This window comes from Amyelois transitella, chromosome 19, assembly GCF_032362555.1.
Source record: "Amyelois transitella isolate CPQ chromosome 19, ilAmyTran1.1, whole genome shotgun sequence".
Classification (NCBI taxonomy): Eukaryota; Metazoa; Arthropoda; class Insecta; order Lepidoptera; family Pyralidae; genus Amyelois; species Amyelois transitella.
This window is the reverse complement of record NC_083522.1, coordinates 9,190,420-9,312,315: the sequence shown is the minus strand read 5'-3', so window position 1 is coordinate 9,312,315 and position 121,896 is coordinate 9,190,420. Positions and strand designations below refer to the sequence as shown.

The 121,896-nt window shown below is 37.1% G+C and overlaps 7 protein-coding genes and 1 non-coding gene across 12 annotated transcripts; 4 read left to right on the top strand and 4 right to left on the bottom strand.

Moving 5' to 3' along the window:
• The first annotated feature begins 881 nt into the window (after positions 1-881).
• On the top strand, positions 882-31,610 carry LOC106136459 (proline-, glutamic acid- and leucine-rich protein 1). 5 transcript variants are annotated; one of them, XM_060949454.1, is made up of 12 exons: positions 882-1,376; positions 2,881-3,189; positions 8,092-8,225; positions 17,299-17,436; positions 18,026-18,134; positions 20,804-20,883; positions 21,899-22,471; positions 23,788-23,880; positions 25,792-25,920; positions 27,020-27,092; positions 27,573-27,631; positions 29,347-31,610. In XM_060949454.1, the coding sequence occupies exons 1-12, from the start codon at positions 1,220-1,222 to the stop codon at positions 29,479-29,481; spliced, it is 1,989 nt and encodes a 662-aa protein (XP_060805437.1). In that variant the 5' UTR covers positions 882-1,219; the 3' UTR covers positions 29,482-31,610. The 5 variants fall into 5 exon arrangements, with proteins under 5 accessions (XP_060805437.1, XP_060805439.1, XP_060805435.1 ...); XM_060949452.1 differs by having other exon boundaries at positions 884-1,376; positions 8,092-8,270; XM_060949453.1 differs by having other exon boundaries at positions 886-1,376; positions 8,092-8,270; positions 21,902-22,471.
• Positions 31,611-33,504: 1,894 nt separating this feature from the next.
• On the bottom strand, positions 33,505-34,869 carry LOC106136442 (NADH dehydrogenase [ubiquinone] 1 alpha subcomplex subunit 11). The gene is made up of 2 exons (XM_060949555.1): positions 34,289-34,869; positions 33,505-33,602 (listed from the first exon to the last, which is right to left on the bottom strand). Exons 1-2 carry the CDS (start codon positions 34,779-34,781, stop codon positions 33,592-33,594), a joined length of 504 nt encoding a protein of 167 aa, XP_060805538.1. The 5' UTR covers positions 34,782-34,869; the 3' UTR covers positions 33,505-33,591.
• A 283-nt stretch (positions 34,870-35,152) lies between these two features.
• LOC106136435 (F-actin-capping protein subunit alpha) lies at positions 35,153-37,060 on the top strand. Its single transcript, XM_013336985.2, has one exon. The coding sequence runs from the start codon at positions 35,182-35,184 to the stop codon at positions 36,046-36,048; it is 867 nt and encodes a 288-aa protein (XP_013192439.1). The 5' UTR covers positions 35,153-35,181; the 3' UTR covers positions 36,049-37,060.
• Positions 37,061-40,891: 3,831 nt separating this feature from the next.
• Positions 40,892-78,966, bottom strand: LOC106136425 (pregnancy zone protein). The gene is made up of 30 exons (XM_060949724.1): positions 78,896-78,966; positions 75,954-76,129; positions 74,672-74,744; positions 74,299-74,461; positions 65,927-66,097; positions 64,647-64,762; positions 64,059-64,260; positions 63,147-63,272; positions 61,916-62,113; positions 60,834-61,013; positions 59,776-60,096; positions 58,904-59,126; positions 57,737-57,906; positions 57,230-57,376; positions 56,415-56,522; positions 56,029-56,225; positions 54,788-54,870; positions 53,854-53,972; positions 52,951-53,089; positions 52,181-52,305; positions 51,517-51,639; positions 50,331-50,521; positions 49,568-49,716; positions 48,326-48,486; positions 47,015-47,198; positions 46,077-46,234; positions 44,802-44,919; positions 43,934-44,127; positions 42,759-43,488; positions 40,892-41,970 (listed from the first exon to the last, which is right to left on the bottom strand). The coding sequence occupies exons 1-30, from the start codon at positions 78,964-78,966 to the stop codon at positions 41,831-41,833; spliced, it is 5,256 nt and encodes a 1,751-aa protein (XP_060805707.1). The 3' UTR covers positions 40,892-41,830.
• Positions 67,007-69,043, top strand: LOC132902870 (formin-like protein 1). Its single transcript, XM_060949705.1, has 3 exons — positions 67,007-67,238; positions 67,329-67,429; positions 68,303-69,043. The coding sequence occupies exons 1-3, from the start codon at positions 67,007-67,009 to the stop codon at positions 69,041-69,043; spliced, it is 1,074 nt and encodes a 357-aa protein (XP_060805688.1).
• Positions 67,423-69,629, bottom strand: LOC132902869 (uncharacterized). The gene is made up of 2 exons (XM_060949704.1): positions 69,177-69,629; positions 67,423-68,265 (listed from the first exon to the last, which is right to left on the bottom strand). Exons 1-2 carry the CDS (start codon positions 69,627-69,629, stop codon positions 67,450-67,452), a joined length of 1,269 nt encoding a protein of 422 aa, XP_060805687.1. The 3' UTR covers positions 67,423-67,449.
• A 33,582-nt stretch (positions 78,967-112,548) lies between the features above and the next one.
• Positions 112,549-120,591, bottom strand: LOC132902857 (uncharacterized). Its single transcript, XM_060949622.1, has 2 exons — positions 119,987-120,591; positions 112,549-115,547 (listed from the first exon to the last, which is right to left on the bottom strand). The coding sequence occupies exon 2, from the start codon at positions 115,542-115,544 to the stop codon at positions 114,585-114,587; it is 960 nt and encodes a 319-aa protein (XP_060805605.1). The 5' UTR covers positions 115,545-115,547; positions 119,987-120,591; the 3' UTR covers positions 112,549-114,584.
• Positions 120,592-121,398: 807 nt separating this feature from the next.
• Positions 121,399-121,470, top strand: Trnam-cau (transfer RNA methionine (anticodon CAU)). Its single transcript has one exon. It is a non-coding gene; the product is annotated as a tRNA-Met (tRNA).
• Positions 121,471-121,896: the final 426 nt, after the last annotated feature.

The following is a 121,896-nucleotide window of genomic DNA, read 5'->3' as shown; positions in this document are numbered from 1 at the left end:
TACGTGCGGGCACGGGCGTTTAAGCACTAAAGCTTTTCAGTTTCCATTGCGTCTTCGTGAAATTCCGTGGTGTGTGTGTGATAAGTAACTTAGGGGGCCGTACCTATGTCTGGACGCTGACCTATTGGTAAGTACAATGATCCACATATAAAAATATACGGCCTTTCATACGTCAACTACGGAAAATGTTTTCTATTCTATTTTTTTTTCTCTGAAAATGATCTCAATCACGAGTTGTTAGTGTGTGACTTCTGTGAGTCATTTCAGGCAGGTAGTATAGTAGTGTTTATAAAGAAGTTTGTCGTCAAGACAAATTAAAAACAGGTTCATCCAAAATACTTGAACCATTTAAATCTAATCTGCAATAAGTGACGTTTACGCGGTCATGTACCCAGTGAAGTACTACACTGACAACACCATTTTATGCAGATAAATTCAGGTATGTAGGTTAAAATGCTGTTTAAAATATGTTCAAATATTTCCGCACATGGTAAATGAACTTTCGGTAGGGTCGCCATCACTAAGTTACATACTATTACGCCTTTCAGATGACTTTGTTACGCGAATTATCGTAATTGTCGCTCTATGATTGACGGCGTTACGTGGAAAACTACATGCGACAAACTTAGGGGAGGTGCTCGCCGATATGTCCTCGCCTACGACCATTAGGTACCTACTCTGAAGTGTCTAATTAGTATTCATCAGAGCGCGTGCAGTGCTCTTCGCGGTGGGGACGGGTTAATAGCCCACGCCGCCTCCGCGCCCAGGCATATTGTACCGAGTTGCGACCAGCGAGCGCCGTACGCTCGACCGCCATACGTTTAAATATACTCTGTCAATATTTGAACTGCAGTTTAGAGCTCCGCCGATTTCTCCACACAGACCGGGCCGGTGGCTGGGAAGGCAAGAAGTCGGCATAGCTGTTTGACGTCGTATACGGCTGTGTCACTTCGAGCCAGCTCAATCCACCGGCTTTCAGCAAACGAAGATTTGAAGATGCGCGGATGCTCCCGTAAGGAAATCACCGGATCGCTCCCGTACAATTTTCGCCGGGAGAGGGCGGGCGTTTTGACAGCTGTCATTGCGCTTTCCTTTCTGGCGAACGTGGGAGTAAAATGAAATGAAAATCTTTATTTATATCACACACGACGATGTTCCCGTAGAGTGCGACCGGCTGTGTGCTTGAGTGACGAAACGATACGAAAAACACGACGACAGAATGGCGAACGAGGAGGTGTTGGGTCCTCGGAAGACGATGTTCGTATTAGTGATTGTTGTGGGGTGTTTCGCGGTGTTGTGGCCCAGGATCCTGTCGCCGCTGATCCTGGGCCACACGCAGGAGCAGCTAAAGCCGAACAAGTTCGACCGGGAGGCAGGTAAAGTCGGTATTTTTAACTCAAGCTCAATGTCAATAGCAAGTCGGCTAGCGGCGTGTCGCGCCTGTTTAGAAGTTTTAATCTAATTATACGCCGCGTACGGCTGACGAATTAACACTACACTGCAGCTGATGTCATATCAGCCTTGGGTATTGGAGTATTGTGTGGTACCCATATGTTATATAAATGTGTTAAATTTCAGTTGCTACCAGTTTCTATATTTGCAAGACGAGATATTGCTAAGTAAACATGAGCTGGTCCAGTTATTTACTATCAACTACGTCATAATAGCTATTGAATTAATCCTAGATGGAATATTAAATGCAAGCTGCATTGAAAACTTTTAATATTGTAATAGAAAAAATGATAAAAATAGGTACCTGTATTGTTTTTTAAAAAACACTTCAAGAGAAATATCAATTAGGCTGGTTTAATTAAATGATTTATTTAATTTGAGATAAAGTTTATCTCAATATTTCCTTCACAAAAGTACATATATCTTGAGTCCATCTGTAAAAAAATCCTTTTGCATACAAAATGATAAAACTTAAAAAAAAAATGTTAATAGTATTGGGGGAAATGCATCATACTACTCCCATAAGCTCAATCACAGTAATTGGAGAACTCTTATTTCATTCGCTAAGTTGATCCTTTTTGGTGATATACATATAAATCTTAAAAAAAATACTATCTAGAATGCAAAATATTATCTTTTATAACTCCGCTGTATTGCAACTCGAGAGTTATAATTTAATTCTTATCACCAGCAGGTGCCAATATAAATATTAAAAAAAAATTAAGAGCTAGAATACTTTTATCTCATACCAAATTATTACAGACAAAATTTTGTCTGTCTTAAAATGAAGGTACTTACAGTACAACATCTAGATAGTTTTTAGATATTGAATTAAAATTAAAAAATTTTATTCATTATTTTCAACATCACTTGACAATTTATATTTTACAAAATATATTAATATCATAATAATTCTGTTGTAAGTCTTTGAAAACAAGTATTACATTTTCCATATAATATGCAGTTTTATGCATCAATGGTTTTTTGTAAGTGCAAATAAAAACCTGTTAGGTGCAGGAAAATAATCAAGTTTATAGCCAGTTATAATAATTAAAAGCTAGACTTTTGCCAAGGAGGACTTTTGCCTCCTCATAGGAATACCTATAAAAACAATACCTGTAAGTCTAATGTTTTTGTGACAAATTTTATCAAAATAAGACCAGGAGTTTTTTGAATACAAATTTAAAATTTCTGTCATAATTTAATTAAAATGATTCATCAAGATGGTAAAAAGTCTTTATGATTTTCTAAATTCTACAAAAAAATACTAGGTTATCTACTGAACATAAATTGTTTTTATGCAAAATAAAATTACAAATTAACAGTTTTGCCAATACTTTTGCAATATTTCACAATGAAAATTGAGGAGTCATTCTTAAAATATCTTTTAGTATCAAAAAAACAACAAACAATAAAGTTACTCTCCAGGGTGCTGCGAAGTGCTATTCGAATCTGAAGTAGCCGTACTCGAGATCATCAATGAAGTATGCAACAACATAGTCAACGGAGACATCAAGTCACCGTATGCAGCATACGAATGCCGTAAATATGTCAACGAAACCTGCGGCTTGGACATAGCGGTGTTCCTGAAAAGAAGTGAAAATGTTGGAAAAACAACAAAAATGCTGCTTGATACGATGAAGAATAGCAACAGTTCATGCCTGAAGGAACACTTTGGAGTGTCCGTGATGAGTCTGAGCTCGCACCAGGCCTACAATTCCTGGACTATACCGGACAGTTAGTGGGATTTTGTGGAGTTAACTAATGCTGCATGAATAATGAGTGTATTACTAACTAAAGTTTTCAATCGACAACCAGCATGGAATGACGTTTCTTAAAAAGTCTTATACATATTTATGTACACAATAAGTAATTTGTAATTTACCAATATTAAAATTAATCAAGCACTATATGTATATATATACTATTCCTCTTAAAAACGAAGCTTATTGTTCCAAATTTATAAAATTAAACTGCTTAAAATTTTATTGACTCTATCGGCGAAATATATCTTGTTAATTCGTCGTAATTAACGTTTATTTACCCGCGCGTTTTTTTTTTAAGAAACCAATTAAAATTTCAAATTATTTGAATATCGAGCATTATGGATGACGGACTTCGCTCAGTGTTTCCATAAAGGCTATTTGCACACAAATTAGTTTGCTCACGACAATCGATGTAGATGTATGTATGCCCACTTGTTACATGTTATTTTCGTCATTCTACGTGTTTTAGCGACGAATTTTCTTGTGCAATGTTACTGTGGTATGTAGGTAGAGTGTTGCGTAAAATGCTGACCAAAAACAAGAATGTCGGAGGTTTGGCAGACGCATTCGTGATTCCGCCAAGGAAATTAGACCTCCCACGCAGTTGTAATATACCTTATTGTTAGAAATGCCGCTGCTGGATAGAAATGGGCGAATGACGGTCAAAGGTATGAAATTCTGGAACCATTTTGGTATGGGAATATTCCCAATTTGTCCGTCATCATGCCGTATTCAGGAAATCTTTTAAAAGATTTTGAGATTTTGAAACATACATCCATATAAATCACGCCTCCTTCCCGGTAGGGTAGGCAGAGACCGCAATTTTCCACTTGCAACAATCCCTGCATACTTCTTTCGCTTCATCCACATTCATAACTCTTCATGTAAGCACGTCGGTTTCGGATACTCTTGAGATTTTGGTGGATACTATATAACTGTTTACAGCACCTTTGATTCAGAAGTACTTTTCCAGGTTAATGCCAAGATTTATCTACAACTATATTATCTTCATCTATCTAATATATTTAAACGAGCAATTCTTGTATATTATATATATAATCAGGATCTCGGAAAGGGCTCCAACGATTTAACTGTCTAATAGATAACGCATAGCTGCAAAACAAAAGGTGACTGCAGAAGTGTTTTTCCCGTGTAATAGGTTTCTTACGACCATTGAATTTGACCCAATATTGGATAAGGTTCTCCTGCAGAGGTTGCGGAGATCAGACGGGAGTCGCTTCGTGTTAGAACCTGTAAGTCAGGGTACTCCAAGTCCAAGTCCTCTCTCTTAGTCTTGGATTGGTCGGGCTCCTCTCTAGAGGTGCGGAGTTAGATGGTTTCTTGGGATGTAGTATGAGGCGGGTTTGTTAGAGCCACTCAAAGCGATCAGCGAGAGTAGGTATTTCTCCAAATTCCGAGTGTAACAAAAAGTTCGTAAATAAAAATAAAATATGTAACTAATAAATAGAAGTAAAAGTAGTGCAGTTTTAAATAATTTGGCAAGTTGTGTAGTAAATAGTGATTCATAAGTCTTTTAGCCCATCAATCAGAGTTACGCTAGCTGGATCGTGGGTGGGTTTGGTAAATAAATTTAGGGACGCACACGCAAGTATGGTTTGTGTGCTGTACTCGCATGTCATTTTACTATCTGTACCTACTTAGTTCTATTTAACATAACATACTTAAAATGACGCCTCTTTCCCGGACGGGTAGGCAGAGACTACTTCTTTCCACTTGCCACGATCTCTGCATACTTCCTTCGCTTCATCCACATTCATAACTCTCTTCATGCAAGCTCGGCGGTTCTATTTATTTACCAATTTTTAAATACGATAGAAATTTAATTTTCAAATGACTGTCATAATCTTCTCTTCACATCTCAAGAGTGCAGGTGGCCTTTGATTCAATATAGATTAAGATTCAAATAGTGTCAGGTTACCAGCCTATTGCCTAAAAAAAGAATCCCGAGTTTATAAGCCTATCCCTTAGTCACCTTTTACGACATCCATGGGAACGAGATGGACTGGTCCTATACTTTTTTTAGTGTTGCCGGGAACCACACGAACATATTTGATCTCTGCGTAAAAGCGAATTATCGCTTTAAAGTAAAGATTAGGTACGTGCAAAGTCTATTGCATTTGGAAGAAGAAATCCAAAGGTTATTTTTATCATTTAAACAGTCCCAAAAGGACATTAGATACGACATTGGATTCTTTGTACATTTGATCCTAACTGTACCTACATATGTTTGAAGCATATTTTCCAAATCGCTCAAAGCGTCGCCTCCCAACCAAGAATTCCACCAATAAACCCACTCGAGGTACGCTCTGAATGCAAATAGACATTACATTGTCCGTTTCAAGTAATACCCGTTTGGAGCGGCCTCTCGGCCAAGAACAAAAGTTTTGACGACATATTGTCACTTAGGAAGGCCGGTGGTCTATGGCAGAAGCGGACGCGTGATAGTTACACGGAACGACACAAAAAAAATAAAATAACCATACATACATCCATAGATAGATAGATAGATAAAACTCTTTATTGCACCATAAGAGTAAAACATACAAAACAACATAAAACAGATAGGGATGGTACATATAATTATGTCTATTTCCCATGCGGGGTAGACAGAGCCAATAGTCTTGAAAATACTAATAGGCCGCGTTTAGCTGTTTGGCTTACTGATAGAATTGAGATTCATATAAAGTGACAGGTTGCTAGCCCGTCGCCTTAAGGAAGAATCCCAAGTAAAAAAATAACCAACGAGAGTCAACTTAAAAAAATATAACGAAATGAAAAAAAAAACTAATGACCATTCTTTCCGTTCCGACCATTCGTTCTTTTCAATTATGTAGTTAAATTAAAAAAAATAAAATTTTTTTCTTAATTTCGAGGAAGAATTGCAAGATAATTTTTCCCATCTGAAGCTAGCTTAAGTGTTTTTTTTCAGGTTGGCTATACTTTCTTTGCTATGGAGACAATTATAGGTTTATAAATTGGATCCTTTATATTCTGTTCGCGACTTATAGTTAATTTGTTCATTACTTCGGTGACCAATAAGCGTTGGTACTCAAGTTAATTTTTCAACTTAAAAATATAACTTAGATCTATCTTTAAAAGTTGAACTAAATATTGGTTTAAGGGAAACCTGCCATCAAGTTATTGATAAATTAATTTAAATTGTAATAAATATTGAGTTTGCTCTGATTTATTTAGATTTGCAATATTATTAAGAAACTTTATCTTTTATTTGCAATTTTGACAGGTTCTTTTTCGCCTTTTATTTAAAGTTTCGATCAAGTATTTATAGGAACTTCAATTTAAAAACTAAAACTAAGTTAAGGTACTAAAACGTAGGTATGTTACTATATGTATTTTTACGCTACACATAGGTACATAAACATCACGTGAAGAGAATTTTTATTTTGCAAATAGTCTACTATTTAAAAGTACCAAGACATAGCGTGCTCTTAAAATAAAGCAATAATTAATACAAAACCAGTCATAACATTACCCAGTAACTTAAAAATTTCAAATTACATCGTGAGTGTTCCACTAATACGTTTCGCTTTCAATTATGTTGTGCACATGTTGACAATTAACTCTGCCTATATTTATTTATGTTAGTATAGTGTTAACAAACGGGCCTTGGTTCCCATATGGTTTTTAAACAAATTAGGTAATGTGCCAATTGACTTAGTAGGTCGTATTTTTTATGGTCAACGCTCGAGTGATAAGCGGTAGCGAATTTAATCATGTGAAGTTTGCTGTTATGTAAATGTTGAGTTTACAATAAATTAATATATTGTACTCAATTTACCTCAATTAGCCTATATAGTCTGTGTAGCGGATCAGTAACAAACAATAATTAATGAGTTCGTTTACCTCGGTATTATTAAGAAAATAGTAAATAATAATAATTCTTAATTTCAGATTCCGTTATCTATAACATTGAAAATTATTTTTTATTACGCTCAGCTCTAAATTTTTGAATGCTGTAACCGGCTTTTAAGTGTTAAGGTAGTTTTTAGTTCATTGAATGATTAGTAGGTTCTCAAATGTATTACTTAATAATAATTTGAAACAAACGTGGAAATCATTTAATGTGATCGCAAAATTACTGAGAGTTTGAGAAACGCCAAGATGAATATTGGAGAATTTTTGAAGACACCCATATCATATGTGAATAGAACAAAGAGAAAGACATAAAAAAATATTTTTTATATAGCTTTAGCAACTCTGAGCGTCATTGGCGTGTACTTAACATCAAATTTTAGATACAACAGTAGAACAATGAGCAGTTTCATTACGCTGTCAATCAGTGAGTCACCGGCGGTCGGAATGTACTAAATTAGGAAGTAGCCAGTGAACACATGCACCCTGTATGACACATGGGATTGATGTAAATTGTTCTATTGAAATACTGGAATCCTCGTTATTCTACAAATAGGTTTATGTGAATGTTGGTTGTTATACTGTAGCATCAGAATGGAATTTTGTACTAGAGTTCGATCCTGGATTCCTAAGGGGTAGTTTTATTCTGAAGTTTCTACATGCAATTTGGTTTTATTGTTTGACTAATTATGTATTCTAAAGCTCTTGTTATAATGTCAATAATCTGTTATAATATTTTGAGATGTTTTTACCATTACCAATAAATAACTAAACTTTGCAAGAAAATTTCGATTATTTGTAAAGAATCATGTACTTAAAACTTCGATCATAAGACTTAAAAGATATTTCCATGCTTACTGGAATGCACAAGTTTTCCATTTGTGTGTATAACCATATTAACAATAAAAGCTAGTAACAAACTAACATAATGGATCCATGTCATGGTTTAAATATGTAAAAAAAACCTTTTTTTTTCTAGCACTAAAACAAGAGCGGCCACCAATACGCGGAGTTGGTCCTCACCCTGCCCTCCGGGAGAGAGGCCGGGCGATACCCCCCGGGGCTCCGACACCCCCGTCAAGAGGACCCGTGCCGATGCCCCCCCACGTCAGGGTACGATCCTCCCCCCTTTCGGGGTACTTTGAGCTGGACATTAAGGTCAGTTGACGGAGAGCGTGGCGGGTGACGCTTCTGCGGAGGTAGGTCGAGGGTTTCCAAAGGTTTCCAGTTTGCAAATTTTTGATAAGAGGAAATCTTAAGTTGGTATTTGTTGATGATGGTTTGATAACTCGAACGAGAATTAAAAAAAAAATTAAGGGCCATAAAGATGAAGGATTTTTTCTATAGATTGAACAAGCATCGTCTTTCATGTTTTAATTGATAATGTTAATAATGGAATGATTGTTTTTTGTTTCGTTATTTTTACTGATTAACTTCAGTAAAAATAGGCTGTTCTCACTGAAAATATTGATAAAAGAATCCCTTTATCATGTTTATATGTTAAATTCTATATTTTGTTAGAAAGTTTGACTACACAAATGACAAATGGTAAAATAGGTATTGTAATAAAGTTTGGCAGTGTAATTTTTTTATTAAGCTTATTATTTTGGGAGCCCTCATATCATCTAATCCTCGTCAGCTTGCAGTTGCTTCGTCGCTTCTAACAACTGATATGTGAGTATGCTAGAATAATATTCATTGCTTTATAATGACATAACGCAGAAACGTGAGAAAAATAATAATAATAAATACGTCTTCTTCTTTTTCCAACCTGAACAGATTGTCAACTTCATCTAATTTTGTGACGTGTGTGAATCGAGTAACATTTAAAGGCAATAAACATTATCTCTTTTCCTAAATGATAGGCGTAATGAATAGTAACGGCTGGCTGTTGCCTACTGTGTAATTAAAAACACATTAGAATGTGTAATTAGATTATTGGACAAATCTCCGTGGTGCCTTGCTGCCGATAACTGTTGGCACTGTGTGTTTTAAGAAGTAGTTAGTAGTTACCTGTACTATTTATTTTTTATTCGAGCAGTCTTGCGTGTTAAACGCTAATTTAAGAAGTATAAAAATTTATTATGGAAGTCAGGCTGCATTCCCTACTGTAGTTTAAATTACCTTCTCATTCTTGTTTTGCAATAAATCGAAAGCAAATATCTAGAATTATGATGCATAGTCTTATTAAATAAGATATATTTCGAGAATCTTAACTCATTGGGGGGCGGAGATGATTACTGTTCAAAATTAAAATATAAAAACTGTTTAATGAATTACGACAGTAAATCCCTATTCATGCGCAGTGAAGCAATTACAACACAAACAATGCTAAAGCCACAGACGGCTACGAAGTTGCGTACGCGCCGACGCACGGACATTTGGTGCATGGCACAAGTAAGAAGCAAAAAACCGGCAAAACAAAATTAAGTTTTTGATTTGATACTATATAAATTCTTTGACGGTTTTGAAAATACTCTTTCCGCTGCACTCCACAAAGAACATGTTCAGTTTTGTCAGGAAGTTACTTTTTTTTAAACCACTTTGGACAAAGAAAAGTAATTTCAAGGTCGTTTCTCATACTCCTTTACCTACATAACACTTATTCAAGGCAAAAAAAATTATGTAATTAAAATTCGTCTTCAATTTGTTATTGTCACAAACTCAATTAATGAAAAGATATCTACGCTCAGTTACTTCGACTGGAAACTCTACGAAAGTTCCCCACAATGGCTGACTTGTAGATAATGCTCCTAGCATTAAGTCCGCCAATTGTGCCATACATTTGTATTTTGTACAATTACAGTGCCCTTGTACTGAATTACTCTTTATTTTAAGTTTTATTCTTTTTCCTTGATGTATATAAATAAATAATTAAAGTTTAAATAAATTTATTAACACTAATTGTGGTAACCCTTAACGCTTTCGCCTTGTCACTTGAACCAATCACAAAACAGTAAGTTCAAGTCGTACACATGTGACGTCATACACATTATGGGCCAATGAGATCTTGCGTTAGTTTAGCATGTTATCTCTCTAATATATCTCTTTTGAGGGTAGGGTTAACTTAACTAAGGGAACTTAAGATAATACCAAATTCATCAGGTATAATTTATCATTTAGCATTGAACTAACTTTGCCCACAGCCCGCTCGCATTACTTTCTGATCTCGTGGGATATATATACTCTTTAGTGTTCCTAACAATTCTCAATGAAGACACTTGCCAAAATTCAGTTTCCTAGACCCAGGTTATATTTCTTTATGGGTAAATCTTCTTAGTAGAAGGTTAGTAGGTTCAAGCAAGAGTACCCTAAATCAGTGAAATTGCATGAAAAGATACATACATGCATATACTTATAGTCACGTCTATATCCCTTGCGTGGTAGACAGAGCCAACAGTGTTGAAAAGACTGACACGCCACGTTCAGCTTTTTGGCTCGATGATAGAATTGAGATTCAAATAGTGACAGGTTGCTAGCCCATCGCCTAAAAGAAGAATCCCAAGTTTATAAGTCTATCCCTTAGTGGCTTTTTACGACATCCATGGGAACGAGATGGAGTGGTCCTATTCTTTTTTTTTTATTGGTGCCGGGAACCACACATGAAAAGATGGATGTATGAAAAGCAAAAGAAGTATGCAGTGATCGTGTTAAAGAAGAAAGACCTAGTCTTACTTACTCTCTGAAAGAGACGTCATGAATGTAGTAAGCACCTACGTCTCACTCGTATTAAGGCGCACGCGCATTGTTGGCTACAAAGTCTGGGTCCAATGAACACAAGCAGAAGATTTACGGTCCATTTCCTGTCAGATCAATAGGGAAAGTGTTTCCTAGCGTGGGTCAATGTTTGAACTTGCATCACAAGCGGATCTGGGTGTGTTGAGCTTGTAATGCTCGAACTTTCAAATCTAGCTATCTCTAAGACCATGGTTTTGAAGAATAACTTTAAACACTTCATCATCCTCTTCGCGTTAGTCCTGGTGTATCCTATCATCTCTGGAGGGGAGTGTAGGCTAAATTCCTGGATTGGGTAAGTCCAGCTTCTTAAAACGATTCCCATCAGACTCCGCAACCTTTGCAGGGGAACCTAACCCGTATTGTACCATGACTACACATTCCGTTGTCGGAATGTGCAGTTGTTCTCATGTTTTACCTCCCGTGGAAAGCATACTATATGAACTAATTAGCTGTGCCCGCGACTTCGTCCGCGTGGAATAGTTATTTTGGGCATCATTGAAGCCCTCAAGGATGAATAATTTACCCCGTTTTTTTCACATTGTCCATTATTTCTTCGTTCCCAATAGTTGCAGCGTGATGATAAATAGCCTAAAGCCTTCCTCGATAAATGGTCTATTCAACGCAAAAGAATTTTTCAATTCGAACCAGTAGTTCCTGAAATTAGCGCGTAAACAAATTCTTCAGCTTTATAATATTAGTATAGATGATACTTCTCAGATAAGAGGCATCGCTATAGCACACAACCACTTTAGGATTTGAGCCTCTGCATCAAGCCTTGTGAATCTGATACCTCATTTGTTCGTCCACCGACCCATTCAACAACTTAAAATGCTTTACACTCTTTATTTTGCGTGGGGGTTAAATATTGTAAATAACCAAAGCATTCTCTTTAAACACGTGTAGCTTTCATATATTTTATCGCCGTATCGGGAGCACTTGAGCTGATGCCAAGTCGTTACTCCAATTCACTTGTCTTTTCTCTTTGTTGACATTTTGAATTGTCTAGTAGACTCGTTATGATACTCTAATTGTGTCATTTAATCTATTCATTAGAGATGAATGTAGCATTTACAGAAGAAGAATTACTAAGAATGTGCCGTGTGGTTGCCGGCACCAATAAAAATAAGAATAGGATCACTTCATCTATTTTCCTTAGATGTCGTAAAAGGCGACTAAGCGATGGGCTTATAAACGGGATCCTTAGGATACTTGGGATGTACAATAGTTAATTATCACTCACAAAATATCGTTAACATTTATGTTGGATCATGAATGCATTAAAAAAAAAACAAATAAAAAGGAAATTATAAATTGTCACGTAAGGCATATTATATTTCTTCTTTTATGGCTATGCAACTTGGGATTTTTCTTTAAGACGCTGGGCTAGCAACTTGTCACTATCTGAATAAGGCCCCACCTCAATATGGCTTTTCAGACCTTTTGAAACCGATAGCTCTGTGCACCTCGTAAGGGATAATATTTCATATTTATTCTAAGTTTAGATAGTTGTGAAGTTGACGTTGTTGAAGAAAATGTTGCAGTGCTGTTTGTTACCGCTTCTTTTGCACTGACGCTTTGGAAACGGCAGTAAAATGAATTTTAAGTTCGTCAATTAATTTTGTGAAACTAAAAGATTTTAAGTGATATGAAGTGTCCCATAATAAAGAATAAAATTGAATTTGATTTTGATAAACTCGTGATATATTTATAAACATTGATATATTTTAACGGCCTCTGTGGCGCAGCGGTAGTACGCTTGTCTGTGACACCGGAGGTCCCGGGTTCGAATCCCGGTCAGGCCATGATGAGAAAATAACTTTTTCTGATTGTCCTGGATCTAGGATGTTTATTAATATAAGTATTTATTATAATATAGTATCATGAGTAACACAAGTCTCGAACTTACTTCTAGGCTAATTCAATCTGTTTAATTTGTCCCGTATATATTTATTTATTTAAACATTTCTTTAGTCTCCTTGTGCTCAAACGAAGGTTCACAATTGTTTAACCTTTACCATAATGTTTCTAGAAAAAATTTCCAAACGTTGCAGCTATAATAGGCGACAGTTTCTACACCGATGGTCATTTACAAAACGTCCACTATTTCATTTACATGACAGTGGTTCTGTTGTGCTCTATGAATTTTAATTGGTGGTTAGTGTTCGTGTATACAGTAGCGTTGCCGTAGAAAAACTATCGATAGTTCGACAACAACATTATATCGATAGTTCTGAAATCATCTCCAATATCGATATGCCTATCGATACTATCAGTAGTGATTTCCATTGATTCATTTAGTCTCGTCTATATCCCTGGCGGGGTAGACAGAGCCAACAGCCTTGAAGAGACTGATAGGTCACGTTCGGCTGTTTGGCTTTAAGATAGAATTGAGATTCAAATTGTGACAGGTTGCTAGCCCATCGCCTAAAATAAGAATCACAAGTTTATAAACCTATCCCTTAGTCGCCTCTTACGACATCCATGGGAAATAATATGGAGTGGTCCTATTCTTTTTTATATTGGTGCCGGGAACCACACGGCACTTAGTTACTTAGTTTTAGCCTGTCTTTATTGAGCTTGCCCTCAATATTATTGCGTTCGCTAATGAAAAATCAAAACTATTGATGAAATTGCGATGCCCAACAGGGTTCATTCATATTGTACCAACTTATAAGCAGTAATTGTAATTCAACTGATGTACTTTATGATATGCAATAAAGATTTTGAATTGAGTTAAAGGGATAGTTATTGCAATGGTCAGCAGCTATAGTATCGATAATTTCTTCTATATGATTTCGATAGTCCTATCGATATTATTGTTTTTACTCAACTATCGATAGCTTATCTATATTAGACTATCGACAACACTAGTGTACAGTGTGGCTAGGTGTCGGAAAGTTTTTATGATCGTGTATTGTCTACGTAAAAAGTCATGTGGATGTTTTTTTTTTCAGCACTTTTGAGCCTTTTAAAGGTAGTAATTTGATACTAGAAAAAAAAGTTAAATCGAATCTTTACTATGATGAAATTTAGTATGTGGGCAGCTGAAGACCCAGTATAACATATAGGCTACTTTTTATCCCGGAGTTCCCGCGGGATTGATAGGGTTTCCATGCGGGCGAAGTCGCGGGCGGCCTCTAGTAATATATATTCCCAATTAATTCACACATCATCATTAACATGATTTACAATAATATAAATCGAACAGCACACCTCTGGCGTTGCCGGGAGCGGCAGGAATCTGGCAATGGTATGTGGGATTTATAGCGGAATTATTGCCAAGTGAAACAAGTAGAATCTAATTGTTTATGTTAATTATGATATGTAGTTAATTGTATTAATTCACTTATGGGTCTTAATTTATTAATGTTAATATGATGTTATTTGCGGACATATGGCCAGGTGTGGACATCATCGTGGTTTTGAACTGGGAATTTTGACATTATGGGTAGATTAGAGACAGTCTTCTATTCTCTTTCTAATGATCTTTTCTTTATCTTTATTTTACGACTAAGGAAATTAATTAACAAGATTTACCTGGTGATTGTTCTTCTTTCGCGAAACTTTGACTTTGATTGTATTTAAAGTTTAAAATTTTCGTCTCCATAAATTAGAGCGTCTCTGTTCGCTGATATCTACAACTTAACCAAATTAAGAATGAAAACTCAGTCACTATGAGTTTTCGTGTAACACCTTAAATCTCATATTTATCATCAGACAAACAAAATTCCAATAATATATCTCCGCCTGATATTCGATATTCATGCAGAATGCTTTTATTAGAATTAAACATGGCGGCAATACTACTCTGTAAGTGGAAACTCACGAATCATGTAATAGATTACGAGAAACTTTCCAAAATGCGCATTCAAACAGCAAAGATAAACAGACATACACAAACATAGCTGGCATTGGCTCGCCCCACATACGCGGCCTAGACACAGAGCACAGAAATAACGCGGTGACACTGCGCTGGCGCATCGATGCTTATAGCCCGTTCTGCCCCCTTATTCATTAAGGAACTCGTCTCTCTTTCTAACACTCCGGTTAATCTCACCAAACAATTGATGTTTTAACTTTTTCAACTCATGGTTCTATATAGAAAAGGTGGCGAAGACGTCTTCTATACCAGCGTATCCTCAAATCCCTCGCTGAAATTTAGTATACCTACCTCAAGTATACCTACATCGACATCATATTGTTTTGGAGATTCTATGCGAGTATACACTAGAGTCGCTTCGTGTTAAAACCTGACTCACTCAATCCAGGGTCTATGGTCAAAGGCATACTCCGGGCTCATCTCCAGAGTGGTGAGGATGCAACCAGGACTAAAAGCCAGGAGGAAGAAGGTATACACCGGCTAAAACAAATACTTACCTTATAATATTTTAGTTCTTCTCATAGCATTCTCTTTGGAGTGCTGAGAAAGCATTTAAATACCTAGACTCATAAAAGTATACCCCGATTCAAAGGTCGAGGTCCACTACGACTACTTTATTTTGGTACTTACCAGCATTTTCATATTTTTCTTTTTTTTTAGTCGAACTGTCTTCATTAGTCGGAAGTATTTTTTCGACATTCACACGGGAAGGTATCTCGGGGTGATTCTGTCTGTTGATGGGATGTTATTGAAAATACTGTTATTTTGTTACGTTATTTATAGTTATAAAGCAATATTTTAATTATAGTTCCACATTAAAACGGCCATAAATTAATATTTTGATAGACATATCGGACCGCAAATTACATTATGAGACGCTTCGGTTTAGGCGCGCACATTTGCGTTTTTTGGTGTAAGTTTTTTTTGTTTTTAGAGCTCGTGCATGGAGCTGATTATTAAACAAACATACAGTTTTTCGAAATGGCTGCAGAAATAAAAAAATAATTATGTATACCTACATGTGATTTATTGAGATTTTTCTTTTTTAAAATAATTCTGAGTCATATTTAAGACAATTATGTTCAAACTATAGCTGTTACTTATTTTATCATAATGAAATATAATCAGTAAGTTAGAAGAGAAAAAATCTGAGAAAACAATGAAAGAATTTTCGTGAATCATTTGATTGATTGAAAATCGCAAGTGTACTATGTTCGGATGCTTCGTATAAACAGGAAATCATCACGCCGCGACGATCGTAAACGGCGTCGGGTCAGTTCAAATTTCGAACACAAGTCAATTTCAGTCTGTTAGTACGGTTCGTCGCTAAATATTCCATTTTCAAAATTGAGTTTAAAAAAATTCTAATCTGAACTCGGAAGAGACATCTAACGAATAAAAAAAAACGTGCGATTTATTCGATTGTGTCGGATAAATAAATATTAAATGTGTGGCTGTTCTCGATTTATAACTTTGTGAAGAGTGTAAGCGGTATTTCGGCCTAACGGAAAAGTAAGACATAGACTTTACAATATCTGCCTGTGTTAAAGTTTATAGACATGGATTTCACTACAAAGGTACACTAATCTACTCAAATTATAATTTTTTTTTATTGTTATTGGACATTTTAACATCATTTGATAACCGTCATATCTTTGGTTTCACAACACAACATTGGTTGACGTCAAATAAATTACCTAAAACTAAGTTTACTGCCGCTTCCAAAGCGTCAGTGCAGAAGAAGTGGTAACAAACTGAACTGCACTGGCAGAGAATGCCTTGTGGAATTAAGTCCACCTGTTGTAGGTACATTTTGCGTGGTCACGTCTATATCCCTTGTGGGGGAGACAGAGCCAACAGTCTTGAAATAACCGATCGGCCCCGTTCAGATTTTTGGCTTGATGATGGAATTAAGATTCAAATAGTGACAGGTTGCTAGTCCATCGCCTAAAAGAAGAATCCAAATCTCATACGCCTATTTCTTAGTCGCCCTTTACGACATCCATGGGTAAGAGATGGAGCAGTCCTATTCTTTTTTCTATTGTCGCTGGCAACCATACAGTAACGGGTGAGATTTATAAATTGATTTAATAGTTAGTCAAACCTTTTTCAAGACACACCTTTCCCCCTCTACAAATTGTTTAAAGCTAATTATATTTTATTAAAACCGTGTGGTTCCCGGCACCAATATAAAAAAAAAGAATAGGACCACTCCATCTCGTTCCCATGGATGTCGTAAAAGGCGACTAAGGGATAGGCTTACAAACTTGGGATTCTTCTTTTAGGCGATGGGCTAGCAACCTGTCACTATTTGAATCTCAATTCTATCATCGAGCCGCCAAATAGCTGACCGTGGCCTGTTAGTCTTTTCAAGACTGTTGGCTCTGTCTACCCCGCAAGGGATATAGACGTGACCATATGTATGTCTGTATGTAATCTATCATTATGACAAACAGCTGACCGTGGCCTGTTAGTCTTTTCAAGACTGTTGGCTCTGTCTACCCCGCAAGGGATATAGACGTGACTATATGTATGTATGTATGTATATTTTATTACAATTATCCACAGCCCCCCCCAATCCCCGGAATGCGGCCTCCGCTGGGGTCCCCGGGGGGGCCCGTGCCTGCCCCCAAGTCGTCCATGGGGTTCGTAATGCCGATCTACACTATATGCATCATCGTGTTCTTCGTGTACACTCTTAGTAAGGTCAGTGCTGTTTTATCCATCAAAAATATGTTTTTCTTATGCTTCTTGAGATGGAGTGGTCCTATCGTTATATAGATTAGATATGTCGTTATATACAATAAAATAAATAAAAAGTGCCGTGTGGTTCCCGGCACCAATACAAAAAAGAATAGGACCACTCCATCTCTTTCCAATGAATGTCATAAAAGGCGACTAAGGGATGGGCTTACAAACTTGGGATTCTTTTTTAGGCGATGGGCTAGCAACCTGTCACTGTTTGAGTCTCAATTCTATCGTTAATCCAAATAGCTGAACGTGGCCATTTAGTCTTTTCAAGACTGTTGGCTCTGTCTACCCCGCAAGGAATATAGACGTGCCCATATGTATGTATACATAAAATAGAGATTGACTTAATTCGGGAGAACAGCACTAGTTTAGTTATTTTACTAAATATTTCCTGGAAATAAATACCATAATTTCTCCAATGTAAAATGTAGCCTATTTCACTCTACCGTCTTTACAAAATCTCCTGCCTCCTGGCTCACCTCTCTGAACAAAAACCATAAATAAATATCTTTTCATAACTTTGGGATGGATTATTTATTCACAGATCTTGTTCAAGAGAACAGGCAGTGTCCCATACGAGTCCCTAAGTCCAGACCCTCACTTCAGGAGGCGAGTCTTCAGAGATGACTCCAGGACATCGCCAGACAAACTTGGTAAGTTAACAAAATATAACGAGTTTTAAAAATATTTTAAAGATTTGTGAGTAGAAATGAAAGGTATATTTTTGTAAAAGAGAAAATCGGAAATTTAGAGTAGAAGGGCAAATTGTATGGAGTTTTTCATCAACATTAACAATTGGGTTTATAAAAGTAATGGAGGCAAAAACTGAAAAAAGAATCGTATTTTTTAAAATTATATCTATATTTAATTTATAAGTTTATAACGCATGCAGGCCCTAAGGAGCGAGACACAAGTAAGTTATATAAAGTATTAATTATAATATTATGCAAAGATTATTTTTGCTAAAAAGAAATCGTGAGATACAATTTTATCTAGAGGTGATATTTATCAAGGCTGCAATCACTCTGGACAAAAATTAAATCTACGCTCAAATCCACAGCATATTTGTGTGAAATGAGTTGATTTTATCGAACACTCCAGATTAACAATATGAAAATAAAAACATCCTTCTAATTTTATTAATATTTATTGCATGTAGGAATCAGTCGGTGGATCGTTTGTAAATTATAAAGGATTATTGTAGGGGATATCGAGTTGGAGGCCTTAAGAGCGCGGTTGGCTGAAACGGAACGCGCCATGCAAAGGATAGTGGGGCAACTCGCGCAGCGCGACGCGGTACTTGGCACGGGGGTGGGGAACTGGCAAAAGAGATTTTTTTTTAAATATATGTTTAAATAACATATAAAGGAATTTGAATTATCATTATTTAAAAAAAGTATTTTTTTATAATTTTTCTTAACCTATGTTCTTTTTTTAAATCCTGTTGTACATAAATAACAGGATATAAACAATTTAAAAAAAACTCAGTTACTCCGCGTGTTTAAACGAATAATTTACTATTATTCGTTTACACACGCGGAGCTTTTTATTTAAAGTAGCTTCTAAATCAGCTAGGTACCTTAAATAAAAATGTATACCTATGAGAAATTAAATGTAGCCAAAAATATTTTTTATGTATTAGTTTTGCCAGTTCTTCTTGATCCCCTGAAAGATTTAAGCGTGATATTAGCTAGCTTACGGCATGGTGGAGGAGTACCTTTACACGCACGACCAAAATAACGGCCAGACAAACCTTAGTTTTTAGCTGTAGAAAATCCCGTCCCAAAAAAAAATTACCTTATTAAATGACTATAGTGGGCCTTATTTGAATGTAATAAATTTTTTTTGTTAATTTTTATAATTTAAATTAATTAATTTTGATTCGTTTGTCGAAATGGCTTTGGTTTATTCGGTGTTCCACAGTCCCAAATAATTTACAATTTATTCTTAATAAAATCGTCATTTCTCATAGCATCCTCGTCGCAAATGTACAATTTATGTAAGAGTAAAGAGATAATTAGTAAGTATTTTTTTGTCATGAAATGAATAAAAATAATTAATATTTAAGAAATACCGAAGAATTAAATGTTAAATGGGACGGGCTGTAGTTGATTGTTTCCCCGTTGAATGGATTTGTGTTTATGTCCGATTTGATTTTAATTTACATAAAGAAACTCCTTTTTTAATGTCTAACCAAGTAGCTGTGATGTTACTAAATCATTTTTGTCTAGTTTTAAATTTATGCATCGGTTATTTTTTTTTGTATTTGAATTTAGTTTTATTTTTTATTAACACAACAGTATTTATAACTTGTTTTGTTATATTGTTTATTCATATAAGAATCATCAAGTTATATATATTTTGGTATTATTTGCCACACTTAAAGTATTACAAAAATATGAGAAATTAAACGCATTAAATTTTACGCATAAAATTTTTAAATTTGTATCTGACTCGTAACATCTTTAAAATAAGAGATTTATAAGGTCGAAAAAATATTATTAGAAAATTGATTTGATGAAGAAAACTTTTATTTTATTATAAATATATATTCAAATCCAAGCTTATCAATTAGTAATTTGATAAATTTGGTTAATTTTTCTTTTTTAGGCATATACCTAAATATAATATAAATTATTTCCTTCTTTTCTTAAAACTTTCAACATCCGGGGACGAATTGTAAAAAGATAACGCTCTTGACTCTTGGACTCGCTCCAGTGTCTGATGCATCCGTCTATTTTGGTCGAGCGTCCTTCGCATTTTGTTTTCACGTTTTTTTCTATTTTTAGCCGAGTTTGTTTTGTTTTCATACGATAAAAAATAAGCCAATATTTACGATTAAATAATTTTGTCATGTTACAAAAATTAATAAACGTTCATAAAAAAAAAATAACTAAAGGAAATAATCTTATAACCAATTGAAGTCATATCACGTCTGATAGAAAATATGAAACGTCTCAAATTAAACAGGAAAGCTATATCAATTGATTACAAATTTAATAAAGGTAACAATGATTAAAATAATATTTATTGCACAAACAATGCTGTTACAATGGGCGGTTATTATTTAAGTATACTAAGATATTGTCAAGCGCAGTTCATATGGCCATAAAACCTTTAAAATCTGCCGCCAAGAACGCCAAATGGGAGAGGTTTCTGAGTCTTAGTTCTAAATATCGAGCCTAATAATAACTCAAAACCTGTCAGTTATCGTAAATTGCACATTGGGATGATTTTGTGGAGCCATAGACCTACAATTTGGATAGATATGAATAATGAGTCAAATAATGATACAGCCTGATAGATATTGTTAATTGCACAGTTGTTACGGCCATATCGGGCCTGGTAGCCGAGGTGCAACAACAGATGGAGGCGAGCTACGCACAGAACCAGCAGAGACAGGTCACTGCATGCTTTCACTCGCACCTTCAGTTCCTTGCTCCTGAGAAATCACCAGTTCTTTTATGTTGTATTTTTTGTTTTGTTTTTTTTTTTTTTTAAACTAATAATTTGAATTTAAACTGTTCAATGTTGATATTCCTTACTAATAAATTATTTTAATGTACAATTAATTCATTCAAGTTAATTGAAACACAGACTTATTCCTGAAAGGTATTGTGTTTTTTTACTTCACCTTCACACTTCAGGGATTGTGTATTGTGTAAAATATGTAACATGATTTTTTTTCATGCAATTTTTTTACGTTATGTAATTTACTTCATATTTTTTTGTTCTTCTTCATATCAAGCAGATTTTGTGTTTTTTTTTGCCATTTTCATTTAAGTAATACGTTTATTTTCAGTTGCGTTTTTTTCCGTTATTAATGAAAGCATTGTTGGTATAAATAACTATGGTTTGTCGCCTTTGTCTGTCTGTACCTTTGTTACCACGCCTTGACTAACAAACAAAAATATATATAAACAAATAAGACCTAGCAATAAAAAAAAATGTTTCATCACATTACTTTTATTTTGCTTTTTGCTAGATACCGGCTCTTATTCGTAAATACTTTATATGTAGCATTACATTTTGTTAGTAATATTAATTTCGTTAGTAATAAAAAAAAACGTTCTAAATTACTTAATTTGTTTTAGTGTGTTGCTAATAGAAGCGCATGGGTTTTTAATTATAAAAGTAGGTTAGTGTAACTACAATGTAACTAGTTGTTATTATTCTGTAACAGAGTATATTGTTTTAGTGCAATTACTTTTTAGATTAAAAAAAAAATTACTTTTGGCATTTTGCATATTTAGAATTAGTCTTTTTTTAAACGCTTGATTTTTACGTGTTATTTTTATTTTTGTGTAATTTTTTTTTTATAATATTTTATTAATTACATTTTTTAATTTAGTATAGAGTAGACAACATATTTCACTGTCAAAATTTTTATTTTTTTAAGCATATTTTTTTTTCACAGCAGGATGCACAGGATAATAATGCTCGTCCGTACACCAACGGCACAGTTCTGCACGACAATGGACCAGTCCACATTGTGGCGAGCGAATACAAGGACCCCAAAGACAAGGCTCCTGAACCAATAGAGAAAGAGCCTTCGCCGGAAACTAAAGAACCCTCCAAAGAATCTACTCCAGATATAACTCCAGTGCCCAAAGCGCCTGAGTCTACTCCCGAACCCGAAAGCAAGGAACCTTCGCCAAAACCTGAAGTTGTACATGATAATGGTGAAACAGAACAAGAAGATGAAACAAGCAATATCAAAACAGAAGTTACAACAGAAAAACATTTGGAAAATGAAGAATCAGGATCAGAACCAGAATTAGAATTAATCAATAAAGACGAATCAAAAGAAAGTGATGAAAATGTTAAAACAGAAGAATTTTTGAACGAAACGAAAAAGAGTCTGGCGAATGAGGCGCAATCTACTAGAGAACTTTTAGAAGAAGCTCTCAAAGAGGATGGAAATGGAGAATTCGATGATGACGAAGAAGAGGAGGAAGAAATAGAAGTACCTGAAAACTCTAGTGTAAAAGTGAGTAGAAATTTTATTTATAAAATAGCAATTTTACAGGGGTTGCTCCGGTATTGTTTTTTTTTTATTGAAATCTTAAGTCATTATTCATCTGTATGCTAAATTTAGCGAAATCCTTTCAGTAATTTCGGTTAGACGTTGATGTAATGACAGTCATCTTTACCTTTTATTATTTTGCATTAAGTAGGAAACAAATTGAGTTGAAATTCATAAAATACTTATTTTTAATGGGTTCTTATATTTTTATGTTGTTTTTAATGTGAATGACATTTTTAGTTGCACAGTGCTTGGCAGAATGGCAAGCTTTCGATTCATAATTAATTTTGGATACTGCTTACAGCGACTTTTAAGTAAAATGCTTTTACATATTAAGATCAAGTAATTAAATGAGATAAATATGTATTCTTTAGGAGAATCAAATCAGAATTACAGATCTTTTTTTTTTCGACTGCGTCAGGAATGTTTGCACTTTTATCAAAATAGTGTGTTCTCTCGGTCCGTTTTACTGTGAATTTTTATTGATATGACTTTAAAAAAAAAACAAAAAGTCTATTTCTTATTTATTTACTTTTTTACATCTATCTCTTATCTTTCTGGTGTTCGTTCCTGTTATTATTATCTACTTACTTATGATCATGCACGATCCAGCATGGCACCCATGACGACATTTTTCGCGCCAACTATGGCTGTTCCATTTTTTATTATGACGTAAAACGGGACAGCTATAGTTTATCGCGCGTTGTCAACGGCGTGCCATGCTAGGCTAGCTCCGCAGAAGTGTGTAGTCAGGTAACGAGTTAGCAGATAAATTTTAACTAACTTGGATCATGATTTGATTTTGACGACATTCACGGGAAGAAATGGAGATGGTCTTATGCTAAAATGAAGCACGGCAAGTAACATGTGCCGGTTATATTAATTGCACGTTAATTGTTTTTATGCAATGGAAAACAAAAAATGGGTATATTAATACTTATTGACCATGATCCTATAAGGGTTAGTTAACCCAACAAAGTCTCGAAGGTTTAGATGTGTCACTTACACGTGTCAGACCTGAATTACCCAATTTTGGGTTATGGTCAAAAGGTGGATCCCTGGTCTACAAATATGAGGATGCTACCCGGACTAAGTCTAGAAAAATAATGATTAACAATCATTATTTGTTTTGACTTAGTCCGGGTTTTATGTCAAAAGTTTTGCGTCCTATTATGTACACTCATGTTCACAAATTTAAAAATATTTTATTTAATATACCGATAATTTTCACGCGAACCGTGAAAACAGACGATCCGTATAGTAACAGAATACGTATGTAGGTGGTAGGGATGGAGCTGACGGCGGCGGCGGCGGGGGGGCCGTGGCGGCGCGTGGCCCCCCCCGAGCCGCCCCTGGCTGCGCCCCGGCCCGCGGTGAGCCCCCACTGCACTGTGCACATCGTTCAAACCCTATATGACATCTAACGCCGGTTTTACACGGCCCGATCCTTTAATATCAGTCATCAGTTAATCATCAGTCGATTCCATCAGTGTAGATCGTCGAACGAAGCTAATAAATCAAAAATTATAACAGCGCTGTTAACAAGGATATTGGGCCTTTTTAAATCATGTTTACCACTGACCATTCTGAATCATTTTTACATCTAAACATTCTTAATGTAGTCGTCTGAAACCTATTAAATATTACTGTCATTTCATCGCCAGAAATACTAGCATATCATGGTCCTATTTCCGTAAAGACTTTTGAGCATCATTGTACTTTATTTAAAGTTTCTTTTGTAACTGTCACTTCTTATACATATTTATCTTCACATATAAAGTGTGTAAATCGTACTATTTCTTATTGTTTATAAATTTTTATATATTATAATAAGAAGTTGATTGACATAGTTTTTTGTTTGTTTTTTAATCTTATTACTCACACATAAGGCTCAATTTCTGGTAGGAATTATACTCTCGATATACCTCTATACTGCATTGTTATCAATTTTCTCAAACATTCCAACGTTTAATAGTCAATTTTTGCTCAAAAGTATGTATTACTAGTTTTACTTGCAAAATTTTAAAAAAAGACTGCAGTATATTTTTTGTTTCAATAATTAATTGTCCAAAGAAAAAAAATTAAACAGCATTTCTTTTTCAAATATCGGTCTCTTGCGTGTCTGTACAGAGCATTGTAGGATTCCGTAAAATTGCGAATGTGAACTATGTTCACACTTACAAATATCTAAAATAGAAAAAAAAACAAAAAAAATTTACAAAATTTTTTCTAAGGCTTTTTTTGCCATTATTATTATGCATACCCATACAAAATTACAGATTTCTAACACTGAAAGTTTCTGAGCAAAACCGCGGACAGACAGACAGACATGGCGAAATTATAAGGGTTCCTTGTTTACCACGGATCCCTAAAAAAGGATTCCTACCAATTAAGCATGTATTTTAAAGAGCATAAATACTATTGCTGTTAAAACATCAATATATATTTGCTATCTGTTTTTATGTTGTTAGTACGTACTTGAAAGTTAACTAAATTATATATAAAATATAATAGAAACTTACTTATTTAATCTATTTATTAAACAAGCCTTATTTAATTTACGGCATACATACAAAGTACAAATGAAACTGCTTTTATCATTTAATTAAAATATTTACATATACATTTATGTTTATTTAGAATATATTTGAATAATTACTTATATTTTGAATATATTTTTTTCTGTCATACTTACACCGAGCAGTTTTATTTAGTACTAACATGTCTATAATTACTAACAAAGTAAACCTTAAAAAATCCTAATATTTATAAGGAGGTCAGTGATGTTCTAACTAATTTTAAACTATCGCATTTCATTACACTATTTATAATTACGTTACGTGCGCGTTTAATACCTGTAGTGTTTATAAATAGATTGATGTAATTTTGTCTTACATATAATTACCATATTTTGTTCACAATACTATTTTGTTGCATACATTAAAACCTACATATTTTATATAGTTTACCCTTGCGGGGTAGACAGTGCCAACAGTCTTGAAAAGACTGATAGGCCATGTTCAGCTGTTTGACATAACTATAGAATAATAAATATACATACATACATATGGTCACGTCTATATCCCTTGCGGGGTAGACAGAGCCAACAGTCTTGAAAAGACTTAATGGCCACGTTCAGCTATTTGGCTTAATGTTAGAATTGTGATTAAAAAAATTACAGGTTGCTAGCCCATCGCCTAAAAGGAAACCTAAATTTATAAGCTAATCCCTTATGTATTTTCATAGAGCCATTTAATCGTGTTTGTTGCTATTAACCGTTACAGCACGAAGCTGAGGATGTGAAGTCCATATTCCTGGAGACGGAGATCCCCCAACAGTCCAGGGTGCTGGTGGCGGACTTCGCCGAGGATCGCGAGGAACCGGAGCGACCAAAACCCACCAGGCATTCGCCGGTTAGTTTTATTTACTTCATTCACCAATGTTTTAGATGTTGTGAAACGAAATATATTCTTCCTCCTGGCTTTTAAGTCCCGGTTGCATCCTCACCACTCTGGAGAGGAGCTCGGGGTATGCCTTTGACCATGGATCCTGGATTGGGTGAGTCAGGTTTTTACACGAAACGACTCCCATCTGACCTCCGTAACCTTTGCAGGTAAACCTATTCCGTATTGGATCCATGGTTACACATCCAGTTGCCTGAATGTGCAGGTTTCCTCACGATGTTTTTCCCTCACCGTAAGAGCATCGGTTAGTATTCAAACTAATGTACATAACTTTGTGAATAGTCATTGGTGCATGGCTGAGGTGGGATTTGAACCTGTGGCTTAGGAGTTGAAACTAAATTTATTTTATACATACGTACATATAGTCAAGTCTATATCCCTTATGGGGTAGACAGAGCCAATAGTCCCGAAAAGACTGAATGGCCACATTCAGCTGCTCGGCTTAATGATGGTATTGAGATCCAAATAGTGACAGGTTGCTAGCCCATCGCCTAAAAAAAGAATCACAAGTATGTAAGCCTAACCCTTAGTCGCCTTTTACGATATCCATGGGAAAGAAATGGAGTGGTCCTATTCTTTTTTGTATTGGTGCCGGGAACCACACGGCACAAATATATATTTTATAGTCTTATAATATACCCATTTCTATGATTAAAAGGCGTAGTTGCGAAAATACCTCCGAATTTGTGTTCAGATATCTATACTAATATTATAAAGCTGAAGAGTTTGTTTGTTTGAACGCGTTAATCTCAGGAACTACTGGTTTTTGCGTTGAATAGATCATTTATCGAGGAAGGCTTTAGGCTATACATATATATAACATTACGCTGTTACTATAAGGAGCAAAAAAATATTGGAAAATGTGAAAAAAAAAACGGGGAAAATTATTCATCCTTGAGGGCTTCCACGATGCCCAAAATAACTATTCCACGCGGCCGAAGTCGCGGGCTCAACTAGTATTTACATGATAAATGTAATTTCTCCTATTGCAAAATAACATTTATCCATAGACCAATGTCTACATAACTTATTGTTCTCATATCCTCAGATGGTGGTGAGCGGTAAAATGACTCTGTCTCTTATTCAGGATACGCCCAGAGACACGCCTGAAAGGGAAGCAGGTATTATATATATATATTTTTTTCTACATACATGTATGTTTGTTTGTAATATCTTCATTGCATAGAAATTTACACAGTAACAAGAAAATAGTACAAAGTTATAAAATAAACAAATCACTAGCAATGGCGGACTTATCCCATAAAGGGATCTCTTCCAACATAGGTACATTAATTACGCACATATACATACATACATAAAATCACGCCTCTTTCCCTCTTTCATACATTAATTACGTCTGTCGTCCCTAAAAGAATATTTTCGATATTGCCTTTGAATAAGATTAGGTAAGATATATAATCACGTCTATATCCCTTGCGGGGTAGACAGAGCCAACTCAACATTATAACTACTACCGATTCCAAAGCGCACGTGTAGAAGAAGCAGCAGAACAAACTACACTGCAGCATTTTCACCTTACGTCAATTTACAAATGTGATATAAAGATATGATTATATATATTTCATCATTGCCTGTTTCAGAATCAACTTTGGACGATTTCACCACGGCAAGTGGACTTACTCAGCCTGCAGAGGCAGAGGTAAACATTATTTTGGTTCAATAAAATGTGGTGGTGTGTGGACCTTAGAATCACCACTCCGATATATCCCACGGATCTCGTAAAAAGCGACTAAGGGATAGGCTTATAAGTGAGATTCAACTTGTAAGTGGAAAGAGGTAGTCTCTGCCTACCCCTCCGGGAAAGAGGCGTGATTTTATGTATGTATGTAAGCTGTTACCCGCGACTGCACCCGCGCTGACACCACTACTAGATCATACATATATACATTCAGTCAGAAAAGTATCGGGAATGGATTATTTATTTATGGTTCCAAATTCAAATTTTTGTTTTTTTTGTTGTTGTTAGATTGGCACAACTGTTTTCCATTTTGGCGCGGAGTTTGAATTGCATCTGTTGTTTACATTAAATACAGTGCTATTTTTAGTTATATCATATCTAGTGTGTATTGCTAATTTCATAATGGATAAAAACATCGAACAAAGAGTTTGTCTTAAATTTTGCATTGCCAATGGAATATCGTGTTCGGAGTCACTGAAAATGTTACAGAAGGCTTACGGTGAATCGACTTTATCAAAAACTCGTGCTTATGAGTGGTACAAAGCGTTCAAAAGCGGTCGAGATGTGATGGAAGATTTGCCTCGCTCTGGTAGGCCATCAACGTCTGCAACTGAAGTTAACATCGCAAAAGTGAAGGAAATAGTGACTGAAAATCCTCATTCAACTTTGAGAGAGATAGCCACCGAACTTTCTGTATCTCACGAGTCGATCCGTACCATTTTAACTAATAATTTGGGTATGAAACATGTTGCCGCTCGGCTAGTCCCAAAAGACCTGAATTTTTTTCAAAAACTCAATCGCATGAGAGTCGCTGAGGACATGCTAGAACGAGTCAATTCCGACCCAACATTCATGAAACGCATTGTTACTGGTGACGAGACGTGGGTTTACGAGTTTGACATGCAAACTAGTCAACAAGCTTCGGAGTGGCGCCTTCCAACTGAACCGAAACCGAAAAAACCACGCCAAAGTCGTTCAAAAGTCAAAGTCATGTTGACTGTTTTCTTTGACTATCGCGGTGTTGTGCACTCGGAATTCTTGCCGGAAGGTCAAACGGTAAATAAGGAATATTATTTGAGTGTTATGCGGCGTTTAAGAGAGCAAATCCGACGAAAAAGGCCAGATTTGTGGAAAGAAAATTCTTGGATTTTGCACCATGATAATGCACCTTCGCACAAGGCCATCATTGTGAACGAATTTTTAACCAAACACTCAACAAATACCATCGAGCAACCACCATATTCACCAGATATGGCTCCAGCCGACTTTTTTCTTTTTCCTAAACTCAAATTACCACTTCGTGGCACCCGTTTTCAATCGGTAGAAGACATAAAAGAGAATTCGCGGCGAGAACTGACCTCAATTCCGGAAACAGCGTTTAAAAAATGTTTTGATGATTGGATTATTCGTTGGCGTAAGTGTATCGTTTCTAAAGGAGCATATTTTGAAGGTGATAAAATAAATTTGGATGAATAACAAACAGTTTGTGTATTATTGATCTTTTCCTGCTACTTTCTTGACAGAGTAGTACATCACTGTTAGATATGCAATAAAGTAACTACATCTTTTGAAAAATATTTTTTTAATTACGTATGTTATTTTGTGCGTCAGAAATTTCATTGTTTTACGTTCAGCTAGCCTTAATAGTGGAATTGATAGATAATTGATGTTCACAGAAAGAGGAGGAACTATCAGACGAGGAGGTGGAAGAAGAGATAGAGATCGAGGAAATAGAGGAAGAAGTTGAGGAAGACGAGGAAGAAGAAGAGGTGGAACCCCAAAAAGTGGAGAATAAACCGAAACAGGGTTAGGACTGATAGTACTTATACATATATGGCGTTGTGAATTTTTATACATACAGTGGCGCCATCTCTACGGTGTGACAGCAACGAAAAAAATCCTAAAACGCGCAAGCAAAGTTTCGCGGATTGTAGAATAATGTACAACGGAGCCGCTATTATGTTCAGCATTTTCTTAGACACAGAAAAGGCGTTTATATTTTGGCGTGTCCTCAGTAACTCTGAAAGCAGACATTGTTGCCACTGTCCCCACATACTCTTATATATTATTTTCATGTTAACTCGTCAGTTCAACGATATATTGACTAGAGGTGTTAGTGCGAGTATTAGAATAGAATAAATAGATTTATTTTCAAAATTGGATACAAGGTATGACTTATTGACGTCACATAACTTAAATCTAATTATAACTACTACCGCTTCCAAAGCGCATGTGTAGAAGAAGCGGCGGAACAAACTTCACTGCAGCATTTTCATCGGACGTCAATTTACAAATATAGATCTCTTAAATCTAAATCGTGGACTAATGCACATTGTCTACATCTATCGTCTATTACTCGATCAAACGCGTCGAGAAAGTAAACGCGAATTTGTATGTGATTTGATCAGCGCCATCTAGCGGTAACGCGATGGCACTAATGCAATTGAAAAAAAAAATTCGTGAATACTACTTATTGACGACTTTATTGACCTATTATGTATCGTTTTGTAAATAGATTTGGCATATTTTTTTGGTGCGCCCCTAGCTTGTGATTGTGCCCTTTAGTCGCCCTCTTACTAAGTCCACAAGAGATTGTGCCATATGTTTCTTGATATCACGACGCCTCTCATTAATGATTGATAATAACTTATACGGTGATTTATTTATATCAAAATACGTATTGCTTCGCCTCAGTGTATACTTACTTTATATCTTGATGTTAAACATTTGAAATTATTTGAGTATGTTATATTTAATTTAGAAAGTACTGAACAGGATATTAAAGATTTACATACAGATTTTAATAAATTTGGTTAAAATATGTAGTTATTAAAAAATATTCCTCTTATACTTAACAATGTTTAAAACTGGTTGGAAAATTTGCATAGGCATTTTTATTTATTTTATCCCAAAATGTTTTTAATTTGAATTGTTGAATTTTTTAGGGAAAAAATGTTTTACTAATGTGTATTGAAAGTGTCCATATTAGGTCCTAAACCTTTAATATAACATTATGAAGATTGCATATCGTTTTTTTGGCATAATCATGGTTTTTCACAACTTTTCATTATGTAAAACGTTTTATGCTGAAAAACTAAATTTATTCCGTATTATGGGAATAAATTTTACACGCCAATATGGACCACAAAATAATATCTTTATGTGACATTCTATATTTAATTTATTGGTGTACAATTCTTTTAAAATTTGTAAAAAGAATTACTTCTTTTTTTGTTGGGCGTTAACGACGAATTTTATAATGTAAGTGTTTTATTTGTGCCAAATTTTGACTTCCTATATAATAATAATTATTTTAAATTTTAGTCCAAATGTTTTGGCGTTTGAATTGGTAAAACTTTCGACAAACATGTTCATATAAAGTATAGTGTTATTTACTAAGTCGGAAGTGAATTAACTAATAATGCCCCAAAAATCAATGTTGAAAAGAATGTTTGCTCATAATGCTACCCAAGATTTTTATGGGTCTGTCCATTCAATATTAAGTCTGCTTAAGCCAAATTTTCGATGTTTTTTCTAAATACTTTTATGATCTAGTCTGGATTCCTTCGGGGTTTCTAATAAACGCTGTCGAAAGTACCGGTAATTTTAAATTTACGTAAGGGCATTTTTACGCCAAGTACCGATACATTTAAGTCGAGTACCGGTGGTACCGTTAAAGTCAAATACAGATACTTATTAGGGTAAATATCGGTATTTGCGTTGATAAGTACAGATAACAAGGCAGTTTATATTAAAATCGAAAGTTAAAAGTGTGTAAAATTGTTTTTACTGTATCCAATTTACTAGAGAGAACTAACCCATTGGTGGTAAGTCTTCAAGGCAGCTTTTAACGCTTGACAAAGTTATAAGGGAGTACATAACATTATTGTAAATAAAAAAAAAACACAAAGGTGTATTAAAGCTTTGTTATTCAGGAAAGGGAGGATGAGTTGTTAACATGACGTACAGTCAACAGCATATCAAATTCACCGAAAATTCGCCTCTATTACCGCGTCATAAAGTTCCATGCGTGTTACTTTATCTGAGGTTTACTGTACATGAAAACGCCACTACTTATGAGTGTAAGATGGTAGGTACGATGAGATGGTAGGATTATTCCAAAATGCTACAAGATGTCCGCACTTGGGAATACAGTATTGTTATTGGTCAAACATTTATTTAGTACTGATAATTTTTCAGTTCTTTTGACGGTGACAAGGCTTTGAGTGTAACTTCCGCCGTCTACTATTATACCTTATACCTTCATTTTATGACGTTACATACCCCATAACTCGGAAAATGTCAAGTGTTTCAAAAAGTTGTAAAGTTGCGTACACACTGGGCCAATGTATGGTGTTCTTAGCCTTCGCAGGTACTGTTTTGACGGTATGGCGAACGCTGAGGCCTACTATTGACCGGGTGTGTAACCGGCTCAATGTTAATATAACAAAATTAGCTATAATTACCAACTTTCTCTTGAAGTTGGGGTATGATAGAATAATATTTGCACTGGTGTTGTGTGGTCGAAGTAGATTTTAAACGCATTTAAGATTGTTCTGGGAGTTATTTATTGATTTGTGTTTTAGATATAGCAACACTGAGTAGGAATAAAAAAAATCTGTTTAAACATGACAACCCTTGCAAATTTAATTGATAATTAATTAGTTTTGCTACAAAATGTCTTATTTTTTGTAAAAATGAGGATAGGAAGTTAACAGTTTGGAGTTAACTCGTGTGGTCAAGTTAGATCATAAGTCTTTGACTCAACAAACTATAACAAAATCTTTAACCATTGAACCCAAAAATAATTTTTTTAGCAGTGCATAAGGTAATTAACTATGACGAATCAGTAATTTTTTGGACCAAACAGCATGCCATATTGCATCAAGTAGGAATATTCTAAAAATACTTTTTTTAATTTAAAATTATTTTCATTCCTGATGCGATCAGTTTTGCTTGAATATTTATATTTTAATTGTATTTTGTTAACTGCGATGCTAGCTCTGATTTAACATTTAATTTTAGCATTTTGTTGTAAGTCGCTTAATTTGTTTTTTAGTTGTAAGAAATAAAAGTTAACACCAATTTTATCTTTTATTTTTAGTATGTTTTTAACCTCCCAAATCTTCTAAGGGTACTCCTTCTTTTGATGTATGGCAAGATGTTCTGCCCCACCAGCATCAGGAGTTGGTGTGGGCGAAACCCAGCAAAACCATAATATTATTTGGAGTATAAATATAGTACCGTGTGGCTTCCGGAACCAATAAAAAAGAAAAGGATCACACCATCTTGTTCCTGTGGATGTCGTAAAAGGCGACTAAGGGATAGGGACTTGGGATTCTTCTTTTAGGCGATAGGCTAGCAACCTGTCACTATTTAAATCTCAATTCTATGGTTAAGCCAAACAGCTGAATGTGTCATATCAGTCTTTTCAAGACTGTTGGCTCTGTCTACCCCACAAAGGATATAGACGTGATAATAGATAATGCCGTGTGGTTCCCAGCATAAATACAAAAAAGAATAGGACCACTCCATCTCTTTTCCATTGATGTCGTAAAAGGCGACTAAGGGATAGGCTTACAAACTTGGGATTCTTTTATAGGCGATGGGCTAGTAACCTATCACTATTTAGATCTCAATTCTATCACTAGGCCAAATAGCTGAACGTGGCCATTCAGTCTTTTCAAGACTGTTTGGCTCTGTCTACCCCGCAAGGGATATAGACGTGACTATATGTATGTATGTTATAGGTAATATGTATGTGTGTATAGATATTATGGAGTCAATGTCAACTGCATTTGTGGTATGTATGTCAATATAAATCATATGAAACCTGAATTTTGTTTATATTTATTGTAACACTTAAATAAAAATTAATTACAAATTGATTATGTACACTACATTCCACAATTCTGCTTGAATTACTTTGAACCTGAAACAAAAGGAAAAAAAATTAGTTGACAGAATATCATTGTACTTCTACTGTTAGTTGTGGTAGCAACTCCACCCACCTCTCTGGAGGTCTACATGTGATTATGATCCTAGGTCTAGCTTTTGCAACCTTGCAACAGAACCAGTACCACATTGGATCATGATAATCATCCAGATATGCAGGTTTCCTCAATATTTCCCTTCACCATTAAATACAAAGAGCATCAATTAACCCATGGCTCTTCCCAATTCATGAGTCAGGGATTGGGATGTTTAATATCAAATTCATGTAGATACATATTATTGTTACACAGAATAAAAATCATTAGAAAATGGTATTACATACATACATACATATAGTCACGTCTATATCCCTTGTGGGGTAGACAGAGCCAACAGCCTTGAAAAGACTGAATGGCAGCTATTTGGCTTAATGATAGAACTGAGATTCAAATAGTGACAGGTTGCTAGCCCATCACCTAAAAAAGAATCCCAAGTTTGTAAGCCTATCCCTTAGTCGCCTTTTACTTTACGACATACATGGAAAAGAGATGAAGTGGCCCTATTCTTTTTTGTATTGGTGCCGGGAACCACATGTCAATGTGGCATGGTAAAATGGTATTAGTAGATTAGAACCCTTGGAATGCCTGTTATTTATTATATTTATGAATAAGAAAATTTAAATACCAGTAGTAAAATTCTTGTAGTCTTCCAAATCCTTGACTAGTGTCCAATCATGTCTCACAGACTGAATTGTTTTGGTGGCATGGGTGATCTGTGGGAAGAATGTCCAGCCTTCGTCGACACCCGTCTTCTTGATGACGGCTGCCACACCCAGGACTACGGCTGCTGGTACTCCTACGGTCACACTTCTTTGCCAGGCTCCAAAGATTGAGCCAGCGGCGACACCACCAAGGAAATAATTGATTTTATCATTCTTGCCTCTTATATTTTGGGCTGCATTAGCAGTTACAGTAAATGCTGTTGCCATACCCATCATTGGCCCCACAATATAGGCATAGCGGCCTAAAGTGTTTAAGATACCAGTCGGATGAGAAAACATAAGCACATCGAATGAAGCGTAGGCAATTCCAGATAAGGCCGCATATTTTGAAGTAACAAAAGTCTTCTTGAAAATATCACTCCCTTCGGGAGTGTCGTAGTATTTGTAGCTCAACATTGTGTTAAATATTTTCTTGGGTCTATCGAAGAATCCTTGTTACACAACACTATTTTTTTTGAGAATTAATTAATGTCAAAGTCAATCAAATGAATTTTGTATTTTGTCTAACTAGGCAAGAGAATTTTGTTGAACTCCGTTGTCACAAAGACCGAATTATGAATTTATTGTAGCATTTTAAAATAACGCAATAAGCATCTGTTAAACGTCTCAAGAAGCTTAAAATAAAAAAAAAAATATCCGAAACAAGACAGAATTTAATAAACAAGATTTTATTAACGTACTTTTGTACAAGGTTTAATACTATTTTTCAACAATTTGTAATTTTCTGAACGCAGACGACAAGCGCGACATTTTTTGCACATCCGTCAATCCGTCATTATTGTCAAAAGTGTTAAAAATGGCGGCGGACGGTGACGAAGTGATAAGTGATCAGGAAAAAGTTAGAATTGTTTCGGATTTTATTCTTCATTCGCCTCCAGGTGAATTCAATGAAGTGTTCAACGATGTCAGGGTTCTCCTAAATAATGATACCCTTCTAAAAGAAGGCGCTAGCGGGGCTTTTGCGCAATACAACAAGGATCAGCTCACGCCCGTTCGCCTCGAAGGCTCGGAACTCCATACTCTAATTACCGACCACAATGAACTCGGTGGCGGTAGATTCTTCGATCCCCGTTCAAAACGGTTATTCAAGTATGACCATTTACGTAAAGAAGCATCGGAATACGAACCGTATGAACCGGACAGAGTGGCGGAGCCCTGGCGTTCTGCGCTCGATGACGAACTCACGGCGTACGTGGCCGCACACTACAAACACGGGGCTAGCTTAGTGGTGGGACGAGCTTTAGAATCTGGTGCCGTGACACTCACCGCGTGTATTGAAGATCATCAATTCCAGCCGAAGAATTATTGGAATGGTCGATGGCGCTCAGTGTGGTCGCTAACCGTGGGCGCTGGGCCTGCTGAGCTTCGTGGAATGCTTCGCGTGCAGGTTCATTATTATGAAGATGGAAATGTGCAATTGGTTAGCTCCAAAGAGGTTCGTGCACCCTTAGTTGCTATCGGTGAGGTAGCAACTGCTAAAGAATTTGTGCGATTAGTTCGCGATGCCGAAAACGCGTATCAGACTGCAATTTCTGATAACTACAAGACAATGAGCGATACAACTTTCAAAGCGCTGCGGCGACAACTGCCTGTAACCCGGAGCAAGATTGACTGGGCACGTCTTGTCTCTTACACTATTGGTAAGGAGCTGAAGAGTCAATGATGTCCTGCCGCTGCGCTCTGAGCCGCAGCGGCTGCTCCACGCCTGTGTACATATATACGCGTAAGAATAAATCTTGTTCAAATGTTTACGGGCACCGGGATGTCCTTTCCCGGCGCGTATTTATCTATGAATATATAGAGAAATCGCTATCGTAACTGTTAAATTTTATTGCATTTTGTTACTGTCAGTACGTTCATTGATTGGTGTCAATCACTCACAAATGGCCAATGGACTTGTCTGCAAAGAGATGTGGAAACAACGAGTTGTGTCCATTTTTGTCGGTAGCATTGAGTTAACAGGATAGTGTATTTAGGTGTGGAATCGCACTAGTGCGGTACTAAGTCTAGGTCTCGTAGGAACTCCTGACTGAAACATCGTGTTTGAATTTTTAATTTATTTGCTTTCCCGAATGATTGATTGTTGTGTAAGCAATAAATATCTGAAACAGATGTTTAAAAGCTAACCATGTCAATTAAAATGTTGTAACAATAAAATTCCATCATAAATTCTGAATTACTTGTTGATTGATGTTGGACTCCATCCACTTGGTTCTGTGTATTTTGTGTAATCAGTATTATTTGCATTGGATATTGCTTGCATAACTGTGTTATGTGAAAATTAATCAGGATTGTGTAAGGGAGTGATCCCAATGGTGCATTTAAATTATAGTTAATTTAACTAATTGTCCACCTAGCTTTAATGCAGCGTTTAGGAACATAATATAGCACAATATATTCAATATTTTTCAATTTAAAAAATTAAAGTGGAGTGTTGCTCAAACAAAACGCAGGGGAGGAACGAAATTAGAAATATATTGTCCATACATTATGGCTTGAGTGCGATTGGAAGCATAAGTTTTTTTTTTATAATAATGTAACGATTATAACTTCAATAAGGTTTATTTTGTAATGATTATAATTATTTTTTAATAAACAACGTACATTAAACCCAAGTATTCTGTACTGTATTGAATTCATTTCAATAAAAATATATATTAAAATGTTGCTAACTACTGTTTCCTTTCATTTACGATAACAAAGTCTACTTATCTATGTCCTATATATACTTAGTTATTTTCATGGGTATTGTGGTAATTGACTGCATGTGCTTTATTTGTACTCTACTACCTTTTGTTTTAGGCTCTTCCCCATTTTACCTCATTAAAATGGACAGAGAAGAATAGACCAAGAATAAAATATTCTGATCAAATAAAGCAAAAAGTAAATGTTTCAACATACCAAAAAATACTGAGAAAAGAGATGAATGGAGAAAGCTCCACTGAACTCCACCGACAAGAGTTAGCTCTTAAATTTAAGAAGAAGATTACCTTCTGTAGTCGTTTACCGCACATCCCACAGGAATATTACTTTTTCAGTATAAAAGCGTGATTAAGAAGATAAGGCAAATTAAGCGTCGGCAGTTGAAACGGTAAGGTGCGGTGCTAAAAGGCACAGATTCGAATCCCACCTCGGCCGTGTAACAATTACTATTTTCGCAGTTATGTACGTTAGTTTGAATACTAACCGATGGTGTAACGGTGAGGGATAACATCGTGAGGTAACCTGCAAATTCAGGCAACTGGATGTGTAATCATGATCGATAAATAAAGTTAGGTTCTTCTGCAAAGGTTGTGGAGGTCAGACGGGTTTGTCTTCTTGCCAAAACCTGACTCATCCAATCCAGGATCCATGGCCAAAGGCATCTCGGGGCTCCTCTCCAGAGAGGTAAGGATGCATCCGGGACTTAAGCCAAGAGGAAGCAAGCATATAAAGCAAATAAACCTGAACTCGCCATTTTTCAAAATTTGTCAAGATTTAACAATACTTACCGTGGCACCAATAGAAAAAAGAATATGAACACTCAATCTCTTTCTTATGGATGTCGTAAAAGGCAACTAAGGGTTAGGCTTGTTATCTTGGGATTCTTTTAGGCGATGGACTAGTAACCTGTCACTTTTTGAATATTCTATCAGCTAAACGTGGCCTTTGTCTTGACTCTATCCACCTCGCAAGGGATATAGACGTGAATATGTATATCGGATCAGATTATCCCTCAATTTGTATAGGACAGCATTTATTTTTATTTATGATGTTAATCAATTATTGACATTACTTCGTGCTTAGTTCATACAGATATCATTCATGGTGCCGACCGACTGACTCAGCCGAGCTTATTAAATGGAGCCCTACTATTTACCTCGACGAAAAAACGATAAAAGTATTATATGAACCATTAGCCGTATTATGAGATATGATACATCAACAGTCGTTGGCTTTGCTTTATGTTTGTACTCCACCTAATGTAATAATCTTATTAATATGTTGGCTTTGCTACCTTTTTAAGCTTGTGAAAATTGTCTTGTCTAAATACGGTGATGCTGGCCTGATGCTGATGGTGGCGAGAAGAAAACATAGTATGTGTCCCGAGCAGATTGTAAAATTCGATCAACATGCATACATATAATCACGTCTATATCCCTTGCGGGGTAGATAGAACCAACAGTCTTAAAAATACTGATAGGCCATTCAGCTAGTTGGCTTAAAGAAAGAATTGAGATTCAAATACTGAAAGGTTGCTAGCCCATCGCCTAAAAGAAGAATCCCAAGTTTATAAGCCTATCCCTTAGTCGCCTTTTACGACATCCAAGGGAAAGAGATGGAGTGGTCCTATTCTTTTTTCTATTGGTGCCGGGAACCACATGACACAAAATTCGATCAAAGGTGAAGCTAATACAATTGGGATTCTTATTTCAAGCGATGATTCGGCTACCCGTCACTGCCTATAAATTGGAATGTCAACCCTGTCATTAATTTATACAGCTGAGCGTGGCCTTTCAGCATTGACTGATATATTATTTCTGCTCCTTTCAGTATTATCGAGAGTGTTGGCTCTGTCTACCCGTAAGGAATAAAGGCGTGATTAATATACTTATGTTCATAATAATGACTAAAATAACAACGTACTAGTATTTAATATTGATACATATAACTCGATGATATAATTATGACCGTAGCATATAACTTTTAAAATTCGCACGTAACTCAAGTGAGACGTTGCGGTATCGTAAAGATTTTCTGAGTAAGCACCCTGACTCATCGACACCGTTATCTGATATCGGATGCGAACAAAACGACACGCCTAATTTGTTTACCGTTTGTGCATTTCTAACCGACTTTGGTAAAGGAGGGTATTGGTTCTACTGGTTTTTAATATAAAATAACGTGGTTTTTAATATAAATTTGATATATAACGCCGTGTGGTTCACGGCATTAATAAAAAAAATCTAGGACTACTCCATCTCGTTCCCATGGAACATTAAAGTGTTTTATTTAACAAATAGAAAGGCGATTGGCGCAGTACCTATGTTAACTATCCCTTAGTCGCTTTTATGACATCCATATGAATGAGATGGCGTGGTCCTATTCTTTTTTGTATTTGTGCCGGGAACCACAAGGCACCTTCGCTTCATCAATATTCATAACTCTATTCATGCAAGTTCGGCGGTTTTGGGTAGGTACTCTAGATTTGATCAAGAAATGTTCGTCTAGGCCTAAGATAAAAGCACTCGCTTCTGTTGTATCCGATGACGTAGCCAGAGATTACGTCCCAATGAAGTTAACCACACGAGTATTGATAGTTCTAACGTACCTACCTACGTTAGGACTATTAATACTCGTGTGGTTATTATATTGAGTATATTCAGTACCGCCATTCAGTGTGCCGTGTGGTTCCCGGCACCAATACAAAAAAGAATAGGATCACTCCATCTCTTTCCCATGGATGTCGTAAAAGGCGACTAAGGGATAGGCTGACAAAGTTGGGATTCTTTTTTAGGCGATGGGCTAGCAACCTGTCACTAGTTGAATCTCAATTCTATCATTAAGCCAAATAGCTGAACGTGGCCATTCAGTCTTTTCAAGACTGTTGGCTCTGTCTACCCTGCAAGGGATATAGACGTGACCATATGTATGTATGTATGTATATTCAGTACTTAAGCGTAACAAATTTATGTAACACTAGCTGTTGCCCGCAACTTCGTCCGGCTTACCTCTATAAATATACGGTTATTCCAATGTCTTAAGCTATTCAACTGCATGCAAAGTTTCATAAATCCCGTTCAGTAGTTTCTGCGTGAAAGAGTAAAACGCTCACAAATCCTCACAAACTTTCTCATTTATATTAGTGGGCTAACTAAGTCTTCTACCTCGGCTTTAGTCCCGGTTGCATCCTCACATCTCAGAAAAGGAGCCTGGGGTACGCCTTTGATCATGGATTAGTCAGGGTGAGTCAGGTTTTATACATGTTCGCAGGTAAACCTTACCCGAATTGGATCGATCATGGTTACACATTCAGTTGCCCGAATGTGCAGGTGCTGAATGTGTCTTGTTGTCGATGATGTTTTCACTCACCGAAAGAGCATCGGTTAGTATTCAAATTAATGTACATAACTTTTAAAATAGTCATTGGTACATGGCCGAGGTGGGATTCGAACCTGTGCCTTTTTCGCATCACGCATTTTAACCGGACACCTTATCAAATTCAAAATTTTTATTCATTATTATAGGATACTATCAATCATTGGTTGACGTCAAATATGTAAATTACTTAAAACTAAGTTTATTGCCGCTTCCAAGGCATCAGTGCAGAAGAAACGGAAACAAACTGCACTGCAGCATTTTCTTCGACCACCGACGCTCTAATCACAATGAAAGGGTAAATAAAAAAACAAATTTTAAATAAATACAAAATTTATTCACAGCCTAAATAAATTGTGGCAGCTATGAAGTTCAAATACGAGTACAATAATTAAATGCAACCATTTTAATTAAACCTAAATTACTTAAACAATAGTCATGGATTCTTTAAAATACTCATTCTAAATATTAAGTTATTTACATGGAAGTGCTAATAGTAAGTACATACATACTTCATGGATATAGTATTACGTAGTACTCAAAATAACATTGTTCTATATTTAATCGTAATGTCAACACGCGTATTAATTATTTACAAAAAACTTACACAAACATACATACATATAGTGACGTCTAAATCCCTTGCGGGGTAGACAGAGCCAATAGTCTTGATAAGAGTGTAAGGCCACTTTCAGCTGTATGGCTGTAGAATTGATATTCAAATAGTGACAGGTTGCTAGCCCATCGCCTTAAAAAATAATTCCATGTTTATTAGCCGACCGAGTCGGCTTTTACGACATCCACGGGAAAGAGATGGAGTGACCCCAGACTGATCCATAAGTTTCGAAAATACTGGAAGGCTACGTTCAGCTGTACTGCTTATGATAGAATTAAAATTAAAATTGTGACAGGCCAAATTTAAAAAAATATATTTTAATAATATTGTATGTATACGCGAGATCCTCATAATACACATACATTATACTTAGATAATATCGAATTGTTTTAAAAATAACATCAAAATTTTTAGAATAAAACCACAAACATTGAACACTAAAACTTTACGTAGAAGAACATACCCAGCCGTAATAAGAATTTAAAATTTCTACTTTTCTTACGGATCAAATTGAAATATATTAAATGTTTTCACTTTAGATTTCTTTAATAAACCACAAACATTCATAATCACATCTTTATCCCTTACGGGGCAGACAGAGCCAACAGTCACAAAAACACTGTTAGGCCACGTTCAGCTGCATGTTTAGCTTAATATTTTAACTCATATTTTTTAAACCTTCTATGTTTCGCTCTTGTTCAAAAAGTCGCTCGGTACGTCTAAAAAAAACATGTTGGCATGTTTTTTTATATTATCCGACAGGCGAGTTATATCTTCTGTAGTTCCTGTAAGGGTTCTGGTGGTGGAAGTAGTAAGGGAGTACGCCTCGTGTGGGGTGGTAGCCGAAACCACGGTACATATCTAGCGGAGGCAATCTGGGAGGCGGAACACCTAGAAGATTTAAAGATTTTGAGAAACCCTGAAACACGTTACGAGTCTTACGGTTTTATAAAAGGAAATGAAATGAAAATGACTTAATAGGGACAAAAGCCAGGAGGATGTAGGATAAAGAATAAATAAATAAATGTCTTCTTCTTCCCGGCTTTAGTCCCGGTTGCATCATCCTCTGGAGAGGAGCCCGGGGTAAGCTCTTGACCAAGGATCCTGGATTGGGTGAGTCAGGTTTTTACACGAAGCGACTCCCGTCTGACCTCCGTAACCTTTGCAGGGGAACCTAACGCGTATTGGATCATATGATTACACATCCAGTTACCAGAATGTGCAGGTTTCGTCACTATGTTTTCCCTCACCGTAAGAGCATCGGTTGGTTATCAAACTAATGTACATATTTCGAAGATAGTCATTGGTACATGGCCGCGGTGGGATTCGAACCGGTGCCATTATGCGCAAGCGCGTTTGACCAGACCGATTCGACCACTGACATTTAACATTTCAATAAATTAGCATTTGAAAAAAGCTACAAACTACCTAAGCACTTTTGCTAGCGTCCATTTTAAAGAACACAACGGAATGGTCTTCAAAACGGACACAGAATCCTTTTAAAGAACTGAATGAAATGCTCCTCAAAACGCCCCCTACCCCAAAAAGGTGCTGGTACTTCTCCCAATCACATCGACCTCTAGTAACAGAAGTGCACCAGCTGAAGAATCTCTTCTTTCTCTAATTATTTCATTTACTCTAAACGTTAAGTTGTTTACTTCTAATAAACCTAAAATTACCTGGTTGTAAAATCGATGGCAATGTTCCAGCGACGAAGTTTTCTGGCGGGAGTACAACAGCAGGAATCGGTCCTTCGATTCCTGTGGGCACGTCCAAATCCCTGTCAGAGTCAACCACGTGGAAACTTGACAAATTCGGATTGTCTTTCTCAGATTCCGGTATCATATCTTGCCTTTCTTTTTCATCATCCCTCTCTTCTATTCTATGTTTATTTTGAGTTTTCACTTCAAAGTCATTCCTTAAAAGACCTTGTTCTAAATCATTTTCTAGAGTTTTAACATCTTGTTGGCTATTCACTGGAATTTTAACATCTTCTTTTTTAACTTCATCTAAATTGCTTGTTTCTTCACCATTATTATCAACCTGATGCGAATCTCTTACTTGAAGATCGTTAAATTCTGTATTATGCATTACAGAGTTATAATCGTCCATTACAATATTATCTGATAATTGTGTTCTGTTAGCGTATGGATTATCCGTTGCGATATAAACTATTGGTGTAGTGTTTATGGTTTCAGTTGTTGCAGCTTGATCTTGTGTTAAATTATCGGCGTACAAAGGATCGTCCAGAGGTATACCTTCAGGTATATCTTCGAATGAGTATTCATGCATTATGACTAGTTCGTCGTCTTTAAGTGACTTTGCTTTAGCGTACAGGTTATCTGAGGAGTGGTATTCATTGGTTTCTGTAGTTATTCTCGGTGGACATTCTTCGGGAATCGTGTACATCTGCAAAAATAATTTTAAGTGAAAAATAACTGTTTATACTGCTGATACACATTCAGCTATGAATGAGCAATACTTATTCAGATATAATAACATAACAGAATCGTTATTAAATTGAAGATATCATCTGTCTCAGGACAAATGTCTATATGGAGACATATGCCTTAATCTACAGCACAGAATAAAACAGACAAACTCCAAGAGAATGTTGATGCTTGCTCTGTTTCCTTTAGAGTTCCACAAGGAAGCATTTTGGGGCTCGTTCTATTTTTGCGTACCTTTACATATAAATAGATTGGTCTCACTGCTCATACCGCTAGAATCATTTAGTAAGCGGACGACATGACTATTAAAATTTATTAAAAATAGAATAGAGGATTGAATTAATTTTCATTGATGACATATTTTAATTAAATCATAAAAAGCTTCGCATAAATAAAGATCTAACCTGAGTATCATTAACCGATGGTGCATAATAGTCCATAACCCTAGCATATGCTGGCCTAGTCCTGGTCTTGGGTCCTATGGCGTGTATGGAGTAGCAGCGATGCCCCCCGCTCCCCAGGGAGTCGCTGCCGTCCCTACTCGCCAAGTACAAGGTCGCCCGCCCACTGCTAGTGGATACTTCTATACGGCGTAATACTGCGAATGAAGAAATTTTTAATTAAACCCATTTTGGCGCTTATTTCATTTTCATATTACAGATTTTTTTTCAAACATTTGTATTCCTTTCTCATCTGTCGCTATTCTTGTCGCCATACATTTATTTAATCAATCAATAAACACCATTATAAAGAGAATAGATTTTTAGTTTTGTATGTTTGTAACGAATAAACTCAAAAACTACTGATCCTATTTTAATGAAATTTGGACCTTTATAAATAACTTAGGTCACTTTTTCTCTCGAAATTCCCACGGGAACGAAGTCCCGTGAAAAAGCTAGTGTTTTATAAACACTTACATGTATTTGTTTGGTGTAGCTGAGAATAAAGCAATGTAACATCAGCCGTGTACCCGACCTGGCAAAAAAGTCTTCTAACAACGCCATCTCTGGCAAGGCTCTTGGTAATACCACGACACCATACATTCTAAGGTTTAACCTTTGTTTTTAATTTTTCTTAAATCTTACATTATAATTCGACATGATTTTTCAATATTTGATGCCAACAATTTAAGTTTTTATTTTTTCAGCAATCAATTCTTAATGGTGTGGATCTTATAAATGGAAATTCGACATGATTCTCATTTTTTTTAAATACTTATGTTTTTTATTTTAAATGTAGATTAATAAATTACTATAAGTAATAAATACTTACAATCATTTGTTTGGTGTAGCTGTGTATAAAGTAACGCCACATCGGCCGTATACCCGCCCGGCAGAGATACTTCCAACAGCGCCATCTCTGGAAAGGCTCCCACCCACACGACACACGCCTGTCGGAGGTTTCATCTTGTTTAAGCGTAGTATTAATTAATTGCATGAGATTTCGGTAGCTGGCACTAGGTAATTTTATAAAAAGAATGACTGGACACTATTTATACAGGGTGACTTTTAATTCAACTGCATAAATTTAACTGTTAAGTGTACTCATTTAAAGGATATTTAAAAACGTTAAAAGAAAAATATCGGTTCATATTACAGAAAATACGAAAAAAAATAAAAGTATAAAAATCCACGATCCTAAATAATCATATCACCCCGGCCGGCGGAAAAGCGACGCGTAAGATTCAGAGGTCAACGACTCTGTACTTTACTTGATCTTGATACTAGAAAAATAATTTATTGTTAAGACATTTATTTACATGTTTAGTTTTAATTTATTTTTATAGTATTGCTCTTTAATGAAGCGTGTGACGTTGTTTTTAAGGGTTTTTTAAATGTGAAAATGATGACGTTTAATTTAAATAAAAATAGGCTTAAACAGCTCAGAAGCATGGGTATAGTCTATGTTTAAAAGGATGCAGTTGTTTTAAATGTTACCCTGTATAAACATCACCTCCTTATTCTAGGTCTTCTACCTCTTCCTCCTGGCTTAGTCTCGTTGCATCCTCACCACTCTGGAGAGTAGCTCAGGCTATGCCTTTTACCATGGATCCTGGATTGGGTGAGTCAGGTTTTTATACGAAGCGACTCCCATCTGATCTCCGCAACCTTTTGCAGGGGATTGCTTTGGGAAAGACTGATAAGAAACCCAAGTTTATAAGCCTATCTCTTAGTCGCCTTTTACGACATCCATGAGAAAGAGATGGAGTGGTCCTATTCTTTTTTCTATTGGTGCCGGGAACCACACGGTCCCTTTTTAATTTTAATGCAACATATATTCCAGACTGTGGCCGCGACTCCGTCCGCGTGAAATAGGTATTTTGGGCATCATTCCTCAAGGGTGAATAATTTTCTCCGTTTTTTTCACATATTTCTTTACTCTTTATAGTTGCAGCGTGATGTTATATAGTCTTAAACCTTTCTCGATAAATGGTCTATTCGCAAAAATATTTTTTCAATTCGAACCAGTAGTTCCTGAGGTTAGCGTGTTAAAACAAACAAACAAACAAACACACTCTTCAGCTTTACAATATTAGTATAGATTTACCTCAACAACAGCGGCACAGAAGCAAGCTGTGTTGTTGCTGTCACAAGCGAACTGTCCGTCCGTGTGCACGTTGATTTGCACCGACAACTGTTTGTTGTTGTAAGTTGATGACATGGTGTTGTAGGAGCGAGTGGCTTGGACGAGGGCGCACCCGGTTCCTGGATGTGGTAATGTTAATTGTTTTCATTATCTTACTAGCTGTACCCGCGACTTCGTCCGCGTGGAATAGTTATTTTGGACATTATTGAAGCCCTCAATATGCTATTTTGGATGAAGTAATGTTAATTGTTTTCATTATCTTACTAGCTGTGCCCGCGACTTCGTCCGCGTGGAATAGTTATTTTGGGCATTATTGAAGCCCTCAAGATGCTACTTTGTTGCTACCGAACTTAAAGATTTTTTTAATTCCGTAGGCACAGATATTAAGGTAGGTACAGTAAGGTCTAAGAATACTTATATAAATCTTGAATTCGATTAGAGCACTTGTGCCATTTAGGTAAAACGTCGCAGGTCTAGCGAGATAATTTTAAAATTCATAGAATAACTATAACCTTTATAAGGATTAGTTTTGCTATAAATATATACAGGACAAATTACACAGATTGAGTTAGCCTCGAAGTTAGTTCGAGACTTGTGTTTCGAGATACTAACTCAACAATACTATATTTTATAATAAATACTTAGATAGATAAACATCCAAGACCCAGACCAATCAGAGAAAGTTCGTTTCTCATCATGCCCTGACCGGGATTCGAACCCGGGACCTTCGGTGTCACAGACAAGCGTTTTACCGCTGCGCCACAGAAGCCGTCAAAATAAAATTAACTAATAGAATAACTACAACTTTTATTAGGACTATGTTTAAGAGAATATCAAGGAAAGTAAATCTGATCTATTCTATTCATTATGTTCTTTAATCCTCGCATTTACGACATTACCTTTGACTTCCACATCCAATTGTTCGCTGACCTCCACCTTGGTGACCTCCGGCACTTTGACCCCCGGCTTCAGCCTGACCGTTCTCACAGTGTGACCACTCTTAGCGGTCACTGTGAGGTTCGCTACGGGCAGTGGTTGGATTGACAGCCATGTTGTCAGTGCTTCTAAAGCTACCAGGGTGTCCTGGAATATGATGGGTTTTAAGCACATTTTTATTTTAACTTCGTAAGTTTCAATTTGTATAATGATTGAAAGTTACATTATCTTCTTTTAACTTTGTTCTTTCACGGGAAGAACGTATTGAAATCATTAATTGTGTAGATATTTATTCACGTTTTTTTTAAATGTAGACAATCTGCATTCATCTATGGAAATCGACATCTGTATTTGTAAATTGACGTCCGGTGAAAATGCTGCAATGTAGTTTGTTTCGCCGCTTCTTCTACAACGTTTTGGGACCGGTAGTAGGTATAATTAGATTTAAGTTATGTAACGTCGATAAGTGATTACTTTTTTCCTATTTTGAAAATAAATCTATTCTTTTCTAACTCTAGTGCCATTTTTGACGAACCAAGAGTGGTAAAGTCGAGTAAATACAACAGGTAACTTCCGACTCACCTATTTCACACATAAAAACCTATGTGGCCACATTACTAACGTCACACGCTATCAGTCAATCACAGCGAAGAATGCGACGCGCTCGGCCAATCGCAGCTAAGAGTCTAAATCGCGCAAGCAAACATTTCATAGACTGGCGAATTAATATATTCTCTATCTCAAAAGATCTTCTTCTCACTGGCTTTAGTCCCGGTTGCATTCTCCTCTCTGGAGAGGAACCCGGGTTATGACTTTGACCATGGATCCTGGATTGAATAAGTCAAGTTTTCACACGAAGCGGCTCCCGTCTGACATCCGCAACCTTTGCAGGTAACTCGTATTGGATCATATGGTTACACGTCCAGTTGCCTGAATGTGCAGGTTTCCTCACGATGTTTTCCCTCACCGTAAGAGCATCGGTTAGTATTCGAACTATTATACATAACTTTGAAAACAGTCATTGGTACATGGCCGAGGTGGGATTTGAATCTGTGCCTTTCACGCATTTTAACCAGGCACCTTACCAATTCGACCACCGACGCTTTTGGAAAGCCTGGCGAAAATACTTTTTAATTTTACTTTTATACATACATACATATGGTGGTTGAGATTCAAATAGTGACAGGTTGCTAACCCATCGCCTAAAAAAGAACCCCAAACTTAGTCGCCTTTTACGACGTCCATGGGAAAGAGATGGAGTTTTAGTTTTGTACCTGTGTAGAAACGAATCCACCGGCAGGGTTCGCCTTGGTCGCCAGCCATCTCACGGCTCCCCTCGCTTCATTCGCGAAATGAGACTCTCGTAGTCTTTCAGAACATAAAGACAGAGCTAACAGGGCGTAGCCTGTTGCTTCTATCGATGTTGACAGACTGCCTGGTAATGAAGAAAAGTTATTAATAATCTCATACACATATTGTCACGTCTATATCCCTTGTGGGGTAGACAAAGCTAATCATTTTGAAAAGCACGACAGGCCAAATTCTGTTTGGCTTTATGATAGAATTGAGATTAGACAATAGAGCTTGGTTGCTGCCTATCGCCTATAAGAAGAATCTCTAGTATATTCGCCTATCCCTTATTCGCCTTTAACGACATCTATGGGAAACTGCCTCTTTGACGGCCTCTGTGGCGCAGCGGTAGTACGCTTGTCTGTGTCACCGGAGGTCCCGGGTTCGAATCCCGGTCAGGGCATGATGAGAAAAGAACTTTTTCTGATTGGCCTGGGTCTTGGATGTTTATCTATATAAGTATTTATTATAAAATATAGTATCGTTGAGTTAGTATCTCGTAACACAAGTTTCTAACTTACTTCGAGGCTACCTCAATCTGTGTAATTTGTCCCGTATATATTTATTTATATTTATTTATTTATGGGAAAGAGACGGAGTGGTCCTATCCTTTTTCCATTGGTGCCGGTAACCACACGGCGGTTCTCATGGTACGAAAAACTTCATATATCGCGTTGATAGTCTACGATTTTAACAAAATCCTAGCTTGTTTATACCTGGGTTATTTTAGACTCATGTTTAAAGCCTCTCAGAAAATACGAATCGAATTTACTTTAAAATATTATGTTACGGGAAAAATGTTCTTAAAAACAAATGCAACTAAAACTCCACTCTTTCTGAACTAATTTAAAACTGTATATTTTCATTTACAATTACATTATATATATGTACATTATCGATAAAAAAAATGGGACTTATATGTTAACAATTTTCTCTTCAACTTGTCTCTCGATCGTCACTTTTTTATTTTTGTTCTGTCTGAAAATTTTATTTTTTTATTTGTGGCCAGTTGCAAACATAAAAAGGTTGCTTATTTCTAAACAGAATGAGAGAAGCATAATTCATCCAACAGGATCCCCTAGCCGGTCTCGTCATGGGATCCCCATGAGTAAAGTTAAGAAAAGGAGACAAAAGGAAAAAAAGAGCTTAAACAAAGATAAACTTACTAGTTTCCCACCAGACAAATTCTCCGCTCCGCTTGGCCAACTTCAGAAGTTTCGCCAGTTCCCTCATTTCTTCGTTATCTTCAAGACCAGCTGCCTTCCTGTTCTCTATCAGACTGGCTTCGTTGGTCTTCCTCAGGTCATCTTCATACCTTGGAGTAATACTTAAATTACTTGGTAATTGACTTAATAGCTGAACGTGGCCATTCAGTCTTTTCAAGACTGTTGGCTTTGTCTACCTCCGAAAGGGATATAGACGTGACCATATGTATGTATGTAAATTACTTGGTGATAAGCGGACCGCTGGTTTACTCAACGGTCATTAACCCATAGGATAAAGATAAGAGGAAACGTTTCTCATTGGACCCTCGGTGGCCGAATCAGTAAGCTGCCCGGTTATAATGCGTGATGTGCAGAAAGGCACAGGTTCGAATCCCACTTCGGTCATGTACCAGTGACTATTTTCGAAGTTCTGTACATTATTTTGAATATTAACTGATGCTCTTACGGTGAGAGAAAACATCGTGAGGAATCCTGCACATCAATGTGTAATCATGATCGATCTAATACATGTTAGGTTACTCTGCCAAGGTTGTGGAGGTCAGATGGGAGTTGCTTCGTGTAAAAACCTGACTTACCCAACCCAGGATCTATGGTTGCAGGCATACCCGTGTCATCCTCTCCAGAGTGGTGATTATGCAACCGGGACTAGTGGAATATGTTTATATGCCCCTCTGTGCAAGAAGAACGATACAAAGAATCTCACTTTCTGAGCTTCATAAAGGTGTAAGCCAGCAGCGCCTGCGCATACGCGCCGGCGCCCGCGCGGCCCGCGCCCGGCGGCAGCGCGCGCAGGCACGCCAGCGCGCCGCGCGCCGCGCGCCCGCCCGCCGCCGCGCTCAGCACGTACGCTGTCAGCGCCACGCTTGCGATTTCCCCGTCTTCGGTCAGACCGCCCTGGATGGAGATAACGCTGATGATTTCTAGTCAATCATATACTTCATTAGTCTTGTGGCGCCATCTTTACGTCACAAGTCACAACAACCAATCAAAAATAGCGAAGAGTCTAAATCGCGCAAGCAAAGATTTCACGGATTGGAGCATATATACAACCTCCGACGTAACATCGTCGGAGCCGCGGTTCCCCGGGCATAACAGCCTAGCCTAGCGGAAGATCTTTATTGTGGCACAAATCATCGCTCCCGCTACAGTCTCGTCTTCATCTCGCGTATATTTGCTAGTGTCAGGATTTCACGCACGCCGCGTCGCTACCTATTTTAGTACACAATCATCAATCATCGCGTGCTATCATTCAATTATTATTATCAATAAACTTATCATTCAAATCCAATCATATCAATCAACTTCTAACAACCCAACATGTAAAGTTTAGACATATAATTATATTTTGAGCGTGGAATAAATATATGCAGATTAAGTTAGCTTTATGCATTCGTGAGATTATTTAAGACGCATCTATGACGTAATGGCGGCTGACTGTCACACTATAGGTGAGAGTGTGTGCGTGAGGCGTGTATATATACAGTGGGACGGGGCATACTATTGAAGCTTCATTTTGCCGTGTAGTAAAGCTCCGTCTGCCTTTTTTTCTTCGTCTATGGTAGGGTTGGATAATTCTAACGTGACAATCTGTGTTCACTTTCTCGAGCCTAAGCTTTCCTCATTAGGCATGAAAACTTAATAGCAGATAGTGATATGACACAATCATTATATACGTTCTAGAAAAAAAATCTGAACTTTTTACATTCCGTAGAAAGTTTTAAAAAAGATTAATTAATTTTAGTTTGTAATTTTCTTTTTTTCTTGCTTTTTATAAGTATTAAAGATTTTTAAATATTTTATAGATTAAAAAAATTAAGATTTAGTTAAATTTGAATTCATTTTAATTAAAGTTTTAAAAAGATAGTCCATTTCAATAATCGTTCATTTACCTTAAGCTCTCTGTGGAACACCTGCCCTTCATTTCTGAAGCAGCCATTTTCCATTTGTTGCTTGAGAAGCCATTGTTCCGCCCGGTCCAGGGCTGGGGGGGATGGCAACCCTGGGGAGAGAATCTGGAAACAAACGAGAGATCCGCATCACACGATCATTAACACTTCGTACCATACAGCATGATCAGATGAGAAGACATAAATACTGTTCAACTTTATAATTTTTCTAAGAACGAGTCGTTGATATAAAAGTACTGTATATGAATACATAATTATATACATACATATAATCACGTATTGCGGGGTAGACAGAGGGCCCTCCACTTAACTCTACCGACAAGAGTTAGCTCTTAAATTTACGGAAAATGAAATATGTTAAATGGATCTTAAGTGTACGTTGAATCTAAATAAGTATTCTCTCTTTCACATGTCTACTCTAAGTTTGGATAGTTGTGAAGTTGACGTTGTCGGAGAAAATACTGCAGTGCAGTTTGTTACCGCTTCGTCTGCACTGACGCTTTGCAACCGGCAGTAAACTAAGTTTTAAGTAACTTATTTGACGTCCACCAATGTTGTGAAACCAAAACATATGACAATTATTAAGTGATATTGAAATGTCACAATAAAGTTTTAAATTTGCATTTTGAATTTCAATAAATGTTACCTCATGTGCTTTCCTCAGGTATTTTAGAGAGAATGCCGTCAGCCAAGTGGAAGGCGTCGCGTCTGATGCGCCGAACGCACTGAACCCTCCAAGTGGATGCACGTATTGTAGTTGACGAGTGAATCCTGAAAGTGAAATAATTATAGCATTTATAGATGGCCTCTGTTTCGCAGTGGTAATACGCTTGTCTGTAAATTCGGAGGTCCCGGGTTCGAATCCCGGCCAGGGCATGATGAGAAAAGAATTTTTTTCCGATTGGCCTGGGTCTTGGATGTTTATCTATATTAAGTATTTATTATAAAATATAGTATCGTTGAGTTAGTATCTCGTAACACAAGTCTCAAAGAACTTACTTCGAGGCTAACTCAATCAGTGTAATTTGTCCTTATATTATAGCATTTTTTCATTCATTCATGTCATCATATCTTCTCACAAAGCCTTGTAGTCAGACATGATTTATTTTTGAACTAGCTGTGCCCACGACTTCTTCCGCGTGGAATAGTTATTTTGGGCATCACCGAAGCCCTCAAGGATGAATAATTGCCCCCGTTTATTTTTACATTTTCCATTATTTCTAAGCTTCTTATAGTTGCAGCGTGATGTTATATAGCCTAAAGCCTTCCTCGATAAATGGGCTAATTAACACAAAAATAATTTTTCAATTCGGACCAGTAGTTCCTGAGATTAGCGCGTTCAAACAAACAAACAAACGAACGAAAAAACTCTTCAGCTTTATAATATTAGTGTAGATGCTGTTAATACTCGTATACCTCTGGCCACGTGTTCCCTGGCCGCGGCGGCTGCTGGTGCCTGTGGGGGGAGCTGCGCGAGCGCAAGCAGGTTGGTGGCGAGGCGCGCCATGTTCTGCTCCCCGCAGCCACGAGGCAGCTGCACCAGGGCATCGGCGTCCTTGAACATACATACATACATACATTTAGTCAGCCAGCAGCCTTGAATAGACTGATATTCGTTCAGCTGTTCGGCTTGATGATAGAATTGAGATTAGTATAATGTTTGCAGGTTGCAATCTCGAAGAATCCCAAGAGTATATAATAAGGGCAAATAGTGTGAAGAGTATAGAGCATGCTTTGTAACACCTATAATTGTACCGCATTTATAGCAAATAAAGTATTTGTATTTAGTAAAAGCCTATCCCTTAGTCGCCTTTTACGACATCAATAAAAAAGAGATGGAGTGGTCCTATTCTGTTTTCTATTGGTGCCAGGAATCTTCTTGATTTATAACTTATATACATTAACATATCAATTGCATCATTAAGTCATTTTTTTCATTAAGCAAATTCAAATTGAATTTCAGTCTTTTGACGACTGTTGGCTCTGTCTAACCCCCCAGGAGATATAGAGGTGATTATAAGTTATATTATAATAAACAGTCTGGAGAAGGACAATAGATGACGCTGTACCCAAATCTGCCACTCACATCAACCACAGCCAACAGATGGCGCTGTACCCAAATCTGCCACTCACATCAACCACGGCCAACAGATGGCGCTGTACCCAAATCTGCCAGTCACATCAACCACAGCCAACAGATGGCGCTGTACCTAAATCTGCCACTCACATCAATCACGGCCAACAGATGGCGCTGTACCCAAATCTGCCACTCACATCAACCACAGCCAACAGATGGCGCTGTACATAAATACAAATTACCGCCAACAAGGGCCCCGAAATGTCGCCCACGGCCCACAGCACCAGGCTCTCGGTGCCTGGCACGGCGTCCACTCGCGGCCAGCTCCAGCTCATCCTGGAACTGCTGGACTCTATGGATCCTGGAGTCGATTATATTATATGTTTTATAATTGTCTAAAACAAGAAGTACATACATATAGACACGTTTGTATCCCATGCGGGGTGGACAGAGTCAACAGTCTGACTGATAGGCCACGTTCAGCTTTTTGGCTTAATGATAGAATTGAGATTCAAATAGTGACAGGTTGCTAGCTCATCACTTAAAAGAAGAATCCCAAATTTATAAGCCTATCTCTCAGTCGCCTTTTACGACATCCATGAGAAAAAGTGGTCCTATTATATTCTAGTCCGGTTCCTATTAAGTGGTTTTATTGGTGCCGGGACCCACACGGCACTATAAAACAAGTAGTTCAGCATATAATTTGAATCAAGTTTATGTTCAACAATAAAACGAAGAAAGGAAGGTAAGAACAAATTAATGGTGCTTAAATAATTTAAATAAGAGGATGCAATCTTAAAGACATGATAAGGTTTAAGTTAAGTTTTGTCGGCCTCTGTGGCGCAGCGGTAGTTCGCTTGTCTGTGACACCGGAGGTCCCGGGTTCGAATCCCGGCCAGGGCATGATGAGAAAAGAACTTTTTCTGATTGCCCTGGGTCTTGGATGTTTATCTATATAAGTATTTATTATAAAATATAGTATCGTTGAGTTAGTATCTCGTAACACAAGTTTCGAACTTACTTCGAGGCTAACTCCAATCAGTGTAATTTGTCCCATATATATTTATTTATTTATATTTATTTAAGATGATAAAAACTTCATCTTCATCACAGGAACAAGTAAAATAGACTTAAATACCTCATGAATCTAAGTAGTATTTACTTAAATTGTGTTACCTTCGGCACAGAGCAAAGCAGACTGGTGATCGTGTATTGGCACGCCTTCTGGATCTACCGTGATCTGAACGATGACTTCATCACTGTTAAGAAAAAAAATCATTTATACAGACATACCTATACAGTCCAAATTCAGAAAAAAATAATGTTCTTTTCAAAGACGTAGAGAAAAAGGCAGACCAAGTTTCACTCACGCTTATATCCCTAGCGGGGAACACAGAGCCTACAGTCTTGAAAAAACTGAAAAGTTGCGTTCATTTGAGATTCAAATAGTCAAATAATAGGTTGACAGTCCATCGCCTACAAGAAAAATTATCGCATCTTAAATTTGCATTTAAGATGCGATAGCTACAGTTAGCGTCGCTGACAGCATCGACTCTTTCGAAAACTGTGATAGGAGATGGCACTTTAAAAAGAAAACTGTATTTGAAGCCAGTCTTGGACAACTTAAGATAGTGACGACTGCCATAAAGCTCCCCAAACTCTGGTAACAGCTGGAAGTTTGAATAGACAGTAAATCTGAAGCTATAAAAGGCAGTATACCTGAATCAATCATAGAAATTGAGCTACAGTTAGCGTAGGTGATAGCATCGACTCTTTCAAAAACTGTGGTAGGAGATGGCACTTTAAAAAGAAAACTGTATTTGAAGCCAGTCTTGGACAGCTTAAGATAGTGATTACTGTCATAAAGCTCTCCAAACTCTCTTAACAGCTGGAAGTTTGAACAGACAGTATATCTGAAGCTAGAAGAGGCAGTATACCTGAAGCTAGAAGAGGCAGTATACCTGAAGCTAGAAGAGGCTGTATACCTGAAGCTAGAAGAGGCAGTATACCTGAAGCTAGAAGAGGCAGTATATCTGAAGTTAGAAGAGGCAGTATACCTGAAGCTAGAAGAGGCAGTATACCTGAAGCTAGAAGAGGCAGTATACCTGAAGCTAGAAGAGGCAGTATACCTGAAGCTAGAAGAGGCAGTATACCTGAAGCTAGAAGAGGCAGTATACCTGAAGCTAGAAGAGGCAGTATACCTGAAGCTAGAAGAGGCAGTATACCTGAAGCTAGAAGAGGCAGTATACCTGAAGCTAGAAGAGGCAGTATACCTGCAGCTAGAAGAGGCAGTATACCTGAAGCTAGAAGAGGCAGTATACCTGAAGATAGAAGAGGCAGTATACCTGAAGCTAGAAGAGGCAGTATACCTGAAACTAGAAGAGGCACTATACCTGAAGCTAGAAGAAGCAGTATACCTGAATCCAGTCCTAGTAGTAGAATTACAGTTGGCGTCGCTGACAGCATTGGCCCTGATGCTGAGTCTAGCGGATCCTGGCAGGCGAGCGCGGATGTTCACGTGCCTCGCAGTGGAAGCTCTTGGGGAAACACAAGCGGTCTCTATGTAGTTGATGGGCCCTTCCAGGTGGGGGTCGGTGAGGATTTGGATTTGAACCTGTTAGAAAAGTGTTAAACAAAGTTATAAAAGAGAACTTTAACACGGTAAATTTTAGTGGTGAGTTTAACAAGATAAATTCTAGTGGTGACGATCGTTTAAAGAACGTCGTGAACTACATATTAAAAATTTAATGAAACCTTTTCTATCAAAGAAGAAAATCAAAATAAACATAATCTCAGATCTTACACTTAGAGGTTCGTAAAGATAGTTGAAAAGGCGATATCTGACGATAGTGGAGTCTCCTCGACGGAGTCTTCGTGGACTGTCAGCGTGGATGAAAAATTCACGAAAGACCTGTAAAAGTAAATAATAACAGATAGATAGATAGATAAAGCTCTTTATTGCACCATAAGAGTAAAACATACAAAACAGCACAAAACAGATGGAGATGGTACAAAGGCGGACTTATCGCTAATGCAATCTCTTCCAGTCAACCTTTGGGCGGAAGGAAACCAAACAAGAAGAAGATTAAAATGTGAATGGATTTTAATTTGAATGAATTATTGAATTAATTTAAATTAATTGAATTCATAATGAATTAATTAAATTAATTATTGAATTAATTAAAAAATAATATGAATTTATTATGAACACATCCATTTGAAGGGACATCTTGAACATATTAATAATTGTCATATCTTTTGGTTTCACGACATAAGTTGACATCGAATAAATTAACTTAAAACTAAGTTTTGTGCCGATTCCAAGGGTATCTGTGCAGGAGAAGCGGTAATAAACTGCACTGCAGCATTTCAATTTAATAATTTTAAATACGAAGCAAAGATATGACATTTACGCTCCGGTGTTGCCAACTGCTAAAAGAAGGTTAAAGAGAATTCATCACTATGTATGAAAAGAAAATTGACGAAATTTGTAAAGAAATTTCTTATTCTGATGTCAATGTCATTCACTTTATAGATTAGAATTAATTAATAAAAAAAAAATTTGATACAAAATTTTGGCAAATCTTAGCTATTCTGACAAAAACTTGGCTGGTATACCTGTAAAGTCGCAGGAGCAGACAATGCTAATCCTGTCTTGGTGAGGCAGATGGTGTTGGCTTCGAACTTGCTGATGGAGTCTGGAGCGCGGGCCGTTACAACTGTTGAGCTATTGGCACCAACATCCACTAGGCGCCAAAGCCAAGCCTGAAATGACCCGAATAATAAATAAATACATACATACATATGTATATAAAATCACGTCTTGATAATTTGCGGGGTAGACAGAGACTGATTGACCACTCAGTCTTGAAAAGACTGATTGGCCACGTTCAGCTGTTTCGCTCAATGATAGAATTGAGAATCATATAGTAAAAGGTTAATAGTTCGTCAACTAAAAGAAGAATCCCAAGTTTATAAACTTATCCCTTAGTAGCCTCTTACGACATCCATAGGAAGGAGATGGTGTGGTTTTATTCTATTTTCTATTGGTGCCGGGAACCACACGGCATATAGTAAGATAAACTACAATAAAATATGACGCATTTAGAAAAATGAAATCTTTACCTCAGAGAAGTCACTCCTTGGTACTGTGGGTTCGTCGTCCATAATAGCGGCGGGGACAGGGTCACATTTCCTCGGAGTCATGTCTCCGCCAACCAATCTCACTCCAGCCGCAGCGAGCCAATGAGATGTGAGCTCTAAACTTGTTGAAGGTAGGCCTGGTGAGTCTGTTGCTGGAATTGAAAATTGAATGGCTTATTATCTAAAACCCGTTTAAAACGTCATTATGAGAGACATTGAAGACGAAATTTAGTTTAACCAAAGAAAATATCATAGTACATACTATTTATAAATTCATTTAGTCATTCATATTGTTGAAATTTGGTAGATTCACAGATAGGGTTACAAACTTGGGATTCTTTTTTAGGCGATGGGCTAGCAACCTGTCACTAGTTGAATCTCAATTATATCGTTAAGCCAAACACATACATACATATGGTCACGTCTATATCCCTTGCGGGGGAGACAGAGCCACCAATCTTGAAAATACTGATAGGCCACGCTCAGCTGTTTGGCTATTGTTTAAAAAAACAAAAACGCTTTGTACGTGCTGTACAATTGTATTAAACGAATGGACTCCTCCTGACTGCCCATGATATCAATATTATAGAAAGAAACAAACACGGCAAGAGACAAACTTGAAGTAGCATCGCGCGCGAGCCAAAACATAACCGTTCCCACCTAACGCACAGCGCTCACTGAGGCACCTTTGAGCGCGTCAAGTTTACCGACAACATCTGGCTCGGGGTCGAGCCGCGCTCAGCCGAGCAAATGTGCGCCCGAGGCAGCCCGAGGCACGTCCACACCAGCCGAGGCATCTGGCTCGCGAGGCTGCCGCGCGAGCCTGTGCGCTAGGTGGGTACGCGGCTAGTGATAGAACTGAGATTCAAATAGTAACAGGTTGCTAGCCCGTCGCCCAAAAGAGGAATCCCAAGTTTATAAGCCTATCCCTTAGTCGCCTTTTACGACACCCGTAGGAAAGAGATGGAGTGGTCCTTTAATTTTTTGTAATGGTGCCGGGAACCACAATTGAATCTCAATTCTATCATTAAGCCAAATTGCTGAACGTGACCTATCAATCTTTTCAACACTTTTGGCTCTGTCTACCCCACAAGGGATATAGGCGTGACCATTTATGTATGTATGTATGAATGTATTTTGACAACATACTGAAGAAACACTGCCCAGCCGCGTCGTACTCCGTCAAATTCCTGTGCGTTTCCAGCAGTCTCCTCAGGGCGGCTAAAATGGCGCTCGCCATCGTGGGCGCTTGTGGCATTTTGGACGCTATGTCTATAGCCGATAAGGCACATAGTGCTCTGCTGTCCGCCCTGATCTGGAATCTGGCTATAGAGCCGGGAGCCACCTGACGCGTTACCCATGACGTTTCCACCTGGAAATGAAGTGAGTTGCGTTGCGTTGCGTTGCGTTTCGTTGCGTTGCGTAGCGTTAAGTTACGTTAATCTATGTAAATAATTTAAGTAAATAGCTGAACGTGGCCATTCAGTCTTTCCAAGACCGTTGGTTCTGTCTACCCCGCAAGGGATATAGACGTGATCGTATGTATGTATGTAAGTAATTTGCTTAGTGCCGTGTGGTTGGTTCCCGGCACCAATACAAAAAAGAATAGGACCACTCCATCTCTGTCCCATGGATATCGTAAAAGGGGACTAAGGGATGGGATTACAAACTTGGAATTCTTTTTTTAGGCGATGGTCTAGCAACCTGTCACTATTTGGATCTCAATACTATCATTAAGCCAAATAGCTGAACGTGGCAGATCAGTCTTTTCAAGACTTTTGGCTCTGTCTACCCCGCAAGGGATATAGACATGACCATGTGTATGTAAGTTATCTGCTTACGTTACGTTACGTATCGTTAAGTTACGTTATGTTACGTTAAGTTGCGATTCGTAACGATACGTTGCGATTTGTTACGTTACGTTACGTTTAATATATAGATAAAACCAAAACCTCACTTAACAGCCGAAACGACAATAGACAATCACTTACCATAAACTTTAATGTTATCAAAATACCAACCTTATTAGCAAAACAGTCGTCCATTTCAAAATGCTTGCTCGCACTGACAAATTCATCATCGTAATAAAAATAAGCGACCATATGACTATCCGGGCACATCTGATGTGACATCTTTAGAGGCAGCATCACTCTTAACATATCATGGCGATCTAGTAACGAATCTGACGCATTATCATGGGTTACTCCAAGTTTAAATACCATCTTGGGATCAGGATTATTGCAATACACGTCTTTGGATGTTATATGAAAATGGTCGGCATTGGCAAATGCGCATTGGGTTGTGGCACCCCATCTGTATATATTACCACCTTTGGTGATGATCTGAAAAATTAAGTGTTGTTGACTAAGCAGATATACAAGGAGAGTGTGGAGGGAAAGGTCGGAGTGGGAAGTCCTAGACGAACGTATCTTGATCGAATTAAGGACGTCTTGGTAAAGGGTAAGGTCAAAAGTACCCGAAACCGCCGAGCTTGCATGAAGAGTAGAGTATGCAGAGGTCGTGGCAAGTGGAAAGATGTAGTCTCTGCCTACCCGGCAACCTGTCACTATTTGAATCTCAATTCCATTATTAAGCCGTATAGCTGAATTTCATTCCATATTTTGTTATGTGAAGTGGCATTCCAGTCTTTTTGAGATTGTGGTATATGTTTATCAAAAAAAAAAAAAAATTCTAAATTTTTATTAATTATTATAGGATACTTCATATCGCTTAATAATTGTCAAAACTTTTAGTTTCACAACATTGGTTGACGTCAAATAAATTAGTTAAAAACTAAGTTTACTGCCGCTTCCAAAGCGTCAGTGCAGAAGAAGTGGTAACAAACTGCACTGCAGCATTTTCTTTAACAACGTCGACTTCACTATTATCCAAACTTAGAATAAAATGTGGACGAGAGAATACATTGTTATATCCTGTAAAGAATAAAGACTGATGACTACTACATGTATTTGACTACATGTATGTCCATATTAGATTTCAGAAGAATGTTTAACAAAACTGTTAGCCCTGTCTACACCGCAAGGGATATAGACGTGACTATATGTAGAAGGGAACTTACCACGAAATGCACCGTGATAGGTTTGCTAGCATTCTTAGCTGTAAGATAGAGTGGTACGAATGTTCTCTCAGATGATTTATCTGTTCGGAGTGGTCCCAGAGCGGCGTGGACAGAGCCTCCCCGGTGAGACGGCAGCTGTAGTGGGGTGGCTGATACTGTACTGTCATTGTAGAGGGTAGCCTGTAAATATAACATAACATAACATATAATCACGTCTATATTCATTGCGGGGTAGACATAGCCAACAGTCATCAAAAGACTGAAGGTCCACATTCAGCTGTTTGGTTAAATGATAGAATTGAGATTCCAATAGTGACAGGTTGCTAGCCCATCGCCTAAAAGAGGAATCCCAAATATATACGCCTATCCCTTAGTCGTCTTTTACGTCATCCATGGGAAATAAAAGAGTTGACAAAACAGTGTAAATATTATTAATTAAGAGCCATTTCACGGCAATCATTAGCCAATTAACGGCCTCTGTAGCGCAGCGGTAATGCGCATGTCTGTGACATCCCGGGTTCGAATCCCGGTCAGGGCATTATGAGAAACGAACTTTATCTGACTGGCCTGGGTCTTGGATGTTTATCTATATAAGTATTTATTATAAAACAAAGTATCGTTGAGTTAGCATCTCGTAACACAAGTCTCGAACTTACTTCGAGGCTAACTCAATCTGTGTAATTCGTCCCGTATATAAAAAAGGTCCCCATAAATTACAAGAAAAACATAGGATATCATTTTTCAAACTCAACGAATTCTTCCTACATTTTGTTTTTGTGCATACATTAAAAAGGTTTTATCCCCTGCGGGGTAGACAGAGCCAACAATCATAAAAAGACTGAAAGGCCACGTTCAGCTGTTTGGTTTGATAGAATTGAGATTCGAATAGTAACAGGTTGCTAGCCCATCGCCTAAACGGATAATCCCAATATAAGTAACATAAGAAAATAATATATAAGCCTATCCCTTAGTCGCCTTTAACGACATTCATAGGAAAGAGATGAAGTGGTCCAATACTTTTTTCTATTGGTGCCTGAAACCACACGGCGGCGCTTCAAATAAAATAAATTCAAACGTTTTACCTCAAATTTGTAATACGGGCTGTCATCATCAGCTGTGTCAAATATGACCCGAGCAACGCCTTTGTCATCGGTGACGGCGTCATTGCACACCGTCCGTATTGAAGTCAGAACAGTGGTCGAGGTCATGGATACAGGAGTTCGACACACTCTGACACGCTCGTCTGATGCTGGCTTCTCGTCCAAGCGAGTAGCTTTGATCTGGAAGAAATTTTTCGTTGTTGTTTTTTTTAGTGCCGTGTGGTTCCCGGCACCAATAAAAAAAAAAAAAGAATAGGACCACTCCATCTCGTTCCCATGGATGTCGTAACAGGCGACTAAGGGATTGGCTTATAAACTTGGGATTCTTCTTTTAGGCGATGGGCTAGCAACCTGTCGCTATTTTAATCTCAATTCTATCATTAAGCCAAACAGCTGAACGTGGCCTATCAGTCTTTTCAAGACTGTTGGCTCTGTCTACCCCTTAAGGGATAAAGACGTGATCATATGTATGTATGTATGTATGTTTTTTTTGTGCCGTGTGGTATTTGGCTCTTCAGACGCGGCAAAACAACAGTGGCAGTTTAGGGTACTCTTTCATCAGGACGTTTTCAATGTACCGTGTGGTTCCCGGCACTAATAAAATTAAATTAGGACCATTCCATCTCGTTCCCATGGATGTCGTTAAAGGCGACTCAGGGATACGCGTATAAACTTGGGAGTCTTATTTTAGGCGATGGGCTAGCAACCCGTCACTATTTGAATCTCTCTATCATTAAGCGTATCAGCTGAGTATGGCCTATCGGTCTTTCAAGACTGCCGGCTCTGTCTACCCCGCAAGGGATGTAGACGTGATTATATGAACGAATGAAGGACAACTTCAATTGTTTGAAACTGATTAAATCGGGAATGTTATTTCATCAGCCACAGTCAGTTCATTGTTAAGGTCACCCCTTCTTACGGCAAACATTATTAGGTAACTAGCTGTGCCCGCGACTTCGTCCGCGTGGAAAAGTTATTTTGGGCATCATTGAAGCCCTCAAGGATGAATAATTTTCGCCGTTTTTTTTCACATATTCCATTATTTCTTTGCTCCTTCTAGTTGCAGCGTGTTAAGCCTAAAGCCATCCTCGATAAATGGTCTGTTCAACGCAAAAAGAATTTTTCAATTCGAACCAGTAGTTTCTGTGATTAGCGCGTTCAAACAAACAAACTCTTCAGCTTTGTAATATTAGTCTAATAATAACAGCATTACCTTAAGCTTATGGGGCAGTCCTGGTGATATGCCAGCTCGGGGTTTGGTGAGGAACTCCAGTGTAACAGCCTTATCCACCACGTGAGATACCACGGTCGTATTCTGCCAGGTACCAGTACTTTCTTCCTGTGGTCAAAGGAATAGTTTCTTGGAACAGATCCAGTTTAAAAGTGTTGAGGTTTTGGGGTAACGACCGGATACGGCGAGGGAAAATGTTACAAGGAAACCTGCATCATATATGCCGAACCGTGATCCAAAACGGGTAAGGCTTCCCTGAAAAGGTAGGCGAGGTCAGATGGGAAAAAGTTTCCTGTAAAAATACGTGACTGTAGCTCTATAGAAATGACCTTGTCTTGTTCTTCCTTCGGGATTTAGTCCGGTTACATCCCCATCTCTCTGGAGAGGAGCCCGGGGTATGCCTGCAACCATGGATCCTACATACATACATAACGTGATTAACGTCTATATCCCTTGCGGGGTAGACAGAGCTAACAGTCTTGTAAAGACTGATAGGCCACATTCAGCTAGTTGGCTTTAATATAGAATTGAGATTCTAATAGTGACGGGTTGCTAGCCCATTGCCTAAAAGAAGAATTTCAAGTTTATAAGCCTACCCCTTAGTCGCCTTTTACTACATCCATGGGAGAGTGATGGAGTTGTCAATAGGACCACTTCATCTTTCCACTTTCCACTTTTTCTATTTGGTGCCGGGAACCACACGGCACGGATTGGGTGAGTCAGGTTTTTACACGAAGCGACTCCTATCCGACCTGCCCAACCTTTGCAGAAGAACGTAACTTTATTGGATCGATCATGGTTACACATCCAGTTTCCTTAATATGTAGGTTTCCTCACTATGTTTTCCCTCACCATAAGAGCTTGACTATGTGTCCGGTCGTAAAATAAAATTACCTGGAATGAGAAGTGAGCGACAACCACAAAGGGTGGATTACTGTCATTGAGTCCAATCCTCTTAGCAGCTACAGCGTGTCTGTGGCAAGCCCTAGGGGCACGCAGCCTCACTGCAGTCCAGATACCAGAGGCAGTCACGTTCCCCCCGGCGCCACGGATACGAATAACTAACATGCCTTCCACTGCTTCTGTCCAGGGATACCTGAAAACGATTTAGTGGCTAATAAACTTGAGATTCTTCTTGTAAGCGATTGGAAAGCTGTCACTATTTGAATTTCAATTCCATGACTTAGCCAAACACCTTAAAAGTCTTTCAGATTTTTACGACTGTTGTTTCTGTCTTTCCTGCAAGGAATGGAGACGCGATTATATATTTGTTTATATCCTATGGTTAAACATTTGGATGAAATATGTTGTCTATATGGTTAAGAGCTTCATTTCAGATTGCCTTCGCAGCAAAACTGCTGAACCGATTTCAAAGAAATTTAATATGCATACTTATAGTTAAAGATACCCTATGTATCTTTTTGTAAAAATATGGAGGTTCTTCAAAGGTACCAACTCAGCATATACTGAATGTAAACTTACCTCACACAAACTGTCCAGACCAATCTATCGCTGGTCTTCAGAACTTTGGCGGCGTGGCGGACGCTCATTTGGAACGGAGGTATCTCATAGTTGCTCACCATGAATGCGGCTGAACCCTGCAAGATGAAAAATTTGTCAAGCAGTCAATCTAATAAACCAGGATGGTGTTTAGCATTTTTATTTTCATACATTTATAAATAAACTAGAGGCCGCCCGCGACTTCGTCCGCATGGAAACCCTATCAATCCCGCGGGAACTCTGGGATAAAAAGTAGCCTATGTGTTATTCTGGGTCTTCAGCTACCTACATACCAAATTTCATGGTAATCGGTTCAGTAGTTTTTGCGTGAAAGAGTAACAAACATCCATACATCCATACAAACTTTCGCCTTTATAATAGTAGTAGGATATAGTAGGATAAATAATAAAAAATATACATATATGGGACAAATTACACAGATTGAGTTAGCCTCGAAGTAAGTTCGAGACTTATGTTACGAGATACTAAGTCAACGATACTATATTTTATAATAAATACTTATATAGATAAACATCCAAGACCCAGGCCAATCAGAGAAAGCTCTTTTCTCATCATGCCCTGGCCGGGATTCGAACCCGGGACCTCCGGTGTCACAGACAAGCGTACTACCGCTGCGCCACAGAGGCCGTCACAACATACATACATACATAAATTACGTCTCTTTCCCGGAGGGGTAGGCAGATTTTTATTTTCAAACAAGAAAATTCGGCTGTCTTCAGGTTACGCGAGGCGTAATGTGTATTGTCAGCCAGTGTCTTAATGACAGGTTGGTAGCCCATCGCTTATCCCTTAATCGCCTTTTACGAAATCCACGGGAAAAAGATGGAGTGGTCCTATTATTTTTTGTATTAGTGCTGGAATCCACACGGCACTGCTAGTTATTCTATTAGTCTATGGATTTTTAAATTACCTCTCATCATCCTTATCTGCTAGGTTTTTCCCAAACGTTTCATTTTTATGCCGTGTTGATGCCGGCACCATTACAAAAAAGAATAGGACCACTCCATCTCTTTCCCACGGATGTCGTAAAAGGCGACTAAGGGATAGGCTTGTAAACTTGGGATTCCTCTTTTAGGCGATGGGCTAGCAACCTGTCACTATTTGAATCTCAATTCTATCGCTAAGCCAAACAGCTGAGCGTGGCCATTCAGTCTTTTAAAGATTGTTGGCTCTGTCTACCCCGCAAGGGATATAGACGTGACCATATGTATGTATGTATGTATGTTTCATTTTTAACATACCTGAGAGCCATCACTAAGCCTCGCCCTGACAGTCCACCTTCCAGTTGGAGCCATCTCATCAATGATGTGCTGGACCTGAGCTATACCCATCCTGGCCGGGACTCTGGTCCATTGGGCGGCCCTGGACCCCTCCCAGGCTCCACGGGGACCTTCCAGCCATACTTCTTCTATCTGAAATTTAATTAATTCAGTCATACTTCATGATACTAATATTACAAATGCCAAAGTTGGTGATACTTGGGAATCCTCTTGTAAGAGATGGGCTAGCACCATACATACATATAGTCACGTCTATATCCCTTGCGGGGTAGACAGGGCCAACAGTCTTGAAGGGACTGACAGGCCACGTTCAGCTGTTTGGCTTTATGATAGAATTGAGACTCAAACAGTGACAGGTTGCTAGCCTATCGCCTAAAATAAGCCTATCCCTTAGTAACCTCTTACGACATCCACGGGAAATGAGATGGAGTGTTCCTATTCTTTTTTATATTGGTGCCGGGAACCATACGGCACATGGGCTAGCAACCTGCCACTATTGGAATCTCAATGATAAATCCTTACAGCTAAACGTGGCTTTTCAGACCTACAGAGACTGTTGGCTCTCTCTACCCCGCAAGGGATATAAACGTGACTGCATGTATTTATGTTGGTGAGTAGATATGTACACATATGTTTTACGCGACAAAGCGACTCCCGCGCAACTTTTTGCACTAGAAACCAGTTGCCTGAATGTGCAGGTTTCCTCACGATGTTTCCACGTAAGAGCATCGGCCGATTGATACGAGTGTCATGTTTAAACAAGAGAAAATGTCAATAAAGATAATTGTCAATAAAAACATCGTAATAGGCGGGTCCACACAGAGCGAGCAGCCTCGCGAGGCATTTGCCGCGCGAGGCCGCTCGGTCTATGTAGACGTGCCTCGGCCGAGGAAATCGCGTGTACCGCCGCGGGCGAGCGACCGAGCGTCCGAGCAACCGAGTGTCGGCTTTTTGTTTTGCTCAAAGGCGCCTCAGTCGTTTGCCGCGCGCACTCTGGACGCACGTGTATTTTGTTTCGTGCCTCGCTCGAGCTTAATAATTATGGATAAAGATCAGTGTTTGAAATTAATATCTCTCTATGGTGTAAACACCTGGCTATGGAATGCAAGTGATCCTAATTATACAAATAGAGGGCTTAGAGAAGATGCCTGGTTAAATATTAGCCGCGAGATGAATATCCCCATTCCTGATTTAAAAAAGAAGATGGAGTCGTTGATGGGATCCTACCGGCGGGAAAAATCACGAGAAAAGAAAAGTCGTTTGACAGGATCAGGTAAGATGTATATATTTATTAATTGCTTTCACATTTACTACTAAGAACTATTATCTACTATTATAAAAACTTGTCACTTTTATCTTCCAGGTCGTGATGACGTTTATAAATCCAGCTGGTTTGCATATAATGCCTTTGCATTTATGTCTGATAGGAACGAGCCAGGTACCACGCGGGATACTATGGAAAATGTAAGTACATATAATATTTCTTATTGATAGTTATCTTGCCATGAGACAGTTCCATTCGTAATAAAATGTCTTGCTAGATGGTCACGTACCTCTTTAGCATTATTTGCTCCCCGTCGTGGTATTTGTTGAATTGGTAATAATGATGTTGGTTCTGATTCATTTCGCCAACTACCTTCTACCATTTCCCCGTCATTTCCCACCACATCAAAAAAGCCAGGAGCTGCAAAGCTATTAGAGGATGTTCTCCGTAAATAGTTATACAAATGAATTGATGCTAAGACCACTTTTGTTGCTTGTTCCGGTTCCAATAACATTGGTTTACGCAAAACTCTATAAACAGAACTTAACACTCCGAAAGCGTTTTCTACAACTCTTCGTGCTCTGGAGAGTCTATAATTAAAAATTCTTTCCTTTGAACCTCTTTCTGGATTGCCCTCGTAAGGTCTCATGGTGTATTCATTCAGCTGAAAAGCTTTGTCACCTAATATATAAAATGGTACTTTGGTAGAGTACGGTATTTGCAAAATTGTGGGTGATGGGATGTTAAGTTCTCTTTTTTCAAGTTTTTGATATAATTTTGTATTTTTAAAGACACCTCCATCAGAAATCCGTCCTTTACTCCCAACATTTACATATAAAAAGTTGTAATTTTCATCTACTAAGGCGAACAAAACTATACTTGAAAATGATTTATAATTATCATAGTCATTGCCACTGTTTATGGGAGACTGTAAAACAACATGCTTGCCATCCATCGCTGCTACAGCATGTGGGAAATTCCATTTATTAAGGAAACCGTTTGAAATTGCGAGCCACTCTTTTTCTGTAGCCGGCACCTAAAATTGATATAAAAAAGTATATATTATTTTACAGAATGAAACCGATACTAACGATGAAACAGTAAGCGCAACTCAACTCGCTCAAGACCCTTCACCTGACAACGACAATATTCAAGTTATGGAAAATCAGCAACAACAAGATGACACCAATAACACACAATTTAGAGTTGGAACGCAAGACCAGAGATCCAGAAAACGAAGCAAAAAAAGACCTGCGAAAGACACAGACGATTTATCGGACGAAACTCTTTCCGAAGCTTTCAGGATTCTCCAGCAGTGCGCAGAACCACAGCCAGCCCCACAGCCGCCTTGTGACTCGTATTCGGCATTTGGACAATACATAGCCAACGAATTGAGAAACTATGATCCAGTAACTCTGGCGCATGTAAAAAAAGATATATGCGCAATAATATTTCAAGCCAACACAGGAGCTTATCAACAATATGGCTATTATACACAGAACTATGCTAGGTCTATGCAACATCCTAGCAGTCATGCTTCATCTTACACCGATCCGATGTCTCCCTCACCACTACCTCCTCAACCAGCAATTACCTCCTTTCCGATGACTTCTCCAATTCAATCAGAGATTCCACTTCCCCCTTCCCCTCCAATGACTTCTCAAAATCCATCAGAGATTCCTCCTCCCCCTTCCCCTCCAATGACTTCTCAAAATCCATCAGAGATTCCTCCTCCCCCTTCCCCTCCAATGACTTCTCAAAATCCATCAGAGATTCCTCCTCCCCCTCTGCCTCCTAAATATACTAAAACATAATGCGAGCGACACGTTGAAATTGATTTCACTTTTCTTTCTTTTTCTTTTTTTGTTATTTGTGTGCAGTTACTGTGAAAGTTATAATTAAAGTGATTGGACTAAATTGAATAGATATTGTTTTTCTTTCACTTACCTTTACATAATCCTTTAAATGTTCGATGATGGCATCACAAACTTCAGGAACAATCTTCGATATAGATTGTTTCGAAATGCGAAAGAGATACTGCAAACTGGTATAAGAATCTCCTGTCGCTAAGAACCGTAATGTTAAAAGTAGCTTTTCTCTCACGGTTATCGCTCGACGCCAGTTCGTATCATTTCTCCGAAGTTTGCTTTGCAAGTTTGAACACAATAGATCCAACTCCTCTGCATTAATGCGTGCAAAATTTTTCTCCACTCCATCATTAATCAATTCTTGGTACAGTTCGTTTCCATAACATTCCTTTCCATTATATAATCTGTTTTTGTATAATGTCTGGATCCAATATTGTCTTCGTTTAAGTTTTTTTTGTCTTCTCTTTTTTATAATCCTATTTATAAGTATAAAAGCAACAGCTGCCACCGCAACACGTACGTGTGGTGCCATGATGTCTTAACTCTCAACTGAACGAACGAACGGCTCGGGCTTGCCGCGCGCAGCAGCCTTGCGATGATACCGAGGCTGCCGCGCTCGTTCGGGGACAGTTTCCTCGCGCGGCAAATGCCTCGCGAGGCTGCTCGCTCTGTGTGGACCCGCCTAATGAATACATTCGCCGTGAAAGTTAACTCATTACAACAACAGTAATTTGATTTGCACAGTAATGACTCAACGTAAATTAAGAAGTGTAGAGAATTGTAACCCGATATTTTTTTATAAAAATGATGCTTCTTTTCCCGGAGGGGTAGGCAGAGACTATTTTTCTATTCTACTATCAATATTGTGGGAATTGGCCAAAATTCCTGCATACTTTGTAATCTATGTAGGTATATTTAACTTTTTTTGCATTCAGCCACATTTAGTGCTTAGGGTACTCTTATCTTTACACTTCACTTACTGTATTTATTTATTTATTAATTTATGTACACAAAATTATATACAGGAGCATTTATTACAATAATTCTAGTACAAAGGTGCTACTTATTTCAAAAGAAATCTCTTCCAGTAGACCCATGAGAGGAAAGATGAATTTTAGAGCGGTATGGCGTGTGCATAAATAACGTTTAACATATTTAACTAAACATACATGCTAATACTTACATAATTAAACATGGAACAATTAAATAAATGACAGTAATAAACTACATAAACATACCAATATATATATATATATAATATAATATAAGTCTATTTGGAGAGATAATAGTCTTTAACTCGTCGTTTGAATGAAGTAAGAGTTTGGGAATCGCGAATATCATGCGGTAAGGAATTCCACAGTCGTACAGCATGAGCAGAGAAGGAAAAAGAGTAGAAGGAAGTCTTCAAGATGTACAGAAAAAATAAGGAAAAATAGAGTTATTTAACTAAAATATGATATGTAAGGGCTCCCTATGACTACATAGATAGATACATTATTTATTTATTTGATTTGCTACGCACAATTTACAATGTAGGTACATCTAAAATAACTAGTAATTAATAAGGGTGTGAGTTGCAGAAATACAAAAAATCACTCTTATCTGTTTAAAAATTAGGATCTCAAATATGAAAATGAACTTTAGATAAAGTATTTTATAGGCGATATCTGTGTTATTTTTATTCTGTAGTATCGATGTTAAGAGTGACAATTACATGAGTAACATGTTTATTTCGTTTTATTTCGAGCCGAAACGAAAATCAATGAGATTCAAGAGAAAGTAATTTTAGTTAGTGTTGAACATTGTTTATTCACTTATATTTTAATGTATTATTGTTTTAATTTTTACATACATACATATGGTCACGTCTATATCCTTTGCGGGGTAGACGGAGCCAACAGTCTTGAAAATACTGAATGGCCACGTTCAGCTATTTGGCTTACCTAATGATAGAATTGAGATTCAAATAGGTGATCAAATAGGTTGCTAACCCATCGCCTAAAAAAGAATCCCAAGTTTGTTAGCCTATTCCTTAGTCGCATTTTACGACATTAATGGGAAAGAGATGGAGTAGTCCTATTCTACAATATAAAAATTGAGATACCTACTCTAAAAATGAGGAATAAGTTTATTGATAGACTGAGTTAGTCGCTTAAGCGTTTTATGTAGACTTAAACTTTTGTTTTCATTTTTAAGAATTTTATAAAGGTTTCTCTCCTCTGGCGAGTTCCCAATTGCGCTTCCGCCATTTAGCATTGGAGCCCGGGGTCCGCAGTACAATCTTCTTTTGTAAATTTAGGAAAGCATAATTTTAGGTTCTACATATTTATTCATAGGTTCAATAAAATATTTGATACTTTTTAAGAGCGTGGCGCGTAATATTGTCCATAGATAGGATTAAAAAACTGAATTGTTTGTTTATGGTGACGCACACTAGCGCCAATTTAAAAATTGGAACTCAATCTTGGTCCGTGAGCAGAGAACCAAGCGCGCCAAAATGTTTTCTCCATGTTATTTTTTCAGTCAAAATTCAAATTCAAAATGTTTATTCATTATTATAGGATACTTCATATCGCTTAATAATTGTCAAAACGTATGGTTTCACAACATTGGTTGACGTCAAATAAATTACTTTAAACTAAGTTTGCTGCCGCTTCCAAGGCGTCAGTGCAGAAGAAGCGGTAACAAACTGCACTGCAGCATTTTCTTCAACAACGTCAACTACAGTCTATTCTGTGTAAAATAAAGTTATTTTTGAACCGCACGTTGGTGTTTCATCTGGCCTTAGCATCCGTCGTTAACAACGTCTAAATTTCTTGTGGGGAAGACAGGGCCAACAGTCTTGAAAATACTGAAATGCCACGTTCAGCTGTATGGCTCAATGATGGAATTGAGATTCAAATAGTGATAGATTGCTAGCCCGTCGCCGACGGCGAGAATTCCAAGTTTATTAGTCCTTTTCCTTAGTCGCTTTTTACGACATGTATTATGTAAATTTAGATGTGTAATCATCAGTCAATACGGGGTTTAGGTTCCCCAGCAAAAATCGCGGTGGTTAGACAGGAGTCACTTCGTGTAGAAAACTGATTCACCCAAGCTAGGTTCATATCCCAAGCTCCTCTCAAGAGTGGTGAGGCTGCAACCGGGACTAAAGGCAGGAGGAAGAATAATATGCATAGGTGTACTTTTGACCTTTGATTAACGATTCGACTATACAATACAATTCAAATAAATAAATACGGGACAAATTACACAAATTGAGTTAGCCTCGAAGTAAGTTCGAGACTTGTGTTACGAGATGCTTACTCAACGATACTACATTTTATATTAAATACTTATATAAATAAACATTCAAGACCCAGGTCAATCGGAAAAAGTTCTTTTCTTATCATGCCCTGGCCGGGATTCGCACCCGGGACCTCCAGTGTCACAGACAAGCGGTACTACCGCTGCGCCACAGAGGCCATAAACGAGTAATACTACACCAAACGTGCTTAAAACCGTTACAAATCACAGTTAAATCATATTTAATTAACAATGACAGTATATGCTTTATACATACATAAAATTATGCGTACATCATCGCAAAACCTGTTCACATAATTGCATACATTTGTAACACTGACCCCCTTTTGTAAGTCAGATGTGTGGGCAAATATATGTATGTTATTGTAAAGATATATATATATATATATATATATATATATATATATATATATATATATATATATATATATATATATCTTTAGAATAACATACATATATTTGCACTGCTGCATTGATATTCACATTTTAAAATAGAACCTCCATCTCTTTCACGTAAAAGCCGACTAAGGGAACGGCTAAGAAACTTGGGATTCTTCTTTTAAGCGATAGGGTAGCAACCTATTATTTGAATCTCAATACCATTATAAAGCCATGCAGCTGAGTGTTTCAGTTTTTGTGTAATTGTTGGCTTTAAATGTTTGTATGTGATGTTTTTACACAAAAACTACTGGACCGATTTTAATGATATTTGGCACAGGGAGAGAGTAAAAATTTAAGAAAGGCTAATTTTTTTTTTAGAAATCGTTACGAGGGCATCGCTCCGCACAAAAGCTTGTCTTAATAATATTCTGTGATTTATTTAGTTACTATCAGCGTCATCAGTAAACGGTTCGAGTCAAGATCTCATGAATCAAATACCTATCTATTATTTATATTCTGGCAAGACACGACTGTTTTAATGCGCAGGCTTACTTTAAAATACATACATATAGTTACGTCTATATCCCTTGCGGAGTAGACAGAGCCAGCAGTCTTGCAAAGACTGAAAGCCCACGTTCAGCTGTATGGCTTTATAATGGAATTGAGATTCAAATAGTGACAGGTTGCTAGCCCATCGCCTAAGAAAAGAATCCCAAGAAAGCCTATCTCTTAGTAGCCTTTTACGACATCCATCGGAGAGAGAGGGAGTGGTCCCATTCTTTTTTGTACTAGTGCCGGGAACCACACGGCACTATAGTACATTTATGGTAAGAAATTGTGTTTGATGTGAAAATATAATATTTGGTATAAGGTTAGTTTCTGACGCGAAATTGCATATATTTACAATGAGAAAAAAAATCCTTAAAACATTCACATTCCCCGTTGCCGGCGATAAATTTGTTTTGAGCGCGAATATTCTAATATAGGGTAGGGATAGGCTTACAAACTTGGGATTCCTTATTAGGCGATGGGCTAGCAACCTGTCACTAGTTGAATCTCAATTCTATCGTTAAGCCAAATAGCTGAACGTGGCCATTCAGTCTTTTCAAGACTGTTGGCTCTGTCTACCCTGCAAGGTATATAGACATGACCATATGTATGTATGTATATTCTAATTCTGAGCGTATCTCCGGGGCGATAACGCGCGCGCTCCGTCTATATCGTCATGAGCCTCGCTGACGATATCCGTACAGTCACGTGACTCCTCAAGGGAGTTACAGTGCCTCAATGATAATAAAAAAGATCCATTAATTTTCCATTTAACTGGGACTTGTGTTTCTGTGAAGTCACAGAAATGTCTGGTTGAGAAGAATGGTTCATCGCGTAAGCCTTACATTTTTGTTTAAGAATTTAATTTCTGGTAAGAAATCGTATTATAATCGTGTGTAATTATATAGTTTCTGAGGCGAAATTGCATATTTACAATAAGTAAAAAAAACTCTTAAAACACTCACATTCCCCGTTGCCGGCGATAAATTTGTTTTGAGCGCGAATATTCTAATATTGAGCGTATCTCCGGGGCGATAACGCGCGCGCTCTGTTTGTATCGTCACGAGCCTCGCTGACGATATCCGCACGATCACGTGACCCTCCCAGGTGCATTGGGCTTCTGGGTACCTGGGTGAAGATAACAGTAGATAGATCTGTAAGGTCATAATCACGTCTATATCCCTTGCAGGGTAGATAGAGCCAATAGTCTTGAAATCCAAGTAAATATATAGGTAAGCCTATCCCTTAGTTGTCTTTTAAGACATCCACGGAAAAGAAATAGGGTAGTCCTATTCTTTTTTATATTGGTTCCGGGAACCACACGGCATATATTCTTACCACAATTTTACCGCTAAATCTGCTTTTGTGTTTGGATTCTGAGGCACAGAAATGTCCAGGCAGCCACCGTCACCTGCAACAAATAAAAAACAATTAGATTCACTGATTCCCACGGGAATCTAAACTCCAATCGGTATGTTCCCATGGGAAATAAGCAGAATCAAAGATCAAAGCTGTCTTTGTGTACGGTAATTACGGCATTTAGGATTGAGAGGATATACAATTCCTACAGGAATGTAAGTAAATGAGATTTTTTGTTATACATTCATACCATCGCACCTGTATCCCATTGGGGTAGGCAGAGACTATGGATTTCCACTTGCTACGATCCTTACAGACCGCTCCCGCTTCCTGCACAACCATCTGGGGGCACGGTAGTGCCCCCGCCAAGTCGAGCAAAAAAAAGCAGCACAGCCGTACCATCCTTTTCTTGAAACAATTCAGGCTATTTTCGACCCCCCTATTTTTTCGTTGTGGATAAAACAAGAAAAATGTCGATGTCAAAGTTGATCTATTTGTTTAAAACGTAAAATATTTATTATATTGGCATGATAATAACTTAAGTAAGAAGGTCCTTTAAGTAGAGACTAAATAGATTAACCGACTTGGTACCTATTACTTGGATCTCACAACTTTTAGAAAGACTGAGCTCCGAGACTTGGGTTTTTTAACAGGATGTTTTTGATGGCTTACTCTTTTCATAAAATATGCATGACGCATGACGATTACGGGTACTCCTTACATCTCCCCTTATTAAAGACATTCAAAATTTGATTCTTAAAACTTGTTTTCACTAAAAAAATAAAACGGATCAAACACTTTATACCACGCTGCAATGAGATTGTAATTCTAATCAAAACAAAAATTAAATCAATAAATGAATAATCAAAAATCTCGTTAGGTCTAGGTATTATTATGTATTTATCTGTATTATATATAGATATACATATATTCTGTGTGCATTATATTATGTTTAATCGTTTATTTGTCTTGCTCTGCGCCAACTCCAATCTCCTGTTTGGTTTCCTTCCACCCAAAGGTTGACTGGAAGAGATTGCATTAGCGATAAGGCCTTTGTACCATCTCTGTCTGTTTTGTGCTGTTTTGTATGTTTTACTCTTATGGTGCAATAAAGAGTTGTATACATACACGCATACATAAAATCACGCCTCTTTCCCGGAGGGGTAGGCAGAGACTACCCCTTTCCACTTGCCACGATCTCTTTCTTTCACTTTCACTCTCTCTTTATAGCAAAGAGTTTTATCTATCTATCGAAACATACCAGCGGACAATTCCCTCGAGGCCGTTGTAAACTTTCCGTCTTCCGTCCTCAGAGTCAGCACCATTCTTGCGGTTCCCCTGGTATGGAACCGGGACACGCAGGCCCGGTTGCTCCCCCCAGCTGTCAGCACCCCCTGGACGAGGAACAGGTGGTTGCGGTCCGAGCATGGGCTGGAACTAAATAGAGAGGCTATGTTTGGTATATACACTGTTGGCTCTGTCTACACCACCACCAGAACACTTTCTTTCCCATGGATGTCGTAAAAGGCGACTAAAGCATAGGCTCATAAACTTGGGATTCCCCTTTGTAGGCGATGGGCTAGCAACCTGTCACTGTTTAAATCTCATTCTAACATAAAGCCAAACGGCTGATCATGGCCTATCAGTCTTTCCAAAAGGATATTTGGCTCCGTCTACCCCACAAGGGATATAGACGTGACCATATCTATACTAATATTATAAAGCTGAAGAGTTTGTTTTGTTTGTTTGTTTGTTTGTTTAAACGCGCTAATCTCAGAAACTACTGAACCGATTTGAATAATTCTTTCACTGTTAGATAGTCTATTTATCGAGGAAGGCTTTAGGCTACATTTTATCCCGGATTTCCTACGGGAAACGACAACAATGCAGGTGAAAGTTGAATGAGTCGGCCATCTGCGAGCTTTCCACGCGAACGCTGCGCAAACCAACAAAGATATAGTAAAACAATGTTCTAAAGATGTGAAGTACTCATTTTTTGCTACAAAAAAGTCCGCGAGAGCATATATCTATCTCTTAAGGTTTACTTACAATAACCACTTTTATGTTCATTTTTTAAGATTATTTTTTCATTATAAACATAAGTTATTTTGAAACCAATTTTCTTTAATTCAGTATTAATCCTTATCCAAATAAATATGTTTATTACTTTCGGCTTTTCATGTAGACTAAAATTGCCATTTACAGTATATAAATCAGACGAATAGGTTTTGAGATATAGTCGTTATAAGCAATTTGCAGCGAAACATTTAATACGGCGAACCAGCGTTCTTTCTAATACGCGTGACCGCCTGACCGAGTCGCATAACAATTAGCAGCTATAATTGATAAAGCCATCATGATGTTTGCAAAAATAAATATGATGCCCAAAATAACTATTCCACGCGGACGAAGTCGCGGGCACAGCTAGTGTATTTATGTTTGTTTGGTAAAATTTTATACATAAGAAGTATTATCACGTCTATATCCCTTGCGGGGTAGATGGAGCCAACAGTTTTGGAAAACACTGATAGACCACGTTCAGCTGAATGCTATTTCAATTTTTTATTTTTTTTATTTATTTAATATGGCAAAACAACGTTTGCCGGGACAGCTACTAGTATATGTATAGAATAGAATAGAATAGATTTATTTTCAAAATTGGATACAAGGTATCACTTATTGACGTCACATAACTTAAATCTAATTATAACTACTACCGCTTCCAAAGCGCATGTGTAGAAGAAGCGGCGGAACAAACTACACTGCAGCATTTTCATAGGACGTCAATTTACAAATATAGATCTCTTAAATCTAAATCGTGGACGAATATATAACGTGGACGAGTATATTAAAAGTAGTTATTGTTAAGATGATACCTGATAGCAGTAATTATGTTAGCGTTACAGAAACGTAATAAATTGTACAATGCTTCCTGTCGTGATTGCTTCTAGGTACCTACTGCTGTCAAGGTTGTATTGCATAAACATACACAGTCACATCTATATCCCTTGCGGGGTAGACAGAGCCAACAGTCTTGAAAAGATTGAATGGCCACGTTCAGCAGATTGAGATTCGAATAGTTGTTGGCCCATTGCCTATGTAGAGTGACATACATACATAGACAGATCCCTTGCGGAGTAGACAGAGCCAACAGTCTTGAAAAGACTGAATGGCCACGTTCAGCTATTTGGCTTTATGATAGAATTGAGATTCAAATAGTGACAGGTTGCTAACCCATCGCGTAACAAAGAATCCCATGTTTGTAAACCTATCCCTTAGTGGCCTTATACGACATCCACAGGAAGGAGATGGAATGGTCATATTCTATTTTGTATTGGTGCCGGGTTTAGAGTGATTGTGCTTTAAATCCGCAAGTAATGGAAATTGCATAAAATAAATTTAAAATGCAAAATTTCTGCGAACCAACCCCAATAAGAATAGTAAAGTACTTCTTCGGTATTTGTAATTTTCTCAAAATAGATTATGCTAAAAATATCTTCCAGTCTCCACTTCGGGAAAATAGCGCCAGCAACACCTAAACAAACATTTTAGGCGCCACAACTTAATCAAGAGAGAAAAAAAAACGAGGCAAAGGAAACAAGATACGCAGCCAGAGCCGGCAGCAAAACAAACTGAATTTTGATCCGTTGTCGCCCGTGATTTGTTTGCAAATTGTTGGGAAAATTGACGATGGAGTTTTTCTTTCTTATTTTTTATTGGTTGCCAGTATTGTGTAACTGTATAGAGGGCCGAATGAAATAATACCAACTTTTTCAGGTTTTTTTTTCAAAATATGTTGTAGTTTTAATGCTTTCTTCAACTCTTTTTGCCTTGCATTCCTAGCTCATCGCCTACAAGAAGAATGCCAAGTTTATAAGCCTTTCCTTAGTCGCCTTTACGACATCTATGGAAAGATATGTACCTAGTGGTTCTATTTTAAAGAGTCGGGAACCTCACGGCACACTTACATTTGGGATGTCCTAAATAACAGTAATAAAAATAATACAGTAACAATAGCAAAGTCTGTAAAATAAATATAAATCAGTTGTAACTATCATGCTTATGACTCTTGCGATAATTTCTCAAGAGAAAGATACGGTAAATGAAAGTTGTGTAAACCGATATTAACTTGTCACCGACTTTCTCGCAAAATATTCACACACATTATCTCGTCACATCCCGTTACTGATAATAAAAACAGACCTTGACAAATTCCCAGGGACATCACTATTGGCGTATTTCAACAATATAAACACTAAAAAAACGTACAACATCATGTCATTCAACCATGAAAAAAAAGAAAAAATAATCACTGGCACACTAGAAATTAAAAATAAAAAACCGCGAATCGATGTCCGATCTCCATTTGGAATTGGAACTAGTTGGTAACGGAAACGGAACCGGTGTTTCTTGTGATGCGCGGGCGACTATAGACCGGCACTGGACGGCAGCATGCTCGATGCTGAAGCGAAAAGTAAGCAGGTGTGCGCAACTGTTCATAAACATTCATTATTTTATTTTATATATTTGGATGACCAACAGCAAGTTTTACAATCATTAGATTTTCAATTATACATTTAAGAGCCAATTACAGGTCTTCACTAATAAAAACAGTTTAAAAAATAAGATTTTCGAGAACGCCAATTAAACACACACTAGTTAATTATAACATTGAAGCAAATGCTTAAGTGCATACATACTGTGAATAATTATAATAACATTAAGGCAATGTTAATCAATGTTATTTGTATACAGACTTCGTAACTGGAGCAACTACGTCGCGTACGTCGATAAATTTAAAATTTTCAATTACTTATACGTTTCATTTTATGATGCCAGTCAGCATCTTCTTTTGTTTGTGTATCTAGATTCGTATGAAATTTCTTCTTTCTGTCGAAACCAAATCAAATTCTCAGCCACATCAGTCCAATGCTGGATAAAGGAAACTTATCCGTAAATACAATGGTATAGTCACGTCTTTATCCCTTGACAGAGCCAACAGTCTTGAAAAGACTGATAGGCCACGTACAGCTGTTTGGCTTAATGATACAATTGAGATTCAAATAGTGACAGGTTGCTAGCCCATCGCCTTAAAAAGAATCGCAAGCTTATAAGCCTACCACTTAGTCGCCTTTTACGACATCCATGGGAACGAGATGGAGTGGTCCTATTTTGTTCTGACAACCAATACAAAAAATAGACACGGCACTTATAGCTTATAAAAAATATTATAACTTGACATTATGATATATGTATTTGTCACGGTCAATGTGTAACAGATAAAAGGTTATGCACCTCTGCTGGGTTAATAGGTCGAGCGATGACCGAGCCAAAACAATAACTGATCATAACATCATTTGGTCTTTCATGGAGACATGACCGCTCCCAGAATCGCTGTATTGTTGAATGTCAACTTGATTTTTTTATTGACTCGATCACCGACGAAAAACCGACGGGGTGTTATAGGTGAGATGTGTCTGTTTGTGGGATTGTATCTCCCGAACGATCGAACAAATTTTGTTCTTTTTTTTTAATGGTGAATTCTGAAAGTTATTGTGCGTAATGTTATTGATGTGTAAGCGTGTTCTTTATTCATCCGTGGCAATATGAATTCGCAATTCATTTGAAAATAACAACAATAAATATAATATAACTGTTTTCAAATTGAAGAATTTAATAAATTTCACAGGTCTATATTACTAAGATAAATTAATTAGGTAGTAACTACATAATTATCAAATTAAGAAGGTTTCAGAATAGAATAGAATAGAATAGAATTATTTTAATAATTGGATACAAGGTATCACTTACTTATCACTTACTGACGTCAACATAAGGAAGTATACCTAAGTATGATTACAACTTAATTATATCTGTCTACATCAGTATTTTTGTATTTAACCGCAAAGTCTGCAAGTAAAATAACATGAATTCACAAGGGCTTCCTCTATTTTTAGGAGTCGGTTAAAATGGCGAATGCTGCCTTAGTCTCCCGTTAGAAAAAAACAAATATAAGACCCATTGTTTAGAATGAAATAAAAACATGCATTCGAAAGATATGGATCGTTGAACAAAAACGCATTTTTTTATTTTTGTAAGGGTGACCATGAAATAAATTTTAACGATATATAAATACATATAATCACGTCTATATTCCTTGACGGGTAGACAGAGCCAACAATATTGTAAAGACTGAAAGGCCACGTACAGCTGTATGCCTAAGTGATGAATTGAAATTCAAATAGTGACAGCTTGCTAGCCCATCGCCAAAAATAATCCTTAGTTTGTTAGCCATTCTCTGTCGTCGTCGCCTTTTACGAAATCCACGGGTCAGAGACGGTGTGGTCCTATTCTATAAAACTGCCGGGAACCACACGGTTTTTAATAGAATAGAATATTTGTTTGCTTATGATTAGGGTTAACAAAAGGTGTAAAACAAAACATATTTCCTCCCGGTCAGCCATTAATTATATAGCATGCAAATTATTATATTTATGAACTTAATACATACGTACATACATATGGTCACGTCTATATCCCTTGCAGGGTACATAGAGCCAACAGTCTTGAAAAAACTGAATGGCCACGTTCAGCTATTTGGCTTAATGATAGAATTGAGATTCAAATAGTGACAGGTTGCTAGCCCATCGCCTAAAAAAGAATCCCAAGTTTGTAAGCCTATCCCTTAGTCGCCTTTTACGACATCCATGGGAAAAAGATGGAGTGGTCCTATTCTTTTTTGTATTAGTGCCGGGAACCACACGGCAAACTTAATGATGAACTTAATCTTACAAAATAATCACGATTCCGCATAATTCGGAATATTTAGCCACAGTGTTTGGGAATGATCGGCCGACCAAGACGAATGATGCATTGTTTTATGATGGTTTAATAAACTCATCAAAATTATGTCATTTACATACACAATTGCGCTTAATTGGCATTTTATACAGTAGATTCCTGCATAGTTTTGTTCCTTTTTTATTAAACTTAGAGCTCCAATAGGAGAAATTATAAAAAAATGTTTATTACGTCATATGCAGAGGCGAAGGCAAAGTCAGCTCAAGAGTATCTTAAACCGACGAGCTTGCATGAAAAGAGTTATGAATGTGGATGAAGCCAAACAAGTTTTCAAGGCAAATGGAAAGATGAAAGAAAGTCTCTGCCTACGCCTACGGAAAAGAGACGTGATTTGATGTAATTGTGTATTACGTATATTTACCTCAGCTAATAGCTTTTATTAACCTGTAATTGTCTGAATCTCAAATCCATAAAAGTTAAGTAATTCAACTAATCGTGGAACTATTATTGGCTCTGTTCACCCTGTAAGGGAAAAAAGACGTGTATTAATGTACTTGTAGTCGTAGGTAAAAAGCGCCATCTATATCTATCGAAAGTGTTGTGTAAGACAAGCACTCGGTTGTATTTATATTGTGTTTAGTTTTTAGGATTTAACACAGATGGCGTTAGTAGTCAAAAACAACAAAATATCGTTGAACCTACGATGTGCTACGACGTAGAAAGCCGGGGTTATTCTTAAGATAAATCAACATTAATTTAATTTAATATTTTTACAATATGTAATTTTTATATAATTTTATGTATATACTAGCGGATACTATACTAGTGCCGTGTGGGTCCCGACACTTCATGTAGAAAAGTACCGCTCCATATCTTTCCCATGGATGTCGTAAAAGGCGACTAAGGGATATGCTTTTAAACTTGGGATTCCTCCTGCAGGCGATGGATTGGCAACCTGTCACTATTTGAATCTCAATTCTATCAAACTGGACGTGACCTATCAGTCTTCTCAAGACTGTTGGCCCTGTTTTCCTCGCAAGGAATATATAAGTACTTGATTATGTGTGTGCGCATATATATTAACTTTGAAATATTAACTCTTTATAAATCACAGATTTGTTTGATACCTAGTAACTATGCAAAACAAACAAAAATGCATGTGTAACATTCCAATCCCCAAAAAACAATAAAAGAGTGTGTTAAAAATATGTCCCTATCTCTTTCTGTCACATTCGCATACCGGGATAGTATCATCGCGGCCATAAATTTGTTCACACAACAAAACTTCGCATATCAAATCCTGGCAAATAAAGCCGTGGCAGTAAATAACAATAAAATTGTTTTCTTTTTTTTGTTCGCATGAAGATTAAACAGCCAGCAAGCCATATTTTTTATTCGGCTGAGTGTACTATAAGCGGAGTGAAAACTGGGCAATAATAATTAATTTTTATTTGGCGCGAACATTGGGGTGGGGCGTAAGGGTGTGTTTATAATTACGTGTGTGTTTTTCTTTTAATTACTTTTTAATATTGGCAACTGCGAGTAACTGTATTTTTTTTTTGTAACTGTGAACGCAGACCGCAGACCGCATACCGCCCCCGCCGGGAACGAGACGTGATGGGGTGCGGACACCATCGCCGCTATTTAGGTACCTACCGCCTATCCCTCCGGGAAAAAGGTGTGATTTTATACATGTATGTATGTGACCGTAATATAAGTAATCCTTTTCGACTTCAAAAAAGGAATAGTCTTCAATTCAATTGTATTTGTTATGGAATTTTCTAACCGGTTCTGATGATCCTTTTTTGTGTTTGATAGGATATCCAATGAGGTTCATAGTTCTAGTAAAGATGAAGACTAGATCTGAAATGGAGGGGACTCTTCAAATTTATAGGCATATTATTGTTTTTTTAATACCGTTTACAATAGAGTTTGTTACCGCTTCTTCTGCACTGACGCCTTGGAAGCGGCAGTAAACATAGTTTTAAGTAATTTATTTGACGTTTTGATTTAACAATTATTAAGCGATATGAAGTAAATTTTGAATTTGAATATAATCACTAAATCTACTTCGAATTTTCAACTGGTAATTACGATCTTAAGTAGAAAGTACAACTTGTTAAAAAGTACATCAGTCGGTAGAATTAAAGAAGTTATTATACGAGTTCGCATACATACATATGTCGTAAGTAAGAACACGCCCTTAGTTGGAGTGTTGCCAGGTAGGAATCGGACTGAATTTTTAATGGTGGCAATATTAAACAATCGAGTTAACTCTTATGTAAAGTTGATTGCTTTTTGAATGTTCATTTGTTGAGATTTAGTGTCGAAAAAAACAATATTGATCTTTTGCACCTTAGCCTCAGAAATAGCCCAGTAGTTTTGTACCTCCAAAGTATTGTTATATATATAGCTCCAATCCGTGAAACCTCCGCAACCTTTGCAGGTAAAACTAACCCGTATTAAATCGATAATGGTTACACATCCAGTTGCCTAAATGTGCAGGTTTCCTCACGATGTTCCCTCACCGTTAGAGCATCGGTTAGTATTTTATATAAATATATAACCCGTATTGAATCGATCACGGTGACTTTTATACACACATAAATATACATATTTTGAGTGTCGATCACTCTAAATTAGAGAGAGAATTATTGAGTATAAAGCTATCTGTGGTCTGTGGCTATATATGTATAAAAGATACCATGATCGATTGTATAAAAATCACAGAACACAGATAGCTCTATACTCAACAATTCTCTCTCCAATTTAGAGTAATCGACACTCAAAAATGACTCCAAACGAACTCAGCGCGACCACGTTGACATTTCATTAGAAAAGTTTCCTATCGGCGACTGTTTGCTTTCATATTAAGCGGAAAATGCAGAGTAAATGTGAGAGTTCTGTCTGTTTGTTTGTCCGAGTATATTTGCTGTTAGCGTTCATGAGTGAAATCCTTTTAAGCTTCGGATTTTACCCGATTCACCCGAAAACGGAGGGTTAGTTTTTAATACAAGTGAGATGGGAATCGTTTCATTCTAAGTTATTTATTGAACAGAACTCCCCGTAGCAGGTCTATCTTGTGTAGGCTTTGTCTACCCCGCCAGGGTCTTGTGACTATCCTATAAATATTTAAAAACGATTGATTAATTGATTGATATTCAAATACATAACTTTATAAAAAAATCCAAATATTTCAAGGCTCCGTTTTAAAGAGGTTTTATAAATGATCAATTGATATTGAAAAGGCTGCAATTATTCAAATACATATATCTGTTCTTTACGCCTAATTTTGACGCTCTCTTGAATTTGACGGCCTCTGTGGCGCAGCGGTAGTACGCTTGTCTGTGACACCGGAGGTACCGGTGCGAATCCCGGCCAGAGCATGATGAGAAAAGAACTTTTATTGGTCTGGGTCTTGGATGTTTATCTATGTATTTATTATAAAATATATTATCGTTGAGTTAGTGTCTCGTAACACAAGTCTCGAACTTACTTCGAGGCTAACTCAATCTGTGTAATTTGTCCCGTATATATTTATTTATTTATTTTATTACATGACATCCTGTGTTTAATGAACTCACAAAATACACATTTCTTGAAATGTAAGCAAAGAGAACGATTTGTAGGCGTCGTGAAGAAAACTGCAGAATAAATTATGTAAATTGCATTGTATTATGGCAACACTTATAAGTATATTCACACTATTACAATATAGTGCATATAGTAATAGTGTGAATATACTTAAAACTAACTATTCAAATTAAAAGGATTTTGTATTACTATCCTATCCTATTAATATTATAAATGCGAAAGTTTGCATGTCAGTATGGATGTTTGTTACTCTTTCACGCAAAAACTACTGAACCGATTACGGTGAAATTTGGTATGTAGGTAGCTGAAGACTCAGAATCTCGGAGTTCCCACGGGATTGATAGGGTTTCCATGCAGGCGAAGTCGCGGGCGGCCTCTAATAATCAATAAGTTAAATTTTAGCGATTTGGCGCTAATAATCACTAATATAGTTAATTTTTTTTTATTATTTGTTTTCCAGCCAGTACTATCTACTAACCAATGAGGTTGTCTCTCATTTTAACTGGCTGTTTGACCATCCTGCCTTGTTGGGACAAGCCCGGGCCGTCCCCAGAGATGACGCGACCAGGACAATCGTTATTAGGACGATGATGTATGGAGTGCCCGGGATGAAGCCAAGGGTTAAAAACAATAGAAAAGGTCAAGATAACCCATTAGTTTATGGTTCGTGGTTTATCTGCCCCCTGTAAGGGTTAAGAGCCCGCATCACTTATTTACGTCGCGGCGAGCTCAGCTGTCATAGACATAGATAGGACTAGATACCTCAAGTATCTACGTCTTTTAATTGGGACTTACATTTAGGGATTATGAATTTGCTAACTTAAGTGCCAGTTGCAGTCACCTCTATGGAGAGGAAGCAGGAAAAATCTAGGAGGTAAAAGTTAGGATTTCACACGAAGCGCATTTTGTGTGACCTTCCCAACCTTGCGGGGAAATTTAACCCTCTATAGATCTAAGCTAAAGCCGTATCGGATAATTTTATCATAATATGCCGGTTTCCTCAAGATACCTCCAGTTCACCCGTCTGAATGAAATCCAAACAATTTATATCTTAGGTACTGTAAAATTTACAGGATGAATAAAGATCCATACCCTTAATACTACCATTTTGTTTTATAGATTTTAATAATACAACCCAATACATCACGACTATACATACATATATATAGTCACGTCTTTATCCCTTACAGGGTAGACAGAGCAAACAGTCACACGACAATACATTGTTTTATTCGCCTACTGATGATCACAAGCGGTATCGACTGTAAATTTTTCTAAAAGAGGCCGGTTGGTCGCCATTAACTTTTTGCAGCGCTCTTCTTCTCTTCTTCAAAGTGTATGCACCGCACGGTCTAGCTAGATTCTATGTCTCTGCACCAACCCATTTCAAATTCTTATCTCCTGTGGTAATTCAACAGACGCAGCTTTGGAGCGTTTTGTTTTTATTTTAACAGGCGCATTTAATAATATTCAACAAGATATAATCTTATAAAGAATTTTGATATTCATGAGTTATTTTTATTAAACCGTTTTATTTTTAGCTCGATTTGGTCGCCGTCTGTCGCCCTTGAAATGTATTTGTAAAACTAGATTTTATGCCCACATTTCTGTCGACCTTTCGACCTCAATATTGATTCTTTTTTCGAGATTGAGATAAGATATCCTGTGTTATGTTAACTACAGCTGGGGAGAGGCTGATGATTCTTCATCTTATCTATGTGATGTACATACTGCTTAAGATTTGAAAGAAAATAAAATATTTAATTGATTGATTTATTGATAAACCAATATATTTTTTTGTTGGAATTTTAACTTCACATTCGTATTTGTTACTATCGATTCTCTTTAGAAACATTCATGTTTGGAATTATAAATTTTGACATAGCAACCATCCTTACCAATTAACTATTATCCCTTGCGAATTGTTGATTACTACAAACAAACAAACCTAAAACAATATATCTACGTACATAATAATGTCATGAATCAAGTTTTATGTTATTTTAGGCTGGGCCCTAACCACACCGTATTTAATTAGCTGTGACATAGGTATCTTTGCTAATTGCTTTCCGCCAGGTCATTATTATATATTAATTTAAAATTAATGCCGTGTGGTTCCCGGCACCAATACAAAAAAGAATAGGACCACACCATTTCTTTCCCATGGATGTCGTAAAAGGCGACTAAGGGATAGGCTTACAAACTTGCGATTCTTTTTAGGCGATGGGCTAGCAACATGTCACTATTTGAATCTCAATTCTATCATTAAGCCAAATAACTGAACGTGGTCATTCAGTCTTTTCAAGATTATTGGCTCTGTCTACCCCGCAAGGGACATAGACGTGACCATATGTATGTATGTTAAAATTAATTTTCGAAATAGTACCCATTGTAAGCCATACAGCCGAACGTGGCCTGTCAGCCATTTCAAGAATGTTGGCTCTGTCTATCCCGCAGGGGATATAGACGTGACCATATGTATGTATATATGTCTAAGCCGATACTCTTACAAACATACATAAATCACGCCTCTTTCCCGGAGGGGTAGGCAGAGACCACATCTTGTCACTTGCCACGATCGCTGCATACTTCTTTCGCTTCATCCACATTCCTAACTCTCTTCATGCAAGCTCGTCTGTTTTGGGTACTTTAACTTCGAGGGTAAATATCTGCTTCTCTTCAAAAAAATGCGGCGGTCTGATGGGAGTTGCTTCCTGTAGGAACCTCACTCTCCCAACCCAGGCAAGAGCAAGAAAATGCTGAAGAAAAAGAAAATGCTGCAGTGCAGTTTGTTACCGCTTCTTCTGCACTGACGCCTTGGAAGCGGCAGTAAACTTAGTTTTAAGTAATTTATTTGATGTCAACCAATGTTGTTAAACCATACGTTTTGACAATTATTAAGCGATATGAATTATCCTATAATGAATAAAAATTTTGAATTTGAGCATACCCCGGGCTCCTCCCTTGAGCGGTCATGATGTATTCGGGAGTAACGCCAGAAGAAAGATGATAAGTCATGTCTTATCTTTACTCTAATTATATTGCTGACTAGCGTTGCCCGCGACTTCGTCAGCGTGGAATAGTTATTTTGGGCATCATTGAAGCCCTCGAGGATGAATAATTTTCCCCAATTTTTTTCACATTTTCCATTATTTCTTCGCTACTAATAGTTGCAGCGTGATGTTATATAGCCTAAAGCCTTCCTCGATAAATGGTCTATTCAACACAAAAATAATTTTTCAATTCGAACCAGTAGTTCCTGAGATTAGCGTGTTCAAACAAACAAACAAATAAACAAATTTCAGCTTTATAATATTCGTATACTCGTAGATGTTCATCATATAAAGATTCATGAATCACTCTAACCTTTCACTAGGCCGTTCTCGATTTGACCATCCAGTGTTGCCACATACATTTCCATTAATATCTAAACGATTATAATCCTAACGGCCGGTGTTGCCCACTCGCTCATTTTTATTCGTATTTGTACAAATTGCACCCTTTATTTGCATAACATCGGATTTGGATTAAGGTGAACGTGCCTTAATGTAGCACGAAATTAGAAATATTAATTTTTTTTTGTACTGGCAAATATTTATTACTAGAGGCCGTCCGCGACTTCGTCCGCATAGAAACCGCGGGAACTCCGGGATAAAAAGTAGCCTATATGTTATTCTGGGTCTTCAGCTACCTACATACCAAATTTTATCATAATCGGTTCAGTAGTTTTTGCGTGAAAGAGTAACAAACATCCATACCTACTTACAAACATTAATAATATTAGTAGGATTGTTAAATGTACGTGTTTGCAGGGCACTCCGTATCTTTCCCATGAATATCGTAAAAGGCGACTAAGGTAAATGCTAATAAACGTGCGATTCTTCTTGTAGGCGATTGGCTAGTAATCTGTCACAATTTAAATCACAATTCTATCACTAAGCCTAACAGCTGAACGTGGCCTGTCAGTTTTTCAAGACTGCTGGCTCCGTCTACCCCGCAAGGGAAAGAGACGTGATTATATGAATGAATGAATTCCATAGTAAAGTGGCCTTTCAGACGTTTCAAGACTCTAGGCTTTGTTGCCTCCGCAAGGGATATAGACGGAAGATAAAAATGCCCTTGGTATACCAAGATGAACCAACGGGGTGCACAGGTTGGAACTGGATTTGAACCTGTTCAACACGTATTTGTATTCCCTGTGTCGTTTCTGACCATGATACATACATACATATAATCACGTCTATTTCCCTTCCGGGGTAGACAGAGCCAACATTTTTCGAAAGACTTATAGGCCACGTTCGGCTGTTTGGTTTAATGATAGAATTGAGATTCAAATATTGATAGGTTGCTAGCCCATCGCCTAAAAGAAGAATCTCTAGTTTATAAGCCTTTCCCTTAGCTTTTAACGACATCAATGGGAACGAGATGGAGTGGTCCTATTTTTTTTTTATTGGTGCCGGGAACCACTCGGCACTCCACTGATAACACACAAAAAACCATCCAGCGCAAAAAGAACGAAACACACATACAATTGCACATCATAATACAATCATTATACTTATGTATATTTTATATTTTGAATTCAATATTTTTTTTTTCCTTAAACCGGAATCATGGGGAATTTTGAAATAATGCTTTTGATTGTGTTTTAAACAATTATACTCATATTCAGCTTGATGGGAATTAATGTAGCTTTATTCGTATTTTTTGGTCTAAATTGACCGGACTAGTGCAAAAAGAACAAAACACACATTCAATTGCACACACACACATATGATATAATGGTAAATTAAAATGTCACGATGTATTTGAGATGGGTCACCATTTATTGGCGGCGCGAGGGTGATTCTGTTTGTACGATTCCGAGTAACGGCCCTCATTCCGTGCCGAGTGGTTCCCGGTACCAATAAAAAAAAAGGAATAGGACCACTCGCATCTCTTTCCCATGGATGTCGTAAAAGGCGAGTAAAGGATAGGCTTATAAACTTGGGATTCTCTTCGTTGCGTGTGCGTTGCTACAGGGGTAGTTATATATGGCACTAGAGGCCGCCCGCGACTTCGTCCGCGTGGAATCAATCCCGCGGGAACTCCGGGATAAAAAGTAGACTATATGTTATTATAGGTCTTCAGCTACCTGCATACCAAATATATAATTATAATATACAAAATATCATCGTAATCGGTTCAGTAGTTTTTGCGTGAAAGAGTAACAAACATCTACATATACTGACATCCTGACATACTGACAAACTTTCGCATTTATAATATTAGTAGGATTCTGTTCCATACTATTTCGAGCGATAAAAACGGCGTCGCGGGTGCGTGGATTTTGATACATTTTTTTTTTCGTACTTTCTGCAATATGAACCGATATTTTTCTTTTAACGTTTTTAAATATCCTTTAGATGAGTACACTTAACAGTTAAATTTATGCAGTTGAATTAAATGTCACCCTGTATATGGCATGGCGCAGGCATCGAACCGCGAAAGCTCTCAATATGTTGATTGTTTGCACTTGGCCGCCTCCGTCGCCAAATTACCTGCATTTTGCATTCAATTATTTCAGACACCCGATGGCAATGCACTGTAACGAAGCATATTTTATTCATTTGCCGTAAAAATATAATAAAGACAGGCTTTCTATATTATTTTTTTGGGAAAAGTTAAATAATTTGCGATGCTTTATTAGGCGATGGCATGTTGTTTGAAACTGATTTACTATTTAAGTATCAATTTCTTAAGGTTTCAAAGGATACATACAACCAAATATTTTGTTAAAATTTTAAACGTCTACCTGTTACTGTTAAAATTCAAATTCTTTTAAAATATGTGTATACAACGTTAGTTAGGAAATAAAAGACGTGTCAAACATACTTTGTTATTAATATTGTGAAAAAGAAATATAAAAAAGTCACTTTAATTTATTTTCGTCCCATGAAAATGCTGCAGTGTAGTTTGTTCCGCCGCTTGTTCTACACATGCGCTTTGGAAGAGGTAGTAGTTATATTAGATTTAAGGAATGTGACGTCAATAAGTGATACCTTGTATCCAATTTTGAAAATAAATCTATTCTATTCTGTATTTGAGGCATACCTACATACATACAGCCTGACAGACGGACGGACAGACAGACGATTGCAGAGGCTTAGTAACATACATACATATGGTCACGTCTATATCTCTTGCGGGGTAGACAGAGCCAACAGTCTTGAAAAGACTGAATGGCCACGTTCAGCTATGATAAGAATTGAGATTCAAATAGTGACAGGTTGCTAACCGATCGCCTAAAAACGAATCCCAAGTTTGTAAGCCTATCCCTTAGTCGTCTTTTACGACAACCATGGGAAAGAGATGGAGTGGTCCTATTCTTTTTTGTATTGGTGCCGGGAACCACAAGGTATAGGCTTAGTAACAGGAGCCCTAAAAACTACCTGAGGTATAACAAAGTACATTATATGGGCGTGTGTTCAATGGCCGCTCTCCACATAACTGTGGACACTGACTGCCACTATGAAAATCGTATGCATAAATTCATACCGCTAAATCCTAAATTCACAGTTCATTGGCTGACATATTGTGTGTTCAGCGCATCCGTTCTGATGCCTGCTCGCCCGGGAAATTGTTTCTGGGACTTTGGCGCTATATATCATTCAGTTGAATTGGTCTTTGTAAAGTCCAATCAAAGGAAAAGCTTATAAACTTGGAATTCCTTTGGCTGGCAACTTGATAAAACTTATTCAGTAAGAGACAATTGACACTGACCCACAGATTGACCGGCAAGACTAAGACCTCAGTCCTCCGGTCTTGGGGGGAGTAATGTGATTTAACGGCCTTTGTGGCGCAGCGGTAAAACGCTTGTCTGTGACACCGGAGGTCCCAGGTTCGAATCCCGGTCAGGGCATGATGAGAAACGAACTCTATATGATTGGTCTGGGTGTTGGATGTTTATCTATGTATGTAAGTATTTATTATAAAATATAGTTTCGTTGAGTTAGTATCTCGCAACAAAAGTTTCGAACTTACTTCGAGGCTAACTCAATCTGTGTAATTTGTCCCGTTTATATTTATTTATATATTATTTATTTGAGTCACGAAAAGACTCAAAGGCCACGTTCAGACGTACATATGTCTTTATGATGGTATTGAATTTCAAATAGTGACAAGTTGCTATCGCCTACAAGAGGAATCTTAAGTTAATAATACAAGTTTATAAGCAACGACTTTACGACTTTTTATTTACAAAAAAAATGGCAGCTACACTAACGTCATACGCCATCAGCCAATCACAGCAAGAATACGACGCCCTCAGCCAATAGCAGTGAAGAATCTGTGGCGACATGTCAAACGTCACATGCCACCAGCCATTTGCTGCGCGTATGCTAAATCGCGATATTAAAGATTTCCACGGATTGGAGGATCTTGACCATACTTATACTGAAATGATTAAAAAGATAAATTTAACCAAACATAATACTTTACATTACAGCGATAAGTCCGCCTTTGCTATTCATAGTGTATGTTTCTACTACATATATATTTTTTTCTTTTATGGCCAATAAAGATAATTTGTATTGTACGAGTATTGTATTGTACATTAGGAAATCATTTAGGTAAGCTACAATTTACACACGATCAATGCCTTGGACAGTCGCGAGTACAAAAATATAATTGCAATTTAAAAGTTGACAAAACATTTTCCGATTCTGCCGTGCAATATCCATGCAAAAGTTATTGACACCGGAATGATGGATGTCGACAGGCAGATTGAAAAACTTCCTAGATTATCACCTGGCTAGACTTTTTTAACTTTAACTTCATCACATTGTAGATGTATGAAAATTCATAAATCAATTACTTATCGCATTGTAAGAACATTCTTAAATCAATTAAGTACCTTTACAACTTTAAACAATAAAAGTCTTTGAAGGTACGTCTTTGTGACTTACGGGTTAGACAGAGTTATTTAATTTCACTTTCTGGCAACAAGTGTACATATATATCACGTGGATATCCCCTGCGGGGTAGTCAAAGCCGACAGTCTGCCACAAAATGCAACGTTTAGATGTATGGTTTAAAGATGGAATCGAGATTCAAATAGTGACAGGTTGCTAGGCCATCGCCCAAAAGAAGAATCCAAAGTTTATCAGCCTCACCCTAAGTCGCCTTTTACGACATCCATGGGAAAGATGTGGAGTGGTCCTATTTTAAAATAGCAAACAAACCAGAAGGCTAAATGTGGCGACATACATACGCTACACGTCATAACAGCCAATCACCGTCAATCATAGCGAACATAATGACGTGCTCAGCCAATAGCAGCGAAGAGTCTAAATCGCGCAAACAAAGATTTCACGGATTGATGCATAAATACAACCTCCAACTCAGCATCATTTCTTCGCTCCTATATAATAGTTGCAGCGTGATGTTATATAGCGTATATAGCCTAAATAAATGGTCTATTCAACGCAAAAATATTTTTTCAAATAGAACCAGTAGTTCCTGAAATTAGCGCGTTCAAACAAACAAACTCTTCAGCTTTATAATGTTAGTATAGAAAGATACATACATATAGTCACATCTATATCCCTTACGGGGTAGACAGAGCCAATAGTCCCGAAAAGACTGAATGGCCACGTTCAGCTGCTCGGCATAATGATTGAATTGAGATCCAAATAGTGACATTATATAGATACAAGTATTAGTATAAGTAAGTGTATTAGTAAGTATAGATAACTGAACAATTATCTGACACCACTGTAACAATGAATTAAGCCAATAAGTAATTACGAATGTAGATCGCACCGCATTCGCTGACATTTCGACTAACATTAATTCTAATGACACACCAAAATTTTGAACACATTATAGAGGCTTTCTATAGAAATATCAGTTTTGCTATAATTCTATTATTATTTTAACAATGTCGTGTGGTTTCCGGCACCAATAGAAAAAATAATAGGACCACTCCATCTCTTTCCCATGGATGTCGTACAAGTCGACTAAGGGGATAGGTTCATATTATTGGGATTCTACTTTGAGGCGATGGGCTAGCAACCTGTCACTATTTGAATCTCATTCTATCACGTATATATCCCCTGCGGGGTAGACAGAGCCAACAGTCATCAAAAGACAAAAAGGCCACGCTCAGCTGCTTGGCTTAATGATATAATTAAAATTCAATTAGCGACAGGTTGCTAACCAATCGCCTAAAAGAGGAATCCCAAGTTTAAAATCCTATCCCTTAGTCACCTTTTACGACATCCATGGGAAAGAGATGGAGTGGTTCTATTATTCCCATTTTATTTATTCTATTTTCAGCTGTACCTATGTATCCTACTAATATTATAAATGCGAAAGTTTGTGAGTATGTCAGTATGGATGTTTGTTAGTCTTTCACGCAAAAACTACTAAACCGATTATGATGAAATTTGGTATGTAGGTAGCTGAAGACCTAGAATTACACATAGGCTACTTTTTATCCCGGAGTTCCCGCGGGATTCCACACGGACGAAGTCGCGGGCGGCCTCTAGTAACTTTTAAAGGTTTAAATATTAAAACAAGTAGTCAATGAATCAATCATCAATTGGTATTACTAACTAGCCCGTTTAGCATATCCAAACCAGCGAATCACGAATGCAAATCGATTGTAGACTATTAATTATAATCGGCATTGAATCGAATAATCTATAGACAGCTTGGGAGTTAAAGCGCTTCGGTGCGAGATAATTCTGGATGTAAAATGGTATTAATTAATCAAATTTAATCTATACTAATATTATAAAGCAGAAGAGTTTGTTTGTTTATTTGAACGTGCTAATCTCAGGAACTACTGGTTCGAATTGAAAAATCTTTTAGCGTTGAATAGACCATTTATCGAGGAAGGCTTAAGGCTATATAACGTAACGCTGCAACTATAAGGAGCAAAGAAATAATGGAAAATGCGAAAAAAAACGGGGAAAATTATTCATCGTTGATGCCCAAAATAACTATTCTACGCGGAAGAAGTCGCGGGCACATCTAGTGTATAATAGTAATATGTTGTCACCAAAGTAATTCAAACAAAAGACAAAGGTACATAACAACTGACACTTAATTCTTCTCCTTTTTTTCTCTTATTTATTTATTTCCCCTAAATTAAAAAAAAAATTGTAAAACTCAGAATCATGGCCACATTTAAAAAAAATCAACGTCAGCCTTTACAAAGTACTGTTAAATAATGATGATTATATAAGGCTTTATACCTACCTAAACCTAAACGTACCCGTTTCCAATTCCTTTTAAAGTCAAGATAAGTCCATTCTCAAGTAAATTGCCATTTCCAAACATTAAAAAAGATATTCCTAATGCTCTGAATATTACAAAGAAATAATCGTAATTAATTTCCGCGCCATTTATCGTGTTTTATCGTTTTCAGAACGAAGACTGGTATTTTATGAACGACCGATTTGGCTGGCGCTGCTATTGAATATTATTCATAGAATTGGCATTGCAAAATACTCTTTACAAGTAAGTGCCAGTATTTAAAGCGTTACCTCAGAATTAATTGAAATATTAAAGAATAAATAAACTTATATATACCAAAAATCCATAGATTGAGGTAGCCTCAAAGTTAATATATTAATTATTTAATATTTACGGGACAGATTGAGTTAGCCTCGAAGTAAGTTCGAAACTTGTGTTACAAGATACTAACTCAACGATACTATATTTTATAAAAAATACTTAAATAGATAAACATCCAAGACCCAGATCAATCAGAGAAAGTTCGTTTCTCATCATGCCCTGACCGGGATTCGAACCCGGGACCTCCGGTGTCATAGACAAGTGTATTACCGTTGCGCCACAGAGGCCGTAAATAAAGTAAGTTTAGAGACTTGTCTTATGGGATACTAATTCAGAAATACTTAATTTTTTTTATTAAGAATAAGTACTTAATTTGTTACAGTTCATTACTGATTGATGATACTGGTTAAATAAATAAAAAAAAACATACCTAATTTTAAATAAAAAATCTTCCGCGTGGTCATTTTATACCCTCGGTCGCTCAGTCCCACGATAAACGCTATTTAAAAATGTAACTTTCGTGTCTCTGCCTGCTCCTTCAGGAAAGAGATGTGATTTTATGAATGTATAAAAACGCGACTAGAACACACTATAAAATTACATTCATACATAAAACCACGCCTTTTTTCCGGAGGGGTAGGCAGGGACTACATCATTTTACTTGCCACGATCACTGCATACTTCTTTCGCTTCATCCACATTCATAACTCTCTCCATGCAAGCTCGGCGGTTTCGGATACTCTTGACCTGACCCTTAGCCAGGACGCCCTTAATTTGATCAAGAAAAAATTTGATTAGAGAATTAAGAAGAATACTTGTAGTAATTTTTGTATCATTTTCTTGCCTTGAATATTTTTGTCATTTCTTTTACAAAAACTTCATTGGACACTATCACCAGTGTCGCTTCCGCGAAGAAAGGACATTTTTCTGTGTCTAATTATGTGGGCATTAACAGAAAACTGTCTTAAGGAGCGATCACAGAAAATGATATGTAATTGTACTAAAAAAATTTTTATAAAGAATAGTGCGATTTGTTAGCCTTTAAATAGCAATGGTGGTCTAATAATTAAGGGACCGTTATAAAAAGAAGAGGTAGAATTCTTTTTTAAATATTTTTTTTTAAATAAAAAAAGAAAATGTCGTCCAATCCCATAATTTTGCAAAATTTAATTACTATTTAATATGAGATAAAATCTTGTCGCGAGAATCGGATGTACACGTAGTATTTTTTTTTTTTTAAACCGGCCAAGTGCGAGTCGGCTTCGCGCACGAAGGGCTCCGTACCATCATCACGTTTGTTTCAAATTTATTTTATACGTTCACGTTTCAACACGTTTATCGACTAAAAAATTGCTTAACGGTAAAGGGTCAGGTCAAAAGTACCCGAAACCGCCGAGCTTGCATGAAGAGAGTTATGAGTGTGGATGAAGCGAAGGAAGTATGTATATGAATGTATGTATGTATAAGTATGAGATCGTGGCAAATGGAAAGAGGTCGAGAGGACCCCTCCGGGAAAGGTCCTCCAATATTTATAATATGTATGTAAAAATAGAGATAAAGACGTGATTATATGTAGGTATGTATGTACGCAAACAAACAAGGAAAGTGCGAATAGAAAGGTTTTTTGAAAAAAATCTCAGATTTGTATAGCTTGCTTATATTTAAAACTGGTAGGTATACAAAAAAATTTCCTCTCATCATTCTTAAGGGTGTCCATTTTTAAAGCAATTTTAAGGCACACAGTATTCATTTTACGGCAGACGAAGTCGCAGGCAACAACCAGAAATAAATAAATAAATAAAATAGTTACATCAGAAATACTAAATATTTTAAATGTATACAGAACTAAGATTTAATAAATACAAAGGCTGCATTAGTTTCTGTTGGAACCAACAAAAGAGTTATTTATTTTTAAAAGACGCATACAAAGAGAATAAAGTCCATATAATGTCGTAGACATTTTACTGTCCTCAAAATAATCTGCTTTTTATTTTTCAAATAAAACCGTTTGAGAACCAGTGTCCTATAAGCTGATTACATTTTTAATGTGATTTTTCTGTTTCAGATTTCATGCAGTTTTATTTTCTATCCGACCAGCAAGGCCTTTTCTCAACGTTGGTAAGACTTATGTACTATTATTTTCTCTCTGAAAGAGAAAGAAGTACATAATATATGCATCCCGACTTATGTCTAAATGCGAAAGTAAGTTTACAATTTAGTAACACACTCTGTTATTTCTTCCATACATATCTGCAGATAAAAGATACAAATTTGAATGAATTATAGCAGCTTTCTATTTTTCCTGAAAAAAGATCGCAAACTATTTCCCAAAAAAAAAAGACGATATCAACTATTACGTAACTCAAACATGCATTGCCGCTCTGAAAAATGCATATTTTGTAATCTATCAATGCATGAAAATTGTTTGTGGAAATGGAAAATCTGGTAACACCGTTATTTATCGGCTCAGGATGGAAATATTGGCATATTTTGGAATACTCGCGCTGGCAACACTCGTGCATGATTTGTGGTTGCGAGGAGTCGAGACATGAGCTTAGAAGTAAATGGAAATACATACAAATAATCACGTCTATATCCCTTGCGGGGTACACAGAGCCAACAGTCTATCAGCTATTTGGCTTTAAGATAGAATTGAGATTCAAAAAGTGACAGATTGCTAGCCCATCGCCTAAAAGAGGAATCCCAAGTTTACATTCAGTCAGAAAAGTATCGGGAATGGATTATTTATTTATGGTTCCAAATTCAAATTTTTGTTTTTTTTGTTGTTGTTAGATTGGCACAACTGTTTTCCATTTTGGCGCGGAGTTTGAGTTGCATCTGTTGTTTACATTAAATACAGTGCTATTTTTAGTTATATCATATCTAGTGTGTATTGCTAATTTCATAATGGATAAAAACATCGAACAAAGAGTTTGTCTTAAATTTTGCATTGCCAATGGAATATCGTGTTCGGAGTCACTGAAAATGTTACAGAAGGCTTACGGTGAATCGACTTTATCAAAAACTCGTGCTTATGAGTGGTACAAAGCGTTCAAAAGCGGTCGAGATGTGATGGAAGATTTGCCTCGCTCTGGTAGGCCATCAACGTCTGCAACTGAAGTTAACATCGCAAAAGTGAAGGAAATAGTGACTGAAAATCCTCATTCAACTTTGAGAGAGATAGCCACCGAACTTTCTGTATCTCACGAGTCGATCCGTACCATTTTAACTAATAATTTGGGTATGAAACATGTTGCCGCTCGGCTAGTCCCAAAAGACCTGAATTTTTTTCAAAAACTCAATCGCATGAGAGTTGCTGAGGACATGCTAGAACGAGTCAATTCCGACCCAACATTCATGAAACGCATTGTTACTGGTGACGAGACGTGGGTTTACGAGTTTGACATGCAAACTAGTCAACAAGCTTCGGAGTGGCGCCTTCCAACTGAACCGAAACCGAAAAAACCACGCCAAAGTCGTTCAAAAGTCAAAGTCATGTTGACTGTTTTCTTTGACTATCGCGGTGTTGTGCACTCGGAATTCTTGCCGGAAGGTCAAACGGTAAATAAGGAATATTATTTGAGTGTTATGCGGCGTAAATCCGACGAAAAAGGCCAGATTTGTGGAAAGAAAATTCTTGGATTTTGCACCATGATAATGCACCTTCGCACAAGGCCATCATTGTGAACGAATTTTTAACCAAACACTCAACAAATACCATCGAGCAACCACCATATTCACCAGATATGGCTCCAGCCGACTTTTTTCTTTTTCCTAAACTCAAATTACCACTTCGTGGCACCCGTTTTCAATCGGTAGAAGACATAAAAGAGAATTCGCGGCGAGAACTGACCTCAATTCCGGAAACAGCGTTTAAAAAATGTTTTGATGATTGGATTATTCGTTGGCGTAAGTGTATCGTTTCTAAAGGAGCATATTTTGAAGGTGATAAAATAAATTTGGATGAATAACAAACAGTTTGTGTATTATTGATCTTTTCCTGCTACTTTCTTGACAGAGTAGTATAAGCCTATCCCTTAGTCGTCTTTTACGACATCCGTGGGAAAGAGATGGAGTGGTCCTATTCTTTTTTGTAATGGTGCCGGGAACCACACGGCACAATAAATAAAAGTAAATGGAATTTGCTTTATTTTCTTTTATTCCATACCAGTGTTAATGTAGGCATTATAAAATATTTTTTTAAGATGCAATATTGTACCAAACAAGAGGTAACTAACCTACTTGTTGACATACACACATAATCACGTCTATATTCCTTGTTGGACCGAGCCAACAGTCTTGAAAAGACTGAAAGACCCTTCGATAATGTATATCTAAGGTAAAATCACGTTCAGCTATACTTATAGCTTAGTTGCATTTGTTTCTATAGACTTGTACAAATATTTAAAGTCGTTGCTTATAAACTTGTATTACAAACTTAAGATTCCTCTTGTAGGCGATAGCAACTTGTCACTATTTGAAAATATAATGCCATCATAAAGCCATTCGTCTGAACGTGGCCTTTTTGACCCAGACGTGACTATATATATGTATGTAATCTTGTTGTTAGAGACAGAATTCAAATAACTGTGAATATTTTGTTGATTCTATTTGATTCATATTTTCTTGTATGACAGATAACCTGTAGGATTTTATTGAAAATTCAGTTTATTTAGGCGTTTTTCATACTCTTTGGTTAATGCATTAAACGGATTCCCAAACAATCAACGGCTCTACATTATCCCTTGCGAGGTAGACAGAGCCAACAGTCATAAAAAGGCTGAAAGGTCACGTTCAGCTACATTTTATAAATAACCAGTTTTCTTTTTTTAATACCTGACAAAGTTGGTACCTGAACCTGAAGTTAATAAGTCTTTACTTCTTTAGAGATTAATTTAAGATATTATGGTGATGATGATAGGTTGCTAGCTCATCGCCTTTTAGCTGTCTACCTGTATGTCTGTCTGTGTTGTGAAACCAAACAGGAGATACATAGTTGTTGGCGCAGAGCAAGACAAATAAATGTTTAAACGTAATAAAATGCACACAGAATATAATATTTATATTATAATACATAGTCTTAAGTAGCTTCCTTGTTTTAAAGTAATTTAAAAACAAATTCCAGGTATCCAATCCTACATGTTACGAGCAAATTACTTCGCGCAAATGTATGCAGCTGATTACCAGGAGATCAGATAGTTCTAGGAGTTGATACACCCGCATTGATAAAGTTGTGGTGACTATCATGATAGGAAATGGAGGAAAAGCAGATCAAATCACCTTTTATATGGTGAAAGGTCTGAGTAGCCTAAATAGAATAGCATAGATACATATAATAACGTCTGTAACCCTTGCGGGGTAGGCAGAGTGATATAAATATATACGGGACAAATTATACAGATGATGATGATGAATGTGAGATAAGTGAAACGATTTAGTCTCTGCCTACCCATTGAAAAAGGGGATTTATTTATGTAAGTCATGTACTTTTCCTTTTTTGTGTCAAATAAATTAGTTTTTATATTTTGATCATTAAGCGGTAGGGTCATTCAATAAGTATAATTAAAGGTATATATTTTTACAATACAAATTAAGGACGTCCTGGTAAAGGTCAGGTCAAGAGTACCTGAAACCGCCGACCTTGCATAAAGAGAGTTGCTTGCATTATGAACTTGGATGAAGCGATGGAAGTATGCAGAGATCGTAGCAAGTGGAAAGATGTAGTATCTGCCTACCCCTCCGGGAAAGAGGCGTGATGTTATGTATGTATGTTAACGGTACATCTTATTTGTAAAAATCGTACATACTAACTATATTTAGTATAAATATAGTCACGTCTATGTCCCTTGCGGGGTAGGCAGAGCCAACAGTCCTGTAGAGACTCACAGGCCACGTGCAGCTATTTGGCTTTATGATAGAATTGAGATTCAAATAGTGGCAGGTTGCTAGCCCATCGCCTAAAATAAGAATCCCAAGTTTATAAGTCTAAAAAATCACTCGCAAATATAGCTCTTTTGTGTAATCAATTTTGTCTCTTAATAAGCTCCCAGTTCCTGTTGCATGGCATGCGCGCGCGACGCCATATTTATCGCGCGAAAAACTATTGCTGTTTCACTTTTTATTGTGACGTGAAACGGGCCGGCCATAGTTTCTGGCGTAAAATAAAAATGGCGTCGCGCGTGTCATACTGCAGGTGCTGGACACCCACTTTGACAATGAAAAATATTCGTAATAGTTTCCAAATTAAACCCTCTTTTCGGGTCAAGGGTGAATACTTACAAATGCCTAAATGCAAATAGCAATTTCCTGCTTGTGCAAAGCCGTTTAGTCCCAACAAAATCCCGACGACGCGTTTTATTTGGACGCACTACTTACAGCAAGGACTGCTTTGAGATAAAATAAAAATCATGTAGAAACAACATGATGATTTTACAGCCAGGAAAAACATCGTGAGGGAACCCGCACATTTATGCAAATGTATGTGTTATATTTTCAATGTATTAGGCTTATAAAAATGGGATTCTTTTTTAAGGCGATGGGCTAGCAACCTGTCACTAATTGAATCTCAATTCTATCATTAAGCCAAATAGCTGAGCGTGGCCTATCAGTCTTTTCAAGACTGTTGGCTCTGTATACCCCACTAGGGATAGGTATAGACGTGACCATATGTATGTATGTATGTATTTATTGCATATCATTTTGTACATTTCAGTTCTTAGTTCTACAACAGTCACCGTTTTAATAATGGGTACAACATATGAACCCCGTAGGGTATTAGAACGGCAAGCGGTTTTGTCAATTTAATTAAGTATGATTTGATTTTATTCATTTCCATATTAAATCAAATTCAAATTATAATAAAATGAACCTAATCAAATTTGTTATTGCGTCATTATCAATTTGTATTTAATTTCAATTCCAAATGCTTTATTTTTACTGAATCTCACAACCTTGGAGCGTCGCAGACAGAGAGGCCGCCTGATCGAGACCTATAAAATATTATCAGGACATTATGATGTACCTAATCTGCAATATCTGCTCAAACTCGCGGGAAGCAATAGATTAAGGGGTCATTCTTTGAATTATATCGCACTTCAGCAAAGAGGAAACCCAAGGAAAATTTTATATCAAATCGTGTAGTTCGAGACTGGAACCGGCTCAATGAGAGTGTTATCACTGCACCTTCGGTCAACAGTTTTAAGAATAGATTAGATAAAATCTCCAAAGTTTTGGATACACACGCATCAGCTTAATAAGCTGCTAGTGTGTTATAAAATAAAATAAAATAAATAAATAAAATAAATTTATTAGTAATAATTTTAATTGATTTAAAATGATTTTATCTTTTATTTTCCTCGACCTCTCAATCTCGTTCCCATGGATGGAGTGTCAATTCTGTACCATACTATCATTTTACACCTTCACCGTATGTAGGTGGGGTCCTTTTACTCGTAAATTGGATACAGAATCCTAGGAATTTTACATTACCTGCTCTTTTGAAAGTCTAGAGGTGAATGCAAGTGTGTAATTTCCTTTATAGCCTTGTGTTCGATTGTTAGACAATGTACCTACGGATTACGAATGCAATCAACTGAATTGTTTTATAGATATTGGGTTTAGCAATTTTGAATTCTAAACCTAAGGTTAGACATAGATTACTGCTTAAGAATTGTAAAGATAACAATTTATTTACATACATACATATGGTCACGTCTATATCCCTTGTGGGGTAGACAGAGCCGACAGTCTTGAAAAGACTGATGCTCAGCTATTTGGCTTAATGATAGAATTGAGATTCAAGTAGTGACAGGTTGCTAGTCCATCGCCTACAATTTATTTAAGTATTTATTCGTAAACTCTTTATTGCACATTAAATAATAATATAACAAAATACAAAACAGTCGTTGGATTTATAAGAATATGTACATTGGCGGACTTATCCCAATCGGGATTTCTTCCAGACAATTAAAATAAAAAGGAAAATCTATAATAAAAGAGGCAGCGCACATAATCAGCTTTAAAAATATGTTATTTATTTTTTAAATTTTATTTAAGAGTTTGATCAATAAAGTGACAATTGGAATGAATTAAAATAGATGCTTCAAAATGAAACAACCATGTTTGTATTAAAAACGTGCGCCATTTTGTATTTTATCTTTTCCATTCCTAGCCTAGAGGAGATTGCATTAGTGATATGGTTATATTGTGTACTATTTAAAAGATTCCTTTTGATTATTAAGTAGGGACGAAATACCCTAGAAATATTTTTAAAGGCTATTTCAAACGTGGTTTCATACTACACACTAGGTTGTCTAAAAGTTACTTAGTTAATTTTAAATTAATATTATAATTTAGTTTAAAACTCATGAACTCAATCTTGATTTTGATAATATTTGCCATAGAGGTAGACAATTTTAACAGGAGTAACTTATTTTTTATAAAAAAAACTATGTCAAATGTAATTTATTAAATCATTCAAGTAGGTACAAACATTTTTAAGATGATCTCCAGTTTTGAACCCAATGGTAGAAAATGTACAAACATACATAATGTTAACATTATAAAAAATTATATTTTATTTTCACGCGTTGGCAACACTGATTTTTCTTTTTGACGTTTGAGTTACATACATACATACATATGATCACGTCTATATCCCTTGCGGGGTAGACAGAGCCAACAGTCTTGAAAAGACTGAATGGCCACGTTCAGCTATTTGGCTTAATGATAGAACCGAGATTCAAATAGTGACAGGTTGCTAGCCCATCGCCTAAAAGAGGAATCCTAAGTTTATAAGCCTATCCCTTAGTCGCCTTTTACGACATCCATGGGAAAGAGATGGAGTGGTCCTATTCTTTTTTGTAATAGTGCCGGGAACCACACGTTTGAGTTACCCGCTCTTTTTCAAACATTGTGAAAAATTAATTCGATCTACTTAGATGTCACATTGTAATTTAATACTAAAGGAAGAAAGAAATTGTTTTTCTATAATTTGGTTAGTATGTTAACACATAATTATTAAGACGTTTTCCCCCTTACGAGGTAGACAGGGCTAACGGTCGCTAAAATACTGAAAGACCATGTTCAACTATACATGTAAGAGATAAATGTATAATGTATAGTATTGCGGTATTTAGTATTTACAAAGAACCTACTCAATATTCAAAGAAAACTCTCCGAGGTACGTGGTCGCTACAGAAATGTAACTCGGTACAAATATATAGTTTCCAGATTATTCGTAAAATTAGAATGTGCCACGTGGTTCATAAGATTACATCGCTTTTACAGCATTATCTATATAAGTATTTATTATACAATATAGCATCGTTGGGTTAGTATCTCGTAACACAAGTCTCGATCTTACTTTGAGGCTAACTCGATCTGTGTAATGTGTCCCGTATATATTTATTTATTTATATTCCAGGGTATATTCTACACGTGTGCCAAATTTTATCAATATCGGTTCAGAAAATTATGCGTGAAAGAGACAAACAAACACACACACATCGTGTGAACACACGTGTGAACACACGTGTTGAAGATGCGGCGGAACAAACTACACTGCAGCATTTTCACCGGATGTCAATTTACAAATAAAGATCTCTTAAATCTAAATCGTGGACGAATGCACATTGTCTACATTAAAAAAACATGAATTAATGTAAAACTAAATGATTTTAATACGAAGAAGAGACATATGTTTGTGAATCGACCAATTGGTCTAGGCTTAAACCAGATGTTGCTCAATTCGTGAACCAGGCAGCCTTCCAAGATCTCATTACATAGAGCTGAGCGACAAAGTGAAGATTGTAGTGACTCGTTTGCAGACGAGACCTACTTCAGAACGATCGTGAAGAATAAAATCTGTAACTGGTTACATTGTACGCAAATTGGAGCTTAAACTATATTAAGTTGGTTTACTCCTTCGTTACTTCCTTTAAAAAAAATAATATAGACGTGACTATATGTATGTATGAATGAAGATGATGAAGCACTTAAGAGTATGAAAGCGGGAAAGGCTGCTGGGTGTGATAGAGTGTCGGTCGAGATGCTTAAAGCAGGAAAAGGCGTAGTAGCTAGTCAGTTGTACTGCTTTTTCAATTTGTGTTGGAGAAGCGGCCGAGTACCAAAAGATTGGTGTAAGGCTGTTATCGTGCCACTTTACAAAGGAAAAGGGTCACAGCTGGACTGCAAAAATTATCGTGGTATAAGCCTGCTTAGCGTCGTCGGCAAATTGTATGCTAAGGTATTGATTAATAGAGTCAGGAATGAAACTGATGACAAAATATGGGATGCTCAAGCGGGATTTCGAAAGGGAATGGGATGTACTGATCAGGTCTTTTCCTTGCGGTGCATAGCCGAAAAGTTTTTGGCCAAGAGTCAAAAAGTCTATTGCACATTCGTAGATCTGGAAAAGGCCTATGACAGAGTTGAGAGGAATGAATTGTGGTCAGCACTTTCTATGCATGGGGTGAGCAGTCTCTTAATACGAGCACTGAAATCCTTATATGAGGATTCGAGTGCTTGTGTCAGGATAAACGGAGCGCACACTGAGTGGTTTAAGATTGAGAAAGGCGTTAGGCAAGGATGTGTTGCGTCACCGTGGCTGTTCAACCTATTTATGGATAGCTGTTTGACAGATTTGAAAGAGTCTAAAAGTGGATTAAGGATGAATGAGTTACTCGTCAAATGTCTGCTCTATGCCGACGATCAGGTTATACTGGCGTCATCAGCGGAGGAGTTACAGGAGATGGTAAACTGTATGCATGAAGCTTTAAAAGAGAAAGGAATGAAAGTGAACGTAAGTAAAACTAAAACACTGGTTTTTGAAATGGAGAAAGAAATGACAGCATGTAATATTTTGATTGGAGGAGAAAAAGTGGAGCAAGTGAAAGAGTTTGTATATCTAGGATCAAAGTTTACATCAGATGGCAAGTATGATAGTGATATTGAAAGGAGAGTGAACGCGGGGAACATGGTGAATGGAGCTTTGCATGCCTTTATGAGCAGTCAGAAACTATCCAAAAAGGCTCGACTGGCTGTGCACAGGGGCGTGTTGGTCCCGACATTAATGTATGGGAGTGAAAGTTGGGTATGGCAAAAGAAGCATGAAAGCAGAATAAATGCAGTGGAAATGAGAGCGTTAAGGAGTATGATGGGTGTGAAATTGAGTGACAGGATAAGGAACAGCGTGATAAGGGAATGTTGTGATGTGAAAGAAGATGTAGTTACAGGAATAGAAAAGGGTATGTTAAGATGGTTCGGTCATGTGGAGAGGATGAATGAAAGCAGGTTGACTAAGCAGATATACAAGGAGAGTGTGGAGGGAAAGGTCGGAGTGGGAAGACCTAGACGAACGTATCTTGATCAAATTAAGGACGTCCTGGTAAAGGGTCAGGTCAAAAGTACCCGAAACCGCCGAGCTTGTATGAAGAGAGTTATGAATGTGGACGAAGCGAAAGAAGTATGCAGAGATCGTGGCAAGTGGAAAGAGGTAGTCTCTGCCTACCCCTCCGGGAAAGAGGCGTGATTTTATGTATGTATGTATGTATGTATGAATGAAGATATCGCCACTGTTCAGTCAACTGTTATCACTAGGCAAGTCTGTATCGAGGAACTCTTATTGACAACAGTGATATTTGCCGTGTGGTTCCCGGCACCAATAAAAAAAGAATAGGACCACTCCATCTCTTTCACATGGATGTCATAAAAGGCGACTAAGGGATATGCTTTTAAACTTGGGATTCTTCTTTTAGGCGAGAGACTAGCAACCTGTCACTATTTGAATCACAATTCTATCATAAAGCCAAACAGCTAAATGTGGCCTATCAGTCTTTTGAAGACTGTTGGCTCTGTCTACCCCGCAAGGGATATGGACGTAATTGTATGTATGTATGTATAAAATCATGCCTCTTTTGTGTCATCGTGCCGCTAAGGTCTCCCCTGCGCAGCCCGGGAACCCTATAAATGCGCACACACATGCCCGGTTCCTCGCCTTTGGACTACAACTCCACTCTCACCAAGTTAAAATCTCTGGCGGCTACTTGCTGGATCTCGTGTCTAAAGCTAAACCCACGCTCTGTAAAATTTGTAAAAATAGTCTCAAAAACGTGGTTGACGTTTTAAATTAAAACACCACATTGGCACCCAACGTGGGGCCACAAACGATCTCCGCATACTTCCTTCGCTTCATCCACATTCATGCGTTTACCAAGCATATCAAGTTACTCTGTAGGTATATCTCTTTAAGTACATAGAGACCTTACATTATAATAAATTATAAATAATAAGTGCCGTGTGGTTCCCTGCACTAATAAAAAAATAGGACCGCTCCATCTCGTTCCCATGGATGTCGTAAAAGGCGACTAAGGGATAGGCTTATATAACTTGGGATTCTTCTTTTAAGTGATGGGCTGGCAACCTGTCACTATTTGAATCTCAATTCTATCATTAAGCCTAACATCTGAACGTGGCTTATCAGTCTTTCAAGACTGTTGACTCAGTCTGCCCCGCAGGGGATGTAGACGTGACTATATGTATGTATGTATGTATAAATAAATATATACAGGACAAATTATACAGATTGAGTTAGCCTCGAAGTAAGTTTGAGACTTGTGTAACGAGATACTGACGCAACGATGCTATATTTTATAATAAACTAGCTTTTGCCCGCGGCTTCGCCTACGTTAATTTCGCTGACATAAAAAGATTGCTTAGATTAAGAGCCTTGCATTGACATAAACTAATATTATACAAAAAAATAGATGTGCCTACGTGAGTGCGTGTTTGAGGATGCTATTCAATCATGCAAATTCAACTGGATAGATTTTGATGAAACTTACGTACACGGGAAGAATAATGCCTGGAATAGAACATAATTTATTTTTCCTACAAAAGCAAAGTCCCGGGGGCGCAGCTGTTAAAAAACGAATAAATTCTAAAGACAAAAAAAGGTAAGTATAATAATGGAAGTAAGTACTGGCGAAACTAAAATTACTTAATTAAAACTTAATTAATTAAAAATTTTGCCGGCGGCTACAATCGTGTTATTTCTTAAATTCTCATGAGACGCCATCTCGTATCGGGTGGTCAAAAAATAAATACCTAAACCACGGGAACTAAATCAATAAACAAAGCATAATGAATTAAATCAATAAAATGCTATTTTTTTAATCATTATCATCATTTTTCATTATAATAAACATAAGAATTAATTATTTATGGTGCCGTGTGGTTCCCGGCACCAACACAAAAAAGAATAGGACCACTCCAGCTCTTTTCCATGGATGTCGTAAAAGGCGACTAAGGGATAGGCTTACAAACTTGGGATTCTTTTTTAGGCGTTGGGTTAGCAACCTGTCACTATTTGAATCTCAATTCTATCATTAAGCCAAATAGCTGAACGTGGCCATTCAGCCTTTTTAAGACTGTTGGCTCTGTCTACCCCGCAAGGGATATAGACGTGACCATATGTATGTATGAATGTATAATTATTTATAGCTTTTTATATCGATTCAAATCAAAAATGACGAAGTTCCATACAAACTTGCACCCCCTATTTCATCCCCTTGGGATAGAATTTCAGGATAAAAAGTAGCCTATATTCTAATCCAGGTTACTAACTATATCTGTGCCGAATTTCGTTCAGATCCGTTCGGTAGATTTTGCGTGATGCGCGTACAAACATACAGACAGACAGACGGACAGACAGACAGACAGACAGACAGACAAAAATTCTAAAAAAATTTGTTTTGGCTTTTATTGACCCTAAAAAGACCCCTTATAATTTTTTTTCTTAAATATCTTCAATGTACAGACAAAGTTGAGTTACAGTTTTATTATATGTATGGATTGGCTTTTATTGACCCTAAAAAGACCCCTTATAATTTTTTTTCTTAAATATCTTCAATGTACAGACAAAGTTGAGTTACAGTTTTATTATATGTATGGATACTTATATTGATAAACATCCAAGACCCAGGCCAATCAGAAAAAGTTCTTTTCTCATCATGCCTTGGCCGGGATTCGAACCCGGGACTTCCGGTGTCACAGACAAGCGTACTACCGCTGCGCCACAAAGGCTGTCTATACATAACATAACATTATATTACATAGAGGCGAATTTGGTAGATTAGTAAACATTTTTCGACTACTTTTTATACTTAAGGTACAAAATACTTAGGTATATTGAACCCACAATTTCTACTAACCACGAGGTCGAATTGGTAGCAATTGGTAGAATGTGCCAAACCTATGTTTCTAGATTTACTCTAACTCAAAACGTGCCTACGAATTCTAAATGAACCACAAGCGCAGAGATGTAAAGATAAATAGATGCGACAATACTTTTGCAAATTATTTTAACTACTATCCTTTTTATAATTTTCTCATCTGTATTGTTTTTTTTTTAAATAAATCCTGCTTTTCTCCTTGCTTACATACATATAGTCACGTCTATAGTCCTTGTGGGGTAGACACAGCCAACACTCTTAAAAGAACTGATAGAAAACGTACTCTTTCTCAGATCAGTATAATGTTTCATTCATTCATAGATACATAAAATCACATTTTTATCCCTTACGTGGTAGACAGAGCCAAGTCTCGCAAAGACTGAAACGCTCAAGATTGCCTGAAAGAAGAATCCCAAGTTCATAAGCCTATACCTTACTCGCTTTTTACGACATCCATAAAAAGAGTAAAGTAGTCCTATACTCTTTTATATTGGTGCCGGGAACCACACGGCACAGGTGCTCAACGGGTCCTTACTGACATGAAACACTAATACAATAAAAACAGATATACTGTATACATTATGTACATAAAATCACGCCTCTTTCCCGCAGGGGTAAGCAGACACTACCTCTTTCCACTTGCCACGATCTCTGCATACTTCCTTCGCTTCATCCACATTCATAACTCTCTTCATGCAATATCGACGGTGTCGGGTACTCTCGACCTGACCCTTTGCCAGGACGTCCTTAATTTAATAAAAATGACAAGAGAAAAAGGTACATTAATCTCTAAACATCCAACATGTCAATAAAACTGAGCCAGATACGACATCCATTCAATCTAGATCCATGGCGCAGCTAATCAAGGCGGCTTGTGGTCGCTACGGTTTTCACAATTACCCTCGGATCGGATCGACTTCATTTGACCAGATTTAATGTAACGGTCCCGGTCAGGGCACGTTAGAGCCATGTTATTTCTCACAGCTCTCACGATGAAACATGATGTATCAAAAGTGCGTTTATATACCCTGCGGGCTAGACAGAGCCGACAGTTTTGAAAAGACTGGTAGGCCACGTTCAGCTGTTTGGCTTAATGATAGAATTGAGATTCAAATAGTGACAGGTTGCTAGCCGATTGCCTTAAAGAAGAATCCCAAGTTTATAAGCCCATCCCTTAGTCGCCTTTTATGACATACATGGGAACGAGACGGAGTGGTCCTATTCTTTTTGTTGGTGCCGGGAACCACACGGCGAATATCACTGTTGTCAATAAGACTTCTTCGATACAGACTTGCCTAGCGAGGTAGTCACTATGTAAATCTAATTTGTAGGCTTACTGCAATATAAATAAAAAAAAATTTCATTGTTTGTGCCGTGTGGTTCCCGGCACCTTAATAGAAAAGGACTACTCCATCTCTTACCCGGGGATGTCGTAAAAGAAATAAGTTTTCTTTACAAAAATGCAAATCTCTTTATTATTATTGTGGATATTTTATATATAAAATTCTCGTGTCACACAATGTTCGTTCCCGTACTCCTCCGAAACGGCTTGACTGATTCTCATGAAATTTTGTGACCATATTGAGTAGGTCTGAGAACATCTATTTTTCATACCCCTTAGTGATAAGTGTCCACCCTTAACATTTTTTTTAACTAGAAATAACTTAAAAAATATTTATATAGCAAAATAACGTTTGCCGGGACAGCTAGTAACCTGTATACAATACATATATGTAAACAGCTCACAATGATAGAACGTTAAAAATTCGGGAAATTCCATTTGACAAACGGAAAAAACTTGTTTTCATTATATAAAAAAAAAAAAACAATATGAATGTTAATCGGAGTGGGCGCGATCTTATTTGTAATTATAATTTTCGGAAGCAATGACAAATTTTAATTAAAAAATGGCCTGTTTCGTTCCTCTCTTTATTATTTTCCATTACATGCTAAAAATGTTTTTGTTTTTTTACTTACATCTATTTAAATAAGGGTCAGGTCAAAAGTACCGAGCTTGCATGAAGAGAGTTATGAATGTGAATGAAGCGAAGGAAATATGCAGAGATCGTGGCAAGTGAAAGAGGTAGTCTCTGCCTACCCCTCCGGGAAAGAGGCGTGATTTTATGTATGTATGTATGTATCTATTTAAATAAACTAGTATCTAACGACGAAAGATTGGCTTTATATAGAGCGCCGGTGGTCGAGTCGGTAAGGTGCCTGGTGTAAATGTTGTTGGACACCGGTTCGGATCCCACCGGGGCCATATATTACTATATTCGAATTTATTCACATTAGTTTGATAATTATCCAATGCTCTTACGGTGAGGGAAAACATATTGAGGAAATCTGCACATTCAGGCAACTGGATGATGAATCCCAAGTTTATAAGCCAATCCCTTAGTCGCCTTTTACGACATCCATGGGAATGATATGGAGTGGTCCTATTGTTTTTTCTATTGGTGCCGGGAATTTCTGTTTAAAATCTCACTTCGTACCGCTGCATGAAAATATTTTAATAGTTTTTGAGTCGTCTTGGTAGATAAGTACCTAATAAAAATAGTAATTTGTTAGATATTACCTAACGATTCGATATAACAAAATTATAGTTATCTTATCTCATTAAATGCGATTCCACACATAACATGGTACTTTTGTGAATAAAAACTCTTCTTGTTTCTTTACTGTTTTATTGAGTCTTAATTTCAACAATAACTCTTAGCACTTTATAATAATAATTATAACAGCTCTCGTACCGAGCATTCGTGTTTGTTTCTTGGAGAATCAATCAAGACAAACTTCTAAAAATTTTATCCAAAAAGGAAAACTGTCATCCCCACTTGGTTCATACGAAATGTCGAAAAACGTTTTAATGTCTTCGATTGGTAAGGTCAATCTCCAATCATGTAAGGACTACCATAGACTAAAAATTCAAAATTAGTTTCCCTGATTTGTTGATTCCATTTGACAAGTGAAGCTTAATGGTTAAAATAAAAAATACAACAGGTTGGAATCTTATTGGCTGATCTAAAATGGCGCGACGCTTCATGATTGGAGGATTTGGTAACAAATGTTTACATGTTCGTGTTGTGCAATTATTGGAATGTTGCCTTATATTTATTAAAATTATATGTATCGATTATCGAATAATTAACAAAACAAGTCGATTTTAAATATAATTGGTAAAAATACTGAAGAAAACAGCAAATCACGACACTCGGCCGTCCTACTCAGTGCAACCTCCTGGTGCACTATAACAATAATCAATAATTAATAATTCAATTAGCGGAAACCAAACATGTTTATAACAGCAATTAATAGAAATAACAGAAAATTATATAAGACAAAAGAAAAATAAAAGCAAGTTTTAAGCAAAAATAATCACGACACTCGTACTTGTTAGCATACCTAGAAATTATTATTTTCTCAATTTTATCAAATTAAAAACAAAAATGAAACGGTTGACTAATAATCGTTAATTATAGTTTTGATGCGTTGTTGCAGTTCCGATAATGGAATATTATCATCGCTTTCATCGGTGGATTCGATGGTACTACTTGTGTCACTGTCCATAGATTCCGATTGAACCCATGGCTTTATGCGGTCAGCTGCTACAACACTCTCAAACTTTCTGTTATTTTTGCTAAAGCTGGGTATATTTGAAACTATATCTATCGTTACCTAATGTTTTCGTAATTTTATAAGGGCCCATGAATTTTGTCATAAGTTTTGTACTGTTACCTTGGTTATAAAAATTTGTTCTCGTAATTTTTACAATATCTCCTTTCTTAAAAACTGCCGCAGGAACTCTATTTTTATCATATCGTATCTTTTGCTTTTCTTGGTCATGTCTTATGTTTGAGTCTATTTTTTTTTTTTAATTCAGCAACGTTTTTATTGATTGATCTACATTAATGTTAAGTTTATTTGTTAAGTTATCCCTAAACTGTGTGTCAAATAGAGCTTCTGCTGCAGAGGTACGTGTTGCAGCGTGTACAGTGTTGTTGATGCCCCCCTGACTCTTACCCAGACACGTGTCCCAGTCGCGTTCGTTCTTGTTTGTATTATGTTTAGCCATTGCACTCAAAATAGTTTGATTAAAACGTTCTACTTGACCGTTTGCTCTGGGACACGCGACTGCGTTAAGTACATGTTTAATTCCGTGTGCTTTACAAAAATTTTCAAAGGCGGTCGATGTATAATGCGACATGGTAATCCAAAATCATTAAACAGATTTTCTAGCACGTTTATTGTGCTTTGAGTTTTTTTACCGGTTTTGCAAACAAGTATTTTGTAAATCCGTCTACAATCGTGAGCACATAAGTATAAATAACCCTTTATTCTTTTGGTGAATGGGCCAAGATGGTCTATATGTATTGTATGAAATGGTTTGCTGACCTTTTCGATTGGAAATAAGTGGCCAGTTTTCTTATGACACGCCTCGTCTTTATTGTATGCACATTCAATACATGATTTCACATACTTTTGTACAAAATGGCGTAGTTTGGGAAACCAGAATTGACTTTGGACTTTCTCAACTGTTTTTATTATTCCCGGGTGACCTATTTCGTCCAGCTTTAACTGTATAAAACTTTTGTATTTGGGAACTACCGTCAAGTTGATCAAATCCTTTAATAAGGGGAAGTTCAGTGTATATTCAAGCTAAAGATAACTTATTTGCATCAGAGTCTCGCATCAGACTACATTCATGGATTTATTCGGCAGGTCGAATCGTTATGGCCGACTCTGTTGCATTTTTGACATTTAATTAAGGGTTTTGTACATTTTTGAAATGTATGACCTTCCGTACGGCAATTAAAACAAATTATTTTTTTCTTATCTAAAGTAGACTGATTGTTGTTGTCTCGGTCACCTAAATCCTTGTTAAGTATTTCGCGCCTTTTAAAGTAGGGTATCTCGGATGTTTTTTGGGAGTTGAGAAAACCCAGTAAGTCTTCTGGTTCCTTACAATTCAAAGCTTGTGCACTATTTCTAATAGACTTGTCTGTAATTCCGTGTATAACGCAGTCTACTGCATTCTTTCCTACGATATTACATTGATTTATAAGACTAAGCTTGTCATAAAAATAATCGCAAAAACTCTCGCTTATCCTAGTAGTACGTGCTAACATATCCTCGAGTAGCCGACCATAATTTTGCTCATTGGGAAAAGCCTTTTTAATTTTGAACTGCCATTCCTCCCACGTAAATACAACTGTCTGAAGTGATTCATACCATTTTTTTGCCTGGCCAGCAAGTTTTTGTAAAGCAAAATGTATGGTTTGCTTCTCGTTCCATTCATATATCACGGTACATTCATTAACTTTATTTAACCAACTATCCACAGACTGCATTTTATTTGATGGATCAAACTCCGGTATAACGTTATTTAGCTGATTGTTATGAAGATTACTAGAATGTGCCTTATTCTTCTGGAAGTTAATAAGCAACTTCATAACATCTTCGGGGGAGAATGCACTGTCAGATTCCTCCATCGTCGACTGGTTATTAAGGGTAATTGGTGGCGAATTTTGACTCACATCTTCAATCTCCCACCTATCCATTGAGGTTATAGATTTCGTACTAGTATTTGCTCGCTTATTGTGTTGCAAGAGTGAACATGCAGGACCTTTCCTTTTTTCTCTGATATGTTTCCTTCGCTCCATTACCTCAAAATAAAAAGATAAAGGCTGTAATATTACATAATTACTACTAATAACAGCTAAGGAGGAACCCTTCATTATATTATAAGAACCTTTACTACTTTTGCGGAACGAAGTATCTATTACATACATAAAACATATAGTTTTTTTTGAAGAACCATTCATATAACTCTTATATTCAAAACAGTCTGTCCCTGCCATTAATTCTACCATATGCTATGTCCATTCCGAGGCACACGTGGCCGAGGATCATACCTTATACCTTAACATGAGAAGCAAACGGCCCATGTTCAGCTCACATGGCTGATTAGCTACTCTATCGCAAGGCACACATGGCATGAAGTCAGCTCGCATGGTTGATTAACTCCTCTAACGCAAGGCAAACGTGGCCCGAGTCAGCTCACATGGCTGATTAGCTACTCTATCGCAAGGCACACATGGCCTGAGTCAGCTCACATGGCTGATTAGCTACTCTATCGCAAGGCACACATGGCCTGAGTCAGCTCACATGGCTGATTAACTACTCTATCGCAAGGCACACATGGCCTGAGTCAGCTCACATGGCTGATTAGCTACGCTATCGCAAGGCACACATGGCCTGAGTCAGCTCACATGGCTGATTAGCTACGCTATCGCAAGGCACACATGGCCTGAGTCAGCTCACATGGCTGATTAGCTACGCTATCGCAAGGCACACATGGCCTGAGTCAGCTCACATGGCTGATTAGCTACGCTATCGTAAGGCACACATGGCCTGAGTCAGCTCACATGGCTGATTAGCTACGCTATCGCAAGGCTCACATGGCCTGAGTCAGCTCACATGGCCGATTAGCTACGCTATCGCAAGGCACACATGGCCTGAGTCAGCTCACATGGCTGATTAGCTACGCTATCGTAAGGCACACATGGCCTGAGTCAGCTCACATGGCTGATTAGCTACGCTATCGCAAGGCACACATGGCCTGAGTCAGCTCACATGGCTGATTAGCTACGCTATCGTAAGGCACACATGGCCTGAGTCAGCTCACATGGCTGATTAGCTACGCTATCGCAAGGCACACATGGCCTGAGTCAGCTCACATGGCTGATTAGCTACGCTATCGTAAGGCACACATGGCCTGAGTCAGCTCACATGGCTGATTAGCTACAGTATCTGGAGGCACACATGGCCTATGGTCAGCTCACATGGCTGATTGACTACAGTATCTGGAGGCTCACATGGCTGATTCTTTACAATTGATACTATCTACCTCATGTATGAAATAAGAACTTAGGTACACTTCTATATTTATAAATTAAAATCTGTGTAGACATCTTGGGTACCTATGAGCACAAATTATATGAATCATAAATACCAAATTCTCGAAAATAGTTTCGCTATTACCTATAGTGCCTACATAGCAATATCATTATATTTTTTATTTCACTTTTTATTTGTGTATTAACTGCGTACATTATGAAAGTTTGATACGGAATTAAAACAGAATAAATTATCTAAAAAGTCCTATGGTAGACGTAGATGGGTAAGGCCGTAGATTTTGCCACTTAGTAACATAGAGTAACATAGATACTTCTATGTTATGGTAACGTATAAGTAACACGAAAGTAACGAGTAAAGAGTGTAAGGTCGAGTTCAGAAGTACTGCCTCTTTTTTTTGTTAATTTTTTTTTTCAAATTTCATAATATTTTCGTAAAGTACTGAAAATTATACTAACGTACGATTGTAATGGCAAGCACAATTCCATAGGAATTGGAGAAGCAAATGTATTCTGAGAAACACAAACGAAGTTAATGCAATGTTCCAAAACAAAATGTATGTACGGGCGTACGGGCCAGGGTATCTATTAACCTTATGTAAGAACTAAGCATATAAATGAAATGAAGCGGTGGTGGTCTAGTGGTTAAGACGTCCGCCTGGTGATCGAAATGTCCCGGGTTCGAATCCTACTCGAGCCACATGAGTTTGTATGCTAATCTGACTTACGTTTAGTACTTTTCATGACCACCACTTGCTTCCGGTGAAGGAAAACATCGTGAGGAAGTCACATTAGTCGATTATTTATCAGTTAGTGTGTGAAATGGAGAAGGCAATGGCAAACCACTCTATTAATATTGCCAAGAAAGTCGTTGTGTGTGTTTCATTGAAATCCATATAATGATCACGACTTCTCAGCCATGAGGAATACGACTAAGAAAAAGAAGAAGCAAATAAAAAACAATGAAATCTTCTAAAATGTCTATTCATTAAATAGGTACTTAAAACACAATGTGTACTAATTAATCAATAAAATCACAAAAAAGGAACTAGGTAACCACTTTTACTTATGTCAACTAACAAATGATTTAAAAAATATTAAATAAAAAATACAGTATCTTCATCATTTTGCAGATAATATTCTTTTGAATCTGTCTCTAACTGAATCAAATTTATCTTTTTTACTATAGAAATTGTGGTCACAGAATCAAGATCTAACTTTCTTTGCACTAAGAATTTTACAGAATTATTTGAAATCTTAACATTTAAAAAAAAAATTATTTTGTAATATGTTTCGTCATTTTTAAATTCTATGATCTCAACAAATCCAATATAATACTTCCACGTTTTTCTTTCAAATTATCTAACCATAACGAATCTTTTATGTTGAAACTTAAATAATTCCCTTCATTTTCATTATTCTCTCTAACCGTGCTGCCAAGTTCTTCATCGTTCTGCTCGCTTCCTTCTATAAAAAACACATTTTATAAATTGGATTTCAAAATTCATCTTGCACTTTTAATGATTAAAATAATAATAATATTTTGTTTTCCTAAGCCATTAACTACAGGAAATACTTATTTAATATATGAAATTAAATGAGTCGTAGCCTATTGCACGAGTCTATGTACGAATCCTTACAACACTTAAACGTTACGTAACATACAATCAATGTTACCGATAACATAGCAGTAACCTAGAAGTAACGCAGAAGCAAGATTTTTTAGGTTATAATTTACCATAACTCGATCATTCGAGCTAAATTTAAAACAAAACACGGCTCCTGCATAACTTATTCACTAAATAATACTTTCACATGAAAATAGGAGTAATAAACCAATTCTTTACCTTTGAAATCGAATAAATCCCGAATGACGACACACACCTGCACTCACTTTTTGTCAAACCCACCACAGTAAACAAAATGGTTTTTTTTTTTTTTTTGTCCATGGACACTTAAGTGTTGCCAGTATCGATACAAAATATTACCAAAATGTTTTACCTTAATTAGAGGTGAAATTGTGGTAACATACAAAATTGTAACATATAAGCAAAAATACGGGGACAAACATTTAAATTGCGATAAAAAAATTAAATCTACTTATTTTAAATATCTCATATTATTAATTGGCTGCTTAGTTTTGCGTTCTGTAGGTTAAGTTCTTGTAAACTTGACATTCAATAAATATACTACGAGTTTTGTAGTTCTCTAGTATTTGGATGATAAAAAAGACAACGCGATTTTTGCAAAATTTGGAGGACTGGCCAAGTTGAACACACTCTAGAAGTTAAAGTATTGAAGTGTTTGAACTTTTGAAATTAAATTATGTAGAGATAAGAGCTACAAAATATATTATAAGTACCTTAGTAACAAATTACTAGCATTAGTCTTTTATATATGCAGTCAAAATGTGGGACATATTTTTTTTTTCAAATAGTGGCAAAATTTACGGCCTTACCCAGATATGTACCTAGCTGTATGTGCAACGAACGCAAATTCGAAGTTAATTCAGCGCGCGAGTCGCGGAGAAGCGCTGCGGTGCGGCGCGCGGGAGTCGAGGTACGGCTCAGCCGCGTATCATAGCAACGCGGCCGGGGTAATTTGCCTATTTACCTACGCGTTCTCTACATTTTCGATTCAATAACTAAATAATTTGAAACTTAATTATCTTCATACATTCGTAACTGGGTATTAACAAGAGAAATAAAAGAAAACATTTAGCATGACGCTGAAATCTCAGATATTCTAATCAAAATTATTCAATTAATTATTATTATTTTGAAACTTGCTAGGTAGGTGTCTTTTACACTAATAACAGGACATCTTTATACTTTATAATTTCGTTTTACTTTAATCACGTTAACAGAATGAACACACTATAAAATCAAACGTAGGTACGTAGTAGGTATTCAAAATGCAGTGTCGTGTGTGGTTTGTTCATGTCCTATGCCTAAAATACCCTACCCTGCGTAAGTATAGGTGTATTGAATAATAAATGAGCAAGGAAAGTCTGACGCCATGAAACCTAAGACCCCAGACTGGAGGTTGGGAAGGAAAAGGGTGCGTGTACCTCGTGCAATGTACACAGGATGGATTTTCATACCGCTGATTTAACAGACTCATTAAATCAGTCACCAAGGTGACGGCTAAAGGTGTCTTGGCCACGGTAAGAGGATTTATTAACGTACCTTATAATTTCCTGTGGGCTGTCTGGACTCGCTTCCGTACTTCTGAAGTTTTGTGAATAAAAACTCTTCTTGTTTCTTTACTGTTTTATTGAGTCTTAATTTCAACAATAACTCTTAGCACTTTATAATAATAATTATAACAGCTCTCGTACCGAGCATTCGTGTTTGTTTCTTGGAGAATCAATCAAGACAAACTTCTAAAAATTTTATCCAAAAAGGAAAACTGTCATCCCCACTTGGTTCATACGAAATGTCGAAAAACGTTTTAATGTCTTCGATTGGTAAGGTCAATCTCCAATCATGTAAGGACTACCATAGACTAAAAATTCAAAATTAGTTTCCCTGATTTGTTGATTCCATTTGACAAGTGAAGCTTAATGGTTAAAATAAAAAATACAACAGGTTGGAATCTTATTGGCTGATCTAAAATGGCGCGACGCTTCATGATTGGAGGATTTGGTAACAAATGTTTACATGTTCGTGTTGTGCAATTATTGGAATGTTGCCTTATATTTATTAAAATTATATGTATCGATTATCGAATAATTAACAAAACAAGTCGATTTTAAATATAATTGGTAAAAATACTGAAGAAAACAGCAAATCACGACAGTACTATAAGAATTTTTGTTTAATGAAATTAATTTTTATTTAACTGCGACATTTAGACACACACACACACACATATACTATACACACACACTTACAAACAAGATAGAAATAACTAGCTGTGACCGTGACTTTGTTCGCGTGGAATAGTTATTTTTGGCATCATTGAAGCCCTCAAAAATAAATAATTATCCCCTTTTTTTTTCACATATTCCATTATTTCTTAGCTCCTAATAGTTGCAGCGTGATGTTACATAGCCTAAATAAAGCCTTCCTCGATAAATGGTCTATTCAACGCAAAAAGAATTTTTCAATCCTGAGATTAGCGCGTTCAAACAAACAAACTCTTCAGCTTTATAATATTGGTATAGATGACTTCCTCACTGGGAAAGCCTGTATCAAGGAAGTCTTGACAACACTGTTTCATACATATTTAACCTAGGTAATTACCGTCGTCCTGCCAAAAAGTCAGGTCAAGATTATCCGACACCAATGAGCTTGCATGAGAGTTAATAGACGAAGCGTAATAAGTACGGAGAGATCGTGGCAAGTAGAAAGACGTAGTCTCTGCCTACCTCTGCGGGAAATAGGCAATTTTTTTTCAAAATGTAATTATTCAGATTTTATATGAAAGTAGAATATATACAAATCAAGAAAACAATAATAATTCACAATGATTATACCTATTAAAATAATAATACTGAAATTAATTCACAATGATTATTTAAAAAAAAAAAAACTGAAATTTTGCTTTGAAATCCCTCCCTGTGGTAGACTATGATAATTTCAGCAGCGTTATCACGAGCAGAGTGGCGCAGTGGAAGCGTGCTGGGCCCATAACCCAGAGGTCCGTAGATCGAAACTACGCTCTGCTAAAGACAATTTTTTTATTTTTTATCTATGAATTTTATTTATTTTTTACATACATACATGAATACATATATAATATCACGCCTTTATCCCGAAGGGGTAGGCAGAGACTACATCTTTCCACTTGCCACGATCTCTGCATACTTGTTTCGCATCATCCACATTCATAACTCTCTTCATGCATGCTCGGCGGTTTTGGGTACTCTTGACCTGACCCTTCGCTAGGACGGTTTACCATTACCATTTTATATTTAAGTAAAAAATATTTTATTTATACATGGTGTTTTAAAAATTTAATTTGAGACCGAAGCTTCGTTCGCAATACCTTTTTTTTTCTTTTCAATATTGTATTTATTTTATTAAGACACGTAAAAATACTATAATTCACAATTATTATATATACCGACCATTTTAACATTATCTATTACTGT

Bases quoted from the DNA above. Each gene is read 5' to 3' on its own strand.
- LOC106136459 (XM_060949452.1), top strand. From the start codon at position 1,220: ATGGCGAACGAGGAGGTGTTGGGTCCTCGGAAGACGATGTTCGTATTA. The intron at 17,437-18,025 runs GTCAGTGCTGTT...ATTTATTCACAG, and splicing joins TCGTGTACACTCTTAGTAAG to ATCTTGTTCAAGAGAACAGG. The intron at 25,921-27,019 runs GTTAGTTTTATT...TCATATCCTCAG, and splicing joins AACCCACCAGGCATTCGCCG to ATGGTGGTGAGCGGTAAAAT.
- LOC106136442 (XM_060949555.1), bottom strand. From the start codon at position 34,781: ATGTTGAGCTACAAATACTACGACACTCCCGAAGGGAGTGATATTTTC.
- LOC106136435 (XM_013336985.2), top strand. From the start codon at position 35,182: ATGGCGGCGGACGGTGACGAAGTGATAAGTGATCAGGAAAAAGTTAGA.
- LOC132902870 (XM_060949705.1), top strand. From the start codon at position 67,007: ATGGATAAAGATCAGTGTTTGAAATTAATATCTCTCTATGGTGTAAAC. The intron at 67,239-67,328 runs GTAAGATGTATA...TTTATCTTCCAG, and splicing joins AAGTCGTTTGACAGGATCAG to GTCGTGATGACGTTTATAAA. The intron at 67,430-68,302 runs GTAAGTACATAT...ATTATTTTACAG, and splicing joins CGCGGGATACTATGGAAAAT to AATGAAACCGATACTAACGA.
- LOC132902869 (XM_060949704.1), bottom strand. From the start codon at position 69,629: ATGGCACCACACGTACGTGTTGCGGTGGCAGCTGTTGCTTTTATACTT. The intron at 68,266-69,176 runs GTAAGTGAAAGA...TATCAATTTTAG, and splicing joins ATTTAAAGGATTATGTAAAG to GTGCCGGCTACAGAAAAAGA.
- LOC106136425 (XM_060949724.1), bottom strand. From the start codon at position 78,966: ATGTTGTACGTTTTTTTAGTGTTTATATTGTTGAAATACGCCAATAGT. The intron at 53,090-53,853 runs GTAATTTGTATT...TGTATGTTCAAG, and splicing joins TTTCGGGGCCCTTGTTGGCG to GACGCCGATGCCCTGGTGCA. The intron at 43,489-43,933 runs GTTAGATCTTTA...TTATTTTTGCAG, and splicing joins CATCGGTTAATGATACTCAG to ATGTACACGATTCCCGAAGA.
- LOC132902857 (XM_060949622.1), bottom strand. From the start codon at position 115,544: ATGGAGCGAAGGAAACATATCAGAGAAAAAAGGAAAGGTCCTGCATGT.